The sequence below is a fragment of the Synchiropus splendidus genome, chromosome 14, assembly GCF_027744825.2.
Source record: "Synchiropus splendidus isolate RoL2022-P1 chromosome 14, RoL_Sspl_1.0, whole genome shotgun sequence".
NCBI classification, from domain to species: domain Eukaryota; kingdom Metazoa; phylum Chordata; class Actinopteri; order Syngnathiformes; family Callionymidae; genus Synchiropus; species Synchiropus splendidus.
The window spans coordinates 7,642,261-7,765,049 of record NC_071347.1 but is presented as its reverse complement, the minus strand read 5'-3'; the positions used below and the strand labels follow the sequence as shown (position 1 = coordinate 7,765,049).

Below are 122,789 nucleotides of genomic sequence, written 5' to 3'. Positions count from 1 at the left end.
AAGAGCTGGGATTATCTCCACACACACACATCCATGAGACAAAATACACTCAGAAATGAAATGCCACTTAAAGGGCACACACACATTCTCGCTCTCTGCCTCTCGCTCTCCAGACAATAGGCTTATATTTAGGGAGGAATGCCAACAACAAATTTCAATCCAGTGAAAATGGATTTCGGGCAATTGTCAACAGAGTGTGGAACAATTAGTTCCAGCTTGCTGCTACTTTGGTTCTATAAAAATGGCAAGGGCCATTGAGCATAACTGACCTGCAATGAGAGATTTGCAATTCAGTTTTTTAGCTTTTGGCTTCTAGAGATCTTCTGAATGAAGGGAGAAGCCATTGAAGCAAGCGATGTTCTGAAAGGAAGATGTGCCCTCTGGTGCCAAACATGTGCTCTCCATTAAAGGTAAGTGGTTTTGTTTGGCAGAGCTTCCAAATATCGCGACCCGCCACTCTCAGTCACGCTGTCTTCCCTCCTGCATTGTAACCCTATGTGTCAACAGCTTATCGGTTCCATCGCCTCCCGGTCGGAATGGTGTCTACTTTCGCCAGCACCAACTGAAGAATGTAGAAAGCAGGAGTGGAGATATGATTGTATCTTTTGGTCCAGGTGTCATGACACTTGATAGGTGTCATCACGGTATGTTGAACCACCTTTGCAGCCCTGTATTGTAACCTGTTCAGCTCAGGCCCCATCACTTCTCCCAGTCAGAATCACAGTGTCTGCCCAGAGCGACGATAAGTGGTGATCCATTATAAGAAAAAGTCAGGGTGCTATATTGGGAATAAAAAGTTCTAACTGCTGAAAAAGTTGACTAACAGAAAAGAGGAAAACAAGGTCATATGTGAAATCGCCTTCTTATTCAGAGGAGGAAAACAGTGGAGTGAACTGCAAATTCATGATGCTTCAAGGTCTTAAAATAGTTCATATCGATCACCTAGCTGAGGCGAGAAGTCGAACATACTTGACAGCAGGGGGTCCTCTAAAGTTCTCCAAAGAAAATACAGACAAACCTTCTGGTTTCAACACAATGGAACTAAAAACATTGCAGAACACAGGAAGAGTTAAGGCCTTACAGTCGCACAACACTGAAGCACAACATCCATTTCGCACCCACAGTTTGCTCACTCCAGTCAGCCATTTGACACATGAGACACTTAACCCTGATGCAACTAATATGAGAAGTTAGTCGCAGTTAAACCTTGACTCAAATGGATTAAAACTAGGGGTGGGATTCTATTAAAAAATTAATCTAGTTCATTAGAAAATTTGTGATCAATAATCTCAATAAATCACAGTTTAATGGTATACAAATATTTGCCTCAAGAAGCCACATTTTTCAATTTCAATGAATTTGGTATATGACTGAATCAAATGATGGACCCGTACATACATTTAAAAAACAAAATGTTGTTTATTTTGCATCAGTTTGAGAACAGCACAACAAATCACGATGGTGACTATATTCAAGTTTTTATATCACCTTATTTAAACTAAAGCTCTTTTAATGTCTTGAAAAAAATTGTGTAAGAATTTCAATTTTCAAAAAGATTCAAGTACATTCAGAGTAGTGGAAACCCTGGTCATTGTGTAGTGAAAAACCTCCCTGAACCAAAGCAAACAGATGCTTTTGTTTGCTTTTGTTCAGGGATTCCTCCATGTTTGTTGTTGTTGTTATCATCCTAGCTGCCACGTGTCTTGTGCATCAGTGTGATCAGTGGAGCAGGAACTCCTGCACTTACTGCACTTGTCTGGAGAGCAAACTGTTAAATTAAATGTATTTTTTGTTGTAAATAATTCATAATAATGTTGTAATTAATTAATCATAATGACAGTCGTAATGAAAGTCCCACCACTAATTAAAACAGATAGAACGACTTAAAATTGGAATTTTTATTCAGCTTCCAATAGCTTTCAACTGTGACATCAGCACTTCTCTAATTCACGCCAGGTGACCACAGGAAACACAGGTTTGTTTACCTTCCCTACTAAGCACAGGAGGCCCGTCTTTTCTCTAGCAATGTTGCATCATCGCTCGGAGCACATCTGCATACACACATGTGACAGCAGCTTGGAGCCGGTCTCATGGCACCAGTTGAGGATATTGCTGTGTCAAAGACATTTTATGCAACAGTTTCTACTAAATGAGGGATGTTGGTTTTCTATGTGATGACAATCCTGAAGGTCATTTCCCACATCATGTGGGGGCAGCGCTGCATGTAAATGTGCCTCTTGATAAGAGCAACTGTCCCTTCCTGGATGTAGGAAGTGATGCCTCTTCCTCTGCCATGGCGCACTTTGTTCGAGGCTTTCATGTGGGTTTGACTCTCCGCTGAGGCACAAGGACTCCACGTCCTCTGAGGGTGCGGGGGGCTGCTGTCACTTTTGCTCTCATATCTCGCCGACACAAGGTCAATAACGCATGATTCTGAATCTGAAGATGCAGTTAGAGACAGAAAATTGAGTCCCCAAGAAACAGCGGTCAGCGATTACACGGATGTTGTTTGGCACTATATAAATGTGGCACACCATCTCACAGCCACTCATCCTTCTACTTTACCTCTCACATATTAGCCACATGCACTTAGATTCACAGCATGGCCCTGGAACATTCGACCATTGTTTGTCAGTGACTGCTCCTGATCAGTGTCTGACAGCATCCACAGAGGGACAGGGGTTGGACAAAATAATGGAAACACCTTAAAGCTTTTTTTAGCAAAGAAGACAGCATGAGGCATGAGATACTACTCTGCCAGCACAGAAGCCTAACAACCTAAACAGACATTGGTGTGAACAACTACACTTTGAGGGAGGAAAACACACCAGACAGCGACGTCATCAGAAAATTGCTCATAAGCCGTAAAAGATGGAGACCCAGATCCAACGTTTTCAAATATCAACAACTCTCGGATCCGGTGACTGAAAATGAGTGTGGATGAAAGGCCTATCCGACAGAGACTGTGGACCTGACTGACTTGTTGCATTCAAGCTACTACCACATTATTAGTTTGGCAAGAGGGAGACACATTTCTGGCAGCAGCTATCTAGTGATATCAGATATCTTTGTTGAGTTCAAAAATGTTTTCAGTCATGGGTTTGGATCACATCTCCTGAGTTACAAGTTTTCTTCTGGAGTTGGGAGAAGAGAAACAATCATTGTTAAATTCACTAAACAGATGCAGCAGACTAGAAAGTAATGATGGGTATCTGGTGGCCTCTGAGAATCAGGACACTGTTTCATGAAGACTCATCGACCGATCACTACGAGAAAGCAAACTGGTTGCTGCAGCATGGTTTCGATTTTGTTATTAGATGTGGAGAAAATTGCATATTCATTTTCACTTAGAAACAACTTGTATGCAATAAAAAAAAAAACAAAAAAAAAAAAACAAAGTGCAGGACCTGTAGTAGGTCCCATGCTGACAGACTCATGTTACAAAACTAATTCATATGTAAATGCGATTCACAGCAACATAATAATTATTGAAAGAAAATGCAGTAAATGTGACACAGAATTCAACCCTCTCTTAAATCATTATCATGACAAATGAAGCTTGCCCTTTATTTCAATGAAGAAAAAAGGTGGCTGACCCAACATCAACTTATAAATGCTGCTGAATACATTGTAGATCTCACATAACTCATGCCCAAGACCTTCTCCTCACCCCAGACAGAGGCAGCGATGAGCCAGGATTCTAATCCACAAAGGTTTTGGCAGTGAGAAAATGTATCGGGCGCGTTCAAGATACCCAGTTAATAACACCAGTGGGAGTCCACCATGTGCAGGAAGAAAGAGAGCAGTATCTCTGTCTATAAAACTCCTTCCATCCACAGCCGCATAAATCAAGATGACAGAGCGAATCGAGCAGCAAACTCTCGCTGGCTGCCACTTTACTGCTCCGCTCTGTTATGTTATGAGCAACTGTGACTGAAATTGAAAAAAATGCAATTTGGTTATGTGCAGCTCTCACAAGGTTCTTGGTCCTCTGTAAAAAGAGTGGAGTACAGTAATACAAGCCTGAATCAACGGAATATTCCTGTGCCAGTCAATATTGTGCACAAGTAGCAGAACATCAAAACGGTTTTTGCTGAAAATATGTACGAGACTGGTTTCTGTTATAGTCCTTTCCAGCTAAATAGGGCAAGAGGCTCAGACCTGAGGACAATTTCAATTCACCTGTGCTCCAGAGCTCCAAGCATGGGGGGGATCAAATTCAGATCTCAGGCGTACCTTTATTTAAAAGCCGAAGACTTGGACTCAAATATGTACCGAGAATTGCTTGCTGGATTCCAGTGTTAAGTTTGTTGACAAATTTTCATTTTACTGACTGAGATGAGGTGATAAGTTCCGTAATTTCCACACTATAGAGCGCACCGGAATATTTTTAAGAATGAAAATAAATCTTGAAGTTGCCTAATACGGAGCGTCTTGATTTATCCACGCTGCTCTCACAATAGACAAGATGCAGCTCTCCAGCTGGTATCAGTGGCCAAAACCAGACTCGCTTGTGTCAAACTTTTGAGCCGAACGCACTTTGTCTCGAAACAGCGTCTCACATCTTTTATTCACATTAAAGCCCTCAAAATGCGCTGTTTTTGCCCACGTTCCCAAAGTTCCGACACCACTGCCGGTCTCAGTGGCTGCTTCTTCATTCCACACATCCAGGGGATGCAGACACACGGGCGAAAACATTGTATTTTGAGTGCTTTAAGGGCAAATAAAAAGCTTCAGATGTAATCTGACGGAATGTCATTTTCATCAACGAAAAGGAACAAGACAAAAATGTTCAGACAAAATCAAATCCCAAGTAATTACGTTTGCGGAGGTGGGAGGAGCTAAACAGGAGAACCAATCAGGACGTCACATATGAGACACTACTCGAGACTACTGCTGCTCCACCAAACTGTGATGGAGTTACATGAAAGACTTAACTTCATAGTTTTTCCTAAGCATAGCCACAGAAGACCTTTTGTAACAAGTCAAGGACGTGGAACGGGACCCAAGCGCAGTGGTGAAAGTTACAGGGAGGCAGGAGTGAGTTAGAAATAATATTTTAATAATTATACAACAAAAAACACAACAGAAGGCATCAATGAACCGGGAGAAACAGAGCAAAAGCTGAATGTCCAAACTGAGTAACCAAACTAACAGAAGTCCATAAACATAAATAAGAGTCCAAACAGAAAGCGTCACCGAACCGGAAGAATCAAACCAACTTAAATCTGGGAATGGAGAGACGAAAGTACGATGATCAGAGATAGTGACAAAAGAAACCAAATTACCAAATTACCACAGGGAACTAAACATGAGTCCAACGGAAAGCGTCACAGAACCGGGAGAATCCAATGAACTTAAAACACAGGGAACTAGAGAAGAACTCACAGGAACAATAGGAGTCAATCTGGCAAACGTTGCTGGAGTCCAGGTGTTTTTGTACATGGGTGATCAGGGATTGATTGGCTCCAGCCGTGTGCCACAGGAACAGGAAGAAACGGAGGGACAAAACAAAAACAGGACTCACATGACAAAATAAGAGCAGAGTCATGACACCTTTATCACAAGCAGATATTGCATAAGGTACTTCATTTTAGTACAGACGTTACGTCGAGACTAGACTAAAGCCATTTTGATGACAAAACTGGGACTAAAACAAAATTACATTTTAGTAAAAAAAAAAACCTTGAAACTAAATCAAATTCAGCTGTCAAATTAAAGGCGCTGGATTAATGTGATTTATGAGGCATATATATATATATATATATATATACATATATATATATATATATATATATATAGTAGGAGGTTGAGCCCTAATGAGAGGTGAAGAAGCAGAATCTAAATCCAGCGGATGAAAGAGAGGAAATCATTAAGAGAAATTCTTTTAATACTCGTGGGGGTTGAGCGGGGAAGGGGTTAAGCGACCAGGTGCAAGAGACGCCATGCTGGAAAGCCCATTAATATTCTGGAGATGGGTCCACGGCATCCACGCATAACCAATAAAAGACCTTGTGTCCCTGCCCCTGACTCTCTGTCTGTCTGGTATGGCCTCATAAAATAATTAACAGGCCTCAAACGCGCAGCCTCTGTCCACAAGCTTCCGACTTTACAAGACGAGTCGCTTCAGAGATGAGCTCATCTTCCTGGACACTGTCTCTGCAGATGCCCACTGCGCCTGAAGCTGCTGTAACTGGATTTGTTCTGTCCAACTGAAGGAAGGGAGACGTGGCATGTGATCACCTGACTTGGTTGCTATGGTGAGCACGGGTGCGTGTATACCATCAGGAGCTGCAACTCAGTTTTCTGCATTCAGGAAGGCTTTTAAATCAAAACGGCAGTACTTGTAGATCTCAAAGTCAATGTTTAGAAAAAGCATCTATAACACATATAAAACATGTTGAAACCGATTTCCCCTGTAGAACAGGAACGCAATGCTACACAAGAGCACCGGTTAAAATGGCACGACCAGACTCACAAATTCACGGTGAAATGAACTGTAGCAGCTCATGTTGACACTTTACTTTATGAGGGTCTTGTTTAGTTTGTCAACAAGTACATCCAGCTCTTCATCCTGCTCCACATGCGACAAACACTCTCTTGTTGACATGAATACACGTCTACGTTCTTCGATTTGTTTTTGTCACAGCTCATCTGTGCTTCATGCCAAAACAAAATGAAAACATCTTTTTCTCAAATTTGACAGTAACAGTGGGATTAAGCAACAGACCACCAACATGTTGTATTGCACACTTAGCAACCGCTTGAATTTAAAAAAATAATAAGCCAAATCATTTTCAGGTTCTGTCTCTGCAGACATCAGATATCAATTTAAAACTCATTATCTATAAGCCTGAACGACTGCGTCCTCAATAGGTTTAAATAAAAGAAAAAAAGCAATGAGTCAGAATTTGAGAAAAGCTCCCGCATGCTTCTTCTGTGCTGAGTCTCTGCGCACGTGTCCATAGCCGTGCTGGATTAAGAGTTGCTTTCTTGGGTCAACAGAGCTGAAAGCCTCAGATGTTCCCACCATGAACTCATCCTTAAGCTTATTGAGCTAAAACATCTGGGGTTCCACTTTTCCAACGCACTACTTTTCTGATTTGACACACACATGTGCGCCCGCACACGCACGCACACACACCCATGTTTGTCCTCCTATCTTAGGGAGGACCGTCACTGACATAAGGCTTTGCCAAGTCTCTCACCCTAAACCTAACCATCTAAAACGAATGGCTAAAGCGAACTAAAACCCAATCATAATAACCAAACTATTTTGTAGTTTTAACTCTTGAAATGAGGGTTAGGGTTAGGGTTAGGGTCCTCATAAAGCTATACGTACCAGAACACACATACGTACCTCTATCTTTGTGGGGACATTTCATTGGCTTTCATGCTTTCCTCACTGTGAACATCACCATCCAAAACAAATGACTAACCTTAACACCATTAGGTTAAACATTGTCAACCCATTATAATGACTTTGTTATATTATATATTGAAGTTTTAATCCCCAAATTGAGGTTTGACCTCATGGGGTCCAGCATAGCAAAATGTCCACACGTCACATGTCACATATGTCAGGCATGTCACCAAGAATTTGTCCACACACACACACAGACACACACACACACACACACACACACATAGGTTGTCGCTCCAGATGACAAGTTTAAGGTGCTGTATATCAATAATTTCCCGTAGATACAACCAGCGAATACTACATATCGATGCTCGTGGATGTAGGCTACTATCCCACTCAATAGCAGAACATTTGTATGAAGATTCATAAATAAATCATCATATTTCAACCATCTCAGCCATACAGACTTGTCAAAGATTTTTTTTTTCTATTAATACATTTGTAACTTCTGACGCTGCATATTCAACTTTAAGCATACATTTACATTTTAATCATCATTACATGACGAAATAAGGTAAAAAAAAAAATAAAAAAAATTAGTGTACAGCAGAGGTAGGCAATTCAATTTCCTGAGGGCCAGATTATATCAATATATATCGAGAGGGGCCGTCAAACCCAGAGAGGAGGGTCGGAAAAAATTGAAAAAAAAAATCTAGTGATGACATCATGTGTGATTATGAAATGACACTTTGAAAATGCACAGAAAATGTTTTATGATAAAATGTTTACTTTAATTTTAACCAAAGATTCTCCATGTGTCCCATAGATTTCACAATCTACTTTCATTTCTGATGTATTTTAAGGGAAAAGAAAATAAACAAAAGAAAAAACAGGATAAAAATGTCAGAGACAACAACGTCAGTTTTATAGCTTTACTCTGACATCAGGCGGGCCATATAAGTCCAGTTAAAGGGCCACATTTGGCCCCCGGGCCACACTTTGCCCAGGTCTGGTGTGCAGTGAAGTTATTAAAGTGCAGAAAAATGTGCTACAGAAGACGGCATAATTTTCTGTGATACAAAAAAATGAAAGAAAAAAACTGCCACCGTGAGATTTATTTTTCTTTTAAATTCAAACAAACCACACGTAGTTCATAAGATACGACATGCCATCTCTCAATATAAACTTGTGGTTTCATTCTCCTGTTACATTCAATGAAATATTGTCCTCAGACATTTGTTGAGTTCCATTTTTTTCTGAGCTCCTCCAGTAATCTTTCATCTTCTTCTTCACACCTCCTTATTGCTACATGAACACGAGGAGCTGAGATTTGTTTCAAACCGCAGGAGATATTTGTTGGCGTTTGTGACGGCACCTGGAAGCCGTCTGCTTGTACAGTAGATAGGAAGAAGGCAGCTCGTGGTTAGTCCTGCTAACTGTGCCCAGATGCTGACCTGTCACGTGGCATCAGCAGGACACAAAGTGCGTGTGCTTAAACGTGCGTGTGAACGCCTCCACAGCCCTTTTTTTGAAGTCCCTGTGGGGAAGGAACCGGCGGTCCGAGCCGAGCGCGTGATCCCTCATGATCAATACGGTTAAATGATAAAAGGTTTGGTCCCCTGCTGCCTTGGCCCTGCGTTTACATGGCTCCCCGCGTGCAGGACAAAGAGGAAGACGGAAGAGCCGAGTCACATCTGAGAGGAACGACAGAAGGTGACACAGACAGAGCCAGCAGGGGGCTCCGCTCCTCACCATATTAGACCGCCGACGAATCTCATTAGCATTGCTTCACTCATCAGCCACTCATTAACCTTTTACTTTTTTAGGCTCTTTTAAGAGAGAAAAAAAGCGAGACAGGTTTCCTCATGGGTTCGGCGCTCCATCTAAACCTCCGCAGGCTGCCATGTTACATATCCACTCAGCCCTCGCCGCATCAGAAGGGACTTGTTTTCAACCTTTCCAGCGTCGCTCAATAAGTAGTGGAAATAAATGGGCACTGGTGCTGAAAGCCTGTCTTCCCGAATGACATGTTACGAGATAAATACACCCTCCGAAGACTGAGCCAGAAATCCAGCATGTTATTTCAGGAGTGAAGATTTCCAGATCGCAAATAGCTCCCTACTTCGTCATCATTTGTCTCTTGAATTTGTCTTTTTTTTTCGTTACATGTCTCACATGGACGACCTTTGTACAACGACAGCTTTGGTTTTTGCTTGAGGTTTATTATTGGAGGATCCTAGGTGCCCACTAAAAGGGCCTCAAATGGCCTCTGTCTTTGCTGATGTGGCCTCGGAATGATGGCTGGATGAAGGTCGATGTTCTCCAACACATGAACAACCTATTGAAAATGCATTGTTTTGCAGCTCACCAACTCTTGACTTATACAGGGAAGGAATTCCTCTGATGTTGTTATAGTGACTAGTAAACATGGCCGCCACCTGTTTGCCCCTTGAAGCGGAGATGATTTTATGAGTTTTATTTTACATTTTTCCGCGCTCTGTGTTTGCAGCTGAGGTGTCAAAAGATGACAGGATGTTTGCATTCTCCAAAATGTGCAGATTCCGTTGCTGGCGGTTCAGGGACAAGCGAGTTGCCGCTCACACTCGGGCCCCCGACAGGAAACCGAGTTAAACAGGAAGACGTGACCTTACAATGGGGTGTTCCTCTTTTTTCATGTTAGCTTTTTCTGAACGACAGCAGATGGTAACCAGCACAAACATTCCCTGACTATTGTCCGTGGACATCAGAATAGCAGTCAGGCTAGTGAAGTATGGCGGTCTTCAGAGAGATTTGTATGGCAGCAGATGAAACAGAGGAGATTAGAGGTTTGGACATGAAGACTCCTGCCACAGACAGTCTCCACACCACACATGCTCATTCTTTAATCATGATCTAGTCCTGCCAATATTGGGAAATCTGAATTCCAAAGCCGGCGGCTTCAAATGGAAGCAGGCCGCCCCATTGCGCCAACATCTGACAGAGTGAGTAATGGGAGCTACTGAGGATTCACTCCCACCTCAGACCTGCACACCCTCCCCTCTGTCTCTGTCCCACCGTGTTACATGAAGCCACAGTTCAAACTGGCCTCTCCGGCTGAACTCCTCTCGCCGCCTTCACGCTCTCCAGCGGCCTGAGGTGTGGCGCTCAGCTCCACCAGTCCAGACGGTGAAGGTGGTGGAGATTGGGAAAATAAATCAGAGAGTGACTGGAAACGAGCTAACGAAATAAAGAGGAGATCTGGGGAAGGACAAAATGAGATAACAGCAGAAGAAGCCATGTTTCAGCTTCTCAGGATTCAGACGTGGCAGAAACCAGAAGGAGGGATGTTGTCGTCGGTGTTAGCCACAAGCTCAGCCAGCTCAGAGGACTTATGCTGCGTGATCACACGTCCTGCTAGCCACTTTGGAGCTCTAGAAGAACTCACCAGAGAGAGAGATGGCGCTCATACTGCGTGAGGAAGTCAGAGCATCAACACACTATATCAGAAGCACCATTCCGCCTTGGTTTATATCCAGTACAGTATAGAAGCAATGGGTTAGGGGTTAGGCTTATGCACAGAACGCATAGAAAATGTTGGTTTGTTGTGTTTTATTTCATTTAAACCACATTCCATTGAAATATTCACATACATTTCAAAATCTACTTTCAATTCGGATGTATTTTGAGGGCCAAGAAATACACCTAAAATAAACAAAACAAAAAGAAACAATGCACAACACAAAAACGTCAGAGACAACAACAATGTCAGTTTTATAGTTTTATTCTGACACCAGGAAGGACACATAAATACAGTCAAAGGTCCACATTGGGCCCCTGGGTTGCACTTTGCCCATGTCTCAGGGCCATTGTATATACTGGGAAATGACGTGTAAAAAAATGAACGACATAATGTGGAAGAAAAGCTCAAATGCATTTAATACCGAAACCAAAAACTGTGATCACACATTATAAATTGCTTATATGATCATATTAGGGATGCAGCGATATAGGTTTTTTCCAACACGAGACGCATTTGACGCATTTGATCACTAACTGATGCCGACTATTCAGGCCATTACACATAGAGTCACTTTGAGTCTTTTTTTCCTACATATATCATCATTTGAACAGCATTCATAAGGATGTATTTCTTGAACATGGATGACAGCCACAAGTTTCTCTGTAGTACAAACACAAATTTGACCAAATTGTCATAAACTGAGATTCAAGTTGTGTGGTTTCATGGTATCAGTGGCCATTCTATGAGTATGGGTGCTCGGACCGATACCTGATATCGGTATCGGTACATTCCTAAATCATACATTACTTGTTTTATTTCAGGATATACTCATTATAAATCAATAAACCTGTGAAACTCATTGATTCACATAAGTACAATTTAACAAATATACAAAATAAATATATGAATAAATAAGAGCCGGACTTTAGCTTATCTGTGCTAGATAATTCTATATGATCTGTTTATGTAGATACACTATGACTCTATGGTGGGCACATGTGGGCCACACAAAGTCGGCACAACAACATTATGACCACCAAAAGTCAATTCGCGCTCCTACACCTGCTCTTATGAGGTTCTTCTGGTCCTCACTGGTCTGAACCTGGATGGCTTTGGACCACGATTGGGAAGTTTTATAAGAGACAAAGCATCCATTGAACATATGAACATACAAATATGATCTTGTCCAACGCCACAGTAACCAAAGATACTGACTGTCTGTGTTCATAAAGCAGGTCAGGTTTCTTTTTCGAGTTTTTCCCTCTCTCTCTGGGGTTACTTGGCATATGGGGTCCAGTAAAGTGCCAGTGTGGACGTGCCACTCCACAGAGAGGCAGCTTTGTTGGCATCAAAGGTTCAAGCAGGTGGTCATAATGTTAAGCACAATCTGTTTTTCTGATCCAGAGCTAGAATATGAATCAAAACGTGTGAACTAATAAATGTTGAACTTTCCACCAGACGGTGTTCAGTGAAGAAGTGGAAGGAGTCCAGGGAGCTTCACATTGTCCAGATCCTCCAAATGGAAATGTGACACAGATGAACCCGCTCAGGTCCTGGCGGGAAACTGAACACAGAGAAATACTGTAAGGGCTGCTCCAGGGACACACACACACACACACAAACACACACACACACACGTGCTCCATCTGCTGCGGTCAGGTCTGGAGCTGAGTCAGCACAACTTTCCAAAGCTAATGAACGGAGAGGGAGAAGCGAGAAGAGAGAGATCCGGAGGAGAAGAGACAACAAATGTGCTGCAAGCTTCTGGGGAGATGGTGACAGGTGCATTACCATAGGTTAATGAGACGCCTGGTGCTGCCGGAGCTGCAATCAGAGCGGCGCTGCCTCCTCCGGCTCCTCCATCCTGCAGGCCGCGCACACGCCGGGATCACTTGTGACAACTCGCCACAACATTTCCACCGCGATTTGGAAGGAAACATAATTGGTGCTCTGTAATGTCTGAGACAATGAGCACCAGAAACACCACCCACAGGTGTCATGGTCGGTGGGTGTGACCGTGGCAAAACACTCTCAACTAAGGAATGGAGACCCCTTCAAGCTGACTGACCTTTGAAGGCTGTTCCACTCACACGTCCCTCTTCCTCTGGTCCCGCCAGTCCTGACCTTTCTGGTTGGAATCAGAGAGGACACGTGTCATGTCTTCTGTTCCCTTGGCATTGAGATGTGAACTCAGCGAGCTGGTCATGATGGTGTGTGGGTGGAAGCCTCTCCACCTTCTGCTCCTCTGATTCAGCCACTCAACATGCCATTGTCCCAAGAAGCCCTGTCGTACCTCTGTCACTTGCTTTCATCTACCATCCACGAGACCACCTCGTGGATGGTAGATGACCACCTCACATTCGGCTGCACACTGTGACGCTACCGTCAATGATCACATGTCAACAACACTGTCAACATTTATACAACTACGTTCAAAACCAACATGGCGGCTGTGGAAGAAGTATTGATAATGTTGCACACAAGAGGGAAACGGAAGCAGCACTGTAGGAGGCGGTTCTCAGTGAGGCTACTAAATATCTACTGACTGGAGGACGGAGAATTTCCGCCATTGTTATGTCTTCCTCGTGTCTCATTAGAGCTACATATCGGGTAGTAACAGCAACACTGCCCCCACAGTTTCCACTGGTACTGCTCCGTTTGGTCCGTATGGAAACATGCAGAAATGGATGCAGAGCACAAACAGAAGGCTCCGTCCGTACCCGGATCCTGATGAAACGTTTATCATAAATGGGCTTTTAGTCCAGTGGGACCAACAAAGAAGAGCGTGAGGGGAGTGAAGCAGGTGATGAGGATCTTATGAGGAGGATCATTTGATTTACTCCTAAAAATTTTGGTTTTCCTACAACATCTTTTGAGCAAGTTTGAAATGAAGCACCAACTTACAGTAGAACTGGTTGGTTTGTTGGTTATGATGTCTGTGGATGACACAGTAATCTGAAGCGTACACGCTGCAAATGTGTGGAGTAGCTGGAGCGTAGCTGTGAGAGAGGAAAGCCAGGAAACAGTTGGGGGTGCAGCTTGAGGAGAAGTGTGTCATTCCTCATGGTCCACAAGCTGCCGTTCAGGAAACCAGGCGCACTGACCCTTTCAGAGACAATTGAAACCACTAATGGAGTCGGGCTGATCCTCTTCTGCGCCCGGACAAGGACACCCTGACTCATGTTAGCGGGAGATTTAATGTGGTTAGACGTGAAAGCAGAGAGTGACTGTCAATAGAGGTGCTGGAGTACGAGACGCTTAACTCTGCTGACGCTGCAGTTTGTTATTGCTCCGCCTCCCTTGTCACCACTCAACTTGTCGGAACTGTTGCATTATGGGGCTGGACCAGGGACAGTCTACATTGGCATTGAAAGAAAAAACAATATTGGCTGTAGTATAGCGGTTTAAGCACATCCCCGTGGTTCACTAGGTTGTCGGGTCGCGTCCAACGTATGTTTCTTGCCCGTTTACTTTATCCGTGATATCAAACTAAACAACAAAGCCATTGACTGTTCCACAGTTCCACATTTCAGTTCAAAGATCAGTGCGCACATTTGACACATTTCATTTTAGTATTTCGTCCCCACGATTTACTAAAGCATGCGCACGCTTTAATGTTTATTTTTGCCATGTCAGGTCTGGGGCTCTGTACACGCGCCACATCGAAGATGTTGAATTCCACTTCAAAACCTCAGATAAGTCATTTTTCTTTCCATTGATTCTCGTGTATGCAACACTGCAGTTTTAGAGCTACAGCACGCCTGGACGTGATGCACGCCTTAAAGTACTTCATATTGGGCGCATTGGCGATCTGCACATGCCGTTTAGAAAACCAATACTTCCTAACTGTCTTCTCCAGCCAACATATTGTGGCAGTGCAGGAACCAGATTTAAAAAATGGAGCCAGCATTGCCCACCTGAACTGGCAGGTTTGCTCCATAAACTTATCTCTGACACTGCAGTGTTGCATACATAAGAATCAACGGAAGGAAAAATGACTTGCCTGAGGTTTTGTCGTGTATTTTGACACCTCCGATGCAGTGCATGAGCTTCACCGAAACACTGTCGAACACTGAATGTAACATCAAGAGGACTCGAGAGACAAACATTGGCATTGAGAAAAAAAAATTTGGCTGAAAGAAATATATAGTAATTGAAAAAAATGGAAAATTGGCTGAAACTCTTGTATTGAGGTAGAAAACTAGAATGGCATTAAAATGAAAAGTAAGAATATATTTCTATATTTATTTTTCCAGCAAATATTCTTTTTTTCAGCCAATATTCTTTTTTTTTAATGCCAATGGTCAAGCTCCATATTTCATGCTCTTTATTCCAAAAATGAGTCCACACTTTGCTGACAAAAACAGGAAACCAGTGAGGATCCTGACAGATGGGGAACCCCAGGGCATTTGGGTTAGACTGCAGGTGTAGTTGGGGGCTGACATGGGGTCACCGAGGGTCACGTGGAGGCTCCGCATGGAAACAATGTGAGCAGGAAGAGAGCGGGGAGATGACTGACAGGTGTCATCAACGTCCGCCTCAGTCAACGTCGGTTGGCGGCATAGAAACAAAACACGCTAGTGAAATTACAGTTTTCATGTCGAGTGGATATATTGGTAATAGTTATGCAAATCAGGTGAGTTTAGCATGTGTGTGGATGTGTGAGCAGGCGGACCTGACACCTTCATTATTCATCTTTATTCCTCGGTCTCTGTGGACTCATCATCCGTCCTACTTCCTCCTCTCCTGACTGTGTGACTGACAGCTGTGTGGAACAACAGCAGAGGCCCCTTCCTCAGTGTCGCTGGTCCACAGTGTGCGTGTGTGTGTAATAGATTTCACCTCATATCCTGCCTGTGCTCCGCTCCTCTCTCTGCATCCTGGGGGACTGAAATAATCAGAAAATTACAGCAGTTATTACGTCTAATCGGACTTTCAAACTCACTATTCAGCATTTGATTTTCCGAACTTTAAAGCAAAACTAGTGTAGAAGTGCAATTTGATTATAAAAAAAAGAAAAAAAGTTGTACTATTTAAATATTTAACTAAACTTAAAAAAAAACTTTAATGGACTGAGAAAATAATCTAATTTTCAAAAGAATAATTTAGCTCTATGAAATAAAAGCAGTGGTTTTTAAGGATAAAATGGATTAATTATTGAGGAAAAAATAAACAATGATGTGAGGATTTTACACCAGGAATGGGGTTATCAAATGGGTTCTACAAAATGCCATTTCATTCCCCGCGAAGACAGCAGACGGAACAGCACCGCAGGATAATCCCCTGGTTAGACCTTTAGTCGTGAGTTGTCCAACTCTGGGATATCAAATGAGACGTCTCCAGCAGAATTATGTCTCTCCTGAGGTCACATGAAACTTCTCAAAACTCTCAGATGTCTCGGACTACTGAGGACAAGGTCACAGCAGAGGTCAGAGGACTTTGCTTGGCGGAGTCAGCGTCACTTCTGAAGAGCCTCACAAGGAAGCTATTCTTTGACAAGAGCACTATTTATTCACGACGGAAGGGAAACTCAGGCTGACATGCGTTTTAAAACGTCATTTAAACCACAATTTAATGTGTCAAACTGAACAAAAAAGGGTTGAGAAACAATAAGTACTGACACGTTTACTAGAGAATTAACAAAGGAGGTTCGTGTAGTGAGTGTATACTGCCATCTACAGGCTTACTTTGGTACTACAACGTCAGCGCTTCAGTTAATTCGTTGGATGGATGGAAAATTAGTTTTTAAATATTTGCGTTTCCTTCGTTGAAAACTAAGGTTGCATTTCATTACGAATAAGGTCACATAAGGTCACTGTAATTCAAGAGAAAAACACCAGTGTGTGGCAAACTCACTGAGGAGTCAACATATTCATAAATAAAACTGAAAAAACGTGTTGCTCTAATCTGACGTTTATGGAGCATCTTTCTCGTCAGTGAAGGTTGCAGTGACATACATTCATTCATATTCCTCCTCTCCTTTGTCATTGCATTATTTAGCATTAGCTAACTGGGGTTACAGGTCACTGGTCTGGATAAAGACATGAGACGGGAGGCATTAAAAAGACTAACAAGTTCAGTTTTATTTCTACTTTTCAATATTAAAGAAATACAAATCTGTTTCAACATGGCTTACACATCCACACAATTCATTTCTCTTTTCAAAAGTGTATAAAATATTCAGATCACATAAAAAAAAAGCCTTCATTTTACATAATATTTAAATAAATGCTGTAAATTCTAGCAAATCTAAAAACACAGAAACAAAGGAAGTCTTTTACAAGGGTGGCTGAGTTCCTCTCGCTTGTGATTGTGGGGTGATACTACAAACCAAAACACAGAAATGCAGCCGAAAATGCGCGTCTGAAATGAAGCAGAATGCTGAGACGACGGAGTAATGACGGGGAGCGAGACAGAAGCGCAATAGCTAATGGCCATTTTTGGACTACTTGTTCCATTCGCTGGGATTTCATTGAAATGCTGAAAGACAAAGCGGTCAAGGCAGCTGATTCAGGAGAACTGGGCTGCTGCACAAACGCTGACACACATTTCTGGTTAAAAAATCCTCCCCAGATTTCCCAGCAAAGACACACAAACTTGGTGCGGATTTAGAAACTGCTGGACAATTGTGAGGGAGGAGGATGTAAGGGAGGGTTAAGTCCGGGGTCAGGAGCTGATGAAAAGCCCCAAACTTCACCACAGCAGCTCAGCCCACACTACTCCGCCCCACCCTCGGCCCTGAAAATAGCAGCGGTAGGATCAGAGCGGAGGATTACACACCCCAAACTCATCATCAGGTGGACCCTGGAGTCTTCAGCGGTCCAGTCACTAAGGTCTTCTACGTAAGCGCTTCATCTCAAGGATGGTCAGGGAGAGCAACAAACACACATTTGCTAAGCAGCAAAATATCAAACTTCAACCAAAACATAACAAGAAACATCTCATAAAATCATAAGAGAACGACGATAACTTGAGAACAAAGTTCTACAACAGTGTCCACAGAAGCTGAGGGTCCAAATTTCAAAGTTGCTGGTTTTCATGTTGGAGGCAGCTGTCGCCCCCTGCCGGCGGGTCGCAGTTCTGCGTCGACTTCAGGTCAAAGTGTTGTCAAGAGTGTGTGTGCAGGTGTGTGTGTGTGTGTGTGTGTGGTAGGGGGGGAAGAACCGATGCAAGTGTGGCTCTCTCAGTACTTGGGGACTTTGGTGTAATCCTCCTGGACGACGCTCTTGCACAGACACATGGAAAGGATCATCCCGAGGAGCTGCGGCCGAGAAGAGGAGACAACTTCAGACCAGAACAGTACCACTCCATACTTGCTCACTAGTGTCTGTAGCAGGCTAAAATAAGCCAACGATTCTAATGTAATGGCAGATATAAGTCAATGCTAAAGGACAAATCCAGTCATGTACATCGACCAAGCCTCTACTAAACAGCGCCAACTAGTGGACTTTGAAAAGCAGGACGCTGTTTAATCGACCCTGCAATACTGTTTCACAATACCTATCTAGCAAATGGCTTTTCTTTCTGAATAAACTTCAATTTTCTCATACGAGTCCTAATTCAAAACCTTTCATGTTATTTTTGTTTCTACTTTTACAGTTATTTCTGTCATCATAGAGGATTTGCAAGTTGCACACACTGCTTCATCATATTTTGTATGAGATTTAGATATCTAATGTTAGAAATAATGTTGCTACTCAAATTTGAAGCTTAAAAAGAACTTGAAAAGTGAATCTGAAGGGTGTGTAAACTGGTGTGAACATCTTTAGATTTTATTGGCCCCCCAGACGACTTTCTTTCTTATATATGTCACATAAGACTATTTTTGTTATGTAGAATTTCCTACACCATCTACAAAGATGAGATCTTCAAGGTCAGAGAGGACTGAGGCTGTGATGAATGGAGCGACTTCTTTAGTGCTCCAAATATTCCTGAGCGATGAGGACGTTTTTTAGACGGTCGTGGAGAGAGACATGAATTTATCGTTTCTTATCACGAAATATAACGGTAGAGTGGATGTGGTTTGGCAAAACAAGATTTTAACTCCCACTATACAAGAGTGTCAGTGGGCGGGGCTTGTGAACACTTGAACGTGAACATGCTAGTGTTTTTTGTCCCAAAGCAAACACGCTACAGTATTCCACACATTAAAAAGACACTTGAATCACCAGGCTATGGTCCCCTTTAAATAATAACTGAATATTTTAGGTTATTTTGATGCCAAGCCTCTCTATAAATATATGAGGGTGGCTTGTGCAATAAAAAGAATGAGAACACAATAGGTCAGTCAGGTGTCTGCCAGTCAGTATCAGCTGAACAGTAGCAATTTGAAGAACAAAAGTGGTGGAGACAGTTTTGCGATTACCTCAATGACAGCGATGCCCAGGCAGATCCCCAGAATAACCACGCAGTTATCCAGCAGCCATTTCTCCACCCTGGTGATGCAGCCCTGCGGACCAGAGTCAGACGTCAGAGGGAGAAAACCACAGAAATTTGGGGATTTATTCAGCCATGGAGCAGAACTGAGAGGAGATGAATGAGGATGTGATTCCAGCCGGACGTGAGCGAAGCCATTTTCAAAACAAGACTGTTGCTTTTGGACCGAATCAGTGAGAGGAAGAATAACAAGGCTTAGCTGAGCTGAGGAAAATGGTGGAGCTCGGGGAAACAATGGCACAGGGGGAATTTTGGGGGGTTTGAACAAATCACTCGGCACATACAACGCCGTCTCAGCTGCTGGCATGTGGTCACTGAGGTGCTCCATCGCGTTACATAACCAGAGAAAACTTTCACAAAGAGGAAGTGCGAAGTCAGATCAGGCAACACGGATTCTAGTTTCAGTGTTTATCAAGATGGTGATTTGAAGAAACCTTGGTAACGAAAAGCTTGTGATACTTCCGTCGCGAATATTTCCACTGAGTCAAAGTCTCTTTAACAGGAGGTGTGACTCAAACTTGCGTTAAGCACAGCAGTGATTCATTTAGAACCACTTTCTTGAAACATTTTAAGTATGAATTACCACATCCTGCATGACAACAACATGATAAGACAAGCACAAGCTGATGACGCCAATTGAAACAGAATTTTCTGATAACAACTTGATGTATATTAGAGCAAGAATGAAAACCAGTAAAAAAGTACTAAAAAAAAAACAGAAGTTGCATCAAGAAAATACTGAATGTTAAAGAGGAAGAATAAAAAAAAGAAGAAGAAATCGATGTCTCTGCTCCCCAAAAATGTCTCTACATAAGTTGATGTTTAACTGACCGTTTCATAGACGGGTAGGTCCGAGGACAGGTGCTCACAGAGACCCCCCGTCCTGACGTCCGTACCAGGCAGAGTGTCGTTGCGACAGGAGCATGGATACAGGTTCTGGGTGCTGTTCTTCACCAGAAGGTTCTCAGACCAGTTGCCGGGACCGGTCCAGCCACAACACTTCATCTGGAAATGATAGGTCACCATGCTTTTTTCAACACTTCAGATTCCGACATGTTTTTCAAACACAACCTATGTTTTTTAGCTTGAGCTGAATAGCAAAGGGACTCACCGTCCTCTGAATGTAGTCCCACGTGTCCTCTGATGTCCTGTTCTGGCCGGTGTAGTTGATGATCATTCCCTTGATGATGTTGGACATCTCGTGCTTCAACTATGGACAAGTTGACAAAAGACATAGCTCAGAAACAGGAGAACATCCACACAACAGCACATATCAACACTTTCTCTTTCAAATCCCAAACAAGCAATGCTAGTTTTGGAGTCCAATGTGACAGACTGTGCGCTTGTTTAGAGCAGCTTGCGGGTTGTCGGACTAAACTGTGGTTCTCCTCAGTTTAGGAGGGTTTTGTTGTGAAATGAATGCCTTCCTCTCATCCCTCACCACCAAGAGTGCAGCAGTACACCATCCCTTCAAGGTGAGTCATAACCAGACAAGCTAACTTCTGAACATCGATACAGCCGTGTCCTCACTGGTGTTCCAGCTCCCCAGCCGCAAAAGACCATGATGGGTTTGAGAGACTTCAGCCACTCTCCACTTCCATATTTAGACCGTTTTAAATGCGGCTCCTTTGTATATGAACATTATGTAACCCAGGCAGCTATCCATCGTTTAACTACTTATTTTAGTATGAACAACAATGCAATTGCGATGCTGTTTGAAAAGGTCCCTTTGAAACACAGTCTTATTGCACACATAACTTAACTAAATATAATATCATATAAATATAATAACTAAATTCTGCATACACACATGATAAGACAGCGAAATGAAGATGCAACAAGTGTGACTCATAAAAAGCTGTGTTTATCTAGACCATGTACTTCCCCTAGTTTCCTCTATACTGTACTACACAAATTATTCTCCCTGTATTTTTCCCAAGGAAATTCATGCTGGCTCCAGAATTGCGTAAATGGGGCTCAACAGGACAGTGATGCATCTTCAGAGGTCGGCTGGGGGGAAGTCAGAGTCAGCCTCATCCTATTCTGGGAAGGAGCACCGCCCGACTGTGGTTAGTCTTAAACACAGAGAGCACATGCTGGCTGCAGAACAGGAGGAACGCACTCAGTGCTGAGAGGGTCAGAGTCCTGCGGGTCCAAGTTCAATGAGGGTGGGAGGGGTCATGTTCAGAAACCAGTCAGAGGAGTGAGCACAGATCAAACACAACACTCCCTCAACACACTGTGTAAATACACACAAGTGAGCTCCGTGTCAGCACTACATCACAAAACAACACACCATCATTGGCTGATCAGCAGCTACAAATATTACCCAGCATGCATCGCTCATATTTCACTTACTTTTGTATTTAAAACAAGACAAGTAAGGCCAAAGGTCAGATGCTTTAAAATAAGAAAAAGTGAAAACTGAAACTAGACCAGACCAGGATCACGTACGTGAGATTTTGTTTTATCCTCATTAAGTGAACTATAAAATTGATCATGTAGAAATATTTGGACAGCAAACTAAAATTTAATTTGGTACTTAAAGAAACAAGTATATCATTATCCATGAATAGCTCAACTCTAAATACGACTTTATCTTAACTTCTTGGAAAAAAAGAACTTGAATGAAAGAAAGAAAGAAAAAGTGTTTCCATAATCATATTCACATTATATCTTTATATTTAAATAATGTATATAACATGAAATAATATCCACTTTGAAACCTTTTTATTTTTCTTAATATGTCACAAATTACGACCCTTGTAGATATTCTTGACCAAAGATTTCTTTTTTTTTTTTTACAATTTCAGTCCTCTGCCCATCGTTCTAGTATGTTATGTGGAATGTAATGTAGCTGCCACACCCTGAACTAGACCAATATTTCCACAACAAATAAAGCATATCTAGTCTAATACCAACACAATTAAAAAAACAATAATATCTACAAAAATTGATTAATTTACTGTTGTTTAATTTAATGTTTAAGATGAATTAACTTTGAGAGTAATAAAGCAGAAAACCAATAATTCCCCCCAACAGGGGATAATAATAATAATAATAATAACATCACATACAGTAATAAATAAATTCACAACTGGAAACATAATAATAGAGTAAAAAAAACAATGTGAATATAGTGCCAAAGTCTTAATTGATAATATCACCAGAGTCAGGATGAAAGGAGAAAGCTGAAAACACTATTAATAGAGCGACAAAGTTCGAGACAACAAGCGCTGGCACATTAACACTGCACAAGTTTCTCTACATTTGCCACCAGACCTGACCACCTGCTGCATTTTACTTTCCACCACACTTGGTACAAAGAAAAACTGCCTCCTGTCACTTTCCATTTGTTCAGCTCTAACCAGGTTTAGACTCAATGGAGTCACAGCTGCGACCCAGGAGCACAGTCTCTCGAGTCAAAGGTTCAAGCTGCTGTTAGGAAGTGTTCCACACAATTTGAAGGAAGATCAGTAAAAGTCATTGACTTACCCGATCTCTCTGGAAGTAGATGAGGACCCCAGCGGTCACCTGGGCGATGAGGATGAGGAGGAGGCAGGTGAAATACTGATGAAGGAAAAGAGGGAAAAAAAAAAGGTTTTATTTCATTTCAAACAAGATTACTTGAACAATCCTGGCACCAGGTTCCTTTAGGACCATTATTTACCCACCGTTTCATTACAAATATATAAGGACGGAAAAGACCTAGGGAAAAGAGGGGTGTGTAGTGTTTCACCAGTGCCTTAGAAACAGACACTAAATTGTTGTCTGGAGACAGCAGGAAGTAATGAGAAGGGAAGCCGTAATGAGAGATGTCGCAGCTTCATGTTGTAGAACCTTTAGCCCACTGGAAATAATGTAAACAGTCCAAAGCAGATAATAGCGATCCACTAAATGCTTCTAAAATAACCTCACATCAGCTCTTTAATAGCCCTTGAACCCATTTATGATTTGAGCATTACTTTAAAATCAATAACCCATTGTTAATATTGCACCTTTGATCATTTTAATAAAGTAAATTCTCTTTATTAAAGTAGAATACAAAGAGAGATATGAGAAATTTTGATTTTGATCTGTATAGTCAGACTAACAAGTACACAATAGCTGCTCCATTCTCTATGCACTGTCTTAATCTGGAGTATGTGTGTGTGGGCTAATCTCTTAACTGTTGTACTGTTTTCAAGTGTGCGTGTGTCTGTCGAACAGGGGGAGGGTTCGTGCCAGCTGGTCACTGTCACTAGGAGAAGTAGGTCACAGCAGTTTTTCTATAAACCCCAGCCAGGTTTTACAGAGTCAGGGTCACAAACCCATCTCCACTCTGGTTTTCACCTCCCCCTTGGATCTCGCTGGCTTTATCCCCGACCCCCCTCAATGACTGTGGAAGTGAACACATGCTCTAAGAACTGAGATCCCACACAAGCAGAAATGGGAAAAGGTTTTAGTGTCAGCAGGAATACATCAAGTGGTCTGAACCCAGGCAGCAGGTGCAGGACACGCGCTAAATGCATGATTTTACTTTTACAAACATTTCCTGTCTTACACTGAGTTGCAGAAGAGGAACCGTGAATGTCACGGTGCAGCTTATTCACTCCTGCAGTGCTAACCAGGATTTTTATTTGTCCTCTACTGTGAGTTCCAGCTGAACCCCCGAGGCCGAATGATGACCAGTGGCTGAACACTGAGAGAAAATCTCTGCAGATTACACAGAACCTTGTAATAGTGCCACAGTCAAATTTTGCTTTTGAAAAAAAACAAATACATATTTCTATCGGGCATGCGATTTAAGTTTCCTAAAATCCACAGTTTAATGTAATGAGATTACTCTTGAAACACATGAGAGAATTTTACACTATGGCTGAAGGAAAAAAGTTGCATAACTTGGAGGAAATAAATAAATATTTCTACATTTTTTGTCAGCCTGTTAAACCCAAACCTCGATTATTGGCAGCCAATGACAATGTCAAGCCAAATTGTGGCTTCAACTTTGAGCCACAAACATTCAGACAGGTATGTAGAAGAAACCAGCATTCAAGTGCAAAAGCCATTTGATTCAAGCATTTGATTAAGAGGGAAAGCATACAATTGAGAACATGGATTTCATTCCTCACCAAACCCAGAAGACAGCGGACTTCGTAGATGGCGCCAATGCAGCCGAAGAAACCCATGGCCATTGATAGCGAGCCCACACCGATGAGGATGTAGGAGGTCACCTTCACCGTCTCTGATGACTCCTCTGCCGCCAAAAAGATAACAATCATGAAACATTCTCACACACACACACACACACGGAGGAGACAGAACATTTAAATCATTTTAAAACCTCCGTCATCAAACATCTTTTACACTTCAGAAATATAATTCATGTTGAAAGAAGTGAGCTTGAAGACAGACCCTCGTGGGAAGCCAGACGAGCTTAATCCAGCTGGCAAGGATGACCAAACAAAACTTTTCCACTGAATTCAAAGAGGGAAATTCTTATGTGTTCTCCCACAGTAGATTATTTTAATAGCTCAGAGGAGAGTTGGAACAAGACAAGTAAATGTGCTACAAGATTAATTGATTTCCCTTTTGGCATCTAAGAGAGAAATCAAGGAAGAGCAACGAAAACGGAAGATTGGAAGGATTGAGAGGAGATAGAGAGAAGACTTTACGAGTTATCTTGCCTGACAGGCTTCAGTGTTTTGGTCTGGACACCGAGCCAGACTCTGAACTCTGCGAAATCACTTCAGCTACAAAAGATTCCCAGGCAAAGTGGCCGAGCCAGGACGGCGAGATAACATTTGAGAGGAGGCGGCCAGATAAGAGCAGCTCATCCACAAAGTTGCAACATGTCTCATTTACTTAAACACTAGAATGCTTTCAAGTCAGCCCTCATTGAAATACACTCTCCCGGGGTACATTGACTCAATCTTACAATCAATATTTGAGACAAATAAATAGTTTCAGTTTCTTCATGTGCCTTTCGCAGACAGAACATTGGTGTTTATGATGGACACTTTCCTGTTAGTCGATTATCTCTCCGATTTAACACCAATGACAGCATTTTCACACACCAAGAGTTCTTTCATGTACTTTGCATATTTTTAATTACAGCTACAGTATGTGCTGGTAGCAAGATGAGCATATGACATGGTACATGTGTTTGGGAGTAATTGGAAGCTAAAGCTGCCAGGCTTGAAGTCGTGAACAGTGTTTATGTGGCAACAGAGTAGCATTTACAGAGCTATACATACATACATGGCGCAGGTCTTTGCCCTCTGCTGCAGCTGGAGCAGGGCTGTTTTTAGTTTCATCATTGAAACTCACCACATTTACAGATGTATCTCAAAACTGCTAAATGGCAGTCCAAAATTACAAAAACGTAGTTCTGTTATTTACACTTAAAAGCCATTAGTGTCTGCACCATAGGAAAAGTGTCATCTACTGTCATGAACTCAACTTGATCAATAGATTTTTAAGATGTGGGATATAGCATCAGTGAGCCAAAAGATGATCCACTGGAACAGCAGTGGAAGCAGCTAACAGGCAACATATAGGTTTAAAAGGTGAGGCACAACTAGCTCCCTTGTACGTCAGTTCGGTACCACTAACATCAGATTGAGGGAATGCGAGCAGCTGGTTTCTACTCCCTCCTCTCTTGTAATGTGGCCCGTTTCCAAATGGGTCTCTTCTAAAATAGCTTTTCTGGAGGTTTTCATGGAACTTTCCATTTAAAGAAAAAAAAAATTATAGTGAGCTGCAGACAGAAGAGGGAGGACTGTTTGACTTCAGGCTCCTTGTGTAAACACAAAGTGAAGTGAACACTCAGCTTGTATACAGCTGCTGAAAAGACGAGTTGAGATTTATCGTAAACATAAGTGAATCAACTTTTGAACAGAAAAAGTAGCTGTCTCTGGTTTGTCAAAGCTGATGAGAATCAATATGCATATTTCCGATCAGCTTCCTGGCCGGCACAAAAGCAGAACATTTGTAAGAATGACATCTGAGTGAGAATAGATTTGAGACATTAAAACCATGAATTCTGAAAAGTACATTACAGGTGTGGAATTCGAAAATGAAGATGTGGTGCACGACAAGGGCACAGCCTCAAACAAAACTACCCTGTGATCACTGGAACAGCTGTATAATCATCTATTGATGCAACTCATAAAGAATGGAAACTGAAAACACTGAGATCCTGTTTATGGTCAGGCAATGGTTCAAGTTCTGAAGAGAACGTAGAGAATCAATAAACACAACTGCCTGCAGCTCTGGCTTTTGTTCCTCAGTGGATCAGCAAGACATTTCCAGTAAGGACAACCTTCCAGGGAGGAGCAGCGCCTGACCTGTGGCGGGCAAAAAAATAAAACACCAAGGGGAGAGGTCGTCGATTCATATATTGGAAAGGATATCCGCTAGGTAGGACAGCAACCTTCACGTTATCTCTGGAGGAACAGCTGGACTGCCACGACAATAAGACAGGATCTGGCCGCAGCGATAGATAGCGCACCACCTTTTATTCTAAAGAAGGTTAAACAGTGCACATGCAAACTCAGCATGAGTATTATCTGGAGGTCACACTTGCAAGGTCATGACACAATGAACTAAAACAGGAGTTGAAGAACACCTACAGTATCAAGGTCACAGGTCGCCTTCACCCAAACTATTTCACTTCGTCTAAGCAGTACTTCTATCCAGTCTAAATATATACTTCACCTCAGCTCAGCTTGTCCCACAGAAATATTTGTGGTCTACAAATGAGGTGAAAGCACAGCTGTGTATTTCACGTTAGTGAGGCCCAGCCCACATCTGCACAGGAGCTGATAATAACCCTCCTTCCAAACAAATATTCTCTCTTCTCTAAAAAAACAAGTACCGTAACATACACAGTCAATTTTGTCATTCTCACAAATGTTACTTTAATGAAATGTAAATCAAGCAAAACAGAAAAAAAAATCACTTTTCTCTGAAGCCTCACTGTTGACAATGGGACACGGATGTGAACAAGTGAGACTCAACCAAGTATGCATTACCTCATTCACTTGTTCAACTGTTACTGTCGGTGATACAGTGGTCAACTTTACAGGGATAGTACTCCAGGAAATGTGTTTATGTCTGCATTCAGTAAAAGACGTGCGGAGACACACACCAACTCCAGCATTCTCCCAGCCGCTCACACAATGCTGTGCCTGTTATGGACTGTTTCTCATTGTATTTCACTTATTGGTGTTTTTTTTTTCAAAACAACGTAACTGATTAGATTTGTGAAAAGAGCTGTTGCACCTTTGGGGAAATTTGTAATAAGTCAGTGGTACAAGGCAGGAAATTCCAATGAAGACAAAGAGTGTGTTTTGCAACATTTGGTTGAAGACGTTTTACATTCTTATCCATTAGACCCTTTTTGGTCAATGACAAAATATGCTATTCACAGATGCTCGTCACTAACTGCAGAAACAGTGGTGACGTGGCTCAAGACAGGAGTTCATTCTGTGGTCAGGTAACTGGGTCCGAGGGTGTCAAATATTTGCTGACTCGTGTCTTATCATTTCAATATGTGGCACTGCAACAATGAGCGTTTCACTTACGTAGAACTGCAATGAAGCTCTGGTTGTCAAACAGAACCCATAGTCCAAATCCCATGATCAACGCTCCAAAAACCTGAAAACATAAGAGAGGCACAAAATGAAGTCCACAGTGTGCAAATGTGACATCACTGACTTCCAAATGTTTGCATGGTAATGAAGTCTCTCTCAAATGTCTCCTTTCTTTTACTTCTTAAATCTCGAAAGATGATGAAACTGCAACACTATATATGAAAAGACAGAGCACATCAAATATTTTGGCCAATGTCTGATGTTTTGCATTTCCATAACCATTCTCTGGGCAGTTTCCTTGTACACAAATCATTTTTTCATCTTACACAATCATGATCTCACTCACAAAATGAAAACTCCACACATCTCCTTTATAGAGCTATCATTTTTGTGTTTCATACTTAGGTCCATAGATTTTACGTCTATGACCCCAATCAATATCATAACTGAGCCATAACCAAAGACTTCTCGAAGATGACATCTCAGATAGTCATAAAACATTCTGTTCAGGGCAGAATTTACATCAGTTACACCAGAAAGTTGGCGACCCTGGTGTGAAACATTATTATTTCCATTATTCCATTATTTCCAGTACTATTGTTGGATATCTGGTCCAAAATGATATAAATAATGAATGATTTGCATAAACATTCTTTTGGTCTAAAGTTTCCCACTGTCGATAGAACCACAAAAAACATTCTGCTTGAAGTCCCGAATTGCATACTATTTTTTAATTATTTTCAGTGTTTTCCATCAAAGCAAGACCAACCTCAAAACTGTCAGCACAGCTTTCAACTGAGGATCTCAACCTCTTCTTAATTAGACGGGCCAAAATGTTTGGGAGTTTGGGGGCACGGTGGAGGGGGCAAAATCCACAAATGAGTGTCACCACTGAACTGCCAACCCAGCTCAGCTGCACAGCAATAATTACAACCCTGGTCCATCCAGAGAGACTGCAGAGCTCTTGCAGTCATCATTAGCCGCCCGCTTCCTGGCCTCCCCTGGTTTAATTTGTCCACATGGACAACACCGACACAGACGCACACTTCCTATCCGGCGTGGACATCAAAAGATCTAGGACAGAATTACAGCGGTAGGCTTGTTGAAAAACTCTGGACATCCAAGTTTTAATAGTCTAGCCAAGTAGCAGGACTTCACATGGCCCAGTGTGAAGGTGGCAGTAAACCATAATGAACCATCTGCTGTTGTTTAGACGCGTCTGGGCAAAGGGACTTGGTTAAGTTTCACCCTCCGGCAGACATAGGGTTCTTCTGGGCACATGTGCGGGCTTGTGCTGGTTCCTTGTGTTTCCGTTACACTAAGGCTCACCACATGAATCTGTCTCTCACAAATGATGCGGTCCTCTATTACACGGATCACGAGAACCGTCCTATTATGTCTATCTGCTGGGGCATTGATCCAATTTTGACTGCTGTGAGAACCAATGAGAAAGACGTGGAAGAAAACTCTTACAGCTTCCTATGTTGCCCACATGGTTGTTTCCTTTTTGCTTTGCAATTTTTTTTTAAAATCTGTTTCAGTGAAGCAATGATAGAGATACATTCTGGATATTCAATTGATTGTACCATCGTTTGCTGGCACACATGCCATGAACAGAAGAACACACTGAATGTGTCTTGCTGATGCAAGTTGAAAAGGCTACAATTCATTTATAGATTTTGACTCTGATTTAAAAATAAGCTACTTTTATTATGGTATTACACATGATTTCGGTTTCGAGGAACATTCACAACTTACAAAGAAGAGGAGGTTGAAGAGGAAAAGAAAGTACTTCGTAACTGTGATGCAGCCTTTCCCCATTTTTCTGCTTCTGAAAGACAAAAACAAACCATGGTGATTTCCAGATGTCCAATGTAACATAGAAAATAAACCAAAGTGCAAAGCCTGTAAAGTTGTGTTGACAGCAAGAGAGCGTCAAGAGAACTTTTTATCCATGCAGTGGTGTTCGTGATTATACAGTTTTCAGCTTCAAAGTAACAACATAAGCCTCATTTATTTTCAGTGGGTACGTTTATTTACTCTTTAACAGCCTGACAAGCTCTAATCTTGACCTTTATGAGACAATAAATGCAACTTTGTTTTAGAGGATTGGGTTTTAATTACACTAATACATTAACGCCCTAACTTGTTGACAAAGATAGCTTGGAGCCCAAAGACGCAAAGATAATTTCATCATTTCAGATCCTCAAAATTATTTCAATTAAATGTAGTTTTCTGCAAAATATTTAAACCTCTTATTGAATCTCAAAACACCTCGGTGTGAAAGTCCACTCACAGGGGGGCAAACATGATCAGTGCTGTCACAACATTAGAATAAATGAACTGTCTCATGAATGGGCTGCTGCGGCTGAGATTTTTTCTTCACATCTGTTTTACAAATGTTTTTTTCAATTCATTCCAGTTTCCGAGCCACAGCGGTGCATTCATGGGTACACAAGTTTAGGCATCGAACTTTTCTATGAGTAATACTTTCCAGTGAAGAACAGCTGTAGGCAACCAGAAGAACACCATGCACACAGTCCACCAGGGACACTTTAGACGATTCAGCGCTTCATGCTTCCAAAGAAATGTTATTTATGACTAGCAACCCTTTTCCCTGCAGTGGGAGAGCTGAGAATATAAAAAAGCTTTTGTGGCAAATGAGAAGTCAGGATATACTTGCTTAAAATATGTCAGTAAAAGAAAACTGTTTGGGCTTCATTGTCACAGAAACACTGTGTTGACACAGCAATTGTCACTAAACTGCATATTTAAATGAGATCTGGACGCAAATATACTTTGCTCCTCAGGTTTATTAATTTAGGCTGACAAGAACAGCTACCACAATAATTACTGCTTTCTTGTCTATGCTGGGTCTCTTCTCTCCTCCAACCTGTAACACAAATTCATCTTTCTATCACTTGATGTAGTGTTGAGGCTGCATTTATATTTATTCATGTAAGAGCAACACAATTTCAGGCTCACATAGAGCACAATAGAGCACCCTGTCCTGTCTTCAAACAAAACAAATTTCCCTCCAAAGAAGATTATCTTAATGTCACAATGCTAAGCAGCAGCCACGGATTAAAAAAGGAGCTTTAGTTTTGACTTCCACTGATAGTTGACTTCACTTTATTCAACATACTTGACCACAATGACGCTAACAGCACTGAAGTACAAAAATAAATGTCAACACAGAGCGGCTCAGTGGAGTAAGAAGTACAAAATCTACTATCTGCAGTATCTTAAAGATGCCACTTAACTATATTCAACTGATCGACATTTATATCACATTCTAATAATATGTGGCTGTCTTTTCCATCATATATGGAGTACAATTTGTAGGGTTTTTTGATGGGTTTTCAACCCCGGAGTTCATTGGCAGCAAGACATGCCATATGTTTTCTTTCAATGACATACACCGTATGGAGGCATTTTGACACACACCTTGCCAAGCTTGATGCCGACAAATCAACATGTGAATACACACATATCTGCATCCAAAACTGTCAGTACAACATGAGCAGCAGATGGTAAAGGTTGTGCATTTAATGGACCCAGCATGAATCCAGTGTTTTACACAGGGGAGTCATGCAATGTACCACCCACTCTGCCCCCTCTACGCCAAATATGACCCATTTAAACATCTGTCAGGGGGCTGCATCATTCCTTACCTAAAACCTCATTTTTTATTTCATTTTGGCAGCTGCATCAGGACATAACACGTAAGTTTTTCCACACCAAAGTTTGTACGCGAGTGCATTTACATCATCCCAAAACTAGACATTGATAATATGAACAACATTTACAGAAATGTGTATGAATGCCTCATATTGTGCCAAACTGATAATTTAAATGGCAGGTTTCATTTAAACTAACAACTTCCAGGGAACCCTGCTCAGGGACCTACAGCACTAACCCACAGTTGGCCTGATCAAGCTCATCCTCACTGGGCGCAAACATCTCAAGGAAACTAGTCATTTGGGGCCAGTTACTATTCCTGTGAAACACTGTTATTTCAGTGGCTTTTGTAAATCAGTGGCTTGCAGATTGAGAACGCGGGTCTGTTTCCCGTACATGCTGGACCATTTCATGTAAAGCAGGAGAAGGGAGTCAATGAAGCAGCAGAGATCATGCAACATGGGCAAGAATCTTGGTGTGACGTCAACAAATAAAGGCCTACAATCAAAAAGAAGTTGAATTTCTGAATCTGAAATGCGGTTTGACACTTACATCATGGAAGCTCCACTTGCCAAGGCAGGAAACTCTGTACATAGACCACACTATTGCAACATCTTTTTTAAGTCACAAAATGTGACACTATTCTTATTCAAGTACTCACTCACTATATGAATTTTGATCTGAACTTTTCCTTCATTAGGACTGACACGAATGTGACTACAATGAACCATTAGATGTGTTCCTTGATACACAGTAATAAATGATCGCTTAAGTTTAACAAATTCTTGTCAATGATCAGTAGCTCACGTTGAAGTTGTGGTCGTGAAGCTAGATACAAAGCACCGTTATTTTATTTTGTATTATTGTTTGGCATTTCATTTCACTTGAAAAAAGCTGCGATGATTAAACCGTCAAGGTTTAAACGTTCGCACGTCTGAGATCACCAAAACATTAGCATGTGCAATGCTACAATAAAACAGATGTAAAACCGAAAATGAAGTTTGTTTAAGGCATTCAGCGAAACACTTGACACCAACACATTTAGAAACTGACCTGGATGAGTCAACTAAACTTTTCGTTTTCTATTTAACATGAATTTTTCCACTACACTGCCCCATTTTTTTTTAATTTCACACTGACCATTGACGATAGTGAGGTTTATCATGAAACCGTAAACGCAACATTGCGGTACCTCAAAAACCGCCTTTGCTAACGTCGAAAGACACGGTAAGACACTTCTAAAGTACTTCCATAAAGTCATAGAGTCGGTTGTTTATGAGTTTCTTCGTTAAACTTAAGACAAACTACTTACTTTGTGTCGCAGTGTGGCAGTTGCTGGTTCACCTTCTGTCTTCTGTGAGTCGATCGCCTGCGAGTCCCAGACTTGTGTGTGGGAACCAGTTGACACACGCATGCGCACACACACATTAACCCTCACCGGTCCGCTACCGACACAAAAAGTGGTTTTAAAATAATAAATAAAAAGTGGTTCAAAATAGTGTTGATACTATTCTGAAATATTTCAAAACCAGCCAGTACATGTATGAGGAAATTAATATTTACAGTCATGAACTCTTTGATGACGTCACTAGCCGTACATAAAAGTTTAAAGACCATTTCAGATTGACAGTTCAGTTTAAGTGGTGGGAAGGTGATGCAGACCTACATGGACATAACAACAAGAAGGTGAAGTTTCGATGCAGTTGATGTAAACTAAACTGTTTTGCTATGCACTGAATGAGCCATTGTGTTTTGGTAATGATGTTTACCACCATGCTTTCAGGAATAAGAAGGGCCCAGTCTATTTGGTGGAAAATATTGGGAGAATGCATACACACAGGCACATGAGAGCTTTTAGCCAGTCAACATCCTGAACCACACGTTTCCTGTTTCGTAAAAGACCTCTTTAACCGTTGGGCCACGTGTGACGCGGGAGGCAGTGTCAGATGAGGAAGGTTGTGTGGAATATTCTCTGGATATTAATTCAGTGTGTAACTGGATCTCCAACAGCGCATGAAGATAACCAGTAGTGACATGTTCACCTCATCAAACACAACAGGACTGAGGAATTGCATAACATCGTCTGGTCTCATGGGGACAAGTCAAAACAAAATGTCGAGTCACAGTCATGAAGAAAGCATTTTGTAACAGGGAGAAAGACTACAAATGGAAGACAGTCACATGATGTGTCAGCCGTGACGTATACTAATACCACACGGAAAGTGTGTATCACTCTTTCATCTCATCATCGGTGACGTGACAAGCTGGGAGTTTGCGCAGAAGTTTTCTCAATGTTTATTACGTGACATTGTTTTTCCATTTAAAATTTCAACAACTTGGACCCTTCATTGACTTCAATGTTCACTTGAAAAAAAAAAAAAAGAATGTCCCAGGCACCATGCAGCAGAGCCACTGAAGGGTATTAAAAGGCCCAGCACCGGAACAAGGTGGGAAGTGGAAGAAGACAAGTTCAACACGAATGACACACACGGAATCCTTCAAAATAAACAATATTGTTCTTTATTTCAAACTACATAATGGAAAGCTCATTGTCGAGGTACTGCATCGCACTTCTATACATAAAAACACAACATTACAACTTGAAACAGTTCGACCTGGTTTGCTAATCACAAGACCACCGTATGGACCGACACCAGAGTTCAGCGTTCAGCAAAATCTCCCAGGTAACCGATGAGATTTTCCTTTATTCATGGATTAACATCAAAGAACCAAGAGGATGAAAGAATGTGTCCCCAGCATGTGCTCCTAAAATAACCTGAACATCTTTCAACATTTCACGAGGATGATGATCCCAGGCCTCTGAGATCAACGGATATGGAATGACACTTTTTCTACCTCTATAATTACCATGCTAGTCGGGGCATTGCACTCGACTGGAGCGCCGTGTCACTCGGGGAGCGCTGCATCTAATTGAACATTGGAAGAAAGATAATTGCTACTTTGTAGGAGTGAAGAAGACCTCACCCATGTTTCTCTGAAGTCTGAAGGTTCGCCCAAGTCAGAAGAACATCTGCCTCCTGAGCTGGACTGGCAGCTGCAAACCCACAATCACTCAGACCTCAAGACCACCACACCCAACCAGGACAGGAACCAACATGGTGATTTGCTACTCCGTGGACCACCACCAGAGACCAACGGTGGGTTCCTTAATAAACTCTAAATAACTGTTCAAAGGGGACACGAACTGAGAAAACCGACTTGGGAATGTTTGTAGTTTGGTATTAGGTGTCAAAGTTTGGAGATCTGAGTAGAAAACTGCAGCATGGACTTGACCACCTTTCGAAAGCAGGGAGGTAGATGCTATTAAACACATTAGAGCACAGCCATTTTTAACTTTGGAATCCAAAAATATCCCCTTCAAACTCAGAGGGATGATACGGTGGTTCATTTGCTACAAAGTACATTATCTTCTCCTTTTCTTCATGATACATGCATGTTGTTGAAACCAAGTTAAATAAGTACAAAATAAGACACAGCAACACAAGAGAAATAACTAACACTGAGCAAGATCCCTGTCGTCCGTCTCACAAGATAACCAGATGGTTCTATTTACATATTTACAAAACAACAAATGCAGTGTTGGAGACTTTACTTTTTAAGGCAAGACTTAAAACTATGCTACATCACGAATAAGGAACCATCAGAATCACTTTAGTCAGCCTGTTAAACACATTTGTGAACAACTGTTTTGGATATCAGTGATCGTCACACAAGTCTGCACGAGGAAAAACACCTGATCCAACCAAGTCATTAGTCATAGAACCGGTTCACTTTGGTCGAACCAACGGCTCGAATAATGAGGAAAGAAAAACTTGTGTCCAAGAGTGTATTTTGGAAACCTGGACCTCTGTACGCACTGACCAAGAAAGCTACCAGTAGAGTACAAACTTTAGCTTATACATCTGTGCCTGAATCACGTTCCTTTTGTTTCCGCACTCCGACTGTCAAGCAGATGGTCGAGTCACAGCTCTACACAGACAGGAGCAAATAAGAACTCCAAGTTTTGGTCCTGTCGTTATTAAGAGATAGAGTTAAGATTCAAATGTTTGTGACGCAAAATTTTGACAACATCTTTTTTCCTTAATCAAATCTAAAACGTAATTTTGGACAATGAAACACACAGCTTGTTTTTTTTTTTTTCCCTCTGCCAACCTTAACTTCACAACTCAGGAGGTGCAATTTTTAAAGATGACGTTAATAATAAATCAGATCACATGAAGGTTTGGTGGCAGGTCGTAGCCACTGGCGTTACAACAACCCGCCAGCAACATCATATTCCAAACCTCCAGACCCCTGTTTGTGATTTGTGCTCCGTCCTCTGTCTGCGCAAGTCTTCAGTTCAGATCTTCTTTGGCTTGCGGCCCAGGTGGTAGTAGTAGGCCATGGTGACCACCAGGAAGAGCAGTCGACTGATGAGCAGCAGCATGGCAGCGTTGGGCAGGATGCCGATTTCTATTAAGGTGATGGATGTCACTGGAAACCCAAAAACAACAATGATATATTTTATATGAAAAATGAAATTGGATGAATGGGCATATAGATTGTTAATAAAAGCCTAGACATGACTGCAAATGCAGGAACATTCATGATGCGTCTCACTTCGATTTTCACTCAGTGAAATGCGAAGCAATTATTTAAAGGAAGCACAGATGTTATCTTCAGTAGCTACAGATAACTGACGGCAACACCGGTCTGTGGTGTGTCACCACGGCAACCAGTTGTGTAGTTGGGTGAAATAGATGCAGCGAGAAAATACACTTTGTCTATGGAGCAGCAGATCCAATATGATGCAGATTTAAACAAGTAACTGTCACCTCTTGTGATGATATGAATGAACTAATATAGTGCCTTGAAAATGCGCTTCAGAAAGAAGTGAGAGGTGAGAAATAATAGAATTTAGATGAGCCCTTTTAAAGTCATCATATATATGATCATAATTTCAAGTGAGTAAATTTCTTGCTGCATTCTGTCACAAAGACTGATGAAATTTTCATCCTAAAGTTTGACATTATTTCACACTTGCAACTACTAAGTTATTTAATGCAGCCCTACATATTGCACACAAGAGGGCAGTATGAAGACATGCACAATGTCCAAGTGTGCAGAACCCGGGGGGAGAAAATGTATTACGTAATGGCTAGAGAAACGGCATTAAAGTCACAGCATGTTTAAAACAATACCTAAAAACTGGACTGCAAAGTAGCAGGCTTCACTGAGGAGTGTCCACTGGATGACATTCTTCTCTGCCGTGTAGAGACCGTTCCACATGATAAGAGAGAGGCCTGCGGGAGACGTGATGAAGGGATTACAGGTTCAGTAAAACGTGAAGCACAATGGACCAAAGACTCAACTAAAGCCAACACAGCAGAGGCCTGTACAGGACATCTGTGATGAAGCTGCATGTGTCCCTGCAACTGAGCCGCCGTCTCCATCAGTCGTTCCATGAACACAGCGATAATTGGCCTATTGATTCTGTTGCATGCTCTGACTCATCGATTGAGATAAGTGACGGTGTTCAATCTTTTAATTCCTTGACACTCTCTTAGTTATTTCCTCTGTATTCCACGACAGCACAGCGCTGAGGAAGCGTGCAGGGGTGGGCTGAGCAGTGGGAGGTCTCAGCCTGCCAAGTTCCATCTGTGTGGCAGATGAGACCCTTATCCTTCAGATTGTCTCGTGCTCCTTGTCTTGTAAGGCGCCAGCCCCCTTTTTCTGCTAATCCCCCACAGCCCTGCTGACATTTAAAGTAGAAGGAAGCCGGCCTCGACTCGGCGACACGAGACTGTCGTTCCATTCATGCAGCTCCTTGTCCTACCTCTCCTCTAACAGAGGCTTCTATTTAACTTCCATCAATTGAGTCTACCTCCTAAATGCTTTAGGGAAGCAGAGTAAAACCATCACTGAAAATAACAATGTATCACAGCCATAAACGTCAAGTCAATAAACATCACTTTTCTTTGCCTCATTTGAAAGCTGGGAGGAAGAGAGCAAGGATTCTCCACCAATCTGAATATGCCTTGGCTCACCATGATATTTTAATTATATATAAATGTGTCACCCAAGTTAAAAAGCAGATGGTAAACAAGATAGAATGACACCAAAACACAAACACTGATAGCGACATGAAGAGAAATACCACTTAAACTCCAGGGAGATAAGTTTTGGCAGGAACTGGGCTGAGACAGAAGTATTAATATAAAGGAATGCGCAGCTTGACGTTCGGTGGAATAAGCTGAAAAAGCAAAATCTGTGAATCTGCCGTCACCTTACTGAAACATGTCCATCTACAGAATAGCTGCCTATGGCACCTGACATATACAAATACACATCGACATCCTGGCTTAGAGATGTGAATTCATACTCCACAACTGCGTACGCGTGACACTTCAGGTCATAGACAAAAGTAGGCTCTGGATTCCTCAGAATAATAAATAAATAAAGGAATAGAGTCTTGTTTCAATCTGACATTGCATTCAAATTCCACTGAACATCACCCGCCCAACCCCCCACAAAAAAACAATGCCTTTTTAAATGTTCAGATCGACTGATCAACAAATACTGCAGGGGAGGCTTGGTGTTTGTCACTTTCCCAGGGCATGCAAAATCTATACATGTTTTACTTTTAACCTAATTTTAATTGAATTTATGAACAAACTCGCCAGCACACTGTTACAGTTGGAGGCAAGCTGGTTTTATTGCATTACAGTATTAAAACCAGGACTTGGGCTTTAATGCATTATATAAATAAATAAATAAATAATTGATTCAAATAACGCAGATTAAATGCATATCAACTTCCTTTCACTGCACCGCATCATATCATCACAAAAACATCAATGATGAGAGCGGCAAAATGAGATTGTGCTGATGGTCTATGCAAAAGGCCACAGAGCTTTGGGAACATCAGAAGGCAAAGGTCGAAAGATGAAGAGGAATTTAAATTAAGGAGGGGCATTGAGGAATCACAGATAAGCAGCGAAGCTCGGCTCCACTTCTTCAGCCTTGAATAACTCGAAAATGACACCTCCACTAAAATGTATAAAGAACTCCTTGTCCAGTTTCTTTACACCCAGTAAAGCTTGTTTCCATACAATGCCTCAGGCAAACTCTGCTGGAGTGGACGCTTACATAAAGTGTGCACAAGGACGTAAAAAGCAAAAGTCCCCTCATGCATGTGATGGAACGACTGCGGGAAGTCGCTAATTGCTCCTGAACAGAGCAGTTTCTTGCATCATCAGCAGAGCAGAAAGAGCGAGAACCACGAGCTGCTAGAGAGCTTGAATTAAAACTGAAGGATATTGTCTTAAGACACATGAAAACACTAATAAATGAAGAGCTTATATGGGCTAATGAGGGGAGTCTTCTTCTATATGGATGCATGTATCCATCGCTGGATGATTTTAAGGTCAGTGGAAAACACTTTGCATGACTTCTTTTGTATTTTCCTAATATAAAAATGCAAACACAGAAGTGATTTATTTCGAAAGCACAACAAACAGAGGTGAACAATACTGAAAATATGCACAGTACTTGCTGTCTGGTATTTTCACACCAAGTTTCTCTGTTTTCATGTCCTCAAATGTGCGACTTATTTTGAATCATGTTTGCTCCATCAGATGTTAAGGTAGTCTCTCTTTAGTTTGCAGTCACGAGCACAAGGAGAAATAAATATCCACCTTTGGAATAATTTATTTTCCAGAAATGTAGGACTTACTCAGCAGGGCCCCACCGTAAAGCCGAACAGAGATGCTAGTTGTGGAGAGTTTCTCTTCAAACACCACCTCATATAGCTGGTTTGGGAACAGCATTGCCTGTAAAAAGAAAAAATAAATAAATAGAATAATTTGCAGCCTAACGTACAGCACCTTTATAGAATATGGCATGATAAAGAATCTATTTACATCAAACTCATCCACTGACCCAGCATTCCATTGGCACACAGTGTACATTACATATAAGAGATGAGAAACATTACCTCTTTCATTATGGAGACTGAAAAGGAGGAGCTTGAAGGTTAGTTCTTATTCATCTCACAGCCTTTTCACAGTGATTTTATTTTCCCAGAATGATGGCCATCTTGCAACACTTTTCTGACAGTTATGATTGTGAAGTCCCTTGGAAAATGTCATATAGTAGATAGAAATGTGTGTGGAAGAGTATTAGTCCTGACAAAGAATGAGTTAGTGATTGTGATCCACATTATGTTTCACATGTTGACACAGAAATAGTTACAGTTTACTCCTTCATTTGACGGCTATAATGCAAGAAGAGAATGATGATTGGTGACTTTAAAGGCTTATTGAGCCTAGTTTAGTCCCTGTGACTCATTCTGGTGATGATCATCTGATGAGCCGCCTCCACCGCTTCTCAGGCATCATAGATAGGATCTATGACACCCCCACAAATTTCTAATTCTTACAGTCACTTGTTTGGTTCTATCTAGACATCTGCGTGTAGTTCTGATCAAATGTGATCTTAAGTTGGGACATACATAAGGTTACGATCCAGCCAGGCTGCCCTGGTCATCTTGATTTTCCTCAGATGTGTGACCAGGTCAGGTCACATGGGGTAAACATGCACACTACAGTGACACAAACATCAGCTCAGACAGCGAGAGACGATCGGGCGAGCCCATGTATGACTTTCGGCATAATTCACCCCCTTCGTTCTGAACAAAAATATTATTCAGAACAAGCCAAATTGGGTCATTTCAATCCACAACACGTGCTTATTAAAATAATTTTCATTCTGATCACGCATTTAATTCAATTAAATAAATGCCCAAACTGCAACTGCTAATCTCAATTTACTGTTGATCAAGTTTTCAACACAGACTCTGATATGATCATATCCCTTTCTTCTGGCGCAGAAAAGCATCATGTTCTTCTATCTTGCGATCGCATCCAAAGTTTCCTCCAACCAGGTTTACTTTGTTTTGTCCACTCATACCATCAATTGTTCAACAGAAAGTGATCCATGTCAGATCTGATACAGGCGCTTCACTTTTTATATTCTTGAGCTCCAGCCATTGAATGTTGACTATCAGTGGTAAAAGGTCCTGTTGTTTTTTGCCATCCTGAGTTCATTTCCTCCTTTAATTTGTCAATTTAGGTCATACACACCGCATCAGCATGGCCTCCCCCACTGTTCCACCAGTGGTGTGGTCCTGCCACTTCCTGATCCAAATCTGACCGTAAAACAAAGGTACTTTATTACTTACTAACTTACTAAATAACTCTGATCTCGAATACCAGTAGTTTTTTCTCAGTACATACAGTACAGGAACTCTGACTTTTTATCGCGCTACCTTTATACATTTAAGTTGATCATACGCCGAAATGTGTTTGTATTTAGATCAGAGTTAAATCAAAGTACCCTGAAATGTGAATGGGTTTAAATCAAAATGAGTACCGTGGTTCTCAGCAGCGCTTTAGCAGTATAAGCCACTGCACCTTTAAAGGTAGGACCTTAAGGAGGAGCGTGAAGGCTGTACAATGCACTCTGCTTTTGTATGCCATCCAAAATCCCACGCATCGTTGTTCCCACCACCTGATCGGAGACACTCTCTATGCTGGGAAAAATAACCTGGGAGAATCCTCCGCACAAAACAGTTATTTTTTAAATAATACTTTTGTCAACGGCAGCTCAGTATTTTAGTCACATTGTCCATTCCACGCCTGTACTTTGCAGGCCCCTTCTTCTCCCACAGTAAACTTCTCAATCATGAACATGTAATGTAGATAACCAGTTACATATTATCGATTGGCTCAAGCCAATTTGTCTCAAGAATCCAGAGAATGACGACAAAAGAATTTCAATAGCAATAACAACTGCACTTTAATGCCGGTCACACTTACCATTAGAGCCATAAGCGTGAAGCCGACAGCAGAGAGAAGAATCCACACTCTGAGAAAACACAACACATCACATTTCATCGTCTGCAATTCAGTAAGTGACAAAGAACCACTTAGAAATGCCATCTCACCTCAATCCTACTGGCTCCCGCACAGCAAACTTTGTCTCGTTTCCAAGCATTTGACTGATCTAAAATCAAAAACAAAAAAAGACAGCAAATAAGGACACATGAAATTCAAATAGCAAAGTTGCTCTGTATCAGCCATTAACCTAAGGGCCCACTCAAAAACCTTTTAAGCTGCTTGACAATACCTCAATGAGGACAGTCATGCAGGAGGTCATGGACAGCATTTGTTTCAGCGCTTTTGTTTGCAGGTCGACAGAGCAGAGAAAAGTACTAAAGTGCTTTTGATCAATAAATCTAAGAGAAACATTCCAAATATGATGTTAAGTTGTCATCATCTTCCAACATGAAAGTGTTTCCTCCCCCACACTATTATTAAATTCTCTCAGCACTGTCATCTGAGGACGAAATGAACGTATATCAAGGGTTTTCAGTCAGAATTGGCTGGAGATGTTGAGGAATAAAAACAAGGCATCCCAGAACTAGGGGTTCCCATTACAGCTGCCATAGTCGTCCTGCTGTTCAGAGTTATCTTCAGTGGTAGTGAGATGAAGCGTCACCGTAGCATACTGAGGCGTGAAAGAGCAACATTCATCAATTTCAGAAAAAGACTTTTTTTTCTTTTAAAGCCTCACTGTGGGAGAGAGAAAATGTCTAGTGTGGCATCACACGGTTTTGCCGTTTCACCAAGTGACATGTTGAAATGCAGAGACGAATGTCTTGTCAAGAAGACGTGAGAATAATTTTATTTTTATAAACAGGTTCATTTAAAGCTACTTAAATGTTTCGCTGCTTGACATTTGTGTCCAGGTGAAAGCGGATGATACACACAGCACAGCTCATCACGCATGCTTGTAGATCTTTGAAGTGGCAGCCATTCTCCATACGTTACCTGAGATAACTTTGAAAATAGAAACATTTAAAATTGTATTGTTATGCAGAGCTATTAGTTTTGGTACGTGAGATTTGATAAGTGAAGAAAAAAAAACAGGACAATCCGTCTACTTTAAGTGTAAATGTTTTGTAACCTGTTGGTTCTGCCTGATAGGAAAAAAGATGAGAGACATGTGTTGTCTCCATTGATGCAGGAAGTCTGTTTTCAGAGGCGGCAGGCGTCCAGGTGTTGGAGAGGAGAGCCAAAAATCCACAGAGACTCTGTCACTACTCGTCACTCTTCTTCACAGCGGTGCTTGTGTACCAGACCACAATACCAATATCACACTTCACGGCCAACAATAACTCAGCTTCTGACTGAGTCTTTGAAAAAAGGCACGTGAAGCCCTTCTCGTTGTGAAAATGCAAACTTGTTCCATTGTTTGAGTGAAAACTGAACCCAGCAATTCATGAGAAAGCTTTTTAAATTGCAATTTTCTGTTGCATAACTGTCAGCGGAGATAGAATCACCAGTCAGTCAGTCACAAACAGAAGAAGCAATTTACGACCAGAACTATTCAGAGAAAAAGGAAGGGATCATTGACACAGTAAGTTCAGTCACACGATAGTCAGAGACTGCCCCAATCTATTCATGCAGCATCTGTTGATGAGTGCATGAATGGTGGGGCGTCAAGCACTTTAAGAGTGTCGAACAGAAAATATCTAGGAACAATACAGTAGTTAAAAGGCTTCCCAAAAAAACCTATACGCCATGATATAGACTCAAAAATAATGATTTCTTTGATACATCAGTGCAGAAGCATATCTTTGCTTTATTTTCCTTGGCTTTTCCCAAGATATCTAAGATAAGTGTCAGTCACATCAAACAAAGGAATGATCCTGGGAATCAAAACAGGAGAGAAAGGCTTTCAAAGCAGTGTCTGCATCCTGTGCAGTGGCATCCTAAAACCAAGTGGGAAATACCTGACAGAAAAAGAATTCAGTGTCACTCAATACAAAACAGAATAGAAGAGCAGGACGGACTTTCTAACCTGTCGAAATTTCAGGCAACCAAACGACAACCAACACTATGTGTGCAACAACCGCTGTGACTAAGTGGAGGAACATTGTACGAGATTAAAATTCAGACAGAGGAAATAGATAAACCTCACCTCCATTAACAAATGTGTTTCTTTCTTCAGCATGTGAATGACTAAAACTAATCTGGTTTATTACACAGATCATTGAAGCTCCAGCTGTTTCGATTCCTGCCGTCATGTTGACGATTTTGCAGCAAAGCAACTCAAACCATCAACTGTATAAAACAGAGGAGTTTACAAACACAGACGGCAAACAGACTTCAAAGTCACAGAAGCAGCGTCATTGGTGTTAGTCAACATGACTGCAGCCAAACGGCTGGATTGGGATGACTTAAGATCAAGATTCGACTGCTTTTCCCTTGTTGCTGGCATGTTGCTATTGAACTGGATTTTTGGTTACTGAATTTAAATTTATTGAATTTGGGATACAAAATTTTTGCATACTTAATACTTAATTTTTTATGTTGAATTGGATTTTTTAATACTAATGGTGCCTCAAATTCGATGGTATTTAAAATTCAAACTCTGATTTCGATGCTGAAAAATGTTCAATCCCATGGCAAACATACACTTCTATAAAATCACTCCTCCGCAGCAGCTGCTCATCAATTCAACAGCACACACTCAAATACCTGGAGGATATCGGGCGACAACATTCTCCTGGTTCCTATAGGACCTTAACATTGGGGATCTCTCATCAAAGTACATCAAAGTGACGTGTAATGCGCCACAGTCCTGCTCCCAGCAGGAGTGAAAACCAATACCTAGAAAGGACTTGAATATTGTATAAAATATGGAAATGGTGTGAAGGTGGACATAAAAAAATGTGACTGTCCAACTTTGTTTGCAGAGAGACTGACTTGATAATAACACAAATACAACATGTGAATAACAATGACAGTTTCTAATGTAAAAAAGTGATTTCCTTTGTTTAGCCAAAACTGCTGCAATGTGTAAAAATAAAGGAGGATTTGCTAGACACACTGACCTCCATCGTCATAGATATACTGTATCTGTTATCTAAAATTTAAAAAACCCTGAACAGACACACATTTTCATGGCAGCAAACAAACAGACCGAAGGACAGAAAGTTGTTGCTTTGACACATGTCATTTCCTTGTCCTTCTACGCTGCAAAAGAGTCAATGGAACCTTATTTTGATTCAGAATCTCCAGCCAGATGCGAGAGATGAATATACAAACACATTTATAAAAATAAATAAATAAATAAAAGAATAGTGATAAGATGCTAATGCTGGACTGGCTTCATCTCCTTGGCAAGAGACAGGGAGCCAAACAGGTGCAAAACAACTCTTGGCTGCCTCTGTTGCGAATGGACACGCTAGTGACGCCAATTGATTTTTCTGTTTTGCAGTATTGACTGCAGTGCTGAACCTGTAGAAAATATTTTGTAAGGCTGAAAAAAACTTAAATAAACTCCTAAATGAAGCTGAAAACCTCGAATTTGAACACTGATTTTAAATAAATAAATACAGACGAAGACTTCAGGGATTCTTTGAAACTCAACAAATTCAGTTGGGTCTTTCAATAAAATCATACCTCCCACACACATATTATAATAGTAACAACCATGATGATGATTGTTTTTTGCAATTTATTGTAACTGCTCCTCTCATCATTATTAAGCACATCCCATACAATACATGACAAGCAATTTATAACTACGATGTAAGAATTATTATCTTCATAATTGTATTATGAGACAAATACTCTGTATTACATGGCAACTCCAACACCTCTTTTGATCACTTAAATGTACAATATTGACAAGACAAAATGTAATCAGGTGTTCAATGGACATTTAAGTTGACCATCATGCTGCATATTAACATAAACATCCATCAGAAGTGCAAATGACTTCTTGCATTTCCACATTTTGCGCCTCACACACACTTCTGCCAGCAGTGACTAGGTGAAACAGCCATCCTTCCCCATGCCTTCAGGGCCTGTTTTTGTCACGAACACATCCATATTCATGAATGACTTGAGAAATACTCACAGGGAACTGAGTGTCAACTGATGGCACAGGGACTGACTCGGAGTGGAAAAGAGCGGAAGTCAGTCAGAGGGAAAGCGTGGGGCATGCAGGACAGGAATAGGAAGAAGTGCACAAAGACCTTTTTGAGGGACGTTTAGTCACAGCCGGCTATGGTGGCATAACTTAATCATCGCCCATTCACACAGACATTTAATAAACAGAGGAAGTCTTATCGGCAAGAGATATAATTCTCAGGAGCTGTCGGTGCGTGCAGTGAGTGGTTCTGGTTTGATAGAGTTGGTCAGATTAAGAAAAATTAAAAGACAATCATCACCATTCCATGTAACTTACTTACTCAGAAGTACATAATGGATAATTACTGTGTTTTCATGTTGTTGTTTTTTCGGTATCAAGTCAAATAAATGGTTTTAAACTTGACGATGTTCAGGAGCATTCCTGAATTTTTATGTTGTGATTTGTGAGTGACAGAAGTGGAACTTAAACTACACTGTTATTGGCATTGAAGAATGAAACTAAGATGCGCATCTATAAATTATGCTGCACGTGCTTTGATGTTCTAAAACACTGGCACGACTGTATGCTGGTATAATTAAAATTGAAATCCAGAGAGTGGTGAAAAAGCCACATCAGAAGTTTGTGAGCAGTAGATTGAAGCCCAAAACATGTGGTTTGTTTTGTGACAATAACTTGCAGAGCAATAAAAACGGCAGACACCAGAAAATGAATTTTGTTGGCATTGTTGATTAGCACTGGAATATACCACACATTTTAACAACTGTTCTTATTTTGAAGTAGAGTCGTGAATGTTATATATGTACTTAACAATATATTTTATGATACCGTACTGTCTTGAAAAAAAATATTTTTTTTACACTAGATAAAAAAATATCTAGTGTATTTATTTATTTTAAATAAATAAATACAGACGAAGACTTCAGGGATTCTTTGAAACTCAACAAATTCAGTTGGGTCTTTCAATAAAATCATACCTCCCACACACATATTATAATAGTAACAACCATGATGATGATTGTTTTTTGCAATTTATTAATTATTAATTAATAAATTATTATTAATTAATAATAATATTAATTATTATTATTAATTTATTTATTAACAACTAATAAGTTAGTTGGTTAATAACCAACTAACTTATTATTAAAACAGTAGCTACAGAACTGAAATACAGATTACTTATAAGTATGCATGTTTTTAAGACTTTTTTTCATCTAACAATTTCAGTGAAAAACTGTGTCCAAACTAAGGATCCGCAGAAGTCCGCGGGCTGGACATTTGGACATGGCTGCCTTAAACAGGAGAAATATAACAAGCACGTAGATGCTCTATTATTTAATATATACATACACTTTTTTTCTCTTTTAAATCTGAGCAGAAAGAGCGGCAGGAAAACAGAGACAATGTGGTTCACGCAACAGATGCATGTCTGGCATCGCCGCGAAAACAAACACTGGAGGGTGGGGGACACAGTAAATATCACGGGTAAACCGTGACCACCGAACACCACTGCCTTCTGTTCATCTGTTTTCACTTGCTTGGTTCATAATTTGCAGAAAGATATTACATTATGATTTGCTTTGGTGAAGAAAATATTCACTGGAAATGTCATATTAGTTCTCCGTAAATGGGAACTCCAGCATTGTGGACTACAAAAAGAGCATTACTTTATTCTTACATATGCTATGCAACAACATTGCAAATCACAAGAGAAGAGCATCAACTAAACCAAGAGAGTCTCACAGACAAGCTAGCCACATTTCAGTGGCGCTGTGGGAGCTGATGGAATTATGTGATCTAGATTTACTGAAGCGTAAAAAGCAAATGCACACTGGGGGACACGAGGAGAGTGATGAGCCAATTACCACTCCATTGTGGCTTTTAAAAGGAATCCATAGGGGTTAACAAGGCTTCAATGTAACACTATCTCACAGTTATTGTCATAAACAGACGATCCTTTATCTAGACACAATGAAACAAAAATTAAAAAGGCTTCAAAGCGTTGAAATTGAATGTCTCCAAGACGTCCACATCAAGAGAAATGCTCGATAATTTCATTTGTACAAGTATATCATTGGGGATTTGGCTCCGGTGAAGACCGCAGAAGTGTATGCAGAATGATTTATACATAGTGAATATTAAAAGGTCCTTTTAATAGATAGACAATTTGGGTCTTTCTTTTGGGCTAAAGTATCAAACTTCTCCATGTATTAACATGGAGCAGCAGAGGTGCGGAGGAGAGAGGTTGCTGTGCAATAATTCTATCACTGGATGCTTGACTTACAAGGCAACCAGTATTCTCACAGTATTTGTCGCCTTCTGTGCAAAACGTACTGCACTGTAATGAACTGCAAGGATTTGCAGCTCTTCAACCAGCCCACGGCCACCATCATTCATTTGGATAGCATTAGCTCAATCTACCAACACTGACTTGCATTGTGATGACTGAGATTTAAAATTACGATCAAGAACCCGATGCTGCAGAAACTCTCCATGCTACTTTGTTCGGGTGTTGGTTTTCACAGGTAGCGCAGCTGGAGAACATGGTGCTAAAAATGAGACCACGGCAGGCCTCCCTTAACACTAGCACTTGGTTTTGAGTGCCCTCCCACGACCAAGTCAGAAATGATTGACAGCTCTAAGAATTGGGACAGACGTTACACTTTACACATGTCAAGACAACATTAGAGTCACTGGCTGCCGTGGTGTGTTTTGCTAACTGCATATCGAGTCTTGAGACATTTTGGAAACACCAGCTCCAGTGTTTTTTCAACCTCATGCAGCGATGCTAAGAATCGTACTTCATTTGGTAAAGCAAGAGAGGAGAAACGGGCAGAGCCGACGTCGGCTTAGCCACTATTTTACAGTGATATATCTGTTAGAGGTATGTCGACGTTAGCGTTAGCCTGAATGCTAGTCGGCTGTTGTTTGTTCAGAAGAAATAACACTCATTCATGTTGTATTGTTGATTTTGGCGAACATGGTAAACCCATTAGGTCACCAACATGTGATATGAGGACAAAGTAAAGAAACGAAAAAGTAGTCCTCGATACTAAAATGTCCGTGTTGTCCGATCCACCATTGGTTTTTAAATAATGTTGTTCAATTCACACTTTGGTCTAGACTTTGTTTCAAGTCAGCTCTGGAGGCCCCTCACCTGACGTGATCATTTCAAGTCTTCGGAGTATCGGGACACACTACTACACGTTACACGTGAACATGCAGTTAGGGCCACAAACAAGCGTTAGAGTGAATTGGGACAGACCCTTCATCACAATTCTCATCGCAGGGATAGCAGTAAATCACATATTCTTAGCAACATACTGCACAGCATTTCCCCTATAGTGCTTCCAACGGCATCTTCCTAACGTCCCTGAAAAATTGGAGTTAACACACTTAGAACATTTTTCGTGGTGGACCGCCGAAGCCAACACATCCTCACTCCCATGGTGTCATACTGATGTTGGGAACGTTTTGCGTCTTGTACTGAGGAAAAAGGAAGCCATCGAGAGGCAAAGTTTTGTCATTCACAGAATTGGTGACAGTAGAAACGCTACTTTATAATCATGAGAAAAGACTTTAGACATTATTTCTTTCTTTCAGAATTTTTACATGAAAAACATGCTAAAAAGCGTCATGTTCTTTCCAACCTCCATGATGCGCTATGTTTGTTTCGATGTTTCCACTTGGTTGAAATACATGTGATCACATGAGAATTCTTCTTTAAAAAGAGATAATTTTAAGAAGGCATGGCGGCGCTCATATATGCCGTGGCAGTGCACCATCATCCTTTACAAGAAGCTGGAACGCTTAGTAGTATTGTCATTACGGCCTGTAAGGCATTTCCGGGATGAGAGTTTGTTATGAGTAGCTCTGTAAAACACAACGAGCACACACAAGTGTGGGGTCGATGGACCTGGGGATAAGCAAGATCCGGGAGGTAAAGGTGGAGAATATTTGAGTGAATCGTTTTTTTCTGTCGAGAAGCAACACTTACAATTGTTCAGTTGTAGAAGCCTTAATTGTAGAAAATATCATTCCCACTTCTAAATAGAAGTAAAGTGTTCTGACCTTTGAGCGGTGCACCTCCCCGTCATCATCTTCTCCGCCGACTCCAAGTACTTTCCGACTCTTCAAACGGCTTATCAAGTCTGTCTGACTGTGCTTCTTCATTAGAGGAGCGTGTGGTTTAGAGGCCATGGTGAGCACACCTGCCGCAACACAAAGATCATGCACGAAATCAGAGATGTACAGGAGAAAAAGGGAACACCACAACTACAATAGAAAAGCAAACACCTTGTAAGATATAATGATATTGAAAGAATTGTTTTTTGAATTATTTAATTCAATTAAGTTATTTATCTTTGAAACCATTCAGTTTTGAACGATTAAGAGTAACTGGTAAAAAAGAGAAATAAGTGCAGCTACAAAATAACTATGCAGTGTGAGAGTCATGTTGTTATGTCACAAATATAAAAAACTGTAATAGGCCACATCCAACAAATGTTACATGGTTAGAAACTTACAACCAAAGAGGGATTTAATCTTTAAATCACGCTTTCCCACTTTAAATGTTAGAAGCAGATGTTCAAACAAACACATGTTAAAGCAGATTAAATGAACACAATTTAGCGTCTTTTATGAATGATTTCAACATTGGAATTAACATTTTGGCAACGAAAATGGCGTGGCCCGGTTCTGGCACCTACTCACAGTTTTTATTTAGTTTTTTTCCATGTACTCTCAGACAACAATAATATCCACTGACAGTGAATCCTCTCAACTAGGTGCAGGCCCCAGGCAGAAACAGAGTGCAGCTTGGTAAACCTTGGTGTTCCTCCAGGAGAGCATGTGGAGGCGTTTGAAGGAGAGCAAGAACTGGTCCTCATTATTTTGGCTGCCTCCCCGCCTAAAAGGAAGGCGTTGGATGGAACCTTCATTTGTTTGTCTTTACTTACGATCACCATTTTATTTTGATGAGAAGTGTATAGCATATTAAATGTGGCCCCTTCAAGATTACAGGGATGGCTACATCAGAACATACTTTCAATCTTGTGAAACCAAACCTATATATATATATATATATATTTTTTTTTTTCAGCCCCAAACATCGTCTGTAATTTATAAGCTGAATCTTTGGGTGTTTTGTCTACTCTGTCTGTGACGGAGAACTGCCCTGGAGCTGATTGATTCATTTTAATGACGAGCGCCAGTAGTAACCATGAGGACAAGGCACAGTTAAAGGAGCATTTGACTACACAATGTGACCTCCCTCCATGCTCCACTGACAGCATTAATGTGCAAGAACACATACAGGCAATGTTGAAGAACGAAACGTGGAAAAAAAAAATCTAATATCAATTGCAAGTACTGAACTACAACCACAAGAAAGAAGTCAGCACTCACTCGAAAGATAGATGAAGAAGTTTCACAAAGCTACAGTCATCTAACCCTGAGTTTTAAACCGATGCCAACAAAAGTGCAGTCAGTAGTATCGAAGGCTAAAAGTCACATAACAAAATGCAAGTCTTCATGAAAGATAAGGCAGCAAATGATAACAACAAAGACAGGAAGTCTTGAATAGATGTTGTGCTGATAACACACAAAGCAAATGTCACTGTCTGACAGCAGTGGAAGTTTGTACAATCGCACCAAAAGAAGCAATTAGAAGATCAATTCTCCAATAAATCCAAGGACGCCATGATCGAGTCTGGCATATTATGACCTCTGACAAACAGTAACTGCAGTAGTCCTTTGCATTCAACCCTGGCTAAATTATGCAATTATCCAAGTGTTGTCAGCTTGTTTGTTCAGTGAGAGGAAATTATACTTAATCTCACAAACCTAATTTCTACAAGGTTAAAACTATTAAAACCCCAGGGGAGCAATTCAGCACCAATGACAAGCCAAACAAGGCAGAAATTAACCCTTTGGGCACCAGACTTTTTTTCAATGAATTGTTGAACTTTGATGGCTGTATTTCAAAAGGCAGTAGCTTTAAATGCTTAGTGGTGAAGCTGAGAGATGAAGGGAATACTGTGCAAGAGACGCGTGTGATCGGATGATTGGGATGGGAATACATTTACTCATCCACTTTGCACATTATAACACCACCCAGCTGCAGCCGTACTGTATTGCATAACTTCTACAAATGTTTCAGACCCACTGGAGATAGTCTTCTAATCTCAGAAGCGATGATGATGATGGTTGGGCACCATCATTGTTGTTGTTTACGCTGTTTCACCATATCACTGCTATACAGTAAAGTATCGGCTAAAATATGTACAGAAACAGCATCACTCTCTGTCATACTGTGCGAGCGAAAATCTTCACCAGAGGATAAATATTTCACTTCGGAATCGATATCTATCAAATTCGCTCTCTTGCTCTCCGCTCACTGCAGCCTCCCTCGTCTCCTTGAACAGGCAGACAAACTCTATTACTGGACATCATCATTTGTTCATGTTTAAATATAATAGTTAACCAAGTGTAGAGGTTAGCAAATTAATCATTCACATCTCCCGTAGGCCCTTGTCGTGTTTGGAACCTGACAGACTTACCGACTTCATTTTGGGGTTAAATTGTGCTCTCTCTCTGGTGGAGAAATTTCTTGAACTATAATAAATAATGTGAATAAATGATCGTTAATTCATACTATGCACTTGAAATTACTATAAAATGTCAATCATTTTTCTAGTATAATAGAAAAAAAAATCCATAATTTTTTAAGGGGGGGTGGAGTTTGTTTGTGTAAAGTAGCAACTACATCCAGCTCTATATTTGCACCTGTCAAAATGTAGCAATGCTACATTTAAACGCCAAAAGGGTTAAGCTAAACATAACAAGCTGATCATGCGTGTTGTGGTGTTGACTACAGCAGGAGGTTTCCACCGTCACACCGCTTCAGAGATGAAGCCAGAAAAAAAGAAATAAACGAACCACTGGAAACCACAGTTCCTGACTAGCTTAAAGCTTGCACTATTCTTGCTCTAAAACAAAGCACGGCCTCTCGACTTCCTGATGCTGACACTGTTTCCTAGCAACGGCCAACAAGCCAATCAAGATTCCATTATTGACAGCACCTTCCATTACTGCTTGGAGCTCCTCTTTGCCTTTTTTGTCGCCATTATTATGAAGTGTTTTTCTCATCAGGGCTTTGTGCGTCACTTCCTAATTATAGAAACACTAAAAACACAGTATTTAAACAAAAGGAGACAGTTGTTTTCTGCACCCGATGCTTCCATTTCCCCAGTCTCACAAGACGCTAAAATAAATCCTGACGTGAAAAGAACTTCAACATGCCCGGCGAAGACACTATACCAGTCATTGCATCGACATGATATTGTTTATGCTAGTCAAACACTAAGACAACTTAAGCACTGATACAGCCTCGTTCAAATAGGATGATTCAACCTTGGAGACAAAAACAACAACATGTCTTTCCTCAGTGGAATGGGACATATTCAATAGATTTCACTTTCCTGACAGTGCTGCAGAAGGAAAGTGCTCTGTAAACTTACAACACTACTTGTATGGTAAGAACACAGCGTTGTGTGGGTGGGTGAGAGCATCTGTGAACAAATGTGCGACTCAAAATAACAGAAGCAGACTGTCAACCACGCTCATCTCCACCTCCCTCTAAAAATAAGTTAAACTGCTATAAATTCCTCCTTGCAACACATTAGGGACAACCACCAGAACCTAGTCGCTTCAAAGATGGATGACATCCAGAGTGGAAAGGAAATATTTCAGAAACACTTGGTCACAATTGTGCAGGCAGAGTTGTGCTTCGGGTACTTTTGTTATGACATATAGAAATAAACCAGCAAAACTGAACCTATATACAATATTGAATTTCAAGTGATCGCAGAACAAGCCATAGCATCACCGACAGTACAGTTTGCAGTCACCAGCATATTAGTATTCGATCAGCCAGCCGATTTATCGGCACCGATATGGGCATTCACATCATCAGGACCCGCCAATCAAAAAAAAATATATATACGCATATAAGATGGTTTTTAAGGATTTTATAATTTATCATAAAAAGATGTTATTTATATTTATATATGATGAGAAATGTTGTTATTCTTTTGAATTTCACATCACAGTGTAAAAATGAAAATCACACTATCAGTTGGGAAGCTGCAGCTATTAGAGCCAGCCAGCAATGATGGCGTTTGTTTGGCAATACAAGTGAAGTTTACATTATGGGTTTAATCTGTTCACTGTTCATTGAAAACTCAATAATATTTTTATTTTATATTAAGCATTTTGCCTTTTTATTGTTTTTTTATTTTTTATTTCCTTTAAAAGTGACATTTATTATTTAGTAGGTTTGTGTAATAAATCTGACTTTTGTGTGTAATTTAGGAGAAAAAAAAGAAAAAGCTCGGTCGGTGCACCCCTTCATATAAGGGCTGCATATTGGCACATATCTTGTGATGCAATACGCATTCCGAAACTAAAGTGGTGATATGATGCATTGCAATACTGTAAGTTCACCAATATATTGTCATTGGAGCCATCACTTTAAGGGGGGAAATTAAATAATTCAAGTTTCAAGTTTATTGTGACGATGTCAGTCCAGTTGGACTTGCAGTTAAAACAGTCCGACAGAGGAATAAATCGCTAATCAAAAAAATAACTCCAATGTGCAGAAAGGAAATGTTAGCTATTATTAAACACGTCACAAATGTATACACATATCCAAGTATCTTCATATTAAATATTGATATAGCCTACATAAAATATCAATACAATATCACACAATGAAATATTGTGATATTTAGGCAAAAAATAATGTATATGTATATATACATACTTATTAACATCTGAGCATATTGATATTTACTTTTGTCTTATATCTGAAATCTGCCACTCTTAGAGTCATGTTTTTGGGTTTGCTTTTTTTTTTTGGTTGAAAGTGACTTGTATCAAGACTAGAAATGTCTGGGAATCTAAATGCCACCAGTGATTTCAAAACATTCTCAATCTGAAATGGGTAAAGACGGACGAAAAGAAAAATAAATCATGAGATTCCATACTGGGAAACAGGAGATGGGACGGATGAGCACTGAAAGCAGTTCTTTTGACAGCTTATAAACAGACAAACAAAGAAACAAAAAAAAAAAACTAGCAGTGAATTCCAAGCTTGAGGCAGAACAGAGCTTGGATGCACCAACAGAGATCATGTCCGCATGCAATTCGTATGGGAGTCGAACATCCCCAGAGTTTCAATAGATTATTGTGTCGACATGAAGAGATTAAAAACTGTGAGTCACTCGGGGGTGGTCACCACCGAAGAACCACTGGTAATGATTACCGGGGCTTAGTGTTCTCCCTGCTTAATATTCAGTTATTATATAATCGCAGCCAAGTGATTCTGTCGACCAGCTGCAGGGAAACTTCCCTCTATGCACAGTGATGCAATGTTTGTTGTTGAACGTGTGGACTGAACATCTTGAAGTAAAAATGTCATGTTACTGCAGTAAAAATTAACAACTTGTGTTCTTTAAACTAAATTATTTGGAAGTGAACAAAGAAACTTTGATGTTGCTTAAATACTACATGACTGGTTACAGAGTGGCCGTGTGACATGATCTGGTAGCCCAGGTTTTAAAGTAGAGAAATGTGTGAGAACACCGTTAAATTAAATTAAAACAAATGACAAAATATTGAGAGACGAACAAATCACATGGGTTTTGGTAACATTTAAAAGTAGCTGGTTTGCTAGCTTGAGCTACACACTCTTCCCCAACTGCAATAGAGTAAGATGAGGAAACCATTCCAAAGGGACATTGGTCGGAAAATTGGATTGTGTCCACAGAGCAGGCAAAGACATATTTTCAATTAGATGCAGGGCGGTTAGTCACAGGCTGCAGCATTTTAAATGCATAGTTTTCAATTCATACTGTAAAATAAAAACGATAAGCGTTGAGCAGTAAAAATTCTTTGTCGTGACAGCAGCCAATTAACCAGCGGCAGAACATTTTGTGATGTAATTCAAGTGAATTTGTGAGTCAAAAATGTTGCACCCACTACATTTAAGAAGAAACCAACTATGTTGTTGTTGTTGTGCATAGGCAGTAGACACACAGCCAACGGGGCCTTGCCTTTTTCCCCCATATCTGACGGCTTTCATTTCGCTCTGGCAGGGAGTAGTTGAATAAATGTACTCAACCCTATGAGATGTCACTGACTGTGACTGATTTATGATGAATACTAACGTGGCGATGTTCTGAACATCAATCACGCAGGCAATGTAATTAGACATGACACATCAGACTAATGAAATCTCAGGCGTTAAAGTTTTCAGCCGGGTATTTTCCCGGTTCCTTCCGCCACTGCTCTGACGGTGTTCCTGGAGCTCTGCGTGGCATCTGAGGCCAGCTATGGAAGCTGATGTGGCACGTCACAAATCTGGACTGTATGAAGCTTGTTTGTCAAAAAAAAATAAAAATAAAAAAAATCCCATATACTAGCCACATTGTTGTAGAAGCCACAGGGTTCAGGACGTGTGACTGGAAATTGCTATGTTAACTGTAAATCTTGCAATGGTTAATTTCTGTCAGATCATGTTGCATGACTGTACATCCAGAGAAACCCACAAGGACCTGAAATGCTCTTTCCAGCAATGTACTAAAGATGGTCTGATGGTGCGGCTGTCCATCAGACAGGCAATGAGAGCTATCAGTTACCAAAAATCTTTGATACAAAAAGAGCCTTCATAGTAAGCATGTTTGCATCAGCACAGTAAGAAAAGATGGAGTACAGGTCAACTAGTTGTGGGCATGTTCACCATTAAAATACACACTGGCTGTACGGCAATCTATAAAAATATACACAAAACAAAAATAGGCCGTTCCTTCTTCTAATCCTTCAATGTTTCTCTCTAAATCTTATGCATAAATACAGCTCCATTCATCACTGAAAACACTGATTATCATAAACAACAGTGCTCTTCAATCACGCATTGTTCAGAGGTGGTGCAGCTATTTTGCCTAGGAATTTCTGTCACGACAGATAGGCTAACTATAAAGAAAGCTGCAGCATTGTATTGAGGCAAAACAGAGCTGACACTTGGTGCTTGCACGCCGCCGAGAGGTGATGATCTCCTCAAAAGATTCAAACCATCAGAGCTTGTCGAGGAAGACATGATGAGGTCTTTCAGCTTTCACACAAAGCTGACACAGAGCTTCTGTATAAGCGCTCAAGATTATACTGTTGTCAGTCACACACTGTAATTATTCACTCTTGTCTCTACAGTACTGAGCGACAGCACTGTCACAAAGATTGGCAGATAAATAGTGAAGCCATAGATTATTGATGGATATCGGGAAGTTTGAAATTGCACTCTGGCAAAATTATTTATTTTTATGTCTTTTTTTATGTTATTTCAACACAGATCTTGAGTATGATGCCAAGAAAATCACAGCTGACAAGAAGTGTCGGCCTTCACTGTAAACAACTATGGCAACAAAGGAACTCGGTCGTCCTGGAAATGGTTGTAAAAGGTTTACATGATAAAACACATGGTAATACAATATACAGCAACCGCTTCTTTGTTGCATATGTTATATTCATCACTGCGACAAACAAAGAATTACTTTGCAAACCAAGCCTTGGACCAGACAGTGCCGGCTTTACTTCATCAGCTATCTCCAAGCACATAAAGTAGGTGGTTGAGCACTAATAACACTGTGCTCAAGCAAACATGCCAATTACGGTTGCCAGAAACCCCCCAATAAAACAACTGGACTGTCCTTATGCTTCCCAAGACATCCCAAAATGAGATTTCCAGTCAGACTGCCCAGTTTCATATCAGATTATTTCAGCTGAAAGCAATACATGCCATGTCAGGGGACAAATAATATTAATTAAGCAACGTAAAAGAAGTCCCTGCGGCGAGGAGGGACATTGTTGCAGCATGACAGTAAGAGAGGGAAAAAAAAAACTTTCAGCGTGGTAAGTCATTATCTCGGAATGCTTGTCACGGGTAACTGGACACCAACCAAGTGAACTAATGAGGCTTTAATGATGAAAACGCTTATTGGTATAGAGTTGGGCATCCACTTGTGTTACCGAAAGGCAGTCGCCACAATGTTAGGCTGATACTTCTTTTGCTTTTTGTCATTACAAGTTCCTTTAGAAACAACTGAAGTGAATGGTAGTATGCTGAATACTAAACAGTGCTTTGCAACTCATTAAAAAAAAAAAAAAAAAAAAAAGATATTATTATTCAATTCAAGACAAGTTTTCACAGCAGTATTCCCAACTATCAATAAACAAATCTATGCTTTGTCTAGAAGCAAACAAATATGCATCAGTGAGCACATTCTAAAAAGGTGACGGCAAAGGTTCCATGAGATCCATGCACATCAACTACCACGTTGCACACACTCATGCTCTGTTCACCATCTCAATTATGAGTCAGTGATGCAAGAAGATTGTGTACTTAAAGCTATTGACTTAAAGCATGCTACATTCTTTTGTATAAAACTGTGGTTCTTCACTATTCAGGTTTTGGGAACGACTACTAACTAAATGACAAGTAAGTGACCCAAATCAAGAAAAAAAAGCAAAAACGAAAGGTGAATATTTGAACCCCATATAACACATAAGTAAAAAGCCGAAGGATATTTTAATAAAATGAAGCCAGACTATCTTTCCTCTCCAGGAAAAAGCCGCCAGGGTCACAACTCACCAGCTGACAGAAATGTTGGTATGAATTACATAATCACCTGACAGTCTTTATAAGGTCATGTAATTCCAGCGATCACAGATTATTTCAATCCCCCAAAGAGCATGTTTTAATTATGTGCCCTGTTCTATAGCTCAATTAGCACTAGTATGTTGCCACCTGTTTCTCACCAGATGAACCAATGGTAATTGCAGGGAGGATTGATCCCAGAGGGGCAACTGTAAAACTATTTCTAGCCCCTGGCCTCGACTTGATCCTTCTTGCTCAGCTTGTCTATAAAGCTGGACCTGGTTGCCTAGCAGCCGCAGCAGATGACGTTGACCAGGCGGTCACCACTCAATTGGAATCAGTGGGTGTCTTATTGGATCATCTCCCCTGAACTTGCAGTGGCAAACATATTTAAATTACAGCTGTGAACAACCGTTTTGTCGCACACAACAAGTGATATGAATCAGTCCAATTGGCATTTTCAAAGATAGCTAGTAAGTAATATGTTCAAAAAAGTCATGCAGTCCATGAATGGCAGCACTCCCAAATATTAATTTGCTGATGTGATGGTTTATGTTTTGGTTTTTTTTTGTTCAGTTTTGAACACATTGTTTGACACCAACAGTGTTGGGAACTGACATACCAAAGGTGTCAAGAAGATAGTTTTGTTAGTTTTTGTTGTATTTGTCTGATCTCGTATGTATTTTTTATACTTTGTTCTTGTTAATAGATACAAAGGACAAGTAATGTAGTTAACCACAAACATGAGATTATTTTTCACGTTTCGTCTCGGTGGAATTGTGCTTTGGAAGTGTGATCAACAATTAGCTTCCCAGGATATGCCGAAGCTTCTCCCTGTTCACAGCCAGCACAGGTGGCTCATCAGGTTTTGGCCCCGGCAGCAGAAATGCCAGCTGAGTTTACAGACAAACAAACCATGGCATGAAGCTCGGCCAATGGCGAATCAATGCCTGCGGAAGATGGGTAACATGAGACAAGAAGGAAAGATTTTAAATCATTACAAAGGTTGGGTTCGTCTCCAGGCTCTTTTACTTTAATTAATTCCATTACACTGTTTGTCCAATCCAGCCAGGGGAGATTAACCTTTTATGAGAAGGCATTGCTTTTCAGAGATACTAATACTGTCCATTCCAGAGACAGAATGAAGGCATGATCATGACACCGATGGAATTTCATTTAGCTTTAGCAAGTTCACCAGTTACAATAATTCACAGCAGTAGTGTCAAAGTAGTGGTAGTGTAAACTCATATAACATGTACCAGCAGCTTCCTGTATTCTATGCAAATGTAAATCATCTAAATATAAATGTAGAACAAGGCTCAGAAACCTTCACTAATGAAAAAGACGTTTTCAACTAGGGCTGAACGATTAATTGCATTTGCGATTATACCGCAATATGATAAAATGTGATTTTCCAACCGTAAGGCTGCGATTTGACTGGTCACGTGACTTTCACGTTGGTGGCGCAGCGCAACGGTGAGCTTTAGCCATTGAGATGTAAATTACGGCTTTAGCCTATGAAGGTAAAATGGGTGCAAAAGTGGCACATACCCGTAACACAAGACTCGCATCCATGCGTCATATACGCGTAACTGCACATTTGCATCCGTAAACCCTGTGGCACGTGCATGTAAAAAGAAGATTTACATTCATACAAACACGAAAAGTAATTTCGCCTTCATTTTCTAAGTGCACAGATACAAGTGGCTAAGCACGAGCTCTTGAAACTGCAATTGTGACACATTGCTAAGTTTTCCACCTCAACCACTGCCAAAACGGGTGCATAAGTTCCACATACTCGTAGAACACGATCTGTATGCGCGTGCACCCTTTTGCACCTCTTCTCGCTGCACCTGTAAATAAAAATGATGCGCACTCGTAGAAGTGGCGGCAATACGTGCCTGTTACTCCATGCGCGTTCCCGGTAGTCACGTGACGTCTATTGTCCAATCGGCTGCAGCGACATCCCATGTCATGGCGGTTTACGAAGAATTCGGATAGAAGGCAATTCTCACTGTTACCACTGATAGAAAGACAGACGGTAAGTGCTTCATTTAGCCACGTCGCTTTTCCTGGGAAGATTGATGCAATATAATGGCGCAGCGTATCGCTGCAGCCGATTGGACAATAGACGTCACGTGACTACCGGGAACGCGCATGGAGTGAGTGGTAAAGCCACATATTGGTTTGCATTATTGTTGTAATATGCACTTTAGTTTGTGTGATTTATCAGTTTAGTAAGTCTGCAGTTGAAACTGAAGTTGACAAATAAACCATCTTTCATTTTAATTCATGCTTCATTTGCCTTTATCTTAACATAAGAATAGCCTATAAGGAAGAACAATTATATATACTGAATCACATATGGTTTATTATAATAGAGATTGATTTATTAGTTGTGCTTGCTGTAAAATACATGAGAAGAGGACCTTGAAAAATAATCGCACATTCAATCGCAATATTGAGAGAAAAAAAAAAATCGCAATTAGATTATTTTCCAAAATCGTTCAGCCCTATTTTCAACCGTCCGCAAAAGATTGAAAGTCAACTGAGCTGCTGAACATTATGAGACCAAATGAAATGTCACTCAAGCAGTCAACATAAAAACAGCCACAACCAGTGAGTTACATTCATGCAAAGTGTGACAATGCCTTTGAGTCTCTGTACTTTGAGGAACAATTGTTTGGTGGTTCTTTGGAACCAAAAACAAAACACTGGCAAATGTGGATTCACTTTCGAAAAAAACAACAAACAAGGCAGGCAGACACCTGCTTCATTTAGAGCTAGGAGCAAATGGTCCTTATAGCAAGTAACAGTTAAGAAAAATAAACAAGATGGGTGTCGAGGAACTGTTTTGAAAGCTGTGTAACAAATACATTTATTTCAAAGCTACTGAAAAATGATCAAATTCCCCATCAGCGGATTATATTAACGTAAATTTACTACTGAATATGACGTTAAGATAGTAAGTGAAATTTAAATGGTGGTCCAACTATTTACATCCGCAGCAATACCAGCATAAATTGGTCAGTCAAATTTAATAATAAAAAAAAAAAAAATTTAAATTGAAGAAAAAAAAACCAGTGATGAGTTAGAAAGAGGATGTGGACTATCTTTAGCTGCTGCATTAAACACTGAACGGGGTAAGGAAAGCGCAAGACTCAAGTCTCTAGCTCAATGGTTATAATAGTAATAGCGTAAATAATATGCACCTTGAAAGTGCTCCACAACTGATCTCATTAACACACTGCTGTGATACCAAATTTAAGCACATGGGGAAGGGCTTCATTGACCACACACTAAATGGAATAAACATGGGATAAATGAGTCGTTTGATCATCATGCTCATTATGATTCAAATGCAGAGAGGTACTGTCATGATTGTGGACAGGAAACAAACATCTTTTCACTCTAAAACCAATTTTAAAGAAGTAAGTGTATTGGACACGCAGATTGCTGTGTACAGTATATTTAGGCTATAAATGGATGTTGTAACAGCGTCACAAGAAAATTAGACGCCATAAGAAAGACGGAGACATTACATTTCAATGGCCATTGCAGTGCGAATAAATGCTAAGGTTTGGCATTTCGCAACCTTCAGTTCAACCAAATAACACGCTCCATAAATCTGCAGCAGCATTTTGCTCTAACAGTGGCCTCTCACGCCGCACGCTCCCTCGGACCAAACAGATGATTGGTCATCAGTGTCTGCTGCCATGTGGAAACACGGCCGGCAATTCTGCGGAGAGTTCAGCCACAAGTGCAAGATGAACGATGAACGCTTCAATGAATATGACATTCGGCTATAAGGAACATGGAAAACTTGTAGCGTTCTTACATGCTTTTGAGTAATTATTAATGCGACTAAAACAAGCGAAGTCATGTAGTTTAATGTCAAACAACAGTTGACACTAAACTACGTGCCAATGTTGAAGAACTATATATCTCATTAATAGGAAAAGTATTTGGAAAGGGAAAAAAAAAATCACTTTTATGAACCAACAATAAACTTCGTATCTCGGTCTGACGGGTTGTGCAACATGATCAAATTTTACAAAAAAATTCCCATCAAATTCTTCAACGACCATAAATGATTACAACTTTTGCCACATTATTTTTAAAAATCTGCTGCAAAATCTGGCAATTTTGGCCCAAACAATCAATAAAAAGTGTATGTGTTGATGTATTTCATGTTGGTAAATTCATTTATTAATAAACCAATAAAGTTGGTATTATTGGTTTACAAGTAAGCAATGTAAGTAAAACAAAATAATGCTCATTTATTATTTAGCTGTAGAAATATTGCAGTTTCTTTCAATCTCAAGTAAGAGAAAGCAGTGAGCAGTGAAGCGCGTGAGCGACTGAAAGATGACTTTGTCAAAGCCGAGCCTAGGGGGGTTGGGTCTGCAGTTGTGCATCAAAAGGTCCAACATCCATAAAGCTCCACTGGGTGCGTGAATACATACGCACTTTGTATAGTGGCATTTGTATGTCTGGAACTCCATTTCAAATAATGCAAGGCCTGTGGCAAAACCAAACAGTAATGATGTTGCAGCAAACAGGAATTACAGATTTTCGGTTCTCATTTGAGATATATTTTTTGAACTCGACCAATGATGTCAAGGCTATTCAGATTCACTCAACGCCCTGCAGGTTCCCCACAAGGTTGGCCGTCAAATAAGAGGAAAAAGAGAAGTTAAACTGAACAAAAACAAATGCTTGCTGAAATATTCATGCCATGCTGCATTAGCCGTATTATGGGCAAGCAGCTCAGTTTCGATTAGTCCACACTGAAAGCTCGAAATTTGAATGAATAACATAAAAAAGAACACCACACGAGTTTAGCCATGGTGAGAGTGCTTAATAGCGAGATGGTAAAAAAAACGCTTCATAGCATTTGGGCTTCCTTCTTTTACTTTGCCACCAGCTAAAACATTGGTTTCGAACAGTAAATCATTTTCATACTATCATAACTGAAGATATAGTTAACGTTTATTCCACACTTTGGTAAAGTGTTTGTGTGCTTTTCTGAACTATGGGATATAAAATCATTTACGCTGACCTGAGAACGGAGTCTGAAATTCCCATATACTTTATAACAAAGACAGAATTAACATGAAATGAGTGTGAAAAATGAGTACGTAACTTCAGCCAAGCAACAAAGGCAACTAACATAGAACGGTTTGGGTTAAACAACTGAAGTGGTTGGTGTGGAGATACTGAATCTACAATGAGCCTGGTCATAATTTATGCAGACAGCTCTAACTGCCCAAAGCCAAGCTGTACACAGGAAGCATTGACTGCGTCTCCATCACTGGATATCAGACGCCTTTCCAGTTAAAATGGAGAATGTGGACAAGCTACTGCAGTGAAACACAGCATATGGTCTGAACAAAACTAATTTTACATGTAGAAGGAAGCTGCTGAGCGGTTGCAGAATGATACTGAAGACAGTATCATTACAGATTACAGTAGAGCGAAACCTTGAGTAAATAAATAAACAACTGCAGTCAGTCAGAGGATATTGGGAAAGCGATTTCTGCCTACCCCTGCACCGTCTTTGCATTTGAATAGAGATTTGCTGTTGAAAGATATAATAAAAATGCAATAAAATTTCTAGTGATATTTTAGTGTGTTGCACACAGATAGATGGGTCGCTCACTAGATGGATGGATGGATGGATGGATGAATGGGCTTCAGAGGCCTTCTGACTGCCAGGGACGGTGAGTATACCAGTGAGACTGCACCATGCTTCTCATTGTCCTGCTGCCACTTCAGTGCCTCTTCAAAAAAAACGTAAAGATGAAAAACACATTCATCCTCATGTACATGTTAATTCCACCTGCAAGTGCTAGTGTTGGCAAGAGGTGATATATTCAGACACACATCATCTGGATTCTGGTGAACACGATAGCAGTTGTAGTACAACTCACAACTTGAAATATCATTTCACAGCAGCATATATTTTCAGGTCATCCAGAGCTTTCATTTCAATTTTAAAAGCTTTGATTCCACTACTTTTGCGCACCAAATATACATCAGTTATTCCTTTTACACTGACGTTTTGCTCCGTACACTTCCCACTGACGCACAAGAAGAATTTCTTTTTCAGATTCTCAGGTCCATCACAGAGGAATCCTTTCAAGTTCAATCACTACATTCTTCAGTTGGTAACTACAAATGTTTGTTCATTTAGATGCAGTCAATCAACCCACTCTTGTGAATATTTCAGAAACACCTCTACATCACACTTCCACTGGCATAAAGCCGCACTAATGCAGAAACGCATGAAGATAAGGCTATATGAGAAGAATGCATGAACTGTACATGTGTATAGTCTGGATTTGCATTGACTGATGTCATATGTTTAAATCACTTCACTCTGTACTGCTGACTGGTGTCATGAATCATTTACAAATGTGTCCCCAGTATGGTTATGAAACCATCCTTCTGTTTAAAATATGAAGAAAGTTTCTCGTCAAATGATCACAAAAAATAAAAAATAAAATAAAAATCGATGAGGTTTATCAGGACTTTGTGAAACACATAAAGCTCAACACACAACAGACCATCACATGTTCCTATGAATGGATTTATACTTTTCTCAAGATTCTGTGATTGACTAACATCAATGATTAGATTATTATTCATATTTTGAATTTAGCTGGCATGTTAAGAACTGAGGACTTATTAAGTGCAGCCTGAGATAATGATCCACTAAAAGGCAGTTTGCCATTCAGTCATTTTAAACTCTATGGTCAAATTTCGTTGGGCAAAAGGAAGAATAGAAAAAAAAAACCCAATAGGTTTTACCAATTTCCCACATATTTTCAAATTAAATTTATCAAGCTCAAAAACACAAAGCTGCACAACACTCTTTTTTATAATTTGCCTCAGCTGCAAGTGATTGTAAGTAATAAGAAATGTAGAATTATCAACGGAAAAATGGATGCAAGTAAGTGGATTTGGAATTCAGCACTATACAATAATAATAATAATCGGGGTCCATAATTGTTGGTGTCATTGAAGCACGTTTCAGGGTCTCATTTGGTGCTACACTCTACTAAATATGTACATTCATCACGTGGCCTTCACAGTAAACAGGTCCACAAATGTATGTCACAACTCTGACGTAACATCTGTAAAGTTAAAAAACAGCAGCATAAGGTTCTATTACATCAACGGTTCAAGAAGCAAGGTTCAGAAGCCCACAAGGTCTGGTGATTTACATCGACTTATCTTCGCTTGGGTGCAAGATAAACGATTTCTAGCAACAATCCTGTTGCCACACATTAATTAATGAGGGATGTGTTAGGGGCTGAGCCACTTCCATCCGGTGAGATCTGATCCGTCAGAAAAGAAGAGAGAAAACAGTGGGCTGTGTCTCTTCTGCCAGTTAGAATCCCCAACCCACACAGCCTTCGCCGTGGTAATATGTTGATTCCTGAACACAGCGGCACCAGGAGTGTCACTGCTGCTATGCGGGTGTAACTTGATTCATGAAAAAGATAAATAAGCAATTTGCCAGGTTTCATACCGGGAAGAAAGGAAGCGCTGCATCAGGCTGAGTGGGTTTCATTTGGGCATATTGGAAAGGTGATTTGCTTGTCTGAGAGATGAATTCATATCAATGCACAACACAAGCGGCTTGCTTCTTAACTGGTGATTTTAATTCACTGTATTATTCCGATTCCCTAGATTATTGAACAACGGGATGAAAGAAGCAGAGCAAATAATAATCCATGTAACAAGCAAATCCAAGCACTTTAAGGTCGATTCACCCACCGCTCTCCGCGGCACGTGCATCATCATATTCACTCCCACCTTGTGGAGATGAAGTCCTGTGAGACGCCGAACACTCACAGTTGCCCACAAATATTGCCACCAATTTTCGCAATTGGCGAACCATTTTGAATCAATTCACAAATATTACCATCTATGATAATTTAAATGCATAAAAGAGGGAACTAAAAACCAGAACTCACAGGTTAGGCATGCCGTTACCAGAACACGATAGGGGCCGAATGTAAACAAACATGGCTGACCAATACATCCATCTCTCTCTCAACACTCTGTGTAATAGGGGTCGACCAATATGCTTTCTTTAAAAGCCAAAACCAAAATCTGGTGGCTTAGGAACACTGATAACTGGTCCTCATTTCCCATCATGTTGTTCTGGAACCATAAATGGTCACAACTTTCACTGAATTAAAAACAAAAATCAGTCACAAAATCAGGCAATTTTGGCTGCAACAATCAATAAAAATCTGCTACATTTTGGAGGCCTAAATAAACATGGAGCTAGTGTCTGTAGAAAATACAAAGTAATCACTTGGACCACCTGGACTCACTCTTTTAGCTTTTTTTTTTTCTACATCAGCACCAAATTCACAGTGTTGCTCAACTGCACAGGCATGTTGACGAGAATAATCGTTCAAGTATTGCTCCACACAAACCATTTTGAATTCGTAATTCATAAACCCAATATGCCAGAAATGATGGCTGTGTATTGCATCTACACCCAGCTTTTCCTCAGCAGCACCTGGTACCAGTTTGAGTATGATATGTAATGAGAAAATACTTTAACTGCAGTAGTATAACCAGCTAGAAACAATAAGACCGTTTTAAGCTTCAAAAATAATCCAATCTTTCATTTTAGTTCCGCCCCAAATCCCTGTATTCATTCAACCTTTTGTTTTTTGACTCATCCCGAAGAGAGCTCATCCATTTGCTCTCACAGGGCGCCGCCACATTGCTAAACTGCACTTAGGGCAAGTTTTGACACAGCCAGCGCTGACACCGACCTGCTTGCCGTTTGTAACTGCAGAGCAACAAATCACGTGCAGGCATGTTAGGGAAACAGCTTCTCCAGCAAAAGATCATCCAACTACATTTTCTGCGACCACAGGAGCATCCAAAAGTACGGAGTACGGAAGGAGACAAAACCACAATCAAATATTTCACACAGTCAAGATACTTTTGAGCCACTTGGATGTTTAGAGCAACAGGCAACAGAGAACAACAGACCAATGAAAGAATTTAAAATAGGTGATAAAAGCTGCCTACGTATAATTTAGGGTTCTTCTGCACCTTAGAGGCGAGAGGGGCCCCCGAATGCTGGGCATTTGACCCCCTACAATGAGATTTTCCTGTATAAGAGGAGTGTCTCCACTATTTCTATACTGAAAACAGAATCATCATCTACCTCTACAAAGGGACATTCCTGAATTCCTTCTGGTTCCTTGGACGACACCTACAACCGACGCAGGGTGATGAGCCTCATCATCCATCCAACGTCACCCAGTGACATATGAGTCAGTTGAAGTTTTTTAGAGCACTTGTTAAAGTGGCTCACATTTTCATAGGTTTCCCAGATGCATCCCACTGACAGGAGACGTGCCAGCAGCACCGGCTTGTTCATTTCCATCTCTGCAACGCCTCAGAAATCTTCCATTGGAGCTGTACCAAGTGGGAAATTGGTCTCCCCCACAAGTCTGAATCTGACATGCGCTTGGGGATGACAGTGGAGGGACTAAACAGTGAGACTGCCATTCCCTTTTAGCCAAATAAAAAAACGCAGTTCTCATTTAAAAAAAATGTGAAGTAGAGACATAAAAATAGCAGTTGTTGGTTATCTGAATGCAGTGAGAGACAAACACAAAGTCAATAAAGAAAAAAATATATAACAATAATTTAAATTAAAAAATAGAATGAATGGATTTAACGACAATGATAAACTTATCATAATCTAACCGGATCACAAATATTAGATGCGAATGGTCAGAGATTTTTAATACGCGAACAACTGTATTACAAACATTACAAGACAGCGTCCCATTCCCGACGCTACATTTATTTGACAGGGCTGAGTCAAGTTCACTGTCCTCCTCTTTGTGTTGTACACGACTCTAACGACACAACAGCCACAGTGACAAAGGCGCAACAAGTTTTCACCAGTGAAAAACACTGTTGATGAACAGCATTTAGACAATAATCGCGCGCAGCTGGATATTGAAGCGAGCAACTCATACTTCAATCCGCAGGGCACAAAAACACGACTCAAAGCGTCTTAAAGTGAAGGCTCGCCGGGGACAAAAAGCCTCCAAAAGGAGATAAAATCGGAACTTACAGCAGGAAGGGGAGCAGCCTCCGGAGTTACGGTTATCTCAGCGAGGACAGAAGTGCAGAAACATCGCCAGCGCGGAGCTTTCAGCAGCACACACGCAGCGCTGCCCACTACCGTAATACAGCCAGTTCCGTAGGCTGCGCACCAGGAATTCTGGCGGCTGTTATTTACAAACAAGCGGTGCGTGTGGGTTGAAATTGAGAAAATGTAAATGGAGGTATTTTGGTGTGTCCACGTAGGTGCTGGGAAAAAATCTTTTGCTATAAATACAAAGGTCCGATGTGTACATGACGACAAATGTAGGTAGACAGAATGCTGTTGGTAGAAAATATAACAATAAAAGTGCTGTAAAATATGAAAAACATGATTTTTTACACTACTTTTTTTCACATACAACCAGTTAAATGAGCAATTTCCCCTGGCTTCTGTTTCCTTCCATCCAAGATTAAAGGCCACTGTAACGTTGCCCACTGTGTGCAACCTTTTCATCTCTGCACAAATCAGCATGCAGCCATTAAATCGAATTCCAGTCAAGTCAATAGCAGTCATTTTAGCTGCATAAATAAATGAACAATTATTTATTGACACTGGAACATACGGTCGCCACATTTTACTTTCCGTCAACTGTTTATTTGTGCTGCTCTATTGTCTTTAATTGACTTTGTAACACCATCAAAGATTGACGGGCAGGTGTTAATAAAACAACTCTTCAGTTTGGAGCGGAGGTGCTGAATTACTGTTGGAGGATGGACCTCTGAGGATTTGTTGCCAGGATTATCATAAAGGTGTGGGCGGACGAAGGTGCACCACGGGTGGCAGCGGAAAAAGAGGTGCAACCAATAGCTGCGCTGTTTTAAACATAAACAACTGCATTAAGAAAGCCCTGTGAGCGCGGATTATTTTGGGCATAGCTTTAAGACTTACACAGAAGAGTGCCACTGGCAGGGTATGAGATTATTTAAAAGTCAAATATTCATGGACCATTAAAAATCTAGCAGTGGGAAATACAATTACACAAGGTACCACTTTATATCTTGCGACAGGTGTGAGGGGCAATTGAATGAACTGTATTTTAAGTGGGTGTTTCATTTGTGTTTCTTTCTTAAAGTGGGTGATTTATGAACCCATGTGATCTACAGCTATCACCCAGACACAGGCCTGGTGACTCTGGCATCCCAGCAAGTGAAGAAAACTGGATTAGTGCGTTCATGTTAAAACATGTCTTTGTATTTCTCTTGTAAAGATCTTTGACATGAATCTCTTAGTAAGTCGATCAAGTAATTTTCAAAAAGGCATGTAACAAAATATGTTTTGTACAAGAAGTTTAAGTCAAAATGTATAAATATTACTAGAAATTCATTACCATTAATGCTTTTTATGAGGAAAAAAAGGGAATTAAGAGGAAGAAGAGACAGTATTCCCTTGCAAAAGTTAAATAAACATAATCATGATGAGCAGTTTATTCAAACATTGTTTGAACTCAAAATAACAGAACCTTTTCATCGTGGTCAGTCACTTCTTTTGACAGTGAGAAATACAAGCAAGAGTCCCATGTAGTCTACACGCTGCTGTATTTTTCGGGTGGGACCCAAGCACACCCTTCACTATTATTGAACATAAAAGTGAAAAAATTCCTCGAGATCCAAGAAGTAACTTTTCTTTTGATAACTTAGATCTTTATTTTAATGAGCCGATGGCACTTTTTTTTAACGTGCTACCATTTCTTGAAAATGCAGCTTGATGGTGAGAACTGAAACATTCTCCGAATACATCATCAGTTTGACAAGTTTTTATTAAAGGCTACAATTCTATCCATGCATACCTTGGCTTCAAATGAATCAAATGAAGGTCAGATGAATCCCATAATGCATACGTGGAAACCTCTTTGTGACATACAGTATGAACACATGATATTTAAATCATGTATACATACATCTTGAGTTAACCACCGCTGGAGCCTACGCACCTGTCAAATTAGTCACTTTGTATTTCTTAGTCAAGCCGCAAAACGAGTGAATGAAAAAATGGATTTGAAAAAAAATGTAAACAACCAACCATTACCGTGAACATTTAGTTCCATTTTTTTTTAAAGTACATTAATGGGTGCTTTTTCATCTAGCAGGCGGAGAACGGTCTGGATGCAGTTTGCGTTACGGAAGAGAAAAATGTAGTCTGAGTGCTAAGTGTGTTTTAAATGTAGGAGGAATGTGTGCTTTGTCTACTCCCACTCAAACCACTCAAACACCTTCTGAACAGTTTGAACATCTGTCTGTCTGTCTGTCTATCTGTCTGTCTGTCTATCTATCTATCTATCTATCTGTCTATCTATCTATCTATCTATCTATCAAAAACACATTTTTTGCCGTGGACAGGTATAAATTTATTTAATCTTTTCGATCCTGCTGTCAGTATGTTTATGGTTTGGGACTGTAACCTCACCTCAACCTCACCTTAGCGCTTCAGGCAAGTTCTCCCTGTTCCTTCATGCGTTACTCCTCCGGCACTCAGTTTTTTTCCCACAGAAATAAACAGATTGATTGCCTGTCTGTGTCTGCAAATGATGACAAGGCTGTCTCCGGCCTTGTGCCCTATGTAGCTGGGAATCACTCCACCTTCATAGTGGAATCATAGATGATAATAAACAAACATGTCAGTTAGGTCCAAATTAAAATGCATCTGACCATCCGAAATGGCACCCAGAGGAAGAAAGACATGGACTTACTAGGACATATTTGGAGAAAGCTAATTAATATTGTGTAAAGGATCAAGCAACTAATATAAATAAATCACAGGACATTGCTTGTTTACTTTACGAGCCAGCATCATAGTCAAACTGTCTTGTTTGTGTACTTAACTGGCATCCTGACTTCCTTCTTCAATTTGAGTTCAATTTTTTTGACTTGTTTGCACACGTTTTTAACTATATGTTATTACGTCACAACGTCATGTATAGACTGAGATGTATCCTTGGTATATTGTGTACTTTGTACGCAAATGTTTAAGCACATGTGCAACAAATTGCACGTAGCTAGGCAACGGTATGTGTATGTGAGCTGCCATCGTCTGAATGATGTTGCACTATGCAGTTAGACATTGGAATTTTTTACATTTTCAAAAACAAGTAATACTTCAAATTAAGGTTTTTAAAGCATTTTTTTTTTTGCTATACACATGACATTCATATCCACAAACAGTTCAACACAGTGAATTAACCAAGCCTGATGAGCAAGTAGCCATGGAACTCAATAAAGCAACAACACTGTACGCTGCTAATGGCTAATGCGGAACAGGTGGATGCTGCTCAACAATTTGTGTTTTTTATTTCTTAAAATAAAGGCTCTAGTTTAGAAATATTATGATAAATCGCAATATAGCACAATATATCATATGATCACTGTATCGGCATATGTATTGTATCGGCAGACTCCTTCCAACACTCAGCTCTGCTTGAAAGTGACAAATTTTCCATTACAGAAATTATATCAAGGCAACGGCTCTGCTCATTGATGGCACAAAATACAGAAAAAAATGTGCTGCTAGTGATGTTTTCATGAAAATTATAGCATCATAATGCCATCACCAAACTTATAGCATGTGCGTAACACAAGACCAGGCACAATGGAAATGCTGGTCATGTGATGATAGCTATAACTAAACATATAATCCTGTATCAATGACATAAAGACAAAACTGGAACGAGGTTAAAAGTGAGCAAGTACTCATAGCTGTGGATGACTATAATATGACCAATTGAGTTTTATTTGACTAAAAAGACAATGGACGAAAATAAAACTGAATAAGTGTCAGATGAATGAACACTTGATTTCCCATCCCACTTCAACCTAATGGGGACCAAATAGCTACAGTAGAGATGTCTCCAAATGTGGTCTCAGGGTCACAGATCTGAGTCGTGGTCATGACCAGACAATACTAGCACTGACTACTCATTCAGTCACCAATCACCATTCACACTTTTCACAACTTTGCATCTACTTTAGAGCATGTAGTTTATAGAGTATATTTCCACAGCTGATTTTAAGTCACTGTTGTCTCAGCAGATTGTCCATTTAGTCATTCGCACTGACTAGCAACACAACAGATGTAAATGAGAGTCTTCTGGTTGGTGGAAGAGCGCTAACACTAATGCACTAATGCTGGTAGGAAAACACATTGGCACAAAAGGATCAAGAGGAGATATGCCAGAACAGAGCATTGCAATGGCTATGGTTAACCACAAATCACCATCTTTTACGTGTTCAAATTCACCTCCAAGACACCTAGCTACTGTTGTTATCGCTCGACCCAGACATCTCTGCCTAACAGCAAAGCTAGACAACAAACTGTCCGACATCTTTCGAGGAATCCATCCTGTCTTTGTCCATGGTCTCAATATTTCCGAACATAAGCAACCATGTTTGTCTCTCCTTATGTACACAGATTCAAGACGGTATTTTGCTCTTCTGACATGTGATGTGCTTCACAACTCATCTTGCGAAGAACAAGAAAAATCAATGAGCATCCTAAAAAAACCCTGCCAATGTTCTCTCTCGCCCGAAACGACAGGTGAGCAACACGTGCCCACACACACGCTGCAGATGAAGGAAAGGGAAAAATGAACACCACAACCTCACTTCCTCCAATTGTGTGAAGACGAGTTCCAATTCCTGGATTTTTCTTGCGCCGTCTCATGCACAGTGATGAGGTGGGGGCTCTAAAAATAGGGGCTGTGAGAATGAGCTTTGGAATGAAGGTTCTTCTTCACTGGGTTGTGAGTGATTGGTTTTCTCACCCTTTGTGAAACAAATGTTTAATAACATGTATAAATCGATGCTGTAAGAGTTTTCGCCCGCAGGTCAGCTGTTCTACAATAAGGGAATGATTTATAGGGAGCCAGTGTGCTAAAGAATGTTGGAGCTGAACCCTGGTTTTTGCGTGATCTGAATGGATTTGCTAGTGTTGTAGTATATAGTATAATATAATATAATATAATATAATATAATATAATATAATATAATATAATATTACACCTTAGATTGGGGAACGCATGTTAACTACTAATGAACTTATTTATTATTTATCTTATTTGTTTATATTCTTTACGGTTCGTACTTACAGTGTGAATTCCAGGGTAAACTAGTCAGTCCTAACAACAACTAATCAATACTTTATAATGATGAATTACTAACTCATATGCTGTGAATACACATATGAATAAGTCGTATGTTTGTGACTAAAGTGTGAGTAATATAATATCACATAATAGAACAGAACATCCCTTCACATCACATCCATGTCCAGTGACTGTCCCTGTTATACTGGACTGCACTTCATGTTTATTCCGTCATTGTTGTTTGAAACCTGATTTTAAGTAGTCAAATCTAAGCAGTGCTCTGGAAAGAAAGCTGCATCTCAGACCCTTCATGAATGGCGAACGCCGTCTCAGAATCCTGCTCGCACATGAACAGTGAGTAATCAACTGTAGTGGATAACCTTTGCAGCTCCTCAGTCTGAGTCACAGCTTGACAACCACCGTCACTTTCATACATAAATACACTGCCGGGAAAAGTGGGATTGCTAGTGCATGACAGATAGAAGGAGCTCTTCCCCTGATTCTCTTGTTTATTTGCCACCAAAGAGGTGCCGCCACCGATCGAAGGATGTTTGAATGCAAAGGTCAAGTATTACTTAAATACAGCTCCAGCAGTCCTCCCTCTCAGCACGGCGCTCTGTCTACGTCTGTCAACACAAGCCTCAGCAGGCAAACGCAATCCAAGTTAATCATTTCTCTGCCTTATCGTCCGATGGTAGATGAAGCGTCATCAAAAACCCTAATGCAAAAATAATGAAAGTAAAGGTAAACGCTATCATTTCAAGAGAAGGTTTCTTGGAGGGTGCGCCGCCTCCAGGAAATAATGAAATACATGGAGCTCAAAATAGGTTTTAACACATGACAAGTGACGCCTGTGTTAACATTCAAAAGCTATACAGTAACTGGGAGAAGACAATGTGGCTTCATTCATGCGGGCTGTATTCAAACGTCCCCCACGCCTCAGCTGCATGTGCGCCTTTTAATTGATGCGCGGCACAGACGGCATCAGCTTTTTTCCTACCCTATCAAAACTGCCGCATTAAATTGCTCTTTAATTTATGGGTTCCTAATAATCAGAGGCAGAAGGAATTTAAAGAGCCTTGTTTAATGAAAAAAAAACTGCATTAATTCTAATTATTTCTAATGTGAAGTCGAATGAGGCGCCGGCTGAGTAGGGGACGTGAGGAGGACTGGAAAACAATGGCAGCAAATTCATTATTGATTTCACCCAGTGTTGAAGTATGTTTCCTTCACGACCAACACATGTGGATGAAAGCTAAAGTGAAAATCATTACAGCAGGGTGACGCTCCGATCACAGGAGCCGTGGCAGCGACATGGAAGCAACACCGGCTACTTTGGTGTCTGAAAAATGGTGTCATTATCTCAGTAGCCAGTAACCAGTATAAATATTTTATCAAGTTTCAGCTCTGGTATACAGATGAGACGAATGTCTGAATGAGAAATATGTGGCTGTAAAAAGAATATTTTAACATGTATTTAGAGACCAGGGATGTTCGTTCGCGTTTATGATAATATAAAATCGGGGTGAAATGTTTTATTAAATGATTCGCTTATTAACCCCCTGAACACCTGTTGTCACTTGTTATGAACCACACTATGGATGATGCATATCCAATATTTTTCTGGAACCTTCGATAGCTATTTTTAGTTTCAACTCCAAAATTGTGACACTAAAGGGGCTGATTTACTCTAAGCTGAAGGTTTCCCCTGCGACATTATCGTCATGACAGAGAGGGTGATACATTTTGTAATTTTCTTTCATTTTTCCTGTCGAAAAACTCCTCATGTTCCCGCACTTGCACTGAAAACAAAGCCTTGAAAACGTGTACTTTGTGTGCGACAATCACACATATTTACCTGAGAAAACTGGTAGTGATCTGTAGATGTGGTCATGGGAAGTGTTTGAAAGCACAGCGTGTCACAGGCAGTCCAGACCATGTGAAGTTATCGCGCAGTGCAAGGCTCTTAAGTGCAGAGAAGCAGTTGTTTTTGTAGATCAAGGCCACCACGTTGCTGCCATTCTTCATGGCCAACAGGACAAACCTTGTTTTGTCAACGAAATGAACATGACTCACTCTGTTTCCTGGATTTTTTGAAAGGACAATTTATGTCTCCGCTAAACACAATGGCATTAGGAGACCTCAAATCAAGCCTCGGTTTGCTCGAGGGAATTACAGCTGGAACACATCCTTTACAGAGAACATGAGAAGTTCCAAAGTCTAGAAAGCAGAGGCGCAGCCTGCAATAATCACGGTGGGTCTGACTCTCAGCAACACATTGATTTGTTCAGCGTCCTGCTGACGGTGAGACTGAGGCACTCATGAGGACAGGTCAGGGGAAAGTGCTGTCTGTTCTCTACCCAGGAAGTAAAGTGAGACCCAAATCGCTCTCCTGATGTTTCCTCTCTGCCTGGTAAAATATGACATCTCTCCAGGGATCCACAAGGACAGCTGGCTCGGCTGATCGACCTCCCCTGGGCTCCCGAGTCTTTAACTGCAGATCAGGCTATATTTAGAAATCAGGCCAATGTAAAGTGGTATCATTTGATATTTGGAGGAAACCTCTGGCGAAATGTCCATGAGCTCATAGGAAGACAGCTCCTGATGTCCCTCTGGCCTTTGACATATTGCATAACACCCTCTCAGCAAGCCTTGGGATTCATGAGCATCTGCAGCTTCTGAATAATGAATTCATTCATTTATTGTCGTCTTGAGCTTAAGCGACTCCATTCTGGAACATTTTCTGGAACATTTTTCTGTCCAAGTTCAGAACAAAGTATAACATATAAATCATTTTTTATTTGTCGAGAAGAACTAGAAGATAAGAGTTCAGGGATTTGTTGTGGATGTATCTAAGGCAACCTTTCACGAAGTAGCGTTTCAGTCATCGTGCAACTGTAAGAGCCAGCTGTGTATGAAATTTGAGAATAATCATCGACCCATTTTCTGCTAGCCGTCACTCTCGCTATAGCAGACACACAAGATGCTGAACATTTTATAAACTGATGTTTAACAGACGTGGACAACATATTTATAACCCAGAATGGAATCAGAATCAGAATAGAATTTATTGCCATGGTCAGTGGGGGTCCCACCAACTAGGAAAGTGCTTCGAAATAAAGTGCTGTTAAAATAAAATAAAATAAAATAAAATGGTGGTGTCATCCGCAAACTTGATCTGCTTCACGAACTGGTGGCTGGAGGTGCAGCAGTTGGTGTAGAGGAAGAAGAGCCATGGAGAGAGAACACAGCCCTGAGGAGACCCAATGTTGAGGGTCAGAGTGTCGGAGACAGTCGTCCCCAGCCACACACGCTGACTCTGTAAGTCTGTAATCCATCTGCAGAGGGAGTCAGGCACGTTGAGCTGGCGAAGCTTGTCTTCAGGCAGAGCATGGATGTTGCTTTATGTTCAGACACAATCGTCAGCCTTTTTCCTGTTGTCGTGTGCAAAGTCAAAACCAAAACAATGGGCAACTTTTGGTTTTGCCTTTCCATCTGCAAAACACAATAGAACAAGGCAACAGAAGAAGGCAACTCAAAGCGTAGAATTCAAAGTTCATTTCTGGGGTTTTAGCTGTGTGACTGCAGCATGAAAGGGAACAAAGCGATCAAAAAAGCTTGCAAAATATGAAAGATGAAAGAACCAATATCGCATTTTTTCACACTTGTTTCCCTAACAGGTTTGACAGGGGGCTGGACCTGAGCCAGCTGAACGGGTGAAGGTCAGCAGTCATCATTGCAGTGCACACATCTAACAGTTGTCCAGGAAACATGTGCCATTTCCATTCAGCATTTGCTTTCAACAATAAACAAACAAAAATCTTAGAATTTGTTTTTGTCCTAGCAATAAGAGAACTTACCACTTCATAAAGCCAGATAGGTGAACAGACCCAACCCGATTAACTACACTAACATTTACAGAAACAGTTTTAAATGGTGGAATGTAAAACAGAACAGGAATGAATCATGGTTTGTATAGAAAAGATATTGTTATTATTATGGTTTAATTTAATAAGAAGAAATAGAGTACAGTATCAAGAGCATGCTTTTAAGGATTAAATTGGTTAAAAATTATAATTTTAAATGAATATGTGCTGCAGGAGAGACCTCCCAAAGATGGGGGAAACTGCCATGTCTTTGATAAAAATGACTAAAAAGTTCTTGCTATATATTTGCACTCACCAACAACTCATTAAATGCACACTGGCTTTGCTAAATGGCTCTATAAATGATCGTATTACCACTAGTTTTTTGCCACAAAAGTGCCTCAGTAAACAAGTTATGAGGCAAAATGCACGTTTGATGTGACTAAAACATTTGATAAATATACATAAGTGTCACAGACTTGCATAATATTCAGACTAGATTACATAAAAGAATCTGACCTGCAAAGCTTCAAGTGTTGTAATTTGAGCCGCATTAAAGGGAAATAAGTTTGTAAATGATCTCTGCAGGGAAGAGAAGAAGAGTTTATTCCGAGTCAAGCTGGAAGCAGGAAATGAAGGCAACACACGTTCACATCAGTCTGAATAAATTCATGTTAGTCAGCAAAAACTCTGAGGGGCGACAGTTGGAGTCGACGCTGGGAATTCATAACCGCCCCAAAGAAAGCTCAAGCAGACGAAGAGAAATTGTTATAGCGATGGAAATATGATTCTCCAGAGCTGGAGTCATTCCTCATGTCTAAGAGGCTGGAATGGTTCTGGGAGCATTTTCAAAGGGTCTGACTTTTCGTCACACAAATGACTTTCTCTTCATTACGCAGGAAGTAAGAAAGTAATTCAGCGTCCTGGCACAGCTGAATGCCACTGATGGATGTACATTAATATTCATGCATGCCAGGGGTAAATCACACTCAATATTATCCTCCTGTGGAAGGGACAGTCCAGCGGAAATGTCGAGTCGGGATTGAAATGTTGGTGATTGCGGTGTGACTGCCAAACTTTTTTTCACCGAGTCTGATTACAGTTTGTGCCCCTCATTTGCCACATTCGGTTGTTCCTCTCCAGGTCAAGAGCTCCTGCACAAGCGCCGTGACGGTGGAGGACCATCATGACGCTGATCCCATCATTAATATCCAGATTCCAAACTGGTAATGACACTGCAAATTGGATGACGGCTAATTGTCCGGTGAGTCATCGCACACAGAGGAATTCCTGTGGCGGAAGAAATGAGGGTGTAAAGTTTTGATGTGTTTCTGCCAGATGGTGACCCCACAGTCAGCTGGGTGATGGATCAGAAATGGGTACACATTGGGACAATCTGCACTTCATCGCACAGGGACGGGCGGATCCATTTTCCTTTGCTCTTTTCGTGCGAGGTGGTGAGCGAGAGCAAGAGATTCTATTTCTGTAACCTTCGGATCTAAGGAGCAACAGATGAGTTAGACATGCTAATATATACACATGTACATGGCGGGTTTGCCCTCCATCACACACAGCACGACACTATGTAGTGATGAGTCCTTTTCTTTTTTTTTTTGCTGATTTTTGCTGTTGCTTTTTTTTGTACAAGCAAGACGTTGACAGATGCCGATGAGATTAGGGATTTAAATTTAAAAAGATTGTTGGAGGTGAAAGACGAAGAGGATGACAACCCATGAGGTTCATGGAGGAGGTGAATGAGGACATGCTGGGATGATCCAGATAGGTTGAGGTGAAGGAGGCTGACTTGCTATGGCAACTCGATTCAACATTGTGCCACTGGCCAGAAAGAGAAAGTTGACAGTAAGTGTCTACTGCAATGTATTTGTGAGACTTGCTTCATAACATTTTCTATCTTCACGTATTGAAGCTCACTTATGTTCAGTTTGTGACCCGGCAATGAATGATATCAGTTTAATAAAACTGTGGGAAAAATGAGTCTTGCTAAAAGCCTGAGATCACCAGTCTTACACCTAGTTTCCTATTCATTATTTTTTACTACCGTTTCGGAGAACAGGGAAAGAAATAACCTCTTACACAAGACAAAACAATCGATGAGTGTGACCGCGAAATGCATCTTTAGCACACTGCTGACAAGTACTTTTTCAATAAAAGCCTCAGGAGATGCTGGTGTTAAATGCTGCGACGTCATACAAAAGGCAGGAAGACTCTAGACGTGTGAAACAGTTTATCTACTCACGTGTAACTCCTGCCCTCACCTGCCGAGCGACTGCGAGAAGAAGATGATCAATACAAGTGACCCTTGGAAACATAAGAAGCTCCACCTTACAGGGGGAGATGGTCCTGAAAAATGTAGGTGAAACATGGTAAGCCTGTCTTCTTCAAAACATATATTTATTAATTATTTCATTTTTTCCCCACAGCAGTCAACAGTGGGCTGCATGTCAATGAGACATAGAAGGTCAGCAAAACACAGCAGCAGCTTGTTTGCTCTGATTAAAGCGGCGGAATCAAAGAGTGCCCTGCTGTGAGGCGCATTGATCACGAGACACATCAGATCTGCTGACTCATCCCGTTCATCTCGCCAATTACTTTTAATGGAACTGTGCAACACGTTGTGAATGCAAGTTTATTCACGCGTACACTTGAACACGCAGCCGCCACGCAGGGAAGGTGCGACGTCCTGACAAAGCCAGCGGCTGTGTGTTGCTTCCACAGGAAACAGGAAGGAAGACAGGGCGAGAACTGGAGAAGGTTGGACGTGTGGAGTGGAGGCCTCGCCGTCTTTCCTGCTATCATCAGGATATATTTAGAGTCATTCGATGCTGCAGGTGATCAGCAGCCTTGCGCTGCTGCAAGGTCGATTCTCTGTAAATGTCCCGAGATCATCAATCCAGATAACTCTTTTGGGAGTCAGTCGTTTCCTATCTCCTTTCTCAAAGATCATCTAAAGGTCTGTCCTCACTGTCTGTGTATCTCCTCGATGGGCTTCCTCCTCCTCCTCTGCATCGCTCTGTTTAAACACGCCATGTTAGAACATGGCATGGATCTGAATCAGACGCCAAGTCCAGAGGCTAATGTTGAAAAACATTCAACACACGATCACAGTTTATTTTCCAACTACTTGAGCTTTAAGCACTACTGCACCTTATCTTCTCAATAGAGCTCATAAAATATGATGGAGCAACTGTGCAATGAAGGGACAAGTTTAAGTTTGTCTCAAAAAATGTTGCACTTGTTCTTGCAATGGAAAAGAAACATGGATAGAAATGTCATGTTTCCTAGGCTGAATGTGAAATAGGTGCTTTCACTGTTTTTGTCAGGCCCAGTGTAAACATGGATATGAAGGTGTTGGGTTTGAGAAACAGCATGCTTGATCCCACCTACTGGAAGTAGAATTGAAGTCATGGGGCGACAAGCGACACAGCACAAAGGATGACAACATAAAACTGAGGTGAAAGGGAGCAGATGCACACCAAGGGAGGAAGAGCGAGCTAGTAAAAATTGCAGGGGTCGGAATTGGCAATAAAAAACAGCAAGTCCGGAGATAAAGACACAAATCAAGAACATGGAGACACCAGGCCATGTACTGAATAGTAGCAAACACCTGTACTTTTTGGTCATTGTCTCGAAAAGAAAAATAAATAAAAAATAATGAAATGAAAACAAAAAACACAGTATAGTGTCTTGCTCAGCAATGAAACTATACTATTCTTGCAATGAAAAGTGGCAGAGATATTCAATAATATTAATTATATTATATTATATTATATTAAAAAATTACTTTAACTTGACTTTAAGTTCAATATAGTGGTGTTAGTGGTCTTTTTTTAATGTAGTTTCACCAACATTCTATGCTATAAAGTCAATATAGTTTAGATAGATTTCATGACTTTTTAACAAAAATTCTCTGTGGAAACTTTCAAGGCATTTTCTGTGGACCTCTATACATTTTACTTCCCATAAATAATCCAAATGCATTATACATTTGTTACTACACTTACTTACTTACTAAACGGTAAACGGTACTAAAAGGTAACTATCCTTTACTATAAATAACTGACCTATCCTAATATACCTCAGGAGTAAATTCCGCATTGCATATGATTATGTTTCACACCTGTCTCTTCCATTAATAGAATGAAAAAAAGAAAGCCATAGTTGCTCTCCCTGTAGATGACAGTGAGAATAAATTTAGTGGTGAAGAAAGATATTGAGGATACTGGAGACAGTAAGTACAGTGGAGACTGGCTTTTGTCCTGCAGGGACTGGAGCATCCCAAACTAAGAGGTACACTGCCTGCTCTAGTTCAAATACTGTACAAGGGCACAAGCAGCTTTTGCATGCAGTGGATGAAGAAGAGGGGGTGACCCTGCCAACATGCTGAAGGATACTTAGCTAGTTGAAAAATGTTCTTGAATGGTTGGATTCGATTCCATTAACAGGCCACATTATATTCTGAGAACAAGTGAAGCCAAAAAACAAAAGCAATATTAGACTGCAGTTTTGATATTTTTACTATTATTCACTATTGTACAATAGGAAGGTAATCCCTCCATGACATTATGTTATTCACTATAAAATGTGTTATTTAATTGTAGATATCATTTGATATTAAATATATTTTATTTAAAGACACTCAAACTGGAAGAGCATTTTAAGAGGTGAACATCTTGGAAACCATAGGTGAGACAATACGATAGTTTAAATCACTTAAAAAAAAGACATAACAGGACAAAAAAAAGTATAGAAATAACTCTCATAGAAATAACCTTTCTATGAGAGTTGGTAATGCAATGAATGATGGTAATATGTTTTGTTGTTTTGCTCACGAGGGCCGCATAAATCCAGGCAAAGGGTCACATGTTCAAACTCAGTGTCCATTAGTCACTGCAAGCCATCCATTCTGCACAGCAATAATACTACAATGCGAGCGATACAAGCCGCAGTGCCTTGATCTGTGTCAGCACAAAACTGATTCCCAGCGGTTTGTGTCTCCAGCAGCCCATCGACTCTGACCTCAGTGCGAAGGAGCGTGGTAACATCAGAGCTGAGTAAATGAAAAAGAAGTGCTCAACACACTCAGAGAGATGACAGATAAGAGTCTACAGTTGATGTCTGAAGCAGGATGGTGAGACCGGATGGCAGCGCGTCTCTCTCTGCCGAGTATTGAACAGCTGCTGCTTTTAACCTCAGAGTGTAGATGCCTAAAGGACACTGTAGTGTAGTAGAGTTGTAGAGCACAAACCGATAAGGTGTCATTCACCACAGTTTTTATCATGTGGACCGAGGAAGATTTGAATTCTCAAGCTCATGTAGAACTGTACATTTGTCATGTAAAGAGGAGGGCTGAGTATGAATTGCATGGATCTGTTTATTGGCTCAGTCAAAATGGAGAGCTTTTCCTTCAGGAAGGGATGGGCAACTCTGCGTGTCCCTACAAACAAGGGCGGTTTGCTGAAGTAGCAAAGCAGGTAATCCATTAAGAAACCAATGTGGTGATCTGCACCTCAGTCACGTCACACTCAAATGTCAGGTGATTCCTTGCAAGCCATGCAAGAAGGTTACTGAAATACAGATCCTTCTCCCAGCCACTATGTCTCAAACACCAGTTCGATGATGAGCCGCAACACCACCTGTTCCCAAAGTTCAAGTCCTCTTTGTTCAGACGCCTCTTTGGAGATTTCTCTGTTTGTTTATTTCGAACAGTCGCTTTGATGCATTACTCCAGAGACGTCCCTTGCTCACCGCAACCTTTCTTTTCCACCTGTCTTCAACAGAACCTCCAAACCTTGACAGATAAACCTGAGCATGAACGTCACTTCGTGAGTGCTTCTCTGCCTCCTCGCTAGCGGTAAATCGATTTGCCCTCCCATGTCACGCCACAATAAACCCGTCACATCTTCCGTCTCAGATTTCCCTGGACTGTATGAAGCCTGGCAGGTGACCAGGTCATACACCAGACTCCCCAATCACCTGAGCTCACCAACAGTTGCCATGACAACAGAGGAGCTAGCCGCGAGGCATGGCATGTTTGCGTGTCTCCTTCCCTGGAATGCTCACACTGAGGAAGCAGGCCTCCAAATAATATAGCACGAGGATCTGTCACCCCACATCTGTCGGTAAGAAAACTGGACAGAGATGGCTGCACTGAAACCAAGGAACGAAGAGATAATGCTAAAGGTCTGGTGAGATATTGCCCTGTCAGGCGGCTGATGAGGAGCATCCTTCTAATGAGCAGACATTAACACCTCTCCAATTACTGGATGCTTCGGGTTCCAGGATCTACAGGCCGACAACAAACCGAGGAAAAGATTCACATGGAAGCTGCAGCAGAAACGTCTCTGGACTGTCAGTCAGATGCAGCAGTGACTAGGGGGGGGCATAATAATAAGAAGAATAAGAAGAAAACAAAAACAATAAATAGCCTATTAAGATGCGGTGTGACTCAAGGCTTTGTACCTGGACCGCCACAACCGTTTTCAACCAAAGCATATTTTCAAACAAATCCTGAAGGCTATGGAAATATGCAGGAATTCAATTGCATGTAGCATTACACTGAAGCTGCTGTACGCCATCGACACTTTACTTTTATGTCTCCTTTATACTTACAGACCCTAGAGTTCAACTTGAAAAAGAACAAAATATTTAGATCAAGTAAGTTACAATAGGAGACCATTCATATTTGTATGGTTATAAGCTTTGCCAGCTGTGTTGGGTAAAATACTTATTACTAGTTCCTGTCATGTCAGAGTAATTAGTTACATTACATTTCAGCACTACTACTTTTGCTTTAATTCCTGAAGAATGAAAATAAGGGTTTAGCGTTTTCCTGCTTTTAATGCAGGATATTACACAACTTGCAAGAGGAAATCTGGCATGGGATAATGACTGAGGTGCTCTTGAGGTTAAGAACAGTACAATGTAATCGCCACATTTATGGCTCGTGGTACATTCTGTGACGGAAATACTGTAGCTTTAGACATGTGTCCGGTGAAATCAATGGAGTTAGAACCACTTTTCTTCTTGTTTTTTCTGATCTCATTGCTCCACTTTGGTGACTAGATTGATTGCAAGTTGCACTGTGATCGATGTTTAGAGGTCAAACACAGCGTGCAGAGCTTTGATCTATGTACAATTCATAAATGCAGAGTCCAGCTCAGCTAAGTTGTATTGGAAAAAAAAAGTTTTATTTAAAATGAATAGTTATGTGCCTTACTGTGAGCTGTACCAAGCAAAATATTACCATGTTTTTATATACTGTCTTAGTTTGAACGAGTAACATATTAAATGGAATTTGTGTGCTGCAAGTTTGAGTTAGCGTGATGTAAATAAAAGATAGAAAAGTTTCATACAGTAGTACTTTCACCTATATGGGTATCGAGTATCGGTCCCATAATGGCTTGAGTACTCATACTGGCCACAGATACCACAAAACCGACCCATTTTACTTTTAGTTTTTTCACCCATGTACAAGAAAAAGATACAGAAGAACGTCAAATCACAATATATCAGGAAAAATAATTTTTAAAAAGCTCTGTGTAATGGCGTGAGTATTCTGTATCAGTATTGGTGAGTACTCAAATGCAAGTTCTTGTACACTGCTCATTTTGGGGAAAAAATGATATCAGTGCATCCCTAAAAATAACCATGAAAATTTCCTTCATTTTCATGCAGTTGCTGTTCTGTAGAAACTCCTGACTGATCTTGGCTGTGCAGGTAACAAACGCATGATAATGAACTGCCAGTGACTTCAAGTACTCAAGTACAGACAAATGAAGGTAACTTTCAACCCACACCGAGTCAGTAGGTGGCGTGTCACCTTTTAGACAAATGCACATCACCTGCTTTAGCAAACCAATCAAAAGGCTCCATCTCTTTCCAGTCAAATTACCGCAAACTAAAATTGGATGTTACTTTAATTCAACAGTAAAAAGGAAGAAATTTGTTTCAACCTACACTCAACATAGTAGACAAGAGGGGCTGGGAGTCGTGTAATTATCTACCAGTGAGGGTTTACAGTCTGTACAAATGAATGAAGAACCAGACAAGTTCTAAATTGTATGAACATGAAATCAAAATATGGCGGAAATTATGACATGGGGAATTTGGTGACTGACTTAGTTGGTGTGAGAGCATCAGTTGAATGTCAAATTTTCGTGTTTCGTGAAAAGGTTTTTAATCCTGGCAATGTGCTCAAACCCTTCAGTGTCTACACAGCAGCTCAACCTTGGGCAGGACAGTCCTTCACTACGCTGATGCACACCTCAAGACGACACTGCAGCAACTTAGCGATGCAGATTTATGCAGCAGGAATCGGGAGGATATGCCCTCTTTTAACCCAGCAGGCAACACAAAGTCCAGGCTGTCGTCCCTCCTGTCTTGTTCTGAGCCCTTGTGATCTTTCAAGTTGCTATGGAACAAAGCGTCTGCTGAATTCCCTGCAATATGATGGCATCGAACACAGACGTTCTTCTACCTCCAAACGAACCCCATGGATGGATAGTTTTAAAATCCCAAGAGTCTGCCACAAAGTCAAGTCTCCTCATATTTATAGAGCGAGAACAATAACTCACAGCGCCTTACAGCTGGAGGTCAACGTGAGGAAGATAAAAGGGGACAGACGCAGAACATTAGGGGGGAGAAGATGAAGGTGGAGAGAAGGGAAGCACGTGGTCGACAGCAGGTAGAGGTGATCCAGGAGACAAGCAGACAGGGGTTGTGGAGGATCAGTCTGGAGGAGTAAAATATATGTGTCCCATTTCTGTTCTGGATTAAAGGTTACATTCTCTGTCCAGGAATTCAGGTGCTCTCATCATAGCAGGCACTCTCTCGCAGCTGGAATAGACAAGAACAATGAGCCAAAGCACGCTCGATACATGTTGACCTGCGAACACAACCGTCAGGTGACTTTCATCAATGCCATTGTGGTCACATGACAGTTACTGAGCCGCACTGATGCAGCCCGTCACTGATGTCATAGCTCCACTGATACCATCACTTTTCACTCCTGTGTATTCATCTTCACCCATCATCCATGGCTATCAACCTGCCACAGGCTTGGAATTACTTATCGTCGGGTTTTATGTAAACACTGAAGACACAAGCAGCAAAAGCTATGTTTGAAGGTTAACATTTAGAACACTCAGATGCACTCCATACTGTAGGTGGACTGACATTCACATAGAAACCAGGAAAATGTTCGTTTATTGTTTTATCTTTGCAATGATCATTCAAGGAATAGATGATGGTTGTCATTAATATTGGCAAAATAATGTGACACCGCCGCTAAGCAGCTTATTTCACACAGCATTATTAAGAGCATAGAAGCAACTTGGATGTATTGTGCGACAGTGAATCTGCATTGTGGATTTCAGGGTCAACATCATAAATGTCAAGTCTCAAGTCTTTTAATTTGATGCTGATAGCCAACCAACTCTACAACTAAACCACTGCCTTGTTGAATTGCTACAGATATACAGCATGAACGCGTGAACTGTGACATTCGAGGTTGTGATATTTTTTTAATTTTTTTCTTTTTGATTCCACACCCGCAGATGTAGCTGGAGTTGGCCACTCGCCCCCAGGCTTCTAGTCACTGTCACCAAACTTAACAAGTCAAAGGGTGCTGCCGCAGCTGGTGGCCATGGGGTGTATGCATGTACGTGTTCTCACATATGATAGTAGACCTGCTAGGCAGGATCAAGCTCAGAAGGCAAGAGTCAAGGCAAGTCACTGATGGGCATGACTTGAGTTGCAGTAACAAGTCCCATCTCTGGTCGACCAATGGTCCAACTAGCCTTGTGGAAGATGTCAAGTCAGTTATACACACACAATACTGCCTTCTTTTCTTTTGAAAACTGTTTCACTTTCAGCACATGGCAACGTAAGCCAGTGTGGCAGCAATAAGTGGCACCAGGTCATGAACCCGAGACTGCAAATGCCAGTGTTGGTTCTTCAACAGCCTGCGTGAATCCTGGCTCCCTCATCACCGTGGCTGAAATGGGCAAAAGCCTGCGGAGCGAGCGTACAGTGGAAGACGCTACACAAAGTGGAATGGAAAAGAAATGAACAAGAGGTCGGAGGCTGAACTCAGCAGAGAAAGCAGTGACATTCTGTGCCTCAGAGAGGAGTTGAACTGTTAAGACTTTCTTCTTACCATCCATCTCCTGAACTCTGACCTGAGCCATTACGCCGCAGCCCACTTTCTCTGAGATGAGCGGTTAAAGCATTCGCTGTACAGATCAATTTGAGCAATTTACCGCGGGGATTTGCTGTAAATGAGATGGAGGAAGAAGCTATTTTTCTCGCTTAACTGCTTCATATGTGAACAGGTCTGGAATAAATGGTGTTGTGTCTTCCTCCTTCTTATCTCACTCGGGCTGATTTGTTTGAGGAAAAGAGCGCTGGCTTATTTCTGGTTGTCGATTTTCAGTAGCGGGACAAAGACAAAGAGTAATGGACGGCTGCACACACTGATACAGCCATTTGCATATCCCTGACAGAGACGATTCATTTAAGGCCGCTCTACCTGAGCAGAGATTTCTCACACTGTCGGACGTTTCTCCACTTCTCTTACACCATAATTGAGGGGATTAAATGTATTTTCAATCTATATTTGATCATTTAAGTGTCGGTGGTCTGGTGCTGAGTCGGGCTTGTTCATGCACAAGGTCACGCCAGTCTCATTTATGACGGTGGTTTTGGGTTCCGCATGGAGTGGGGGGTTACCAGCTTGCTTGAGGAATGCATCGTTGTTTTTGCAGCTCACGAAGGGGCGGCTGGGTTTAATGACACAGTGAAATATGGTGGCCATTTCCTCCACACCACAAAGGAAGACACCACAGAATTTTGGGATAATATTTGCAATGTATCAGACTTGCCTGTACAAGAGAATTTTGTGCACGATAACATGATGCAATGATTCAAGATGTTCTCTTCATAGAAAGAGGGTTTTCATATATGACTGTCATGTACCTGTACCTCCAAGAAAGGCCAAAAGGCTGCACTAAAATGCTTTTCTTTAACCATATGATGCTTGACACTCACCGCAGTTCACGCTCAATTGCCATGTTGGCCAACAAAGACCTCATGATAGAGCAAGTTTTACTTGTTGTAGTCACCACCAGATTGCAGAAAAAGTCACTGAAAAACTTAGATACAATGAAATATGAGTTAAAGAAGGGGAAAAGAATATTCCTGATTATGTACTGTTTACATGGTAGCATGTCGCAAGGAGCTCGCACATGCATGTCTGTGCACGTTTTAATAAATAATCGCTTGAAATCTGTTTCTGGGAATCAGGCTTTTTACCGTCTTTAATCGGAATTAATGAGTCGAGGGGTTGGATGCTGTGTTACGTTCAGGTGCACGTCCAAAGAGGATCAAGGAATGTTGGACAAGGAATTAAAAAGCAGGACCGTCTGCTCTAAAACTGGCCGTGCGGTCACCCAACTATGGAGCGTGATGGACTGAGGAATCAGAGCAGCAGCCGCCAGAGTAGATTTCATGCAAATTTAAAGCTCTCTTTGCGTAGTTGTTTCTGTTTTTCAGGTTGGAAATTGCCTCATGGCCAGTGACACATGCAATATCTGGGGACAGATTGCATAGCTATCAGCAGAGAGGCCGTCCTACGTGCAAGTCTCAGCACGCAAAACTCAGGCTCCTTCTCAATATCTTTCAATCATTCAGAATGGTGGACACGTTCACCATCTCAGTGGAAAGTTTCAAAGCCAAATATAACATCAGAGACTCGGCAGCTGAATCCCAAATCATGTCTTGTGGCCAAGAGCTTTTGTGGCTGTGATAGGAAGATCACACATGCAAGGAGCTGAGTTGGGCTTCTTCAGGCCTGTGGATGCTGTAGAGGTGTTTGTTCAAGGCAACAGCTGGCAGACGACAGTTCAGACCCATCAGAACCACGTTTATGTTGAGACCTTGAGAGAAGAAAATGTTGGCGAAATCTTTGTTGGTGAAATATTCCAGAATAGGAACCAGCAAACCTGGTTAGGGTCCACCTTAAATGTGTCTTAAAAAATGAGACTGAATGAGATTGTGAGATGCTGCAGGCCAAGAACACTGCTGTGGTGTCAGAGCAGTGGACTCCGCCTCAGTCTTCTCCAGCCGCTGTTAAAAAAACAATTTGGAACAACAACAACACAAGCTGTTTTATTGATCTGGTCGTATTTTGCTTTATAGAAATAGTCTCCTGAATGTCACTTCAGTTCTACAAATAGGTTTGGAGCCTGAAAAGAGGTTCAGGCCCTGTGGCCTCATAAGCCTTAATAATGGCACCACAAATCCACTGAGCCAGGTGCTGCGTGGTCACCAATAGTGAAGGGAATAATTCCTAAAAACAATAGGAATATGCTAATAATTCATATATATATATATATATATATATATATATATATATATATATATATATATATATATATATATATATATATATATATATATATATATATAGTGCAGAAAAGGTGTGGGGAAAGGATCGAAGCCCCTAGAGAAATTGTAAATATATAGTGTGAGACTTCAGGAACTTATTTGACTGGCTGTTAAGTTCGAGTTAGATCATTTGACATCAGTGTTTTCTGGTCATTTTTGAATCAAGTTTGTGTTTATTTGGCTTTGTCTAACATGACAACGATTGACGGACGGATGTGATCCTGTGACTTAAATCACCCTGAAGACTCATATCTCTACTTCACATATGAAGCGCTGGCATGCCGGTTGTTCATTGATAGCAGTGTTTGAAACCTTGAGAGAGCTGAAGACTGTCATCACATCACAAGTGTGAAATTGTTTCCACGCTCCAGCGGTGCACCTGAGCAGCTGTACGTCACATGACAACCCCCCTTATTAGCCTAATTCCACTCTCGTGCATTAACCCCCGGAGATGGCGTCTTCATGAGTCAATTAGCCTTTTGAGTTGGGCTTAAATTATACCCGGAAGTGGCAGAATCACAGTGAAAGGTGTCAACACAATGTGGATGACGTCAATGGGAATGAGTGCAGAACACTCCCACTGAGTCACGGTGGAGACAGGACTCTTCAGTAAGACTATTAGGAATGGAAACCCATGCATGTTGTCAGTAAAGCACATGCGGGAGAAGGCCAGGGGGCCGAGGGTTCAAAGCGAGGACAAGCAGCTGAGGAGGACGCATTATTGCCTCAGTGGCCTGACTGAGAGCCGACCTTTAAAGTGCATGTTAGGACCTCAGTAAGACTCTGGGTAGTAAACAACTGAGCTGGAGATGATTGAATGATATATATCGTAGAGAAGTGTCTAAGAATATTTGCTGCATTGACCCTTTTATTATATTTATAATAAGGAAATGACATTAGCATCACAGTCTCGCTGGTGCAAGCATTAGCTATTTTGCCAACGATTATGCTCACACGCCACCATGATGGAATATCTTTCCAAGGACACATTTATTTCTACTGTACAGAAATCTCGCTTATTCATAGACTAGCTTTGCATCAAACAAAAAAATAAAAATGGCTCTCAAGTATGACAAAAATGAGTGACGGGCTGTTGTCCGCCACTCCGCTACAGTTTCAACTGTTGAAAAATATACATTCCATAAAAAGAAAATGAATAAAATGGCGATCACTTCTGGCCTGGATTTTTGGTATGAAACATGAAATGAATGTAACTGCAGTTCATTGACGTGTTCATTGTTGAAATGGACAATAACAGGACAAAAACACGCTCTTTTACACAGAAACCAAAAGATTTTGCTGTTTATTTTCATCCAGAAACAAACCTCCATTATCCACTGAATAGACAAGTTGACAGGAACATTCAGAAGTGCAAAAAAAGATCACAGCGTCCCCCATCGTGACAAAGGCAACATTAGTAAATGATTTGATTCAGTCGACTCCGCATGAATATCAGTATCACAGCAGCAGACTCAAGCTATTGCCTCGATCTGACTATTATGTGCTTATATTGGTTCACATTTTTCGTCAAGTATGAAGATTGTTTCCTCGATCTGATGAAACTTGTCAGCAGGATATGCAACATCTAATTAAAGGGGTCGTTTGGCCTTGTGTGCACATTGTTGTTGTCATCTATAAACGGATTGTTGAATGTTTATTTCGCTGGGATCAATCTCTGTAGTGTTGCGTGCATGTCTTTAATGTGACTTTGCTGCTGTGACAAGCAGAATTTCCCCATTGCGGGAAGAATAAAAGCAGTCTATTATAATCTAAACAAGAAGAAACGAAATAATTTGGTCACAATGTTAAGGTAAAAACATATTCCGCTAAATGACATAATGTAATTCCAGCTTGCACAGATGGAATGAATGAGATTTAAAACAGTGGAGATGCATCACAGGACTTGAATTGAGCAACATCATTAGTGGCACACAAAGAAAGGCACAGTGCTGCACTTGATAAAGCGGGTCATTACATTTGGAACAGATCACAGACAGCCAGCTGCGTTTTCGACACCGACAAGGCTGGATACAGAGGCTCAGTGAAACGGTGCTTGTAGGAATGCATTAGAGTGGTACTGCCCCCTGGTGTTACATTGTAGAACGACAACACCCCTTCTTCAAAGTCGAGAAACACCCCGACCTTCTGGAGCTGGTCAGCATCCAAGGGCTCGGACACTTTGTTGTGCAGAGCTTCAACCTTCCTTCGCTCGTAAGCCACGCACCAAGAGTGCGAGTTGAAGCCAAGACGGGAGCTGTCCTTCTGACCTTTCCTCTCCATCTGACCAGTACACACGCCGACCTTCCAGCGGCCGTCATCCAAAGACACGCTCACCTCCCAATACCAGCGGCCAGTTTCTAAAGCCTGGGAGCCCAGAACCTGGGGGAAAGAAGTGAACCGAGCCTCCTGGTCGGTGTGGAAGACCTGGACCTCGGAGTAGGTCACCCATTTGTTGTCATCAGACAGCTTCAGCTTGGGGTGGGCTGTGTTGGGATCCAAACTCGGGATCAAGCCATCTGAAAATAAAAATGGCCTCATTTTAATCTAGCATACATTTTGTGGGTCACATAACTCACAGATCAACCGATACAAGTCCATGTCCTTGGTCACCACCACACTATCCAGACGCTTCTCTGTCCACATCTGCAGACCTTTCAGTCGACATTTGTCGAGTTCTTCAGGCGTCTCAAAATGCTCCACACAACTGCTCACTTCACTGGCTCTGCAAAAGAACCCACACAGAAGAGCTGAAAATAGAGTTTTTCCTTATTCCTTAATAACATCGGTGACATGTAAATTTGTGTGTAAATTCGTGGTCCTCATGAGGAGGCTTCACAGGGGCTTCTCGATGTAGACACTGCAGTAAGATCGACCAAAGTTATTGTCAGGAACAGAGGGAGGAGAAAGAGAGAGCTGCATGCTCTTGGCTCTTCAAGCAGGTTCAGCCAGAGAGCACATGCTGGAAGCAAAGTGAAACCCTAAAATGCGTGACATATTGTGACTATTTCCTCGCAAAGAACAAAATGCTTAATATAGCAATTGGATTTTTCATGACTACATGTAGTGAAAAAAATATTTTCAGTTAGAAACAGCACTCACAGTTGGGCCACCTTGCTGTATTCCTGCAGTGACAAAGCAGAAAGAGGTTTTGTAAGCATCAGTCAAACAAACAAAAAACTTTGATCAGGCACTGCTCACCATAATAAAAGCCTGGTCATGGAGCTGGCTGCCCCTGCTGTTGTCCGCCAATGTTTCCAAGGTTTGCAGACCTCTCTGGATATCCTGCAGAGAATTCTTGAGGCTGTCCAGTTTCTTCTCAAGTCCACCCAAAACTCGGCCCTCCTCCTTCGTCACACAGCGCAGAGCAATTTCTTCTTCCTGATCCAGCGCCTCCCGGATGGATTGGTACTGCTGCTGCACTCCGGCTCGGGAGGTGCTCAAGGCCTTCTAACATGGAGGAACGGACACCAGGTAAGGACCCAAAGGTGAGGTCAGATGTACAATAGAAATATACATTCGGAGTCACATGGGATTCATTACAGAATTCAACATTTCTTACTGTGAATGCCTCTTTCTTCTCAGTAAACTCAGTGGCCTGGTCCTTCACTTGCTTTTCCGCCATCTGCAGTTGTTTGATCTCATCCTTCAGCGTTCCCTTGAAGACCACAGGCACGCATTCATTTCATTTGAATTAACTAGAGGCAAAATCGATCCAATGAACTCAGTTGTGCATAAACTTTCTTTCACAGACAACATTTTCCAGGTGCACCACAGTATACAAAGTGGTGTCATAACCAAAACACGAATGATGAAATACAGTAATAAAGATGATGGATGGAAAATTAAGTTTAAAAAAAAAAACTTCTGGACTAAAAATGTTTGCAGCAAAGAGTTTGGTCCTCACTGGAGCACTTCCACCCAGACGTTTAGGCTAGTGTTTATATATTCGACTTAAATGTGATCATCCTGGTGTCAAATATCAAAATGTGATTCATTGCTGACTGCTAATATTTATCAATCGTTGCATCACTGCTGCAAGATTGAATTGTAGTTGATGACGTCACATTGTTGACGGAGAAACAAATGTTATCTGTTGTTCAACAATGTCCCACAGTCCTGGCTGAATTTGATGGAGATGTTTTGCTAGGCTGGCGTGAACCTCTCCTCCTACTGCTACCGTATGAAGCGCCTGCTACCCAAGATATTCAGCATATCTAACTCAGTAGAGGCATCATGTCAGTGTTATGCAACATTCATTGGTTATCAGAAGCAAATATTTGATGACCAACCTGGCCAGGTTCTGCTACTTCTACTATGCAGAGATGCAATACAATGAAGAAAACTGATTTTTACTTTGGTCGTTTTCACTAGGAATATATGAACACTTAATAAAGGTTTTCACTTGTTCTTTCATTTGAGTATTGCTTTAAACAGCACTAGTTACATGTGAGTTGGTCTGGGAAAACCATGAAGTAGGACTCTGGTAAAACCTCAAGTTGGTATATTGTCCAACTACTCAATATTTTACCACATATGTAAGGTCCCAGAAAACACACTAAGGCATAATAGGGTTGGGAGACAGAGGCCGGGCTCTTCTTTGACTCAGCAGAGTGGATCATGTCTGTGTAAAAGCAATGCTCCTCACTGCCATAGTCCTAATGGGCTGCGCTCACACAACTCCAGGACCAATTACATCACCATGGCCTATAAACAGCAAATGTCACCCCAAGGCAGACATGTGGCTTGATTTTCTCACAGTTCACCAGCCAAATAGAGAAAAAATACTTTTTAATACACTCTTTGTTAGCTAGCTCACCCCAGTAAGGTCACGGTGCAGACAGTAAACAGGCTCATAAGCCTGTTACCCAGGCCATGGATGGAGTGAAGCTTTTACAGGCCCATATTCTCCCAAACACTCACCCGGAGCTCCCGCTCTGCGTCCCTGATGCTGATGCAGACGTGGCCCCGGTGCGAACCGATCATGGTGCAGACAGTGCAGATACACACATAGCACTGTCTGCAGTAGATGCGGTTTATGTCCTGGTGTTCCTGGCAGCGCCAAAGAGAAATATCTTCCACAGGAGGAATCAGCACGTGATTCAGAAACACCGGAGACTCCATGTGCGGACGCAGGTGCTCGGTGCACATGGAGGCGCCGCACACCAGGCAGGTCTTCACGGCACGCTGGTTATGAATCTTTGGGCAGTAAAGGCAAGGCACCGGCGTGTTGCTGGCTCTGCTCTCCGGCCTCGGTAGTAGCATGATTTTACTCGGGGACACAGAAACAGCTGCCTTGGAGGACGTCACGACTTGTTCGGTGACAGGGGAAGACGACCCATGAGCGTCAGTCTTTTGAGGCGTTTCCATGGACAGGCCATCGCAGACATCTGCTTCATTGGAGCTGTCAGACTCCTCCGCCAAGATAAATTCTTCTGATTCCACCTGGACTTTCTGAGTCGGTGGGTCTTCTGGGACATCACCTGACTGATGTGATGTGCTGACAGAAGGGCAACTGGGAGTACTCTTCACACGCACAGAGTGCTGACTCACTTCCCCTTCTGTTATATCCATACAAGTCGTGTACAGAGTTTCATCCGGTACCGTGGTTGTGGTGGTGTCCTCAGTGCCATTAGACTTCTTCTTCCTGCCTGGAGCCTCTTCCACACCAGAACTGCTGGCCTTCCTCTTACCCAGGAGTCGATTTCCCAGCGTGGTGTTCTGAACATCATTCTTGGATGAACCTAAAAAAATAAAAATAAAAACAAAAAATTCTACTAAATTTATTGATCCAAATGAATCACACAAAAACCTTTCACAGGGATAATATTTCAGAGCAGCAATTCCAGGTGCATTACATTATACAGTGTGATATCAAAACCTTGTGATGAAGGAGACTAAATTTAAGTTTAAAAATAACGTCAGGATGAAAGCACAAAAAAATGTGTGCACTATATGAAGCAAAGATAATGGGGGCGCTTCCACCATGACGGTCTTTGAAACACAGTACATGAGGTTGAACAAACAATATCAAGAGAAGATGGAAATGAGGGTTGGATGAAGAGGTACTTGATCAATAAAAAATATCTTCTTCATTCTGCAACCAGCTCCTCTTTTTATACGTCTGGTGTTGGGTGAGATCCCAGTCAGGACATCTGATATTTCTGGCCAGCAAGGCTTCCTGAGCAACTTTAATTACATCAATAGTTTCAGCGTTTCTCCACGCCACACTATTGTGGACTCCCACTACTCAAGTCCTGCTCTGTGGCTGAGAGATGGGGAAAGCTGATGTGTCATTGCAAATGCATGCACTAGAGCAGTCATTCCTAACCATAGGGCTGGGGCCCATGGCTGGGCCGTGAGCGCCTCCTAGAGGGCCACTAAAGGTTTTCTTGTTCTACACCGCAAGACGCTCAGTTTTAATACATTACCCACGTATGGTGGCAGTAGTGTGTCATTGAATTGACAAATCTGTGACAGTTAACAACTATGGAGAAGTTCTTGAAAAGAAAAAACGAAGTGATGGCGCCCCAACAGTAAAAACTGTTCCTGAAAACACCTGTTGAAGCAGTTATGAAAATTAATTACAACATTTTATGGCGATGCTTACATTTACACTTCATTTATGTATTCTTTGGAGTATAAATAATATATACTATTTTTATTTTATGATATTTAGACATTGTTTTATTTGATTTAATTTATTAAGAATTGCATTCAGTTTTTCCAATTTTCTCAACAGTTTGCATCAAGTGTATTTTTTTCTGAAGTAAATTTGATGAATATGACTCGCACCTGGTTCTGCTGCTAGTTGGACTTTTCAATGACAAATAAATACCTTGGCGACGATCACATGGTTTCATGTCATTTCACAAGGTTTTGGTTTGTTGACATGTAAGTAGATTAAATACGGTTACTGCTCACAAATGACATCAAGGGCAATGAATCTGAACCCCTGCACTAGAGCATGGACACAGCAACATATTCAAACCACATTTAGAGCTATTAAAATGTTACATTTCATAAGATCACTTCACACAGTACAAGTGTTTACCATTGACAACTCTACATTCAGACTAGTCGCATGTTCATCAACCTGTACACATCAAATGCAAACACGAAGATAGTCGTGACTTGTTGACAGCCATCACGAATATCGTATATAAGTATAATATAAGTGCAGACACAACTGGTGTTTATGACAATATACATACACATTTCCATTTTTTTTATGACAATTACTTTCATTTCATCTTTGAACTTCAAAGGGCCCCTTGGAACATGTCGCTCGCTGTGTTTAATATGTTAGATATTAAGTTACTCCTCTTTGATTGGATGCTTTGTGATGCATTAAAGTTCACTCTGAGGAGAAATGTAAGATTGTAAAGTGTTGAATTAATCACTCAACTGCCAGAACACAGTCCAAAACAATTCATTTCCCAAGCCGATAAATCTATTGATCACCTAAAGTAAACGGCAAATGAGGTCAAAGTCAGATTTCTTTTAAACTCGCTGCTAAGTTACCTGCGGATGTGGAGGGACGAGACGGTCGACTGAAGCTTGGCGTCCTCCACTGGCTGCTGTCAAACGGCGGAGTCTTGTACTCAGTCTTGCACCTCCACTCCGGGCAGCGGAACGGACCTTTGGGTGTAATACTCCACAGGTCCCCGATACATCGTTGACAGAAACGGTGGTTACATTTCAGGACGACTGGTTTGTGCGTGTGCTCGTCGCACAGAGGACATTTAGACGGAGTGTCCAGCGATGCACCCATCTTGTTTTGCCTGGGTTGTGACGTCAGCTTCCGCGTTGAGAAACAAAAGTAGGCGGGGCTTAGGTTTTAAATCCCGCTTCCGCTCTCCGGGTCTATTTCTTAAAGGCGCAGATGCAGTGTTTATGAACAGATTCTTTCATTGCGCTGTCGCTATATTAGCGCTTTAAACAAACGAATTGGCAAGTTAAACTTAATAACAACACGATCACCCTGGTTGGGGAGTTTTTTCTTAACCAACCAGTTGTTATGTTTTTGGTCTGTCATTGAACAGATGCTGCAATCACTACTGGCTTGTTCCACTTTTCGAATGTAGTTGAAACTGAGGTTACTGAGGCTCAAACCATTTCATTTCAGTGTTTGTACCTTCAATCTCGATCCTACAGTCAATCCATTTCTCTAATTTGAAGGAAATAATTTGAGGGACTCAAGAATCATTTTTGTCCAAAAGACAAGGAATAGACGCTCAGGTCATTTGACCCAAAACAATGACACACTGTGAGGTACGTACTGTAGTATAATAGTGTATGTAATAAGACAGTGACCTGCTGAGAAGAATAAAAGCAACCTGAAAATGGTATTCCTCATTTCCTGCTTTTGTCTTTGTTTAGCGCTGTGTTCTTAGGTGGTCCTGTGACACAGATTGTTTCATGTGACTTGAAGTTAATCTCTCATAATCTTGACATTGAGCAGAAGAAGGTCAAAAATGCAGAAGCAGAGACACAATCGGGATTATAATGGAACTTTGCACAAGTGGCAGAATGACTCGTGGACAAGTTGCAGTTTGAATTTCAAACAATGGATCACTTCCGAACGCAGGTTGTATGCAGGTATGAATAATAAGCGCAGTCCAGTTGAACAGTGAAAACCTTTATTAAGTGTTCATATATTCCTAAAGTAATGCTCTTTATCATTATAAGTAATTGCCCTTTTCTGTAATACTATTCTTTAGATATTTACACAGGTGGGACACACCGTCCCTGAAGCCATCAGTGATAATCGATCCCACATGTTGTTACCCTGTAAGTTTCCAAAAATAAGTGGAGAAAAGAGAGAAGCAGTCAAAGATAGAAACAAGAGATGAACAGATTAAAATACACAACAGGACATCTGTTTATGAGGCTGGCGTAGTGGTTCTCTAGCCTGTTCTACTACTGTTCTACTACTACACATTCTCACAAGCATGCACACACACAAAGTACGCACAATCACACCGCAGCTACAAGTCCGGCTCCCGCCGTCCTGTGACACCCCCCGTCACAGTGTGGGTACGACAGACTACAAAAGATCAAAAACCTCAAACTGAAGCAGTGTGCAAACTTGGCTAGCAGGTCATGGATCCAGCTACAATGACAAGAATATTTACTGTACATACAGGTACGTATAATCCATATCCCGCCCTCCCTCTTAAATATGTTCTATCCAGTAAACTAGGAGAATAAAAGTGCAAGTGAAGAGCAAAATGACAATCTGTACATCGATTCATGTGTATGCTGTAAATAAGCAGCTTTTTTTCTTTTCAGAAATGAAACATGACAAACATTCAGACATTGGTACACGCAGATAAGTGTCAACATAGCTTAATATCATCATAATAATAAGGATAATTACAGGTTGGTTGAGTGTTTTGTCGAGGCGTGTGTGTGTGCTCGTACTGCAGGTGTACATGTTGAACCCTGGTCTCTGGTAGGTAGTGGCTCATCGCTGCTTCTCAGTTTAACAGTCTCTGCCCCCGCCATGGTCGATGTAAGGGTTCACTGGAGACACTCGATGGAGAAGCCAGGAGAGGACCTAGATACTGTGAGCTGATTGGATGACATCAGTAGAATGTAGTAGAGGGTAGAGTTTTTTTTTGGCAGGCAGACGTAGAAGGCAGGCTGGCTGATTGCACACTCCTCATGATCTTCTCTCCTGAACATCACTGCCTTCCTCCTTTGGGGCAATTCCAGGGATTCATGAAAATGGAGGGATCTAAGAACCTGAAAATGGAGAAGCAAATGGTGATTTTCTGAAGTGAATAAGTCACCACGGAGCACAATAATGGATGACATTCACGACGACAAAGGGGAAGAAAATGTGGAAATAAACCCTGGCGTATGAGGGTTTATGAGGTCATGTAACATGCATTTGTTCCACTATTTTGACTTGAGTTTATATTTTTTAAATGATATTGAGACCTAAACATTTACAGATGTTTTAGCAAAGGTACTAAAAAGCAAATCACAAAGTTGCATCAACAGGGTGAGTGGTGTCTATTTTAATACATCTATTTCAGAGCGTCCATCCCAATTCTACCTCTTATCTGAGGTTGTGGTCAATGAGTCCCAGACTTTTCCTCTCCTTTTGGCTCAGCTCTTTTGTCAGTGTTCCTGAATGAAGACTTTTGAGGACAAAAACAAGTACAGCAGGACCTCGGTTTTTCGCACATCCCGGAATTCGAACAAATTGGAGTTCGAACAAAAATTTCCAAATTTTCTTGCCTCAGATTTCGACCGAAAATCCAGAACTCAAACGCCCCCAAAAAAGCCAGAAAAAACATAACGTGTCAGCTGACCCACGACGCGCTTTGTTATTGTGTATAACGCAGCCTCTGTATGCAGATGTGTCCCGTTAGCTACATTTACTGACTGTTTTTTCTTCATATTAAGGTGTAAAACCTTCCCTGTCTCCACACTGGACCGTGGTAGAGTGTCACAGGGGAGGTGCTCGCTCTCCACACTCCAGGGTTTGATGTCCTGTTGTGGGCTGGAGCTGGGACAGGGATGAGGCGAGTCTGGGACACAGCGTGACTTGGTTTATGACTTTGTCACAGCCAAACTGCACAGAAGCGCACATTCAGAGCTGGACACGCACCGGGCACCTCTTCACTTCTGGAGGGACGTCACTCACTCGCCAACCCCTCCCACATGCAGTGGCCACACAGATACACGAACAGCGCACCTGCCTCATTGTAATGGGAAAAATCGATTCAGATTTCGAACAAATCACTTCTCGAATGGCCGTCTGGAACGGATTGTGGTCGAGAACCGAGGTACCACTGCATATAGAAATAAAACAGATTTTAAATCCTATAGTTTGTCTCTTATGAGATGCTATGGATGAAGAATCTATACACAATGTTGTAATTTATTCATTCTCCCCTTGATATTACAATCATGATACTATGGCTTTTTTGACTATAGTTGTGTACAACTTATCTGGGCCAATAGCAATACACGAGGGCACAAGTACAACTACATCATGGGCCTTGACTCCCTGCGTTGTATCTGTTATGAAGGGCCTTGATGTCCCACCCGTGTGGACTTGTCTGCTCCACTGCTCTATCGTGGATAAATGATCTTACTTACGGACTTTTATTTGGTTAGGCGTTCCCTCCCTCTGGAAAACAGACAAACAAAGATAAAGTAAATGATAAAACCCTCTGCAACGCTCAAGGTCGAGCTATAAATAGACTGCTGGGTTCACAAACCATTGAACACAATCATTTGGATGTGCTGCACGGGAGCGCCAGTAGATGGCGGCAGAAATGAGACTTTAGGTTGAGGACAGGCGGCGGCTCCTGATAGAGGAAACTAACTTAAATTCACGTCTTTATGCTTCGCAACTGCAGACACAACGAGGGGCCCAAAACGGCCCCCAATCCACCAGTGACAATGTCATCATCGAGCATGTCAGCATGGGACATATATCTGTCTATTAAATGCTGCATGTTGGTTGACTCTTTATGTGTACTGAGCACTGCAAACCTTTTCATGTTTTTTAAGGTAAAGCTCGCTGTGATTCATGTCTTAATACTGAGTTCCAAAAAGTTGCACTGACACTGGATGGTTACATAAGAAATTCTTGGTGTGAGAATGATCCACGACACACTGAAACATTATTTCTGTTTATGCAAATGTACCAGTTATGCAACTACAAGCGTTCATCATCAGGAAAAGAAACAATTTATCCACCAAAGCAGATGAAAGTCAAATGTTATTTCATAAAGAACCACAACTCAACAATAAAAAAAAATAGAATTCAGAATGCTAAATAAATAAACTACATTCTACGAATGAACTAGAATCCTCTAAGAGCACGGAGAAACAGCCAAAACATGGGAACACACAGAATGTGCCTGTCGTCACCCTGTCTGATGCTTTCACTGCATTTATTTTATATCTATTGATGTATTTATTCATCCATTCTGACTCTATTTTAACTGTCATCTACAAGTAAAAGTACTTGATTCTTGTGCACCTATTACATCCTCACTTACAGTACATTTCATTTCTGCACTGCGTCATTTATTGCTTTGAATATTTCAGCCCTCCTCCAGTCTAGCCCCAGCATGAACTTCTTAGCTCTTTTATTATCCAGCACCGTGCACGTGATACTCCAGAAGGATGTAGCGGAGCCCAATTATTCTTTTATTGTTTTCCCCGCATTTGAAGAATCACTGATTAGATTCCATCTGTGAGCTCAGAAGGTTGGAACCATTTTTTCTTCGAACTACTTTTTTTTCATCCTAATCTTGGTTTTATATTGCACAATATTATGAACCACATCTTCAGCCTCACCCTTGCTCTCAGCCAGCAGCTCCTCGGACATCAGTCCATCCTGCCGGTTCCCCAGGACGAAGGCCAGGAAAGAGAGGATGAGGGCGTCCAGGATGCCCATGATCGCCAGGATGTAGGCCCAGCGCACGGAGCAGGCGCCCAGGCTGTACTTATCTGTCTCCTCCCCACACATCCGCCTTACCACGTCGCTGTCCCAGCCATCAGGGTAGATCATACAGCCCAGGACCAGACACACCCCTGGTGGGACACACAGAGAGACAGGGAAGTTAACCTTTCCATGTCACGTATGTTATATGTTTCTTATATATATGTATATCACTCCTCAACTATAAAATAGACATTTCAATTATGGCTCCCGGCACAAACATTTCTCTCAACTTTGAGCCGACGCTGCGCTGCAGGGTAGACCTGCACGATGTGCTGACTCAAAGTGAATTACACATTAATAATGGATCACACTGTTTTCTTCTTTATCAGAAAACACTGCCTCACGCTGCTCTCCTCTTCGTGGCTGTTCGCTCCATCATGACTTTAATGGGATTCATTTTTCACGTCTTGTGGACGGTGACATGGTTTGATAACGTCTATTATTAAAAGCACTCACTATACTACAAGGCACAACTTGCACAGCAACAGTCAAAGCTCTTATAACAGTTGACAGCTTAGTGTCTTTGTATTTCTCAATATATTTCAAGGTCAGTTTCATAAAATTCAAGACTTTTTTTTGAAACTACTCAATGAACTGTGGCTTCACTGCAGTCAAATCTACAGTACAAGGGATTCATAATAGACAAAGGGGGTGAGCTCATCTTTGATTTACTCATGAAACTAACAAGCTGTGAGCATTATTTCTCACAGCGTGATGCCATTCAAAGTGTTGCTGCGTTAATCATGACACCATTAGGAGGCAGAGAGGGATCTGCGGAGCACAAAAGCTCTGCTCTTTCTTTGCTACATCAAAGCCATAAAGGTATTTATAGATCGTCGGTGTGACTCCTAAAGGCCTGTGGCTGCACCGTCATGAATTTTACATGGAGGTTCGGTAGAAGAGGGAAGAGGTGCGCCGACCGTTGTTGCAGAGAAACCAATAACGCCAGGGAAAGCTCTGCGCCAGAGCTCGTGTGACAGCTACACAAAAACACAACAGATACTCCCGGCAGATGGGCATGTCGTGGCTCGATCACACGATGTTTTTCAGTGTGAAAATTGTAGCATTTCCCATCTCACTTCCAGCTTGTCTGTCAAACTTTCCGAGCGTGAGCAAGCTGGTCGTTGAAATTACATTTCAAAGCTTATTTAAATGTCTTTTTCGAGCCACAGGATATTTGACAACAAGATTTCTTTATGAATTTAATTCATTATTAGCAATTTGCCTTATTGGCTTCCTTGAAAAGCCACTAAAATCACGTGTAAACTTCGTAAAATGAGACAAAAAAACAGACAAATGGACATAAACAAGAAGAGAGAAAGAGAGCTATATTCTTATTGAATATTACTAGAAGAACGGAAATCAACAAACACAAAATCCGACTTAAATTAATGAAAAGATGGGAGATATTGAAATACATATGAAAACAATAATTTTTTAAACAGATTTTGGGTAAAAGCATCAACTTATTGATGCATTGAACAAATTAAATTACTTTTTTTAGGTTTATTTTGATTTCACTTAGCTTATCTTTAGTTCTTCTTGTTCATTTTTTAAAAAAAAAAGTATAAAATCGTGTGTAAAAAAATAAAAACAATTAAAAGTAAGGACCTTTATCTTCACTCATTTGTTATGTCCATATTTCTCCTCGATGGTTTATCACAATCCAATACCCTGCATTAACAACTGATGTGTCACACGACACAAGTTTAATTTCACAGTACAAATGTCAATGTGTGACTTCCAATTGGGACTAAAAGTGTGTGTTATGGAATGTGTTGCGTGTCTGGATGGGATAAGCTCTTCCAATTCTGATGAACTCTGGGGCCAATGACCTTTGACAGCTGGTGATAAGTAGCAGTGATTTTGTTTCATAAGAGTTTTTCTTTCTTTTCAGTGCAGTTCTTTTACTTTCATAATCATTCACAGGTACGATCATCTCAATTCTTATAGATCAAAGGAGACACAACTGTTCTGACAAAGCAGAAGTGCGTTATCTCCTGTGATGTCTGGGACATAAGTGTGACAGTCAGTCATCGACTCATCCGCTTTAGTTTCTCATATGTGGGGATGACTCCAACAGAGGGAGTCACATATGCTGCTCTGGCTCCAACGCAGAGGGAGAGAAGAAGCGTAATTCTTTCCTCTGCATCAGCTAATCCAGGCACAGCAGTGCCAAGCAGAGCCCATCGCAGCTCCACATCTTCTTACATAAGCAGGGACTTACTGAAGAATTAAAGGAGAATCTTTGAGTCGGACAAAGAACTTTTGACTTTGCTTTTTTACCTTCAGAAATGACTTTCCTTTGATGTATATTAGGATCCATCATTTTGTTGCGTATAGTATTTGCTTTGCGCCTATTCTTTTCTTTCCATTCTTCTTTTTGAGATCAAGCATGTGCTGCAGCCTGCATGACACCCTCCTCTTCCTCCTCCTCATCAGCAGGAACTCACCTGACAGACTGCCGTGGCAGAGATTAGTTATTAACCGACTGCACTGCACTTTCATGTCAGAGGCAGATGTTGAGCAGGGCCGGGGAGGGGGCGGGCGCTGGGAGTGGCACATAATGGAGCACATGTGCGCCGCCAGTCTTGTCTACATCAACCTTGTGAGCACATTAGCTGGACCTCCTCGAGCAGATTTATAGCCGGCTTTTATTCTGCCTACTGACCCCACTCATCCTGGGAACACTGGGCTCATGTGTGTGGAAAACTGGACTGAGAAAGTCTTGTTTGTGGCAGATTATGTAAGAGACAGTAGGTAGGGGAGATTATGTGCCAGCGTTTCAGCAGATGGTGGAGAGTGGGGTGATGGTCATCGCTGCTTTACACAGAAGAATAAACAGCGGTGGACCATTTACACCCGATTACAAGCAAATAAAAGAGACAAAAACAATCACGAAGAACCTCAATAAAACACAAACCAGGGTGTGTAAATAATGTGCCTTTTAAACTCTATTTCTGCATGTGCATGGTGTTCCTTTTTTCACCTGGTCTGCTGCTAAAACAATGCAGCGGGCACAAACTGAGAGACCAAAAAAAAGCAGATGCGACACGCAAGCTTAGTTACATTTGTGTGTGGTGCTCACTCTTAAACCAGATTATACCCTTATAAACCGCTCAATGTGAAAAACATCCAAATGAGGAAGGTCTGGTTTCTTTGCAGGCCGTTTCTAAAGCGCTTGTGTTTAGGTGCAAAAGAGTTCTGTGAATTCCAAAACTGTATTACATGCACCACCAAGAACAGGAGCATGTTTTAACTTGACACTAGATTGAAAAAAAAGAAAACATTTAGAGGCTTTATAATGAATCATATAATACATTTTTGACACCAGAAAGAAAGAAACCTCAGGGTGGAAGTGCTCATTAAAAAAAAACAAAAACAAATTTTTAAAAAGTTTTTAAACTTACATCCCTCAGTGGCAGCACAATCTCATTTAGTCTCCTTCATCGTGGGTGTTTTGGTTATGACATCACATTGTCTGATCAGCTATATCTGAGGAATATCTTAATTTATGCCAAAACTATCACTGTTTATTTCCTGTTTCTCTGGTTTGAATTTACGCTCTGGAGCGCCACTGCCACTCCACAAGAAGAGACTGAACTCAACACCCGGAAAGACACATAAACAAACACGCTCCTCTTTTCGCTGCTCTCGTAGTTCATGTTAGCACACAAAGTTATTGTTTTTGAAAGTCCATCTTCTATTTACCTTGGACTTTTATCAACGACAAAAGAAATACTTCTCTTCAAACAGAAATGCCACACAAATATAGGATGACGATAGGAGCTGGAAAAAGCCCATGCAACTAATGTGAGCAACACTGCTCAAACCCACCCATCTCTACTAGAATATGTAGTTTGGGGTAGATGAGGTATCATGAAACAATATTGCAGGGTTGACGAAACACTGTCCTAATTTTCCGAGGCCACTAGATGGTGCTCTTGGTTTAGAAATTATGTGAGGTTTCATTGAAAGAGTTCTACAAGTCCAAACATTTTGCAGCAGACAGCGCCATCTGGTGGCCCCAGACACTGTTTCATGAAACCTCATCAACCAATCACTCATAATATGAGCAGTATTTATAAAATATTTGCAATTATTTTGCCATAATTTGTGACCTAATGAAAACAAGAAAATTGTCTTTCAAAAAGGTCAATTGACCACATTCATCTATTCTTTACATAATATAAAATGTCCATGAGGATCTTAGTTTTTTGTTTATTTTTTTCTCCACTTAAAAGTCAATTACAGTGATAACAATACACAAATTATAATGTTCAGAACACAGTTATTACATTTCGAAGCATCAAGTTTATCTACAATTTGAAGGCAGCCGTGATCTATTTCCAACCTGTGACCTGACAACTTTAAAACGCTTATGGAATGCAACAATAATTTGGGATGGAGAGGATGCCAGTTTCATACCGTAGGCCGGTGTTTATTGGTGAATTATCTTACAGCGGTGAACAGCCCAAACAACATCCAGAGCGCACGCAGCGGTAAAGCATATCAGTGGAGACCCATTTCACTCCAGTGCGCCAACAGCACAGAGTGCACACTGGAGTGATCTGAGCCTTGAGTGGGTGCTGAGAAGCGCATGTTCAGTGAATAACAGGAGTTGGTCCCCGATGAGGATGATACAGACGCACATGAAGAGAAGAAGCAGACCCATACAGTAGTGTGAATGTTGCACTACAGATTGAGAGACAACACGCTGGGACGAAAATGAGAAAAAAAGTAACGCAGCTTAAAGTCTTGACACATTTTAGTGTCATAGTCTGTGTTGGCAATGCAAACTGAGGTTAACACAAACTCAAATCTGGAGAAAATGTGAACCCAAAGCTGGGTCCAAAGAGGATCCAGCTATAGCTGGGTTATTTACAGTACACCCAGTTCACACAGTGAGTGGAGCATTCGACCCAGCTGGACCCAGATTTCCAAGAATTCATTCATTCACCTTCTGACATACACATCATAAGCACGGTGCTGTTGGCGTTAGTTGGTACTCAGCTACCCTGCAAATATGTTAGGAAAACAAACTAGCATTCTTTTGTTGTGTAGTAACATGAATGTAACCTCAGTTCCATGAACTGAGAGAGTACCACAAACTGAGACCTAAAAAGAGCTTACACAAAATTGACCCAATATTCATATATTTTAAGTATGTCATTCATTAAAAGGTATTAATCACTGCATTTGGGAAAACATAAATATAAATATAAATATAAATATAAATATAAATATAAATATATGTTCAGTACCGTCAAACGGAGCACAGCAGGTGTAGATGATCGGAATAATACCGTCATTATGAAGTGAATATTTAATGTAAATTAGGTGCAGTGTTTTTAACAAAAGAAAATATGAGAACACTCTAGTATGAGAGAAAAAAACTAGTGACAATTTTGTCATATCACCTGACTACAGTACATATTATTTTTTGATCACGACCAAAACTCTTGCTTCAAAACACTTTATTTAATTTTTATTCTTCATTGACTTCATGTTCGGCGCTGCTCCACTTCCCCGACAGTTCGCTTCTAAGGATTTGTTTTTGTAGGAGTCACTGCAGCCTAAATCCCATCAGTTCTGCAAGGATCCAATTGATTTGCTATAATCTGTGCCACTCTTAAGTTGCGCCGCTGTTTGAGTGGATTTTAGCGTGTTGACTCAGATACGTCAATATAACTTAGACAAAGTGCCTCGCATGACCTTGAATCAGAATTTCATTTTAACATTATAAACGCCACTGAGTGAGATCTTTTCATTGCATATATGGACCATCATTGTGAAGATGAAAACAGTTGCCACGGCAACATCTATCACTCACGCAACAGTAAGGATACAGTATCATTTCTACAAACAAATGTCATTGAAAATAGGGTCTCTGCAATTCAGTCGCCCTACATTGAATATTTATTGAGGCAAATAAGAATTTGGGCTACACATGGAATTTTGTCAGCTGTCTTTAAATGCATTTTTTAGCAGGAGTGACCAGACATCCGTTTTGCTTCATACTTCTTCTGCTCACAGAACATTCCCTTCAACAATAACACACATAAACGTCGCTGTTAATATCCAGTTGGAAGGCTGTCAAGCTCGCAGAGGAATCAGATGAGGATATTATGCAACAGTCCACTGTTTTGGCAAAGCGTCTCGCTAACTGATTCAGAGGCAGCGTTGAGACTAAGTGAGGGTGTTGCTTTGTGTGTGGATGACTCACATTGCCGAGAAGGAAGACGTACAGTTCAAGGCAGATCACAACAGCGTGGGTGGGAGGGAAATGTGATTGCAGTCATTTCTGTAAAGCCCAAAATTTGATGAACGCGGAGGTGTATAGTTCAGGATCGGGAGTCTTATTCCACATACAATATGACTCTCAGGGAGAATGCTTTGTCTGGCTTGCCGGCTAAAATGTCTGGAAAGTGCTTAGCTAGGACAAGATAACAGACGATTCATTTAGTGTATTTTCATGTATATACAAAGTAGGATATTAAGTTGGAGTTTTGGGGGCAGGCTAGATTTATATTTATAAATAAAGTGATCATTCAGAGAAGCAGTGTGATCAACTGAACTTGAAATAAAAACACATGACAGTGAAATCCAGAACGTTGAGGCGATTACAGTGAACTTAAAATGGCCAAACCACACAGGACTTGTGTGTTGAGTCTTTTATGCTGGTACTGAGGCTAGTTGTGGACAGATTAATGTATTAGGTCCCTTCTGAACAGTGTCCAGGCATCACCTCCTGGCAGAGAGTCGACAATAAGTGCAGAGAAAGGACCCAGAGTTGAACCACCGAGCTGCCCAAATTAGCATCATATCAGTCGATGCGTTTGTTCTCCTTCCATCGTCCTTCAGTTTATTTCACTTCAAGAATCCCTATAATTTTTTAGATATCAACAAATAAATACACAAGTAATGTGAAATGTTTATCTTAAAGAATGGTTTGATTCATTTTGGCGATGTTGATCCCTTACTCTTACACAGAAAATATTTTCATTTCCGAAGCACAAATATTGTTGCTAAAATATTTGATTTCATTTTCACTTGAACTCTCTCTGTGAGGTCCATCGTTTAGGCAACTCCCTCTGCAGTGGACATGCTGCACCAAAGCACACAAACCACAATCCTCCTGCTTCACCACACAATGAAACAACATCGCCATGAAGCTCAGTTATGTAATTCAGTTCAAAAGATGCAGCTTGGGTGAGCACATTAGCGCTGAAGTTCCTCTGTTCTCAGCAGACATTATTGAAATGCCCAACAGTTCGGAGGGTGAAAATACGCATATTTCACAGCAACACATTTTGGACATCACTCTATTCTAATGATGACAGCAACCTCAACCATCCGACTCGAAAGGGTTCGAATGAAATTCATGAAAAACAACTGCAAAAGACATAGTGGACATTGTGGACTTAGTGTGACCTTGTGGTTGTGTTTTGCTCTGTAAATAAAGAAAGAATGTACTTGTTATTTCTCATGAAAAATCAAGATCAGACAAGCCACACCATTTTCCTAGCTACATGCAAACACTAAATATCATAGTATTATTTTGAGGTAACTTTCTAAATAGTGTATGTTGCTGGAACCACAAAGACAGGATGCAATACCAACCGACGAAAGCCCTTGTCCTCCAACAGAAAATGGTCTTGGATCATTTGTTCAAAGAAAAACTATATTTTTGTGAAATCTTTTGCTCGCCTTGAAATAGTGGGGCTTCAGTTGTTTGGTCTTTTAGTAGGTTATCGCTGTCTTGGCGTCGCAAATGATGCAGTGCAAGGCGTATTGAATCAACATAGATTGCAGAGAGTTTATATTCAATCCACAAGCTTTTCTCTGTTGTCTTATCGTTTGGCAGAGAAGCCAAAATGAGTCACACCACCAGCCAATGAGACGCGGGGGTGCCCACTACTTCCTCCATTTTTCTGCTAAAATAACATTTTTTAAATAGTTTTTTTACAGTACTAGTGGGCAGTAGTTAAATTAGGATTTCACATGTACGAGTACCGCCCGACTTATGACCTGCTCGACTTACGTCCACCCGTACTTCCGACCACGACCAGCTGATGCTTTTTTGTTTTTATTCAATGTCTGGCACCGCAGCACGTAGCAGCCTGACATCGCGTACAACAGTTACGGCAGCACAGTATCCCAGCATCTCACTCTCACACAGTGATCTACCACTACAGTAGCACCTATAACCCTCACGTCGGCTATTTTGAATGGCATTCCACTTATGTCCAATATGACTCACGACTGGTTGGCCGGAACCGATCCCGGTCGTAAGTCGGATGCTACTTGTATTTCTTTGAATGATGTACCCCAGTCCCGACCCCAGCAACTACGAATAAGCTGCGTTATTATCGTCTGAGTGACGATCATTCATCATTTTAGTATTTCAGTAAATTCCAATTTGAATGGCTGCTCACTAATTTCATATTAAAACTGGGGCCTGGACTAATAATGCAAATAATAATAATGCAATTCCATTACAACACTGTAAAATAAAAAAAGAAATGAGGCCATTTCTGCAGGGCAGAAGTTTTAAAGAAATCAGCTCAACAACGTAACGTTTCTGGTTGTAATTCTTGGCGGGAAAACTTTGACATCTCTCATCGTCTCATGTCGAAATGAGCTGCCAACCACCGCCTCACATTCCACGCCTCCTCCAAAAGGAATCTTGCTGCGGGAAGCCTCAATATTTTGCTGCAAAATGCAAATCACTCTTGATTTATTCACACGTTTGCTTGTTGGTTTTTAGCACTTCTCGGATGCTAAGTTGGACACAGCTTTACGTAAGCGCGCGACCTCGCACGGCCTCCGACTGACGCTAATTTTACAGCAATTTCTGTCGGATTCATTCTGAATAATGACGACGTGGAATGAGACAGATTAAACCAATCTTGTTTCACAGCTGGTCCGAGCGTTAATGAAGTCTGGGAAGTATCAATACACTTGTCGCACTGGATAATTGAGACGTGAGGAAGCGCCTGTGTGAGAGAATGTGACGACCTCCACAATAATTGAATCTTGATTAATACAGTAGTTTACAGCTGGCTTTGATAAAATGTGATATTGATGGACTCGTGGAAAAGATATAATCGGAATACTGATACTTTTTTTCCTTCCATTATCTGACTGTTCCGGTGCACATCTGAATTATTTTTGACCATGGTCTCTGCCTGCTGCATCCATCGTCCTTCTGTTGAGATATATATATATATGTGCTTATCACCACTCTGTCTCAGCCCTGCCTTGACTCTGACACATGTATAGGCCTTGGCTTTTGTGTTTTAAGGAAGCGAATCGTGTTTAACAATTGTTTGTTCTGAAAAAGGTACTGAATCATGCTTCTTAATCAAGTTAGGAGATCTTTATTTATTCACTTTTCTGTAAGTCTCTCATTGTGAGGCGACTGATTAAAAGTTGAGGTTTTTTTTTCTTGAAACACACAACACAAACCTTATTTTTAGACCCAAGTACCTGACAACAACTGACGCTCCCATGTTGTTCTGGAATGAGGTCAAAGAATGACAACATTTTAGCAGAGAAGTGTCATGTCCGTGTTTTAGATGTCTACATTGTTATTGTCATGTCCACGATCTTCCACGCTTTTATTTTTGTAATTCCCGGTTGTTCCTTCGTTTCCGTTTCCTGTTCTCTCTCCAGCTTTCCGAGTGACACAGCTGGCGTGCACTTGATCATCAGACTTTCCATGGAGCTTGTGTCGCCAGATGGTTTCTTCGTGTTCCTAATGGTAAACTCTCCCATGACTTCTCTCTCGCTATGCTCCCTCGAATATTCTAAATTCTGTGCGTGCTTAATTTCCGTTTCAGGCGCCGTTCTCCTCGCTTCGTATCTGTAGATCTTGATGTATCTTGTAGATCTCACTCTTTGTTTTGTTTTATTTCCTAGTGTGTGTGTGTTTTCCACCACAGAGCGCTTTGTGTTTATTGGCCTCGCGATGAACTTCCGATTGTGTTTGAGTTCTCCCCGTTTTTAGGCTTGATTATTAATTTGCCTCTCGTTTGTTTCTTCTCCAGCCCTTACGTGTTACTCCCTTTCCGTGCACTGGTTGCGGCACCTTCCGTTTTTTGTTCCTGTTCATCTGTATATATCTTTTGTCTATTAAATTATTAATTTCATCTCATCTCCGTGCCTTCTGTCGTCCAGTAATCATTTGCACCTGGGTCCAACAGCAGACAGCCATGACAAGAAGATATTGAAATGTGTCTTGAGACAGTCTGTACCTCAGAGAGCAATTGAAAGGGAACAATGGAATACATCAAAATTTGAAAAAATCTGAGACTCTTATGTATTGTTTTGTTACAGATCGCTGCACAGTGATGTTCTTATTTTCTTCCGTCAAGAAATGTGGCATGAGATGAGAGGCTCTTGCTGAAGTGTAATAGATTCACAATATTTCAACAGGAGACAGAATGTAGTGTGCCACACGACTGGGAATAAAATGAGGAAGAAAAGAACAAGTCAGACGAAAGAGACAACTGTCACCACTTTCAAACCACGTGAACATTTCCATTTAAAACAAAGGCATAATGCCCCATCTGTACATAAGGATGAAAGGGAAGGCAGAAGGGATGCTGAGCAATATGCCTGTAAGAAAGATGCAACTGGATGCAGCAGAGTCAGGGATGTGGAAGGAAGAGGGGAGGAGAGACGAAACAAACAGCATGAGCGCAGGAAAAGGGAACCAGGATGGGGTGGAGGGCTTATGTAACACATCCAGATGTGGGATGTACTGTACCTCCACAGAGGATAAAGATTGGCAAGGGCAATGAGGATCATAGGAAGCTTCTGGATTCTCTGTCAGGAAAGTGAAAAAGTCTGGCTCACATCAAGTTCAATATTAGGCAACGGTGAGGCTGCTGTCCTGCTTGTTGACACTCAAAATATGAATGAAAATATGTATTTTCAAAAGTAAAAAATGAGAGTGCTGTTCTAATGAGGTTGGTGAGGAACTTTGAAACTTACTTTGGTTGCTTAATAATTACAACTCAAATACTTAAAAAACAGAATGGCTACATTTTTTTAATTTTTATTGTCCATTCATCCTTCATAACATGTTTCTTTCTTTTTTGACGCACAAGCTTATTTTATGTTTTTTTCTTTAGTAATTAATTTGGATCAAATTTATTCTCCTCATATTGGGGTTTTTTCCTGGACATCCTTAGAATCTCCTCTCCACGTGTCCAAACCATATGGCCTCCCTAACATCTCCACATGAGTTGTTGCTCTGATATACTTGTTTCTGATCTTGTTCTTCCTGGTCACTAGCTCAGTCACGTCACCTCTGTGGCCTCTAACTCGTGTTCCAGTCTCCATCCCATTCATTGTGGCAGGTCTCACTCATAACTGTCAGTCATCTCAACTCTTCCAGCGCTGCCTTCACTCTGTTCCTATTGAGTATATGTGACCAAAACAACTTTTTTTTCCTCTAAATCAGTTGAATGCATAGTAATGTTGATGTTGATGCATATATATATATATATATATATATATATGTGTGTGTGTGTGTGTGTGTGTGTGCGTGTGCATAACAATAATAATAATTATATAATTAATAATACAATAATTTAATTTAATTTAACAGTTAGCTCTAAGTGCAGGAGTTCCTGCTCCACTGATGACACTGATGCACAAGACACGTGGCAGCGAGGATGATAACAACAACAACAAACATGGAGGAAGCCCTGAACAAAAGCATCTGTTTGCTTTTGTTCAGGGAGGTTTTTCACTACACAATGACCAGGGTTTCCACTACTCTGAATGTATTTGAAATTCTTATAAAATTAAAATTCTTATACAAATATTTTCAAGACATTAAAAGAGCTTCATTTGTTGTATGAGATCAAAACAAAGACCTTTCTTTTGAGTTTGTCAACAGCTCAAACCCAAGTGGTGCTTAGAGACTGTCTTAGTGTCTAATACTTGAAGACAAAAATACATTTTTTCTTTCAGGTGTGGTAGATTTCCGTGGCTTTTACATATTAAACGTTTGAGAAAAGTATAGTTTCACCGGCCGTGATGTGAATACTGATTCTCCAATTGAACAGAGCGATTCATTTGATCTCTGCAGAGAGCCCCGACCTCAGATTTAGAAAAGCTAATCCTTGTCGGTGCCCGCGTAATTCTCATTGCGTGATTGCTGAAGGTCAGAGCTCCATTACAACATCGGGATGTTTACTACTAAAACGTTTGTGATCAGACTTTGATGGCTTTAGTTTTACTATAATGAACTATTTTAAGGGCCACAGGGGCAAATGACCAAGTATTCAAGAACGCCACCCAAGTCTGACAGGAATGGGAGACAATCTGAAGATGAAATTAACAAGGCGCGACAGAATTAAATACTTCAGCTCACTCATTCTACGTCAGGATTCCAGCTCACTCCACTCGGAGGTTTGACTCTTTCATCTGGGAGCAACAGCAGTTCCAAGCCCAGAGGTTTCCTCATTAGGCGGCCTTATTAACGCTGCTCAACAAAGCAAATTAAGGCTGCTCGGGTTCCAATTAATCCTTGTTTTTGTGAGGTATTTTTTGTGGAAGAACTTAACTCCACCCTGCAGTTCACACCCACTATTTTACCTGACCTCAAAGTGGGGTCGATTGATGATGAAATGGTCAAACATCTTCAATCTGGATCAGGCCTTTAGCTAGGAGGGCGTCTGGGTGTCTGCAAAACATGAAAAAATGGATGCCTGATTCTCGACCGTAGCTTGGCCGCTAGATTGCGCCGGTATATGGCGGCATCTGGAGGCAGTAGCTGGTGCTCTCTTCCTGGTAAAAGATTGCTCCTCGGACAAATGGAGCAGCCACACTGGAACAGACACGTAGGAGGAGAACCTGTGTCCTGTCCATGCAGCTGAGATCAAGCGTATATCTCCTCTCAGTGGTTTCCGTTGAAGGCAGATGACAGCCAGGCCGATGCACAATACGGAACGTGATGCATACATGGATGTATGTAGCAAAATCAGGGTCAAAAAATGAGTCAAATCAATAATTCAAGTCTCAAATCTACTCTTACTGTAAATGTCTCCTGGACGCATCACACCTGTGACTTCACAACCGACATGAGAAGGACATAAAACAGGCAGGGTTGCCTGCAGCCAGCCTTCAAGCAGGGGACCCATTCATAACCTAATTCAAAAACAAATGACCACAGCTTTTTTAAGCTGAAATGAAAATCTGAACGAATAAAACCCAACAAACAAAAAGAGGAAAAAATAGCAAAGCCAATCCTACACAAGCACAGAAGAGTCCAGCGTGCGTATTTGGAATGAGGCCACCCTCGATCCGCTTATTTGTTCTGCTGACTTTACCAATCTCCAGTTCATTCAAAGGTATGACTCACTCGCTCTTTCAGGGAAGAAACAATCTTTCTGAATGAGGAAAAAGGCTGACTCAGCATTTAGTGGGAGGATTGTCATTTCCACTGACCTCACAGTTTTCAGGTAAATTTGTACGTGGACCCCGAGGAAAATGCAGTGATGAAAGGAGCGAGTGGGAGTGAATGGCACTGAGTGTGCCGACTACAGCAGGCTAGGAGGAAGTTGGGAGGAAATAATGTGCCTGGGGACGTGGAAGCAGGACACAGGTGCATCTCGGGTGTGAGACGAAGCACTATGCTGAGCGCACTACAGTGTGACTTATTCTCATCAATCATTTAGTATTTTTATCCGCGCGTCATTTAGAAGTGGTGCGGATTTGAATGTATCTCTGGAGGCTATTTTTTGCGAGTGTGTTGGAGATACGCTCCCTAATACACATTTATGATACCACCCCGGAGGAGCTGTGAATGCAACAGGAGGCATATTGAATGTCAACAAAATCACATTAAAGAAGTTCTACTCAACTGGGAGAGTGCAACTGAAGCGAAGAGCCGACCGTGATAAAAGGCTTGTTTACAGCTCTTAGCTCCGCCATCAATTCATGCGATAGTTGCATCTTCATCGTAGTTGCTTCGATTTAAAAAATATCAACAATCCACATCGATGTCAAAAGATGGTGTGTGAAATATCTCAGTTCCTTCACAGTGGAAGTTCATTATTCCAGATCAGGTAAACCACAGTATTCCCAAGCCAAACCACATTAGAGGTCTCATATTTGAATCTAAAACTGGCCCTTATCCTTCTCACACTGGAATATTTCTGAGGGAGAAACGCCTATTTGCACAAGAACAAGGTGACTGCAAGGCTCACATTTAGAAAATACCTTCTACTGTTATCTTTTCTGCGTCTTTTAGTTGTAAAAACTCACTTTTTTGGTGTGTAGACACATAATCACATTTGACTTGGTCTGGATCGACGTTGACAATTATGTAACATTATTGGTTGTGCCTTGGTAACCTGACAAGATGCACCTTGTGATTGGCTGGAAAGATTTCCCAATGGAGAATAACGCAACAGAGAAGGTGGAGAAGAAACACATGAAGATATTTTCCACAGCCTGACTACGACCAGAAAGGTGACAGTATGGCCGAAGTCCACATGGTTTTTCTTGTGTTTTATACAGAGACCTGGAAGTGACATGCATGTGTTTATTTTTTTTGGATGTGACATGCATGACTTTATTTTTTTGAGCCTGAGATAACAGTTATCTTGAGATAATTTTTATCTCAAGAAACGATTGCTTCCTGTAACTATGTCTACCATGGCTTCGTAACTGTTCATCAACGTTGTCATTCACTGTCCGCAAGTCAGAATATTGCAGACGGCAAAGTCTGTGCGCTTTTAACACTCTGATCAAGTGCCTTCCACTCAAAATAATGCCACATGTGGCATGCATGACTTTATTTTATTCTCCCCAGATAACAGTTATCTCCAGATAATTTGTATCTCCAGATAATTTTTATCTCGGGATAAAAAAAAATAAAGTCACGCATGTCGCTTCCAGGGATGCGTAACACGTATTGCTTAGCCACATATGGTATTATTTTGAGTAGAAGGCGCTTGATCGGAGTGTTAAAAGCGCACAGACTTGCAGACAGTGACTGACAATGTTGACAAACAGTTACGAAGCCATGGGAGACATAGTAGTTCCAGAAGGACGTATACAAAATGCTTTGCCAGAGAGGCAGTTATGCATGCGCTGACGTTTACGATTGCATCTTGAGATCGTGTTAATTGTTATGTCGGGCAAAAAAAAAATAAAGTCATGCACGCCACATCAAAAAAAAACGAAACACATGCATATCACTTCCAGGGCTTTGTAGTTTTACCTTCCGTTCCCTCAGAAGCACATTTCGCAACGACTCATCCTTGAACCTTGAGGCTAAGCACTGTTTATTTCGCTGAATGAATCTCTGTAAGCTGTACTGATGTAACCCGAAGCCCCAAATTCCAAGTGTAAGCACCGCTGCGCAGATGCTAACGTTTAGTTTATTATTTGAGTGTAAATTACAGTTTACGCACATAGACAGCGATGTCATCATCAGTGGTCGAACTGGCTGAGTCGACCTAGCGCCAACAACGGCGACCACGACACACCTCTTGATTCAGTTGTTAATATTCTGAGGTTTTTCCTACAGTAGCCCAACAGCCAGTGCTCACCATCCAGCTTGGGCTGACGTCATCTCACCTCATCTTCCATCATAACTAAACAAAATGGAGACGTAACTAGTCCCCCTTTTGGTGTTAGTTTTATTTTTACTACCAACTTACTCCACTTTTCCATCACAACGTCAGCTGCCAATATGGCAGCTGTTCCAAACGTACAAACGTGACCACTCCTCCATTGAGATAGTAGCTGCCGTCAGTGTGATGAAGAAATTGAGAGTAAAGAGAGAAAGATCTCACCAGTGTGGCTTGGTCATTAAAATTGCTCTCCACACTAGTTTGCCAACTCCGCTCTCTCGCCCTCTTTCATCTCCTCACCACACAAGCAACAAAGCCCAGCGGCTGTCTCATTAGTTTGGCTTCGTGAAAATTATTCAGCCCAACATTACACACAGGAAAAACATATTCCCCCTACGTTTCCAGGAAGGAAAAAGCATTTCAAACGCAGGTGCTGATCGTCACTGACATTGATGTAGACGACGAGAGCGTTTGTGGGTATTAAGATGCAGCCGGGTAATTGCGTTGTCCAGAGATAGTGTAGTGGCATTCGAACGTCACTTCTCACTCGCTCAAATGGATGTAATGTAGTCAGCCTGTGGTGTCGCTTAGTCTATTGAACTATGTGTTAATAAATCATATTCAGCTCAAGTGCAAAGCAAACTGAGTGGCGCCACCATAGAGGTGTTAAGAATAGACTGGAGCACAGAAAACACAAGGAGGGGTTTCATTTGTTGGATTTTCTAATAGAAAGGGAGAATGTAACTATGCAACTAACAACTATTTTGACGGTCTAGTAGTCACCGACTACCTTAACATTAGTCGACTAGTATGTGTTGTGTATGGGTTGATGAACAACATGTCTGATTGAATAGGGATTAAAGAAGACAGAAAATGTATCTAAATTGTTGCAAACACTTGCATAGCGTTGAATGTTGTTCTGAGACTTTATATGTGAAATGTATTTGCCCAAACTGTGGTGTGAACCATATGTGTCCTTTGATGTATCCTATGTGAACTGGTCCGATACTTTGAATGTTTGGGGTCGTGATGGTTGCGCAGCCTCATCTCACTTCGGAGTAAATGATGACGTCACAACTAGACAACTCACGAGCCTAGTTTAATAGTCAATTATAGTCAACTGTTATAGTCGTTCAAGTTTTCATATTGACAACCTTAGTGTTAAAACGCTTTACTTTGACTGTAACCTTTGTTGTGACCGAGTTAACAGCACACTGGACAGTAGAAAGGTTTATCTAAAACCTGATGATGCATGTGTTGACTCTAAATGTAAACTATTAGAAAAACATTTCAAAACAAATAAGTACATTTTGTACTTGCTCACAGAAGTTATGGCAATGTTTACATTTGGGTTTGTATAATTCAGCATGCGTCATAGAGAATGATCAATTTGTTACTGGTCTCTATGCATTCACTTGAAGACAAATAAATATTATTTTTGGTTTATTTCTCTGTTTTGTGGGACAGTTATTTCTGTTTTCCTGATAAATTTATTTCCACCCTAATATTTTTCCTGCATTGTCAAGATACTTCAACTACACTTTTAATCCATTATGAAGCAGCCATACATGTCTATGCGATCCTGGAGAAACATTGTAACGTCCCGCACATCCGACAGGGTTTTACTTCTGAACATCTCAAAAGTGCTCAGGTGTAGTGACATAGTATTGACATTCTAAAAGTGACGCCATCTATGTTACTTCGACAGAGGACTATCTTCCTGTGTCTTCACCCTAAATCAAAGTTGTTCAAACTAAACAAGCAGATAATAAATGGTATGAAGTATCTTCAGGAAAATAGTCATCTGAAAAACGGGGGAAATAAATACGCTCCTCAATATATTCACCTCGGAAAACAAGATTTTTTTTTTCTTCAAGTGAATGCAATAGGCTTCCGTAGGTCCTTGCTATATTGGTGCATATAATTCAGCTGCATCGTGTTTAGTGTGCGGCGGCTCATGACCGGGGAAGTTTCCACACACCTGAGGCTGCCTGCATCCAGCCGCAGATCTTGTAGACGGTGGAGGTACTGAGCAGGAAGAAGAGACTGAAGCAGCCGATGCAGGTCACCACCAGCATCATGGACATGCCGATGAAGAACGAGGCGGCCTTGAACGCACCAGAGGGGATGGCGGAGAACTCGGTGAAGCTGCCCTGACACGCCAGCTCCCTGGAAATACCGTCCCCGACGCAGTAGTGGAACAGGCCGAAGTAGCCCGCCTGCGGGGTGTCCACGCCGTCCCCGATCCAGTAGGGCTGCGAGAAGATGGTGACATTGACGATACCGAACAGGATGGTGAAGATGGCCCACAGCAGTCCGATGACGCGGGAGTTCCGCACGTAATTGGTCTGGTAGAGTTTGGCGGCTTCAACGGACGGCAGCATGGATGCGGCAGATCCTGGTATCATCATATGCAGGGAGAAGTCAGTCGGGACCACTCAACATGGAGACGCGCGGATGTGCTGGAGACGAGAATGTCAATCAAGCCATGACCCCCCCCCCCTCAGGAGGTTTCGCTAGGCACAGCCGGGGGATCGAACCCGTGATGTGGAGGTGACAGCGCTCCCTCACAGTCGCTCCCAGAAGGCGTCAAACATCGTCGATGTCCTTGGAGATGGTCCAACCGTCTGACTCAGCTACGTGAGGCGTTCACGGAACACCGCGGCGTGTGTGTCCGCCGTGTCCCAAAAAAAGCATTACACGGGTAACACAGTAACCACCCACAGTAACCACTCGGAAAAATAGGAGCTTGAAACGAGAGTCCAAGATCTGCGGTGGAAGAAAGCAGCAGTGGTCAGTGATGCTGGAGTCAGAGGGGGAGGAGCCTGACGACGCAGAGGTGCGTCAGTCTGCACAAGAGCACGCACGTGCACATTCATACAGAACATTCAAAGCCTGAGAGTAAACGGGAAAAAATGAATTTGCTCACATTGACGGCCGTCACTCGGTCAGATTTAGTCAGAATTGAAGAATTGAATAATTTAGAAGAGCAATTAAAACATCCAAATATTCAAAAACACCAAAGAGGAGAGACAAGCAATGTCTGTCAGACAGTCACCATCAGGTTTAGAACAAGAGGACAGCACTCAGAGAGTGCAGACCTCTGCCAAGCCACTCATTTTTTTTTTTTACCCAATATTGAAGTTAATGTATGTTCATTTCCATATCCTGTAACGCATTGTAAATACCTTACATGATGAATTACATGGCATTTGTTTTTACTGTGATGCAACATTTCTGTATTCAGTCAATACTTATTCTTACATTTCACAGCCATTGAAAAGGAGTGAAGTGAAGAACCATTACTGATGTGCTTTAAATGTATCTATAGAGGCTCGTGCTGCCACTCACCACTGTGGTGTCTTTGCAAATAATCCAAACAGAGGCAGCGCTTCATACAACACAACTTTACTAGCAAGCCGTCGCAGCGTCAATCTTAGACAGACAGATTAATGCGCTGGCAAAACATATAGTCCGTGATAAGGCACAATGGGTCATACCACTCCGATGGAATAAATAGTCCATACACTACAACCACCACAGAGACATAACTAAAAGATTTATGAATCCTGCGCACCTTGAGAATATCCTCATCTATATATTATCAACATTTCCTGAGATTTGACTGAAATCTCGTCACCTGTTTAGTTATTTTGTAACAAAAGTCAGTTGAAAAACACTGTTATACTTTGAAGACAAATACCAACTGAACCATTTATGTTTGATCTTGTATTTTAAAGCTAATATTTAAAACAAAACTATAACATAAAATGACTTAGTTTGTGTTTCCTATTTGAATTTCATTTTGTTTTTGTGAAATTCATCCTCCAATTTCTGACTGTGAACATTATATAATAATAATAATAATAATAATAATATGTGGGTATTTTTGTCGCCAATTAATCAAGTGTCTGTCTATTTTTATTGTCAAATCGTTGGGGTGAATGACAAATCTGAAAAAGAGCCCTCATATTAAAACATGCAGTTAAATATGTATTATACTAATCATCAAGGAGAGTTAAATGTGACAGGAGCAACAAAAACATGAATATAATTTTACAAGTTGTAAACGCATACATTTTTCGCGTTGATTTAAAATAGCTGTCACCGTTTTGGCCGCATGGTTGCGCCATTGCACTGATTTCTCATGATCTAATGGTACTCAGTCAGTCTCAGGTAGTCAGGAAAATCAAAAGTCATCTTTATTGATAGTTAGTCAGAGTCTGTCCCAAATGCTTGGGGTGAGAGGCGGAGGGACCCTGGCCTGACCTGGTCACCAGTCCATCACTGGCTCACATAGACAGACAACCTCTCACAGAGACGAATGCTGACAGGTCAGAGTCATCGCCGTGACCTTGATCCTCTTACACTGAGGATGTAGTCCGTAAGGTTTTTTTTTTTGTTGTTGCTACATTTGTATTATATGTCATGTGCATGAACAAGCCAAACTGACAGACAAAATGTTCAGTTTAGAAAGATCAATAAAAACCCCGGCAGAGGTCAGAACCAATTCATTACATCACAGTAGAGGAGCTTTGAGACAAGGGTGGTCTAAGTGTTGAAATCCCTGGCCACAGCCCATAATAAACTCCGACATGACTTATTTCCGGAAAATGTGCTGCACAATCGGTTTGACAGAAGAGGATATTTAGGTACAATGTTGGACAATTGATTTGTAGAAGTTGTTACAGGGTTCTGCTCACAGATGTGTTTGTCACTCTGAAGTTGGATATGTCAAAGAAAGTCAAGTCAATCCTCACTACTGTTGACATTTACATGTAAATCTGACTTCTATGCATTCATTGATGTGCTGATGTTTCAACTCAAAAGTGTCTCTTAGACCGAACAACACAAGTTTAAAATTGCTGTTG

General features: G+C 41.1%; 4 protein-coding genes across 5 annotated transcripts; all 4 read right to left on the bottom strand.

Moving 5' to 3' along the window:
- Window positions 1-16,935: 16,935 nt before the first annotated feature.
- On the bottom strand, window positions 16,936-33,014 carry LOC128771277 (CD82 antigen-like). Its single transcript, XM_053886612.1, has 9 exons — window positions 32,868-33,014; window positions 29,633-29,705; window positions 27,866-27,938; window positions 24,410-24,534; window positions 22,794-22,868; window positions 20,410-20,508; window positions 20,130-20,303; window positions 19,228-19,311; window positions 16,936-18,123 (listed from the first exon to the last, which is right to left on the bottom strand). Exons 1-9 carry the CDS (start codon window positions 32,981-32,983, stop codon window positions 18,046-18,048), a joined length of 897 nt encoding a protein of 298 aa, XP_053742587.1. The 5' UTR covers window positions 32,984-33,014; the 3' UTR covers window positions 16,936-18,045.
- Window positions 33,015-34,066: 1,052 nt separating this feature from the next.
- On the bottom strand, window positions 34,067-68,469 carry LOC128770999 (tumor protein p53-inducible protein 11-like). The gene is made up of 7 exons (XM_053886063.1): window positions 68,404-68,469; window positions 49,634-49,773; window positions 41,562-41,620; window positions 41,434-41,482; window positions 39,291-39,387; window positions 36,757-36,858; window positions 34,067-36,049 (listed from the first exon to the last, which is right to left on the bottom strand). The coding sequence occupies exons 2-7, from the start codon at window positions 49,760-49,762 to the stop codon at window positions 35,916-35,918; spliced, it is 570 nt and encodes a 189-aa protein (XP_053742038.1). The 5' UTR covers window positions 49,763-49,773; window positions 68,404-68,469; the 3' UTR covers window positions 34,067-35,915.
- Window positions 68,470-91,126: 22,657 nt separating this feature from the next.
- si:dkey-29p10.4 (tripartite motif-containing protein 14) lies at window positions 91,127-97,634 on the bottom strand. The gene is made up of 7 exons (XM_053885704.1): window positions 97,363-97,634; window positions 94,762-95,582; window positions 93,401-93,496; window positions 93,040-93,288; window positions 92,941-92,963; window positions 92,418-92,563; window positions 91,127-92,357 (listed from the first exon to the last, which is right to left on the bottom strand). Exons 1-7 carry the CDS (start codon window positions 97,610-97,612, stop codon window positions 91,813-91,815), a joined length of 2,130 nt encoding a protein of 709 aa, XP_053741679.1. The 5' UTR covers window positions 97,613-97,634; the 3' UTR covers window positions 91,127-91,812.
- An 829-nt stretch (window positions 97,635-98,463) lies between these two features.
- Window positions 98,464-120,738, bottom strand: LOC128770819 (LHFPL tetraspan subfamily member 3 protein-like). 2 transcript variants are annotated; one of them, XM_053885706.1, is made up of 4 exons: window positions 119,900-120,738; window positions 102,169-102,405; window positions 100,957-100,987; window positions 98,464-99,588 (listed from the first exon to the last, which is right to left on the bottom strand). In XM_053885706.1, exons 1-3 carry the CDS (start codon window positions 120,327-120,329, stop codon window positions 100,971-100,973), a joined length of 684 nt encoding a protein of 227 aa, XP_053741681.1. In that variant the 5' UTR covers window positions 120,330-120,738; the 3' UTR covers window positions 98,464-99,588; window positions 100,957-100,970. The 2 variants fall into 2 exon arrangements, with proteins under 2 accessions (XP_053741681.1, XP_053741682.1); XM_053885707.1 differs by lacking the exon at window positions 100,957-100,987.
- Window positions 120,739-122,789: the final 2,051 nt, after the last annotated feature.

Bases quoted from the DNA above. Each gene is read 5' to 3' on its own strand.
- LOC128770819 (XM_053885706.1), bottom strand. From the start codon at position 120,329: ATGATGATACCAGGATCTGCCGCATCCATGCTGCCGTCCGTTGAAGCC. The intron at 102,406-119,899 runs GTGTGTGGAAAC...GTGTCCCACCAG, and splicing joins CTGGATGCAGGCAGCCTCAG to GGGTGTGTCTGGTCCTGGGC.
- si:dkey-29p10.4 (XM_053885704.1), bottom strand. From the start codon at position 97,612: ATGGGTGCATCGCTGGACACTCCGTCTAAATGTCCTCTGTGCGACGAG. The intron at 95,583-97,362 runs GTAACTTAGCAG...TTATTTTTTTAG, and splicing joins TCGTCCCTCCACATCCGCAG to GTTCATCCAAGAATGATGTT. The intron at 92,964-93,039 runs GTGAGCAGTGCC...TTGTCACTGCAG, and splicing joins ATGACCAGGCTTTTATTATG to GAATACAGCAAGGTGGCCCA.
- LOC128771277 (XM_053886612.1), bottom strand. From the start codon at position 32,983: ATGTGTGTGTGCGCATGCGTGTGTCAACTGGTTCCCACACACAAGTCT. The intron at 22,869-24,409 runs GTGAGGAATGAA...TTCCTTCATCAG, and splicing joins TCCGCTGTCTTCTGGGTTTG to TATTTCACCTGCCTCCTCCT. The intron at 20,304-20,409 runs GTGAGTCCCTTT...TATCATTTCCAG, and splicing joins GGGACTACATTCAGAGGACG to ATGAAGTGTTGTGGCTGGAC.
- LOC128770999 (XM_053886063.1), bottom strand. From the start codon at position 49,762: ATGGCCTCTAAACCACACGCTCCTCTAATGAAGAAGCACAGTCAGACA. The intron at 39,388-41,433 runs GTAAGTGTGACC...TTCTTTTTACAG, and splicing joins TCACGCTTATGGCTCTAATG to GCAATGCTGTTCCCAAACCA. The intron at 36,859-39,290 runs GTAAGTCCTACA...CGTCTCCCGCAG, and splicing joins TTACGGTGGGGCCCTGCTGA to GCCTCTCTCTTATCATGTGG.